This window comes from Myotis myotis, unplaced genomic scaffold (assembly GCF_014108235.1).
Source record: "Myotis myotis isolate mMyoMyo1 unplaced genomic scaffold, mMyoMyo1.p scaffold_m19_p_4, whole genome shotgun sequence".
NCBI lineage: Eukaryota > Metazoa > Chordata > Mammalia > Chiroptera > Vespertilionidae > Myotis > Myotis myotis.
The window spans coordinates 45274862-45419040 of record NW_023416346.1 but is presented as its reverse complement, the minus strand read 5'-3'; the positions used below and the strand labels follow the sequence as shown (position 1 = coordinate 45419040).

Here is a 144179-nt window from a genome sequence, read left to right as displayed (position 1 = left end):
ACACCCCCCACACCCCTTTTCCCCCTGAGAATTGTCAGTCCATTCCCTTTCCATGTCCCTGATTCTATTATATTCACCAGTTTACTCTGTTCATCAGATTTTTTATTCACTTGATTTTTAGATTCACTTGTTGATAGATATGTATTTGTTGTTCATAATTTTTATCTTTACCTTTTTCTTCTTCTTCCTCTTCTTAAAGGATCCTTTCAGTATTTCATATAATACTGGTTTGGTGGAGATGAACTCCTTTACTTTTTTCTTATCAGTGAAGCTCTTTATCTGCCCTTCACTGCTGAATGATAGCTTTGCTGGATAAAGTAATATTGGTTGTAGGTTATTGCTATTCATTACTTTAAATACTTCTTGCCACTCCCTTCTGGCCTGCATAGTTTCTGTTGAGAAATCAGCTGACAGTCATATGGGTACTCCCTTGTAGGTAACTGACTGTCTTTCTCTTGCTGCTTTTAAGATTCTCTCTTTGTCTTTTGCCATTGGCATTTTAATTATGATGTGTCTTGGTGTGGTCCTCTTTGGATTCCTTTTGTTTGGGCTTCTCTGCGCTTCCTGGACTTGTGAGTTTATCTCTTTCACCAGGTAGGGGAAGTTTTCTGTCATTATTTCTTCAAATAGGTTTTCAATATCTTGCTCTCTCTCTTCTTCTGGCACCCCTATAATTCGGATGTTGGTATGCTTGAAGTTGTCCCAGAGGCTCCTTACACTATCTTGATATTTTTGGACTCTTTTTTCTTTTTGCTTTTCTGATTGGGTATTTTTTGCTTCTTCATATTTCAAATCTTTGACTTAATTCTTGGGATCCTCTTGTCTGCTGTTGGATCTCTGTATATTATTCTTTATTTCAGTCAGTGTATGCTTAATTTCTAGTTGGTCCTTTTTCATATCCTCCAGGGTCTCACTAAATTTATTGGCGGTTTCTAGAAAATTCTTGGAAAATCTTATAACTGTGGTTTTGAACTCTACATACAGTAGCTTGCTTTCCTCCATTTCTGTCATTTGTGATCTGTTTCTTTGTCTCCGCATTTTTTATGCTTCCCTGTGTTGATAGAGTGGCTTTGTGTGCTAGGTGTCCTATAGGGCCCAGTGGCTCAGCCTCCCCAATTACCTAAGGTGGACACACTTACTGCACCCCTTTGTGGGCTGTATGCACAGTCTTGTTGTAGTTAAGCCTTGATTGTAGTTGGTATCACTGGGAGGAATACCAACTCCAAGCCAATTGTCTGTGAGAATCAGCTGTGTCTGCAGTGGGAGAACTTCAGTGCTGGAGACACCCTTATGGGGCAAGACTTGCTTCAGTGGGGCTTTTGGTGATCACTGAGTCTGCTCCCTGAGTGTGTCCCTTATGGATCTGAGGAGTTGTAATCTGGATTGTCCCACTCTGACCACTGGGTACACAGGCTCTTGGATCTAGGAGGCGCTAATTTAGCCTCTGCCTGAGGCTACCCAGCAGGAGTTATGGAGAGATCTGCAGTTTCCTCTTCCTTGTTTGGGGTTTGGAGGTGCCCAGATGAGGCCCAGCTGTGAAGCAATGCAAGCTGCTCTGGGGCCTTGGGCCTTCTTTTGCATATCCTGGGTCTCTCTGACCCAGCTGCAGTTTGTTAGGTAATTTTAGATCTCAAAGGGCCCAGCCCATTCATATGCAAAAGCCTCTGCTCACAGCTTGGGTGTGGCAGGGTCTCAGGGAATCAACAGGGCGGAGCAAGCAGCTATGGCCGCTCTTCGGTCCTACCCTATGAGGCCCCGCGTCTCAGTGTCCCGGTAATCGCTGCAAGCACCTCTGAGAGAAAGCCGCCCTTGAGTTCCAACTGATGCCAGACAGTCCAGTCTCTCCCCGTATGAGTCTGGGTCCCCAGAGACTTGCCTGGAACTGGAGTTCAGAGCAGCCGGGAGCTTGAGACTCCCTCCCGATTGAAAAAGACACCGGCATCCTCTGTTGCCAGCCCTTTCTGCACGTGCCTCGGTACCTCTGCACTTTACTTCCGCACCTCCTCTGAGTCTCAGTGTGCTTTTCTCTTTCCTTCTAGTTGTAGAATTTCCACTCAGCCAGCCTTCCTGTGGTTCTGGATGATGTCTGTTTTGTCTTTTATTTGTAGTTTTGAAGTGGTTGTGTGAGGCAGCAGTTTCAGGTGTTTACCTATGCTGCCATCTTGGTTTCTCCTCTCTATTTATAATTTCTTTAACTTCTTTCAGTAGTATTTTGCAGTTTTCGGTACACTTGTCTTGAACATCTGTTAAATTTTCACCTACCCATTTCATGATTTTTTTAATGTTATTTCACAGTATTGTTTAATTTAAATATGATTTTCTGTTATTAGTTGCTAGTATATAGAAAGAACATGGAAGATTCTATTTTTAAATTCCTTATATCTAGTTGCTTTTTGTAAATATAAGATAAGATATTCTATATAGATGACCATATCATTTGCGAATAAAGACAGTCTTTTCTACCCTGGCCGGTTTGGCTCAGTGGATGGAGCGTCAGCCTGTGGACTGAGGGGTCCCGGGTTCGATTCTGGTCAGGGACATGTACCTTGGTTGCAAGCACATCCCCAGTTGGGGTTGTGCAGGAGGCAGCTGATCGATGTTTCTCTCTCATCGATGTTTCTAACTCTCTATCCCTCTCCCTTCCTCTCTGTAGAAGAATCAATTAAAAAAATATTTTTAAAAAAAGACGGTCTTTTCTTTCATTCCAATCTAAATGCCTTTTATTTTTTGCCTTAATACACTTACTAGAACATCCAGTACGATGTTGAATAGAAGTGGAAGGAACAGATCTTTTCATCTTGTTCCTGATCAAGAGCAAAGCATTCCATTTTTTACCATTGTGTGATGTTATCTAAAGGTTGTTTGCCTGGCTGGCGTGGCTCAGTGGTTGAGCATCAACCTCTGAACCTGGAGGTCACTGTTTGATTCCAGGTCAGGGCACATGTCCAGGTTGCAGGCTCGATCCCCAGTGGGGATAGTGTGCAGGAGGCAGCTGATCCATGATTCTCTCTCATCATTTTTTTCTATCTCTCCCTCTCCTTCCTCTCTGAAATCAATAAAATATATTTTTTTAATTTTTATAGGTGTCTTTTATCAAATTGAGAATGTTCTTTTTATTAGTATTCTGAGAGTTTACAAGGAATGAACCCTTTTTGCTGCTGAGTTGTAAGAGTTTTTAAAATTTCTTTATAATTTCCTTGTTGGATTGTTCATTGCTAGTGTATAGAAAAAAATTAATTTTGACATGTTGATCTTGTATCTTATAAATTTGATTAATTAATTTACTAGTTATAATTTTTTGTGGATTCTTTTTGTACACATACACTCAAATAAGCATATACAGATAGTTTTATTTCTATCTTTCAAATTTGAATGCTTTTTATTTCTTTTGTTGGCCAATTACTCTGACTAGAACTTCCATTATGTTAAAATATACAATTTTTATGTTTGAGGATGTACATTAAGTTCAAACAAAATAATGAACTTTTCATGCAAAGGTCTGTCAGTATTTGTTACTGAAAAGAATATTCCACAATCAGCATATTAATATGTAACTTATGTGCTCATGCATAAATGCGTGAGCTTAACAAGTTCTCAGAGAACATGTGTTAAGAATGGCAGACCTGGTCCAGCCAGAGTGGTTCAGATTGCTGAGTGTCATTCTGTGCACCAAAGCGTTGCCAGTTCAATTCTTGGTCAGGTCACATACCTGGCTGTGGGTTTGATACCCAGTCCTGGCACGTATGTACAGAAGGCAATGGATGGATGTTTTTCACTCACATCTATGTTTCTCTCTCTCTCTCTCTCTCTCTCTCTCTCTCTCTCTCTCTGATATGTGAAACCAGAAACACCAATCAGAAAGGATATATGCACCCCTATCTTCATAGCAGCACAATTCACCATAGCTAAGATTTGGAAACAGCCTAAGTGCCCATCAGCAGATGAGTGGATTAAAAAAACAGTGGTACATCTACACAATGTAATACTACGCTGCTGTAAAAAAGAAGGAACTCTTACCTTTTGCAACAGCATGGATGAACATGGAGAGCATTGTGCTAAGCAAAATAAGCCAATCAGAGAAAGATAAATACCACATGATCTCACTCATTTGTGGAATATAATCTTATATAATAAAAGGCTAATATGCAACTTGTCTTCTGGACAGGTAGTTTGACCAGGGGATGGGGCCGGCCGACCAACTGCCCAAAGCCCCTCTCCACAGCCAGCCCAGCCTGCTCGGCCCCAATTGGGGTGGGTCATCTGGACCCCCCCCCCCCCATTGCATGAATTTGTGCACTGGGCCTCTAGTGAACAACATAAACTGATGAACAAAATTCTATACAGAGACATAGAATAATTGAACAGACTGTCTAACCTATGAGGGAAGGCAGGGGAAGGGGAGTTTTGCATAAGTACAATACACAAATGCACTGCTTGTGTTTTAACAAAGCATATAAATAAAAAACAGGAGTGTGCAAATCACATTTTTAAATTAAGACATTATAGAATATACAAAAATGTTTAAAAGCAATAACTTTTAAAATTGAATATGATGTTTAATGTTATTTCATCATCCAGGATATCTGTCATAATAGAGTTAAAGTCTTGATAAGCTGTCTCAGGGTTTCATAAAAAGATTTTCTTATGACACAATAAAGCAACTCCTGAAAATCCATAATATTTTTTAGAATTTTTGTTTCCATAATTTGATACCCCTCCCAAAATTGTGTGGAGGAAAGGGGCCACATGCTAACCTGACAAGCTCAGGGAAGGCCTGCATGGTGGTCTTGCAAACTCAGAGACCTAAAGTAACCACAAAGGATGGACTGAAATTAAACGTTACCTAAAAGCAGTTATGGTGGGTAGTTATGTCCTAGGCTCGTATCTTCACTGACATGGTCAACCTTTACCTTAACTGGCCTATCTGTCTTTTTGCATCTTCCATAGCATATCCTTGAAATGTCTGGGTAACTTGTAACTTCCCTCCCCCCGCCCCAACCCCTTGGGGCACAACATAATGTGCCTGGGCGCCAGGACAGATACCATAAATTCCTTCATTGTTATCATGTTACCTGTTTACTGTTTGGCTATCCTGCACCCTAAGTATGTGTCTATGATTTTACTTTTTATCCAATCCCAGAGGTTTCCTCCCACTTTGCTTTCTCCCACCTCTCTAATCTATCACCAATGGATTTCATGTAACCCACGTATGTACGTTCCCTCTTTTGATTACAATGTATAAAAATAGATGAAAAAACCACCATTCTCTGGAGAATTATCCCAATCCATTGAGATTCTGCTTCCCAGAAATTGTTTGGCTCAAATAAACTCACAAAAATTCTTCACAGATTTGAATGTTTTTACGTTAACAATTGGTATAAGTTTAGGGGAACAGCCTTTATTATTCACATTCATTTGTTCTATTTGTCATACTTATAATCTGTCTCCAGGGATGGCCTAAAGTACATGGAACTAATCTCCTTTTTAAAAAAAAATTGAATTTATTGGAGTGACATTGGTTCACAAAACTATACAGGTTTCAAGTGTACAGCTCAACAAAACATCATGTGCACCCTTGTTTTGTCCACTCATTGCCCAAGCAAAGTCTCTTTCTGTCCCCATTCTCCCCCCCTCCTCTTTGCCCACTTCCACCTACCCTAAACCCCTTTTACCTCTATCACCATACTGTGATAAGTTTAATTTCATACCATATGGTGTGTGTGTGTGTGTATGTGTGTTTTAGCTAATCCCTTCACCTTCTTTCATCCAGTTTCTCCCATCCTCCCTCAACTTTGAGATCTGTCAGTCTATTCCATGCATCCATGTCTCTGTTTCTATTTTGTTCTCCAGTTTATTTTGTTCATTAGATTCCACGTGTAAGTGGGATCATATGGTAGTGGTCTTTCTCTGACTGGCTTATTTCACTTAGCATAGTAATCTCCACGCCCATCCATGCTGTCACAAAAGGGAAAGTAACAAATGAATGAATAAATAAATGGGAACTACTCTCTTTGGAAATAAGGAGTAATTAATCCTGGAAGCAGACATCAAGGTATTCAAATGTGAAAATATTTTTTTTTCTGGTAAAATTGTTTAATAACTAAATGCAGAATCATCAACTCTTCAGACAATTTTGAACCCTCTGGTGGAAGTACAAATGGAATGTTCACAAAATGATCAGAAAAGGTGAAGCGCCTTGAGATATATTTGGGGATGTGGGTTCTTTAATTAAAGGAAAATCCCATGTGAAGTCTACATTTTGGCTCACTACATATTCATTTTGGGTGCTCTCCAAATTCTCATTTAAAATATTTCTACTGCCCAGCTGGTGTGATTCAGTGGGTGAGCATCAACCTATGAACCAGGAAGTCACAGTTTGATTCCCGGTCAGGGCACATGCCCGGGTTGTGGGCTCAATCCCCAGCGTGGGGCGTGCAGGAAGCAGCTGATCGATGATTCTCTCTCTCCCTCTACCTTCCTCTCTGAAATCAATAAAAACATATTTTAACAAATAAATAAATAAATAAATAAATAAATAAATAAATAATAAAATAAAATATTTCTACTCTTTGGCCTCAGTTCCTAGACTCCCCACACTCTCCATCCTCCCCCACCTCATTCTGGCTGAGCCTTCATAAGCAAGAACATTAGAGTTGAGGCACGTAGAGTTGAGACACTTGTCTGAATGATTCAACCCAGATCAACAAGTGAATAGCAATTGGGACAGGACAAAAAAAAAAAGAGACTTTTTGCTCACTTTTTTTGCAGAAGGGTGCTAGTCTTTAAAATAATTCATTTATGAAATGGTCTTCTTCACAGATCTTTGCATTCATTCAAAGAAATCTTGTATGCTGAAGAGACATGCAGAAATGGGGAAAGACGAAAACCCAGACACTAAAAGCAAACCTGCCTCTTAAAATTTTACCAGCCCACTGGAATATTATATAATCAATCAATGCTCTCTAAGGTTAGGGCTGCGAAATATTGCATGGGTCATATTTATACTAAAAGATTATTTGTTACTTATCTTGAATTCAAACTCGACTAGGCATCCTGTAATTTTATTTGCTAAATCTGGCAAGCTTATTAAGGTATTACTCCATCACATCTGGGGCACTCAAAATTCAGAGTCGGGTTTTATAATTTAACATTCTAAAAAGAACAGAGTTTTTACACTGCTCTGTGGAGAAAAAAAAATAACTTTTGTTCCTTGACTGTAAAAAAAAAATTGAAATCTAACTGTTGCATTACTTTTCTAAAGGTTTAAGGGCGGTAATAATTCCTTCAGCAGAATGTAGAGTCTAAGCTCCTAGGCAGTATCAATATCAGTGCAAGAGCATGTTCTGGGTTGATAAGCTTGGATTCTCTGCCTTCTCAATCATAGTCCTATAGCTATCACTACCAGACTTCGTGTTTCAGTGAGCTGGGGGGAAAGGGGTAAATTCAGAAACACGCCTTTGCTAGTAGTCCTGGCTCAGTGAGCACAATGTAGGCTCTGTGTCTGCCTCACGCTGGCTGAGCCATGGAGGGTTAAAATCTTTTTCAATGTTGCCACTCAAATTGCTGTTTACCATCTAAAGTACAGGGTACAGAGCAAGGAGAAAGGTCACAAGGGTCATTATGCTTTGGTGGCAAAAGGCCTGTCATTATTTTCATTCTACTCCATGCCAACAAACGGTTTGTTAAAAGGCAATGTTGGAAATTCTCCACTTTCTCTTTTTGAGGACTGTTTTATTTCCACAACCTGTGGAGGAGATAGCAAGCTCTGCACATGCAGCGCCGCGACTGTCAGGGTCTTTTGGTGCCCACAGGCTGTCCTCATCCAATGACACTACGCTCATTGTTGAGGCAATTGAATTTCATTTTTTTCCTTATATTGAGTTGAAACATTGAAAGAAATATTGTTGCTGAAGCTTGCTTCATAAGACTGATCTATCATTTGGTCAGTCCCTGAGGGAAACTAATCACATGAAGTTTATGGCCTGCGGAATCTCTCCCTTCTCTGAAGATATAGTCTTTCATTTGAACCACTCACATGACATGTATCCCTGTATGCTGTGTATTATATTTGCTTATGGCTTATCTCCCCCATTAGATGATAAAATTGTGAGATCTCAGCAGGGTCTCTGTTTACTCATTTTAATCCCCTCATCCAGAACTTTACATAGTTTGCATACTTCTTAATGGCTGCCAAATAAAAAACTATGTGAACTCTTTTCATTCTGTACTAGCTATAGCACCATCATACCCCGACATGTGGGGCTTCCAAATAGCTCAGAAAGAAATTTGTTCCTCGTGTTAACTCAAAATAAACGACTTTGCAATTCAGTTTTCCGGAACTACTTGGATGTGGAGAAAGGTACCGGCATTTCCCCATTGTCCACGTCCAAAAAGTAAATAACGCAGCAACTAGAATAACTTCTTGAACCCTTTATGGAAAAAGAGAGGTTTGGCTCAAGTGAGTATTGACTATTGACTAGAAGTGCAGTATATTTTAGAGTCTTAAACAGGTCTTTTTTCCTATTCTCAAAGCCAGGTGGTATGAGGGAAGAAGGGGTAACGGGTGGGGGGAGGGCAGGAATGGAAGATATCTATAATACTACCAACAATAAAAATTTATTTTAAAAAAAAGTCAGGTGGTGAACTACAGCCTGGCTTGTATATTATTAGTTGGATGCTGGATCAGGGTGCTGAAAGACCTGAATGTGACCAGAAGAGGATGACAAACACTGAAGAGCAAGAAAAGTTATTCCGAAATAAGGGGAGCGGGTTTCTTTAATATAAAACCTTGACACAAGAGCAGGATAAATAATGCAAAATAAAATTTTAGAAGGAGCCACAAACAAGTGGGAGGCTAGTTTAGAGAGATTCCACTGAGTAGACCAGGGAAATATACAGGGAACCTCGGTTCTCAAGCAGTTCTGGAAGGCTGTTCGAGAAGTTGAAAGATCAGACGGAGGCCTAAAACCAGGACTACAGGCTTTATTAGAGGAGAAGCACCTGCCAGGCTGCCTCACAAGGGGAAGACAGCAACACGTGCAGGGGTGGGCACGCCTTTTGAGGGGCGGAATGGGAAGGGGTGGGGGGCTTAGTGTACTCGGCGCACACTGATTGGTGGTTTACTGTATTGTCCATATAGGACAAGGGCTTAGGGTATTTGGCAGGTGTGGATTGGTGGTCCAATGTATAGTCCATATAAGGTACCTGGTTAGTCACTCAGGTATTTCTGGGCTGCAGGTTACATCATACCCCGCCCACCAGTTGGGGGAAGGGAGGATCTATCAGAAGTGATTGGTTCAAAATAATGTAAATTGAATTAACCCATTCCAGACCCCCAAATGATTCCCTGTTTTAACCTTTCTTATATACAGTACATGTCTAATGCACTGTTTAATCTATAAATACTTCTTTTCTTAAATGTATCAAACCACCCCCTACTAGCCTTAAACTAATCCCTTTTAGCACTGGGTCCAGGGGTGTCTTTCAGGTCAGCATGCAGTACCTTTGCTTGTTCATATATCACTGCCTCTGAAATGATTGTCACTGGCTAACTGCTTTTTGTTAATCCAAAGCAACAGCAGTTTTCCCATCTCTTCAGTTGCCTGTGGTCTTTGTTTCTTTCACAACCTCAGCAACGTTAACTCTCTTGATGGCCTCTTTATATTTTAAAATTGTGCTAATCATTGATTTTGCCAGCAGCAAAAGCATTCTCTCCTTTGTTTGTTGCTTGAGAGATGCTTTTTGGCATGCTGAGGTATCAGCTTGAAAGGGTTGTCAGGTAGAAAAACTGAAGTTTGGTTCCACAACCTAGACATTTTTTCGGTGAACAACTTCATTGAGAACCGAACTGTTTGAGATGGGTGATATTCAAGAAACGAGGTTTGACTGTATTCAATATTCAGGAGGCTAAGGACAAACTTTTTCATCTAGAGAGAACTGGACCTAGATTCCAGAACAAAGGAGCCTCTTTTCCTTAGAAATAAAGGTGGGAGGGATGGGGAGGAACATGAAAGAGAAAGAGAACCAAAGAGATAGATCAAGCAAAACAGGCTAAAATTAAGGGAGGAAGAAATATGGATCCCGTAGAATCAGAGCTAAAGTAATGAGCTCAGGCACTATTCTAGAAAATCAGTTAAGAACTATTAAAATTAGATTAATCAATTTAAAAAGGATACGAAGCACTTACTATGTACCAGTCATTGTACCAGAGGATTTCATTTAATCCTCAAATAACTACTAAGTAGAAACTTTTATCTTCATTTTCCAGATTTTAAAAATGGTGGGTCATACACATCACACAGAAGGTAAGACATTGAGAGGACATTCCAACTCAGGAATGATTCAGGTGGTTCTTGTTAGACTGAATCCGTGCCCTTTCCACTACACTTAAACACTAGAACTGGCATCAGGCTGGTTCAAATAACTATTCATATCTATATTCACTGCTATGAAGTCTACTTAGTATCCTCTACTACTTAATAACACTGGAATATATTAATTTTGCAATAAATAAAGGCAACTGAAATTCTATAGAAGGGAGAAGTCAAAGGGAAATTGGATGGTTCAGAGGACAAATTTCCATTTCCTAAGGTTGTGACAACAGAAAAATTATAGACTTGGACTCCTTACACCTCCCCTCAATGCCCATGGCTTTCAATCCTCTAATTCTATGAACCAGTTTACAGGTGTGAACCTCATACAGGTATGTCCTTACCTTAGACCAGACAAATGCTGAATCTAAATGGGGAGGGGGAGGTAAAAAAAAAACTTCATAAAGGAACTTGTTGGTTATTATTCACATATCTGAGTAAGACTGAGACCATTGAAAGAGCCTTCCAACTTTGGTCCTGCTGTAGGTCTGCCAATCACTTGTGTGCCTTCTACTATAGCCCTTTAATCTATGTCCTGCCTTCTCCCGCCCCTAACCCCGCACCCCCACTTCAAGTCCTTCCAAGACCTGGATTTCTCAACCCTGAACTCTAACATTGTCAACACTGAGTCACAGGTACCCGGTGCCACATCGTCCAGAGGCAGACCAGCACCAGCACTTCCTTTGATTCTATTATTAACAATCAAAGCCTATGAAATTTACAAAGCACTCTTACATTTGTTATTTCACCTGGTCCTTGGATCCTTTATACAGTCATGCATCACATAATGACATTTCAGTCAACAACAGACAACGTATACAATGGTGGTCCCTTAAGATTATAATGAAGTTGAATTTCTTGTAAAAAAAGAAAAAAAGAAATAATATGTAGTTTCAGGGTATTTTCTTTTCTCTGACAGGAGCAATATCTGTGGAACGTGGCAACAGATTCCCTCTCACTCGCAGCACCTCCGTTGTGAGGGGACAGATCACCTCCCCATCAATCAGCCACTGAGCTGTTTCAGCACAGAGCAGCCTGTGCCCCCAGCACTACATACGCAGAAGGCACTGCAGTCAGTCCGCCCAGGTGTAGCCCATGGTCTTCAGAGTTCATTGCTGCAAATTCTTTGTTGAAGACATAAGATTCTGTACAAGTGAAAGGAGTTTTTAGGGGTGAGATAGGCAGGTTTAGGAAATTTTAGGAATTAAGGGGCCCATGGAAAAAGCACAGGGCTACAGAGCTGCAGGAGGTACATTTCCATCGAATAAGGGAGCCAGGAGCTGCAGAAGGTGTATATTTACAGAATAAAGGGAGGGAAGCCCCTCATTCAGAGAAGAAAGAGGAAAGCCCAAAGGGAATAGGAGAACAATAAGGGGGAAGAAGAGGGGAGTCTCTGGTACCTCACATGAGGTTTGAGCTCTGAAGTTGCTATAGTGACCAAATCAGAGGGGATAGTGACCAATCAGAGAGGATACCAAGGCACAAAGAACTGCAGCCTATATAAACCATGGAAAAAAGGGACTCAGTGGGACTCTTTCCCCCTCCCCACGTGGAAGTCTGTGCTTGTTTCTCAATAAATTTCCACCTTTTGCTATACCACCTTTTGTCTATGGTTTCATTCTTCGACTCCACCAGACAAGAATCCGGGAATCTTCCTGCCCAGAAGAACACCAGGCATTCCAGTTCAATTTTCCCATTTCTCAAGGACACAGGCCCACAGGAGCTACTTTAACAGGTATTAAGTGCCGCTGACACTTCAGTAAAAGCTTCTGTGACAGTATGGAGCCAGCCTGTCCCTGTACTTTGGGAATATGTTCAGGTTGTCATAGGTGAAACATAGCAAAGTTTTATTTCTTCCATCAGTGCAATGCCAGAGGCCTGTGCCAGATAGTGTGAATGGAGCCAGTAACAAATTTCCAAAGTCAAACTATTGAGTCCCCAGTTCTATACCCTCTCCATGTTAAATGCCCTCTTTTTTATGAGTACCATAAAGTTCCTTACTCTGATCCCCTGCTCCAGCATGCAATAAGTAAAACCACATTGCCACGATAATCCCTGTGTTCTTTTATCTCTCCATCTTGGTTTCTTCTTCCTACTGATCTTCAGGCCACCTTTCACTCCCTCCTGCAGTCTCTGTTACGGTGATCCACACCTGACCCAGCCAGTTTCTCCTCAATATTTCCCAGCAGTCTAGCCCACATCCCTGTGCATTGAACAGCACTTAAAGCTTCTATACCCTATGTCTTTTTTATATATATATTTTTTTATTAATTTACAGAGAGGAAGGGAGAGAGATAGAGAGTTAGAAACATCAATAAGAAACATCGATCAGCTGCCTCCTGCACACCTCCCACTGGGGATGTGCCCACAACCCAGGTACACGCCCTTGACCGGAATCGAACCTGGGACCTTTCAGTCTGCAGGCCGACGCTCTATCCACTGAACCAAACCGGTTTCAGCATACCCTATGTCTTTCAGTCAGAAAGAAGTAGGGGAAAAGCTTGTGGGACAGTGTTTATAAAGTCTACAGTGATGTACAGTAATGTCCTAGGCTTTCACATTCACTCACCACTCACTCACTCACTCATCCAGAGCAAATTCCAGTCCTTCAAGCTGTACTCACGGTAAGTTCCCTATACAGGTGTACCATGTTTTACCTTTTATACCACATTTGTACTGTACCTTTTCCATATTTAGATATATTGAGATACACAGGTACCATTGTGTTATTATTACCAACAGTATTCATTATAGTAATATGTTGTGCAGGTTTGTAGCCAAAAAACAATAGGCTATATCATATAACCTAGTGGTGTAGTAAGTAGGCTACACCATCTAGGTTTGTGTAAGTGCGTTCTATGATACTCACGAAACAATGATTACCTAATGACACATTTCACAGAAAGTATCGCTCTCCTTAAGTGACACATGACTATACTTGGGTACATTTTTATTTAAATTTTGTTTCTCAATTACAGTTTACGTTGAATATTATTTTGTGTTAGTTTCAGGTATACAGCATAGTGGTTAAACAATCATATACTTCACGAATTCCCCCCAATATTTCCAGTACCTACATGGCACCATACACAGTTATCACAATACTAGAGGCCCAGTGCACAAAAATTAGTGCACTCAGGGGGAAGGGGGGGTCCCTCAGCACGGCCTGTGCCCTGTCGCAGTCTGGGACCCCTCAGGAGTTAACGACCTGCTGGCTTAGGCCTGCTCCCGGGTGGCAGAGGGCAGGCCCAATCCCTAGGTGCAGCCCCTGGTCAGGCTCAGAGCAGGGCTGATTGGGGAGTTGGGGCGCCGCCCTGTCATGCACAGAACAGGGCGGATCAGGAGGTTGCGAAGCCACCCTCAGTCACACTCAGGGTAGGGCCGATTGGGGGGTTGGGGCACCGCCCCCTGTCTAACTCAAGGCAGGGTTGATGGGCAGGTTGTGGTGCCACCCCCTGTCACTCACAGAGCAGGGCCAATCCGGGTTGGGGTGCTGCCCCTTGTCACTCACAGAGCAGGGCCCATCAGGGGGGTTGGGGCTCCGTACCCTGTCACGCACAGAGCAGGGTCGATCAGAGGGTTGGGGAGCTCCCCCCTGTCACTCACAGAGTAGGGCGGATAGGGGAGTTGGGGCACTGCCCCCTGTCACACACAGAGCAGGGCCCATCAGGGGGTTGGGGCGCCACACCCTGTCACACTCAGGGCAGGGCCGATGGGGAGGTTATGGCTCTTCCCTGTCACACACAGGGCCCATGGGGGGGGGGGGTTGGGGCACCGCACCCTGTCACACAAGAGCAGGGCCGATCAGGGGGTTGGGGCATCGCAGCCTGTCACACACAGAGCCGCAGGGCAATCAGGGTTGGGGAGCTCCCCCTTATCAGGAAAAGAGCAGGGCTGATCAGGGGGTTGGGGCGCCTTCCCCTGTCACGAACAGAGCAGGGCAGATAGGGAGGTTGTGGCCCTTCCCCCTGTCACACACAGAGCCCCAGGGCCATCAGGGGGTTTGGGCGCTGCCCCCTGTCACACTGATCCAGGTGCTGGGAGGCCTTGCGGCTCCGCTGATCCCGGTGCTGGGAGGCATATTACCCTTTTACTATATAGGATAGAGGCCTGGTGCATGGGTGGGGGCTGGCTGGTTTGCCCTGAAGGGTGTCTTGGATCAGGGTGGGGGTCCCCACTGGGGTACCTGGCCAGCCTGGGTGAGGGGATGTTGGCTGTTTGCAGCTGGTCACACACCCTTCAGGGTGGGGGTCCCCAATGGGGTGCCTGGCCAGTCTGGGTGAGGGGCTGAGGGCTGTTTTCAGGCTGACTGAAGCTCCCAACCGCTCCTTTTTTTCTTTTTTCTTTTTTATTCTGGGCCAGCTTTAGCTCTGGCTCCAGCTCTTAGGCCTCCACTGCTGAAAGCAGGTATCTGGTTTGTTTGCGTTCTGTAATCGAAACTCTGTATCAACTCCAGCTCTGAGATTCCGGCTGGCTGAAAGCAGGTTTCTGGGGTTTTGTTTAGCTTCTATATTTGTTACAATGTTTCAAACTGCAAGCTCAGAGGCCGGCAAGGCAGGGGGGGAACGTTGGAGTCCTCGGTCACTGAAGCAAGCAAGCCTCATGTTCGCTTCCAGCTGCCTGGCTGCTGGCTGCCATCTTGGCTGGCAGTTAATTTGCATATTGCCCTGATTAGCCAATGGGAAGGGTAGCGGTCGTATGCTAATTGCCATGTTTCTCTTTTATTAGATAGGATATTTCACTATATTCCTTATGTTGTACTTTACATTCTTGTGACTACTGTGTAACTACCAATTTGTGCTTCTTAATCCCTTCACCATTTTCACCCAGCTCCCCGAGCCCCATCCCTCTGGCAACCATCAGTCTGTTCTCTGTATCCATGAGTTGATTTCTATTTTGTTTGTTTTGTTATTTAGATTTTACATATAAGTGACATCATATGATATTTTTCTTTCTGTCTGACTTTTCACTTAGCACAATAATCTGCAGGTCCATTCATGCAGTTGCAAATGATAACATTTCATTCTTTTTTGTGGGATATATATATATATCCCACAGCTTTTTTATCCACTCCCTTATTAATGGGCACTTGGGTGCTTCCATATCTTGGCTATTATAAATACTGCTGCAATGAACAATGGATGCATATGTCTTTTCCAGTTAGTGTTTTGGGTTTTTTCAAGTAAATACTGAGAATTGGAATAGCTGGGTTCATTTTCTTCTTTTTTTTAATCTTTATTGTTGAAAGTATTACATGTGTCCCCATTTTCCCCACATCGATTCCCTCCAGACCACCACCGATCCCCACCCTAGGCCCTCACCACCTCACTGTCTGTGTCTATAGGTTATGCATATATGCATAAAAGGTCTTTGGTTGATTACCTTCCACCCACCTACCCTCCTCCACCTTCCCTCTGAGGTTGCACACTCTGTTCCATGCTTCCATGTCTCTGGATCCACTCTGTTCATCAGTTTATTTTGTTAATTAGATTCCACATGAGTGAGATCATGTGATACTTGTCTTTCTCTGACTTATTTCACTTAGCATGATGCTTTCCAGGTCTCTCCATGCTGTCTCAAACGGTAAGAGATTCTTCTTTTTCACTGCTGCATGTACCATTTATTCCATGGTATAAATGTACCACAGCTTTTTGATCCACTCATCTGCTGATGGGCACTTGGGCTGTTTCCAGATCTTAGCTATTATAAATTGTGCTGCTATGAACATAGGGGTGCATATATTCTTTCAGATTGGTGTTTTGGAATTCATAGGATGTATTCCCAGAAGTGGGATGGCTGGATCAAATGGCAGATCCATATTAATTTTTTTTTAGAAAACTCCATACTGTTTTCCATAATGGCTGCACCAGTCTGCATTCTTTGTCTCTAGTTACATAGCCTTTATTTCAAAGTCTATTTTGTCTGGTATAAGTATTGCTACCCTAGCTTTTTGTTTCTTTATTTCTATTTTCATTAAATATCCTTTTTTATCCTTTACTTTCATTCACTACATGTCTTTTGATCTGAAGTAAATCTCTTGTAGACAGTATAAACAGGGGTGGGAAAACTTTTTGACTCGAGGGCCACAATGGGTTCTTAAACTGGACCCGGAGGGCCGGAACAAAAGCATGGATGGAGTGTTTGTGTGAACTAATATAAATTCAAAGTAAACATCATTACATAAAAGGATACGGTCTTTTTTTTTTTTTAGTTTTATTCATTTCAAACGGGCTGAATCCGGCCCGCAGGCAGTGGTTTGCCCACAGCTGGTATATATAAAGGTCTCCTTTTGTTATTCAATCAACCTCTAAATGTCTTTTGATTGGAGCAATTAATCCATTTGCATTAAAAGTAATTATTGATACATATGTGTATTCATTGCCATTTTGTTGTTCATATTTTTTGTTTTTCTTTTTCGTCTTCTTAAATAAATCCCTTTAAAATTTCCTATAATATTGGTTTGTGGCGATGAACTCCTTTGCTTTTCATTATCTGGGAAAATCTGTCCTCTGATTCTAAATGATACCTTTGCTGAATAGAGTAATGTTGGTTGTAGGTCATTGCATTTCATCTTTGAATATTTCATGCAAATCCCTTCTGGCCTACAAAGTTTCTGTTGAGAATGCAGCTGGAAGTCTTATGGGAGTTTCCTTGTATGTAACTAAATGCTTTTCTCTTGCTGCTTTTAAGATTATCTCTTTGTCTTTAAACTTAAGCATTTTAATTATGAGGTGTCTTGGTGTGGGCCTCTGGCTTCATCTTGTTGGAACTCTTTTTGTGTCCTTTTCCTTCCCTAAGTTAGGAAGTTTTCAGTCATTATTTCTTCAAGTAGGTAGGTTCTTTTTTTTATTATTATTTATTTATTTATTTATTTTTATTTTTTTTTTTTAAATTAAATCTTTATTGTTCAGATTATTACATTTGTTCCTCTTTTCCCCCCCATAACTCCCCTCCTCCCAGTTCCCGCCCCACCCTCCGCCCTCACTCCCCACCCACTGTCCTCATCCATAGGTGCACGATTTTTGTCCAGTCTCTTCCCCCATCTCCCACACCCCTTTCCCCCCCAAGAATAGTCAGTCCATTCCCTTTCTATGTCCCTGATTCTATTATAATCAACAGTTCATTCTGTTCATCAGATTATTTATTCACTTGATTCTTAGATTCACTTGTTGATAGATGCATGTTTGTTGTTCATAATTTGTATCTTTACCTTTTTCTTCCTCTTCCTCTTCTTAAAGGATACCTTTCAGCATTTCATATAATCCTGGTTTGGTGGTGATGAACTCCTTTAGCTTTTCCTTATCTGTGAAGCTCTTTATCTGACCTTCAATTATGAATGATAGCTTTGCTGGATAAAGTAATCTTGGTTGTAGGTTCTTGGTATTCATCACTTTGAATATTTCTTGCCACTCCCTTCTGGCCTGCAAAGTTTCTGTTGAGAAATCAGCTGACAGTCGTATGGGTATTCCCTTGTAGGTAACTGAGTTTCTTTCTCTTGCTGTTTTTAAGATTCTCTCTTTGTCTTTTGCTCTTGGCATTTTAATTATGATGTGTCTTGGTGTGGTCCTCTTTGGATTCCTTTTGTTTGGGGTTCTCCGCGCTTCTTGGACCTGTAAGTCCATTTCTTTCACCAGGTGGGGGAAGTTTTCTGTCATTATTTCTTCAAATAGGTTTTCAATATCTTGCTCTCTCTCATCTTCTGGCACCCCTATAATTCTGATGTTGGTACGCTTGAAGCTGTCCCAGAGGCTCCTTACACTATCCTCGCATTTTTGGATTCTTTTTTCATTCCGCCCCTCCGGTTGGGTGTTTTTTGCTTCCTCGCATTTCAAATCATTGACTTGATTCTTGCGCTCCTCTGGTCTGCTGTCGGGAGTCTGTATAATATTCGTTATTTCAGTCCGTGTATGCTTAATTTCTAGTTGGTTCCCCAACATAGCGTTGAGGGTCTCATTAGTTTTCTTGTAGATCTCATTAAGTTTATCAGCGGCTTCTAAACAGTTCTTGAGAGACCTTAAAAGTGTGGTTCTGATCTCTATATATTCCATTGACAATTTTGTCCTGTTTCTTTGTCTCCGCATTTTGTTATGCTTCCTTGGTGCACCCCCTAGTGGTCTTTGTTCGCAGTCTTATAGTTAAACCTTGATTGTTGTAGCTAATACCAGGGAGGGTTTGACCTCCAGGCCAGGTGGCTATGAGAATCAGCTGTGTCAGCAGTGAGAGAACTTCTGTCCTCTAGGGAGGTGCTAATCTAGCCTTTGCCTGAGGCTATCCGGCAAATGCCTCTGTGCAGGGCTTGGGCGGGGCGGGTCGCACAGGATCAACAGGGTGGGCCGGAGAGAGCAGTTATGGCGGCTCTCAGTCCTGTCCCCAGGGGCTCTGCCTCTCTGAGTCCCAGCGACCGCTGCAAAGCTCGGAGAGAAAGCTGCACTTGCTCTGACCGAAGCCAGACAGTCCCGCTTCTCCCGTTTGAGTCTGGGTCGCTAAAGACTCGCCTGGATCTGGAGCTCAGAGTCTGTGACTCCCTCCCGATTGAAAACGCCAACCGCGCCCTCGGCCACCAGCCCGCTCCGCACACTCCGCACCTCAGAATTTGACTTCAGCACTGCGCCTCCTCTGAGTGTCCGTATGCGTTTCTCTTTCCTCCTAGTTGTAGGACTTCCACTCAGCCAGCGTTCCTGTGGTTCTGGGTGATGTCCCTTCCGTCTTTTAGTTTCACTTTTGAAGTAGTTGTTCAAAGCAGCAAACTCCGGCGTTAACCTATGCCGCCATCTTGGTTCTCCCCCCTTCAAGTAGGTAGGTTCTCAATCTCTTGCTCTCTCTCTTCTCCTTCTGGAATCCCTATGATGTAGAAATTGTTATGCTTTATGTTGTTCCAGTGTTCCCCTAAACTACCCTCATTTTTGTAATTCTATTTTCTTTTTGCTGCTTTCACTGGGTGTTTTCTGGTACCTTGTCTTCCAAGTCACCAGTTAGATCCTCTGTTTTATCTTACTTGCTGCTGATTCCTTCTAGTTATTCTTTATTTTACATATTGTAATTTTCATTTCTGACTGATTCTTTTTTATGGTTTGTGAGTCCTTTTTTATTCTACTATCTCTTTGCTTAAGTTCTCATTGAGTTTATCCATTCTTCCCCTACATTCCTTGAGCATCCTTATAACCATTGTTTTGAACTCTGTATCTGGTACACTGCTTGCCTTTTTTCATTATTTTTTTCCTGGGGATTTCTCCTATTCTTTCATTTGGGGCATGTTTGTTTCCCCATTTTGCCTGCTTCTCTGTCTTTGTTTCTGTGTGTTAAGTGGATCTGTTATGCCTCTCAATCTTGGTAGAGTGGCCTTGTGTAGGAGGTGTCCTGTGGTGCTCATCTGAACTAGGTGCTCCAGGAAAGTCCTTTGTGTCAGATATGTGAGCCTTACTGATGTAGTTGAGTCTTGATTGCTGTTAAGTTCTCCATGGGTTGTGTTGACCCTCAGTATTACTAACTATGAGGATTGACCTCAACCACAGAGTATGAGCTACTAGGCAGGGACTAACCCCACGGTGCTTTATTTGCTCCAGTAGGTTCTGTTGCCTGCTAAGTCTCTCTTTTGGTGTGCTGATTGTGGAGCTAATCAGGTCATGCTCTGATGTGGCCTGAAACCTGCCACTGGGTCTATTTGTTCTGGAGCCCCTTGGGAGGGAGTCCGGTGCAAGTCAATGCTGTCTGTGCCTGGCTCTAGGCTACCTATTAGGAGCTACAGAGTGATTTATGGTTGGTGGCTACTTCTGCTGGGCCTGTGTGTACATGAGAATGGCCAAGTTATACTGAAACTGGTTTCTACCAGTATTGAGCCAGGGCCAGGTCAACAAAAGGACCAAGACATCTGAGGTCCACCTCTGCCTGCCAGCTTCTTGTTAGTCTCAGTCACTGCAAAAGTCTCTTTGGTATGTGAGTTGTGTAAGGTAGGTTCTCAGTGAATCACCAGGTAGGGGTAAGTAGTGTGCACCAGGTTGATACAAATACAAATTTGGTGCCAAGATTAGGTCTGAGGCCACTCCAGCAAAAATCTCAGGGTACACCAAAGCCAGCTGATATCTGCAAACTGTTATGGTGGGGCAGGGTCTCAGGGAGTCAATAGAGTGAGGACAGTAGAGTTCATCAGGCTAAAACAGATTAAGATTTGGCAATGTGGAGGGAGGGCTCTTCACAGGAATGTTGGCACTGGTTGGGGCTCATGGGAAAAATGGCCCTTGCCCTATAGCCACAAAATTCAGGCTTTTCATTTGCATCTCTGACATCATCTGAGTCTGCCCAGATTTTCAAAAGCCTTCCAAGAAAGACTGCACTAGGGACACAAACTTGGAAGGACTGTGCCACAGGTTGTCAGGAAAGTGGGGTTAGTTTATCTCTTCAGGCTGATGCCATGGTGGTGTGGCCCTTGTTGGGATGCACATTGGGAAAATCGTTCTCACCTCCAAACAACACAACTTAGTCTCTGTGTGTGTGTGTGTGTGTGCCTCCAATAGCCTCTGAATCTGCTCAGATCTCCTCAAAAACCTTCTAAGGAAGAGTGTACCATGGGCCCAGGGTGGCCACTATTTGATTTTTCCACAAGGCACAAGCTTGCCGGGGCTGTACCAGAGGTTATCAGGAAGGAGGGTCTAGGGCAGTGATGGCGAACCTTTTGAGCTCGGCGTGTCAGCATTTTGAAAAACCCTAACTTAACTCTGGTGCCGTGTCACATATAGAAATTTTTTGATGTTTGCAACCATAGTAAAACAAAGATTTATATTTTTGATATTTATTTTATATATTTAAATGCCATTTAACAAAGAAAAATCAACCAAAAAATGAGTTCGCGTGTCACCTCTGACACATGTGTCATAGGTTCGCCATCACTGGTCTAGTGCAACTCTTCAGGCTGATGCCATATAGATGGAGTGCTCCACCCAGGAAAAATGGCATCTCTTGTTGGTGTGGGAGAGAGACTCAGCACTGGGACTTTGATGACTGTCCCTCCTGTCCTCTTCGAAAAGCCACACAACCCAGTATTTCCCTGTATGACTCCAATCCACTCTGAGCCACCTTCTTGACACAGCATGAGTGGCCACAAATGAGATTTTGTGCATTGGCCCTTTAAGAGGCCACCTGGGTTTCTAGCAGTCTCCTGTCTCACCCTGGCAGACAGAATCCCCACTGATTTTCACAACCAGATGGTATGTGGGCTCCACTTTGGAGAGCACAGCATGGAGTTAGGAGTTAGTGCTCCTCAGGGGGTCCTTTGCAGCTGAGATATCCCTCTGAATTCTCTGCCACACATGGATATGCAGGGCAGCCCTTTTGTAATCTCCACCCTTCCCACCAGTCTCCATGTGGCTTCTTCTGTAAATCATTGGTTATAAGACTTTTGTTTCACTAGTCTTCCATTGGTTATTCTGGTGGATTGTTCTATAATTAGTTGTAATTATGATTTAGTCCTGGGAGGAGGTAAGTGTAACTTCCACCTACTCCACTGCCATCTTGGATCTGGAATACATGTACTTCTTGCCCTCATTTTGAGGATCAGAAACCTGAAGAGTTGGGACACACCTTAGGACACAGGATATTAAGTAGCAGAGTTCCTTTTTCTAATTAATAGGCCAGTGCTCTTCCACCTATACCCTGTTGCATTCTGACTGTTCCTTCTGCCTATTGGCTGATATACTAGTTTCAGATCTTTCGTTGTCTACAAGTTCTCACATGGTTGTTTCTATTCTTTGCCTTCATGGGTTCACTTCTTAAACTAATCTTCCTCCCTAGCCCAGAGATTCTCAAACTTTAGAGTGCACCAGAATCACCTGAGATGCTTGTTAAGTGTGGATTCTGAGAACTCAACTCTAAGCAATTTGATTTATTGTGTTTGGATGGGAGGATGCAGGAATCTTCATTTTAACAAGTAATCTAAGTCATTATGATGCAGGGAGTCCAAAGACCACCCTTTGAGAAATGCTATTTAAGCTACTCTGAAATAAAGCTACATTCAGATAACCCTCAAAGTGAAAATTGCTGGGGGGATTCTTCAGTGTGAGTGTTGTGTTGCCTTGAGTTACAGAGCTCTTACACAATGTAAATTGAGTAATGTGAAACATTCAATCAACACAGTGGTTCATTGCAATAAAATGTCAACATTTTAAGTCTTTTTTCAAAAGACTTCTTAAGAATCATTTCTCCACACAGTCGTGTTTAAAAGGAATTACAGCTGCTCCTATTTTTGTAATTCACACTTTCAAGTCTGTCTATAAATACTAAAAATGAAAAAATGCAGCTATAACTATATTTGCAGTTATGTAAAACAAAGCCATTGCCTTCAAAATTATAAACCTGACTAGTTAAAACTAACAAAAAACTCTAGTGAATAAGAATGTATTTTTAAGCATATAAGCAATGGACAAAATCACAAATAGAAAAATCAATAGATTTGGACTGTACAAAAAAATTTTTAAGAAGCTTAAAATCCATTATTAAATAAGAAAACTTTTAAAAAGCCACAAACTGGGAAGAAATATTTGCAACAAACATTAAAAAGGGATGATAGACTTAAAATATTAAAAAGCTCTAAAAATCAAAAAGCAAAATAAACAAAGAACAAGAATAGAAGTAAATAAACATGAGAACATTTCAAGAACATACTGAAAATATTTTTTAAATGTTCAATATTTTAAAATAGTAGTGAAATACACCACTTTTGTCAATCAAATTAAACACGTTTAAATGATTATTTGGGAAATAATTCAGTGAAATGGACAGGCTTACTCACACACCATTGGGGAGTGGATAAATTGGTTCAAACTTTCTTTAAAGTAATTTAAATATTGTTATCATAAATGTCTTTAAAAAAACACCACACAGACACAGTAAGTTCCTTTGTAGGATTCTAGTGCAATGAAACAATCAGAAATTCAAACAAAGTTTAAGTACAGATTTATATTTAAGATGTAAAATTTGGAATCAAACTGAATTTCCAACAATAAAACATGTTATTTTAAATAAATAATCCATGGTATAGTCGTATGACAACATGTTATATAACACTTTAAAATGGTGTTTTCAAATACTTAATGGTATTTGAAAATGTTTCAGATCTAAGGACACTTTGAAAAGTCAAGATATAGCATTTTATATATAGTATTATCCAAATTTAAAAATATTTTATATGCACATTAAAAACTATAAATAAATACATCAAAATGAAAGCAGCTATTATTTCTAGGTGTTGAGATTTTTATTCTGGTAATACTTTTCTGTACTATCAATTCTCTACAATGAGCATATGTTACTTTCATAATCAGAAAATGCAACAAATGGTATTTCAAAAGTCCCTCTGGAAGTATAACATAAAGAAGAAAAAGTTGTCAACTTAATTAATTTATAGTTTGCAAGTGACAGAGAACACTCACCACTTGTTTCTGTGGTAACCACTGGAATCCATTTATGGAATGCCAGTGACCTTATATTCTCAAGACAACTGCTTATCTGTCTCCCTAAATGAAAGAGGGGGATATGGAGTAAAGACAACAGTCTCTGAGAACAGATGTCTGAAGGAAGATTAAAACAAGTATCAGGATAAAGTAAAAGGAACATTTTACTAGCATTCCTTAGTCTAACTATATTTTAATTTAGGATTCTTAGACTATAACGTTTCTCCTTATACTAAAAATCCACTACACCAATTGATCAACATAACACCATTAATATTTTTTAATGTTTTCTTAACAGAAAAGGGTTTCCTTCAAGAATTTTACATTGTATGGAGTTTCCTTGAAAAATTAAATATGGATCTGCCATTTGAGGCAGTGATCCCACTTCTAGGAATATATCCTAAGAAACCCAAAGCACCAATCAGAAAGAATTTATGCATCCCTATGTTCATAGCAGCACAATTTACAATAGCTAAGATCTGGAAACAGCCCAAGTGCCCATCAGTAGATGAGTGGATAAAAAAACTGTGGTATATTTAGGTATACCATGGAATACTATGCAGCACTAAAAAAGAAGAATCTCTTACCTTTTGAGACAGCATGAGGGACGTGGAAAGCATCATGTAAATGAAGTCAGTCAGAGAAAGACAGGTATCATATGATCTCACTTATATGTGGAATCTAAGTAACAAAATAAACTGATGAACAGAGTGGATCCAGAGACTGGAAGCATGGAACAGAATGTTGAGTCTCAGAGGGAAGGCAGGGGAGGGTGGGAGGTAATGGCCTGGGGTGAGGGGAGGCAGGGGGAGGTTGGAGGGGTTCGTGGGGTGAAAGAGGGACATATGTAATACTTTCAACAATGAAGAATTATATTTTTAAAAAGAATTTTACATTGTAATCATAAGAGAAATGTCTTATTCCCCATGTTGGAAGGTTGGGAAGGGGTTAATTTGGTTACTTAAAAGACTCAAAAAGAAAGAGACACATGCTGGGATACTTAATCCACCCCCTCCAGACCAATTTGGCTTGAGAAAATACCAAAGAATCTTAGGCATCCATATTCATTCTGCGTTAATCAGGCTTGATAGGCTGATGAGATAGAGATAATTCTAGTACACTATCTGCTAGCTAAATATACACCTAGAACCCAAATTTCTTCATATTAAAATCAGCTTGGAAAATGGTTACTTCTTGGTTGCTGGGCAAAGTGGGAGTCAACGTGGGAGTCACTCCAGGTAATCTGGGAGGGAGGGAGAGGCAAGACTTTTTCCCCAGCTCCATAGGAGGTCATTACTTGAGCATTCCCAAACTCAAAGCAGGGAATAGGACTTGGTGAGCTGAATTCTTTTTATTTAAAAGGAAAGGATTTCACAGGTTGATGAGCTGTATCTAACTTGTCACACCCGCTAACACACTGAGTGGTCATTGTACACATTCTAATTCACAAGCTACTTAAGGATTATACATCTAAATCTCCCCTCCCACTCCTCTCCAACAGCTTGTCATGAGGCCTGATAGATCATTATTTGTCAGCATATTTACAATATTGAGAGGGAGAGCAAGGAGTTAGCTAATAGCCCATTAGCAGAAATGAGTCTATCTCATTCAAACCTGTACTTTGGCACCTGGCAAAAGAAAGAGAGACTGAGCACGAACGTGGCAAGGCAGACATTGTAAGGATTCTGTAAAGATGGGGAGGAGAGTTACTCAAATAAAGGAAAAGAATGAGTGAAAGCCCTAAAGCAGCGGTTCTCAACCTGTGGGTCGCGACCCCTTTGGGGGTCAAACGACCCTTTCACAGGAGTTGCCTAAGACCATCCGAAAACACATATATAATTACATATTGTTTTTATGAGTAATCACTATGCTTTAATTATGTTCAATTTGTAACAATGAAAATACATCCTGCATATCAGATATTTACATTATGATTCATAACAGTAGCAACATTACAGTTATGAAGTAGCAACGAAAATAATTTTATGGTTGGGGGTCACCGCAACATGAGGAACTGTATTAAAGGGTTGTGGCATCAACAAGTGAATCTAAAAACCAAGTGAATAAAAAATCTGATGAACAGAGTAAACTGGTGAATATAATAGAACCAGAGGCACAGAAAGGGAGTGGACTGAGAATTCTTGGGGGGAAAGGGGTGTGGGGGTGCAGGAAGAGACTGGACAAAAATCGTACACCTATGGATGAGGACAGTGGGAGGGGTAAGGGCAGAGGGTGGGGTGGGAACTGGGTGGAGGGGAGCTTTGGGGGGAAAAAAGAAGAACAACTGTAATAATCTGAACAATAAAGATTTAATTTAAAAAAAATAAATACATAAAGGGTTGCAGCATTAGGAAAGTTGAGAACCACTGCCCTAAAGACAGATTTTGCCTACATTAATTCTACAGACATTTATTGAGCCAGCCCTGTGTTGGCACTGCAAATACAAGGAAAGAGGACTTCCCTTAAAGATTTCACAGTCTAGTTGGGAAGATACATACACGAATTCAAAGATATAGTCAAATCCTATTTATTTATTTATTTATTTATTTTTTATTGCTTAAAGTATTACAAAGGGCATTACATATGTGTCCTTTTTTTTCCCCACCCTTGACAATCCCCTGGCCTCCCCTGCCCCCCAGTGTCTTATGTCCATTGGTTATGCTTATATGCATGCATACAAGTCCTTCGGTTGATCTCTTAGCCCCCTCCCTCCTGCCCCCCAACCCTCCCCGGCCTTCCCGCTGCAGTTTGACAATCTGTTTGAGGCAGCTCTGCCTCTGTATCTATTATTGTTCAAAAGTTTGTAATGGTCTCTATTATCCATGAATGAGTAAGATCATGTGGTATTTTTCCTTCATTGACTGGCTTATTTCACTTAGCATAATGCTCTCCAGTTCCATCCATGCCAAATCCTATTTTAATAAAAACTCTGGCAGACACAGTCTCTTCTTCGTCTTTCATCAAACATGTATTTACTCTATTATACCTATTTCTAACTAAGTATGTGGAACCTAGTTAGAAAATAGAGACACAAAATCCAGTAAGGCGGAATCACTGCCCTTAAGGAGCTTCCTATATCTAGTTGGGGAAATAGACAAATCAATAATGTGTTGTTCAGTGTGATGATTGCGAGGTAGAAGAGGGCATAGAGGGGATAAAAGGTGATGGAAAAAATAAAAAACAAATGAAAAAATACCGTGTGTCATCTAGCTGGGGAAATAGACAAATCAATAATATGCTCCTTAAGGGCAGTGATTGTACCTTACACAATGCTTTGAACGCTAGGTATGAGATATTATCAGAGTGCAAAGATAGAACCATTATCTCTGCCTGGAGGGGCTGGAGAAGTCACCTCCAAAGACCTGTCATTGGATGTGGGACTTAAAGGATGGTTAGGAATTTGTTAGGTTAAAAAACGAACATGGGCCCTAGCCAGTTTGGCTCAGTGGATAGAGCGTGGGCCTGCAGACTGAAAGGTCCCAGGTTTGATTCTGGTCAAGGGCACATGCTGGGGTTGTGAGCTTGATCCCAGTGGGGGGCGTGCAGGAGGCAGCCAGTCCATAATTCTCTCTCATCATTGATGTTTCCCTCTCTCCCTTTCCCGGCCTCTCTGAAATCAATTAAAAAAAAAAAAAACGAACATGGAAGAAGACCACAGAGAGAAACAGAAGACAGATAATGAGGTATTATTTATCAATACTATCATATGTGTTGTATTTGATCCTTCATTCAGTGACAAATAATTGAGCACATGCTTTATGCCTAGCACTATGCTAAAGTGCCAATTCTCTGAATTTACTAATAAGGGTACCAACACACACAGACTTCCCCAGAGCCACACAGATAGTAAGAGACAAATTCAAACCAAGTTCTGACTGTCTACTAAACGTGCATTTTCCATTCCACCCCCCCCCTCCCAAAACTGGATTATATAGGTATACAGTCATATTTGAGAAATGATGAAATATCTGGTTTGGCTACAATAAAAGGGAATGTAGGAGGGGGTGGGAAGTGGTAGCAGAAAATCTGTGGCATGTTACACTAATTTGCATGCTAACATTTACATATCTGATCATTTGCATTCAATTTTAGGAAAGGAGAAATAATTTTTGTTCCTTTCCAAGAAGATGCTGGAACAGGTACAAGGATAACTTTCTAAGGTTTTTAGAAACTTATGACCCCACAATGTTGAGGGGCAAAAAAACCCCACAAGGAATTAAAATTGATTCTCAACACAACCAGTTTTTAGTTGCAATTTCTGTAAAACATCATGAATATTTATTACCTACCTTTCCAGACAATAGCCAGAACCCAAGCAATGCTAAGGGAACAGCTGTCTGAAGCAAATATGGAGAAGAGGACCAAACAAAACTGACAACCTTCATGTTACTAGTATCCCGTAACCATATTGTGTTTATGTTAATTTCATGTTTGTAGTCCAAAACCCCAAATTGCCCAAATCACCATATATCTTGAAAATTTACTTATCAAATTAAATCTCATTAAATGATCTGAAAATAAGTTAATAGTGTTACAAAATTGAAAAAAGTGTTTTGCAATCAAGACTGAGTTGTTGAGTAGTGCACACCAATAGTCATTTTATGAGATTTCTATTATGCCTTCAAGGCAGCAATTGAAATGACTTATCTTAATGATCATGGAAAAGAACTGTAACCTGTACTGAGATTTAAGCCATTGGCTTTAAGTTTGTAAATGTTAATGTTTAAGCCAATATTTAGTTTCCATGGAGCACAAAGCATTATAATTAATTTAATGGCTTTTAATAAGAACAACTAAAAACAGAAATGAACTCTAAGCATGGTACTTTCATTTTATGTAATTTAACATAATTGACAAAAACTACTAATACTTATGCACTTCTTGAATTCATATAATACTTTATCCTTTCATACACGTCATACACGTCGTAAATTATGTATCAATTTCCCTTTTAGAAACTGAGTTTGTACTTCTAATTATTTATAAAACACTGAGACATTTGGAAAAAATTATAATACTATCGGTAAGCATACAGTTAGCCCTTTGAAGGCTGAGCTGTTCCAAACCTTCAGAGGATTTCCTTTCCTCCACAAAAAAAGTGGGTTGATATAAATATTAATGAATGTATTGATTCATTTTTAATTTTTTAAAAATATTTTCATAAAACAGAAATGAAAGGATTCCCTAACTTCCTAAAGCAGGTTAATCTCAGTTCAAAAGTAAATAGTATGCCTAGTGTGGAAAGAGTATCTGCTAACTCCATTATTAGTAGTATATTATCTTTAAAATTTTCACTGAATTTATTGGGGTGACATTGGTTAATAAAATTACATAGGTTTCAAGTGTACAATGCTATAATACAAGTATTGATTCACTTTTGAAAAAGTTATATTGAATTTAAAATGGAAAATAGGGTGTAGAAAAGACCTTAATGTTCTGAATCATTTCTGGTTTAAAAAAAATCGAATATATTACTATTTTAAATGTTCCCAGACCAACTTTTTTTTAATCCTCATCTGAGGATATTTTTCCCATTGGGAGAGTGAAAGAGAGAGAGGAGGAGCAGGAGGAGGAGAGAAACATTAATGTGAGAGAGACACATTAACTGGTGGCCTCCTGCATGTGCCTCAATTGGGGGCAGAAAGCAAACCCGTAACTGAGGTACAGCCCTGCGACCCTTCGTTCTCGAGGCCAATGCTGAGAAAAACTGGCCAGGGCTCCCAGACCAATTTTAAAGAAGGAAGAATGCTGGACGACCGGTTCTAGTTTTGCACATACATTCTGCGCACCTGAGGAGCCCCAACACATAATCACATGTTTCTGGGAGGTAGGAGAGGCTGATATTCATATTTTGGTTTAAAGGAAGTACTGCCAATACTTTCCAATCTGTTATGTATGCCTCTCTACTTGGTGGGTTTTCTGCTCTACTAACATGATACCTTATACTGATCCAGAATTATTATGCCATTTTAATGAGCAGTACCTGCTTCAATTAAGGTAAAAAAAAATTGGAAAGGATAAATAAAACTAGAATCTATTTCTCAGACTTGAAGAAAAAGGATTTCATTAGCCTTTAGCAGAAGAGAAAGACTTTTTGTAGGCTCAACAATAAGGTAAGGAAGAAAGGAGAATTAAGGAAGCAAACCAGATAAATTCTTTCTATTGTTTGGCAGAATGACCTGACAAGTGACCTCTCTGCAGACACTGAATTGTTCCTAATGATGTGAATAATTTACTCCAGCTTCCAAAGGAATAATTTAGGGACTTTTATGCTTCTTAGGATCAGAGTAAATGATTAGAGAGCAGACTCAAAGAGAAGCCTGAATAAGGGATCTTTGTTTGGTGTGATCTGTTCCGGGGCATTTTCTCCAAACTAGCAAATCTCCACAGCTGAGTCTCAGGTTTCCCTTACCTTCCTTTGTCTCCCTGTCAAGCTCTCATCGTGGATCAAGTCCTGAAAGCTTGGATTTTGCATTGCATTTGGTTAGCAGAGTTCCTGAACTTGCTTGGTCAGTCCTGGCCCTACTTTTGCTATCTAGGTGTGATGCTTTGAAGACTCACTTACACCCTACCTGCCATTTGACCTCAGCCAGTACCCGTTTGTTGACTTCCCTTCTCCAGGAAACTGACAGCTGGAAGGGACGCCACCCTCCTACATGGCACCAGTTATGGTCATGTCACTGGAATGCATCATTTTCTGACATATTTGCAAATCCACACTTAAAATTGGATTACATAGAAAGAGAATTGTAGTCCCCAAATGCCACATGGTAAAGTAACTTTATAGAAGGACATTGAAAAAAACACACAAAAGATTAGGGCAAGTCATTTCACTCCTGTGGGTCTGTTTTACTTATCTGTAATGTAAGAGAGATGATATATAATGTTCCTTCTCACACAAAAATTCTAGCATTTGCATTATCAAATTACTTTAGTTTTAAATTTGATGCTTCAGGAGACCTTATTATTAAATTAAGTTAAAGAAAATGTCAGCCATATGCTAATTGCTATCAACACATTTATTTTAGAATATATTTAACTTGCTTAAAACTATTTCCCTCTAGTAGGGGAGGGCGGGGGTAAGGGGAAGAGATCAACCGAAGGACTTGTATACATGTATATAAGCCATACCAATGGACATGGACAACAGGGGGATGGGAGCATGAGTGTGTGTGGGGGGGAGGTTGGGGGTTAATGGGGGGGATGAGGACACATTTGTAATACCTTAACTAATAATAAAAAAAAAAAAAAGAAAAACCCTAAAAAAAAAAAAAAAACAAAAACTATGAACAAATTCCTATGCAAAAAAAAAAAAACTATTTCCCTCACCCAATGATTTCTGTGACCCATAATTCAGAGTTCATCAGGTAGAAGAACAATTTGTGCTGTATTTTCTGGAAAATTTTATAAATTGTCTCTGTCTATATCCTGCTTAGAGGATAAACTTGAAAATCTGTTGTTCTGTATTTGTAACAAACAACTGGTTTGACTAAACTTTTCACTGAAATTATTCTTTAATTTAATACCCTGTGGAATATAGCCTGGAAATAAAACACCCCTTTCTTCCAATCTTCATAGTAATAAAAAACTATATTATTAATCCTAGATATCACCTAAAATATTACTAAAGAAAAAGATGGAATTATATTCTTCTTGCTGCCATTGGCATAAATTGGCATGATTTAATCCTTAAACCCAAATCGTTACATGATTACTTAAACCTTTCTAAAAGTATCCAAGAAGAAATATATATATATATATTTACTTTCGGGTTCTATTTCTAACTTATCTGATTTGTTTAAAATGTTTTGCCATGTTTAAAACTCTTTTGTGGTCACTTGAAGCACTTTGTCCTTTCAATGAGAGAAGCAAACAAGGAATCATGCAGGCCCTGCTGACTTCTGAGTTTAGTTTGTTTCTTGCAGTACAGATCCTTCCTATGCTTGTTTTTTTTTTTTAAATATATTTTATTGATATTTTACAGAGAGGAAGGGAGAGAGATAGAGAGTCAGAAACATCGATGAGAGAGAAACACGGATCAGCCGCCTCCTGCACATCCCCCACCGGGGATGTGCCCGCAACCCAGGTACATGTCCTTGACCGGAATCGAACCTGGGACCTTTCAGTCTGCAGGCCGACGCTCTATCCACTGAGCCAAACCGGTTTTGGCCCTATGCTTGTTTTCTGCCATCACATGTCATATCCTCATAAGTATGGTTTTCCTGTGCTAAACTGCCTAATTGTGTCCATCTCTCTCTAATACCAGCTTTATTGGAATATAATTCACTATACCATTCAGTGGTCTTTCATGAATTTGCAGAGCAATGCAACCATTAACACAATCTATTTTAAAACATTTTTATGACCCCATAAGTAAGAGAACCCCATCAGCAGTAATTCACCTTTTTCCTCCAAATTTACCTCCTGCCCTGCCCCCAGTCCTAGTCAACAACTAATCTACTTTCTGTCTCTACAGATTTTCCCTTTTTGTACATTTCATGTAAATGGAATCATACAATATGTAGTCTTTTGTAACTGGCTTCTTTCACTTAGCACAATGTTTTTAAAGTTCATCCATATTGTAACACTGTCAAATTCTTTTTAAAGTCACATTTTGCATATTTAGTAGACACAAACTCAAATATGTATAACATTTTAAAATTTGACTATATTTTCTCTCTCTCTCTCTCTCTCTCTCTCTCTCTCTCTCTCTCTCTCTCTCACACACACACACACACACACACACACACACACACATGCAAATAGTACTCCTAAACTTACCAAAATCTGGCCTAAAGTCTTTGGGAATCAAGCAAACATAATAGGCTTGACATGGCTGCTTCTTTAGGAGCTTGATTAGTGGTGTGGAAATTATGGATAATCTTCATGAAGTTTGAAATATGCTCTACACTTTATTCCTAAAGATCTTCAGTATACCTTTAACAGACCCTCCTCATAGGAAACCTCCAATATTTGAAATTGCATTCTGATGAAGGTTTAGGTTGAATATTTCCTCCAAAAGAATGGCTTTAAAATCAGACACACAAAAAGGTGAAGTCAAGCTATGTGCACTCATCTACCTTGCCCCGTAATTTACAGGCATGTTCATTTTTCCTCTGAAAACAAAATGTGATGTGTGCCAGTTGGTTATATAAACCTCATGGGAGGGGGGTTAATATGGCTGTATCTAAAGTGACTAACGTGTTTGTAAGGTAATTTGAATGCTTTAGCAGACATTCAGACTGATATTAACCTCTGACGCTTGAAAAATATTTCAAAGTGCCTATTCAAGAAATTAACATTCATGAGCTATACATTTGTCCATTTCAAGTTGGAAACATGAAAACATCCCACACTCAGTAAACAATGGAAATAACTATTCAAATATTTATATTCTGGATCAAAAAAAATTGAGAATTTTCCAAGTCTACCAACATTTCCCAGGCCTAGTATTTTAAGTATAAATTTTTTTTTAAATCATACTTAATTTTTTAAAACTTTCATGTCAGTGGCTATTAAACTGAATTTTAACAAGATGTAGCATATTGACTAAAATAAGGAACTGAGGATCAGTCCCAGAACCTGAAATATCATGACATGGAACAGAATTATCATATAAAACAGAAATGGAAAGAAAAATAGATTGGTTCCTGGAAACAAACTGACAAATTAAGAAACAATTAAATAAATAGGTACAGAATTATACATTTAGACAATAAGAAAACAATTATGTAAATTGAAATATATTTTATTTATTTATTTAAATTTTTATTGCTTTCAGAGAGGAAGGGAGAAGGAGAAAAAGAGAGAGAAACATAAATGATGGAAAGAATCATCAATCAGCTGCCTCCAGCACACCCCCTACTGGGGATCCAGACCACAACCCAGGCATGTGGAATCAGTTTAGCTGAGCCTGCATACCGAGCAAGCTCATTGGGTAAGACATCCTGGCCTCAACCAATCACAAGCGCACACACACACACACACACCTCCATGGCTTAAATGTTCCAATCAAAAGACATAGAGCAGCTGAATGGATATGAAAACAAGACCTACATATATGATGTCTACAAGAGACCCACCTCAGAATGAAAGACACACAGAGACTAAAAGGAAAGGGATGGAAAAAGACATTTCATGTAAATGGAAATGAAAAAAAGCTGGGGTAGCAATATTTAGATCTGATAAAATAGGCTTTAAAACAAAAGCTATAATAAGACACAAAGAAGAGTACTACATATGACAAAGGGATCAGTCAAACAAGAGGATAGAAACCTTGTAAATATTTATGTACCCAATATAGGAGCACCTTGTTATATAAAGCAAGTCTTGATGTATATAATTGGAGATAGCAACAGTAATATATTCATATTAGGAGATTTTAGCACCCCATTGACATTAATAGATAGGTTTTCCAGACAGAAAATCAACAAGGAAACCGTAGCCTGAAATGAGATCACATAGACTTAATTGATATTTACAGAGCATTTCACCTCAAAACAACAGAATATACATTCTTTTAGATTATACGTGGAACATTTTCTAGGCTAGACCACATGTTAGGACACAAAACAAGTCTCAATAAACTTTGGAAGATTGAAATCATATCAAGCAACTTCTCTGACCACAATGGTATGAAACTAGAAATTAATTACAATTAAAAAACAACAGCACTGAAAAACACACAAAGACATGGAGGCTAAATAGCATGTTACTAAACAATGAATGGGTTAACAATAAGATCAAAGAAGAAATCAAAAGATACCTTGAGAAAAATGAAAACAGGAACACAAGTCAAAATCTATGAGACACAGCAAAAGCAGTCCTAAGAGGGAAATTCATAGCATTACAGACCTATCTCAAGAAACAAGAAAAATCTCAAATAAACAATCTAACTTTACACTTAAAGGAACTGGGAAAAAAACAATAGCAAACAAAGCCCCAAGTGAGCAGAAGGAAGAAAATAATAAAGATTAAATTGGAAATAAACAAAATAGAGTCTAAGAAAACAGTATAAAAGATCAATGAACCAATATCTGGTTCTTTGAAAAGATAAACAAGATTGACACACCTTTGACCAGACTAACCAAGAAAAAAGAGAGAGAACTCAAATAAATAAAATGAAAAAGGAAAAGTATCAAAAGACACCACAAAATTTGAAGGAATATAAGAAAATATTATAAACAACTATATGACAACAAACTGGACAATCTGGAAAAATATATAAAAATTCCTAAAACATATAATTTTCCAAGATTGAATCAAGAAGAAACAAAAAAATCTGAATAGACCAATTACAACCAATGGAATCAAAGCACTAATGAAAAAAAATTTTCCTGCAAACAAAAGTCCTGGACCAGATGGCTACACAGGTAGATTTTATCAAACATTCAAAGAATATTTGATATCTATCCCTTTTTAAATATTCCAAAAAAATCAAGTGGAGGGAAAACTCCTAAGCTCATATTAGGAGGCCAGATTTACCCTGATTCCAAGACCAAATAAAGACATTACAAAGAAAGAAAATTATAGGCCAATATCCCTGATGAACATAGATGCAAAAATCATCAACAAAGTATTAGCAGACAGAATTCATCAATACATTAAAAAATCCCACCAAGATCAAGTGGGATTTATTCATGGGATGCAAAGTTCGTACAATAGCTGCAAATCAATTAATGGGAAACATCACATATAAACAAAATGAAGTTAAAAATCATATGGTCATATCAATAGATGCAGAAAAAGCATTTGACAGAAATCCAGCATCAATTTATGTTTTAAAAAACACACCTCTCATCAAAGTGGGAATAGATGAAGCATATGTCAACATAATAAAGGCCATATATGACAAACCTACAGCTAACTAAAAGCATTTCCCTTAAGATCAGGAACAAGGCAGGGATGTTCACTCTCAACACCCTTTATTCAACATAATACCAGAAATCTAGCCACAGCCATCAGAAAAGAAGAAACAAATTGGAAAAGAAGTAGCAAAACTGTCATTGTTTGCATATGATAACATATTGTATATAAAGAACCCTAAAGATTACACCAAAAAACTATTAGATAAATAAATTCAGTAAAGTAGCAGGATAAAAAATAAATACAGCCAAACCTCAGTTCTCTAATGTCTCTCATCTCGGACAATTTGGTTCTCGATCAAATTGTTCACAGAAAATATGTCTAGATTGTCAACCAAAACTTCAGTTTTCTACCTGACAACCCTTTCATGCTGATACCTCAGCATGACAAAAAGCATCTCTCAGGCAACAAAGGAGAGAATGCTTTTATGGCTGGAAATCAATGATTAGCACCATTTTAAAACATAAATAGGCCATCGAGAGTGCTAATGTTAAGGGTGTGATAGTGTTCACAAAACAACAATGATAGGCAACTGAAGAGATAGAAAAACTGTTGTTGATTTGGATAAATGAAAATGAGTTAGCCTGTGATAACACTTGGGAGGCAGTGATATATGAAAAAGCAAAGATGCTGCATGTTGAAAGTGATTCATTTAAGGCTAGTAGGGGTGGTTCAATCAATTTAAGAAAAACAAGTGTTTATTTATAGATTAGACATGAATTTTATATAAGAAAGGTTAAAATGGGATCATGTGTGGGTCTGGAACAGATTAATTCAATTTACATGATTTCTAATGGGAAAAAATGTTTTGTTTTTTCAAATAAATCGCTCCTTGAACAGCATTCCAGAACGAATTAAATTCAAGAACCGAGGTTTCACTGTATCAAGAAATCAGTTGCATTTTTATACACCAATAATGAACTATCAGAAAAGAAAACAATCCCATTCACAATTACATAAGAAAATACCTAGGAATAGCCCAGCCCGCATAGCTTAGTGGTTGAGCATCAACCTATGAACTAGGAGGTAAGGGTTTGATTCTTGTTCAGGGCACATCCCCGGGATGTGGGCTCAACACCTAATGGGGAGCATGCAGGAGGCAGCTGATCAATGATTCTCTCCATCATTGATGTTTCTATCTTCCTCACCCTCTCCCTTCCTTTCTGAAATCAATAAAAATTGATATATTTTTTAAATACCTAGGAATAAATTTAACCAAAGAGGTAAAAGACTTGTTCTTGGAAAATTATGACACTGAAGAAAGAAATTGAAGAAGATACAAATAAATGGAAACATATAACATGCTCACAGATAGGAAGAATTAACATTGTTAAAATGTCCATATTACCCAAAGCAATCTATAGATTCAACACAATTCCTATCAAAATACCAATTGTGTAATTCACAGAACTGGAACAAATATTCCCAAAAGATCACAAATAGCCATAACTATCTTGAGAAAGAGAACAAAGTTAGAGGTATCACGCTTTCTGACATCAAACTATACTACAAGGCTATAATCATCAAAACAGCATGGTACTGGCATAAAAACAAACATATAGTTCAATGGAATAGAATAGGGAGCCCAGAAACAAACCCACACTTATATGATCAATTAATATATGACAAAGGAGACAAGAACATACAATAAGGTAGGGACAATCTATCCACTAAATGAGGTTGAAAAAATTGGACAAAAAAAATGAAACTAGACCACCTGGATTAAAGACTTAAATGTAAGACTCAAAACTATAGGCAGTAACTTCTCAAACATTTCTCTTAGTAATATTTTTTTCTGATATATTCCCTTGAGCAATGGAAACAAAGAAAAAATAAACAAATAGGACTACGTCAAATTAAAAAGTTTTCGTACAGCAAAGAAAAGCTATCAACAAAACAAAAAGACAACCCACTGAATGGAAGAAGATATTTGCCAATGATACAGCCAATAAATTTTGATATCCAAAATTTATAAAGAACTCATACAACTCAACACCAAAAAAAAATAAAAAAATCCAATTAAAAATGGGCAGAGGACCTAAATAGGCATGTATCCAAAAAGGACATACAGATGGCCAATAGACATGAAAAGATGCTCAAATTAAAAAGTTTTGAGTCTTACATTTAAGTCTTTAATCCAGGTGGTCTAGTTTCATTTTTTTGTCCAATTTTTTCAACCTCATTTAGTGGATAGATTGTCTCTACCTTATTGTATGTTCTTGTCTCCTTTGTCATATATTAATTGATCATATAAGTGTGGGTTTGTTTCTGGGCTCCCTATTCTAAGGGTCCATCCGACCGGTAGCTTTGACATGCAATAACCACCAGGGGGCAGACACTCAACGCAGGAGCTGCCATGACGCACTGGCCATTTAAAATAAACGGCACTGAAGACCTGGTGCTGACAAAACAACACCTGGCTTCCCCCAAATGGGACACAGGCCCCCACCACCACCCCGGAATGACACCCCACCAAATCACAGCCAATGCTGCCAAGACCACATGGTGCAAAATGCAGCCCACAGCCCAGCCCAGCCCGGAAATGGTCACTGTGGGTGATGGGTAATGATGTCAAGTAGCAACGCCCAGCTTCCTCTCCCTAGCAACTAGCCCCCTTGCAGTTTCTTCAGCCCAGGAACATGAGTTGCTTTATAGCCAGGTGCAAATATTTTACACTTTAACCAAATGTCTGTGAAGCATTTTCACATGCCTCATCTTATTTGATCCTCCCAGAAGTCCTGGAGTAGGTAGATAGGAGACTAGGTAGAATCCTATTTTCTTTTCTTTAGCTGGAACATGGAGATTTAGAAAGTTTAGAAACTTGATCCGACTGAAAAGAAGTAAGAAATGGTGGACCTTGAAAATGACTTCAGGTTTTTTCACTGCACAGAATATAGTCAAGCACTGCTGCAGTTAAATATTTTACCCTTTGTTCTCCCTGCGTGATCTACAATAATAATCTGCTGCATGGTGATATTTACTATACTGCTGTGTTGCTGACAATTACCTAAAAGACAAGTTGGGGTGCTTCACTGGGCTGGAAAAAGTTTAGTTAGCTAAATCAGAAAGCAGGACTAATTAAGCAAGTTTATTCTATATATACACTGAGTGGCCAGGTTATTATGACCACCCCATCAGTACTTCATTGACACTTCCAAAAATACTGAATATTGAAAACTTCCTAAGCAAATACTCTCAAGGTTTTATTATTATTATTATTTGCATAACTAATTCACTTCATTGTACTGATGGGGTGGTCATAATAATCTGGCCACTCAGTGTATAAAAGGCTAAGTTGACTTGCACATGTGTGATACATATAAAGCTCTCAGTGGTGCAAATCTCACTCATGTGTTTCAATCTGTCATTGTCAATCATGAATTTGGTTGACACTTCTATTATAGAGAAAGGGTGATAGCAATATTAAAATGTTTCTTCTAATTAATTTCTTTTCAATGTGCACGAATTCGTGCACCAGGACACTAATCATCAACAAAACAACAAACAACAAGTGTTGGTGAGAATGTGGAGAAAAGGGAACCCTCATGCACTGTTGGTGGGAATGCAGATTGGTGCAGCCACTATGGAAAACTGTACGGAAGTTCCTCAAAAAAAAATTAAAAATGGAAATGTCTTATGACCCAGCTATTCCAATTCTGTGTGTATATCTGAAGAAACCTAAAACACTGATTCAAAAAAATATATGCACTCCTATGTTCATTGCAGGGTTATTTATGATAGCCAAGTTATGGAAATAACTCAAGTTCCCATCAATAGACAAGTAAATTAAAAAGTGTAGTATAGCTTAGCTGGTTTTGCTCCGTGGATAGAGCATCGGCCTGTGGACTGAAGGGTCCCAGATTCAATTCTGGTCAAGGGCACATGCTGGGGTTGTGGGCTTCATCCCCAGTAGGGGGTGTACAAGAGGCAGCTAATCAATAATTCTCTCTCATCATTGATGTTTCTTTCTCTCTCTCTCTCTCTCCCTTCCTCTCTGAAATCAATAAAAAAATATATTTTAAAAAAAGTGTGGGGGGAAACTAAGATGGCGGCATAGATAAACACCGGGAAATTGCTGCTTCCCACAACAATCGATAAATGCATCAAAAACACAAGGTGGACATCATCCAGAGCTACAGGAGGGCTGGCTGAGTGTAAATTCTACAACTAGAAGGAGAGAAAAGCACACTGCGAGCGGGAGGAGCTGTGGAGGTGGCGTGCAGAGGTACGGGGGCTCGCGCGCGCGGAAAGGGTCTGGCACCTGAGGACGCGGCTGTCTTTTTGAATCCGGAGGGAGACACAAGCTCCCGACGGCTCTGAAATCCGGTTCCGGGAAGTCTCTGGGGACCCAGGGCTCATACGGGGAAATACTGGACTGTCTGGCAGCGGGCGAGCTTGAGAGCGGCTTTCCCTCAGAGGTGCTTGCAGCCGTTGCCGGGACACTGGGACTCGCGACTCCTTAGGGCAGGGCTGAGGCTCCGCCATAGCTGCTTTCTCAGCCCTTTGATTCCTTGAGACCCCGCCCCACCCAGGCTGCGGCAGAGGCTTTTGCATATGAATGCCCCAGCCATTTGCAACCTGTAATTACCTAACCGCAGCTGGGCCAGATAGACTCAGAGCTTCCAAGAGAAGGCCCAGGCCCCACAGCGGCTTGCATTGCTACACAGCTGAGCATCATCAGGGCAGCTGATTCTCGCTGCCAATTGCCCTGGAGGTCAATTCCTCCCAGTGATCCTACAACAACCAAGGCATAGCTACAACAAGACTGTGCACAAAGCCCACGAGGGGGTGCACCAAGAGTGTCCACCTCAGGTAACTGGGGAGGCTGAGCTACTGGGCCCTACAGGACACCTAGCACACAAAGCCACTCTATCAACACAGGGAAGCAACCAAAATGCGGAGACAAAGAAACAGGTCACAAATGGCAGAAATGGAGGAAAGCAAACGATTGGATATAGAGTTTAAGGCCACGGTTATAAGGTTTTTCAAGAATTTTATGGAAACCGCCGATAAATTTAATGAATCCCTCAATAAGTATAGGGAGACCATGGAGGACATGAAAAAGGACCAACTAGAAATTAAGCATACACTGACTGAAATAAAGAATAATTTACAGAGATCCAGCAGCAGAAAAGAGGATCCCAAGAATCAAGTCAAAGATTTGAAATACAAAGAAACAAAAAATACCCAACCGAAAAAGAAAAAAGAAAAGAGATTCCAAAAATATGAAGATAGTGTAAGGAACCTCTGGGACAACTTCAAGCGTACCAACATCAGAATTATAGGGGTACCAGAAGGAGAGAGAGGGCAAGATATTGAAAACCTTTTTGAAGAAATAATGACAGAAAACTTCCCCTACCTGGTGAAAGAAATGGACTTACAAGTCCAGGAAGCGCAGAGAACCCCAAACAAAAGGAATCCAAGGAGGACCACACCAAGACACATCATAATTAAAATGCCAAGAGCAAAAGATAAAGAGAGAATCTTAAAAGCAGCAAGAGAAAGACAGTCAGTTACCTACAAGGGAGTACCCATACGACTGTCAGCTGATTTCTCAACAGAAACCATGCAGGCCAGAAGAGAGTGGCAAGAAATATTCAAAGTGATGAATAGCAAGAACCTGCAACCAAGATTACTTTATCCAGCAAAGCTATCATTCAGAATAGAAGGTCAGATAAAGAGCTTCACGGATAAGAAAAAGCTAAAGGAGTTCATCAACACCAAACCAGCATTATATGAAATGCTGAAAGGTATTCTTTAAGAAGAGGAAGAAGAAAAAGGAACTCTTACCATTTGCCACAGCATGGATGGAACTTGAGAGCGGATAAATACCACAGGATCTCACTCATTTGTGGAATATAATGAACAACATAAGCTGATGAACAAGGACTGATCCAGAGACGGAGAGGCATTGATTGGACTGTCGGGCCTTGGAGGGAAGGTAGGGGAGGGTGGGGGTAAGGGGGAAAGATCAACCAAAGGACTTATATGCAAGCATATAGGCCTAACCAATGGACATGGACAACGGGGGGGTGAGGGCATGAGCGGGGGTGGGGGGCGTGGGGGGTAGAGGGTAACGTGGGGACAAGGACACGTATGTAATATCTTAATCAATAAAAATATATTAAAAAAAAAAAAAAAAAAAAAAAAAAAAAAAAAGTGTGGTACATGTATACAATGAAATATTACTTGGTCAAAAAAAAGAATGAAATCTTACCATTACGACAGCATGGATATACCTAGAGAGTATTATGCTGAATAAGTCAGTCACAGAAAGATAAATACCATATAATTTCACTTATACTGGTATGTGGAATCTAATGAACAATATAAATGAACAAACAAAAGAGAAACAGCCTCATAGAGAACAAACTGATGGTTGCTGGAGGGGTAGAGAGGTAGGGGACTGGGTTAAAAAGTTGAAGGAATTGAGAAGTACAGATTTGTAGTTACAAACTAGTCATGGGGATGTAAAGTACAGCATAGGGAATATAGTCAATCATATTGTAAAAGATATGTATGGTGCCAGATGGATACTAGAAATATCAGAAGGAGCACTTTGATTGTCTAACCACTGTGCTGTACACCTGAAATTAATACAAAATAATATTTAATATGAATTGTAATTTTAAAATAATAAATAATAAATGATATTCAAATGACACTCTATAAGTAATCATAGGAATATTTAAATAAGGTTGCATTTTAGAGCCAGGGCCAAAAAGAGAGACATAGTGCCACCACTTGGGCACACTGCAGCTTTAAAACTATGGACCAGTGCACTTCCATTAAAATGACATTTCTTGACAAAACAAATTCTTGCTGGCCCTTGCCAGTTTGCCTCAGTGGATAGAGCATTGGCCCGCAGACTGAAGGGTCCTGGGTTCGATTGCGTTCAAGTGCATGTACCTTGGTTGCAGGCTCATCCCCAGTGGAGGTTGTGCAGGAGGCAACTGATCAATGTTTCTCTCTCATCGATGTTTCTAACTCTCTATTGCTGGAAGCCAGTCCATCCTTGCTGCTTGACACAGTCGCTGCAGGGAAGAAACATCTGCACAGCATATGTTTCAAGGGACCTGGCGTATATGGCATACTGTTCTTAATATGTTTGCATACTTTCTTGGCGCTAAGTGTCTTAACCAAGGTCACCTCTCTGAGAAAGGTTGTTTCCCCAGGTAGGGATTTTTCCCTGAAGTTAGGGAGGGAATAAAACCCCTTAACTACATGCCAGGCAGGTAGTTAATCACTTTAACTACCAACAATCACCCTTAAGCTACATAATCTTTACTCCCTGGAATGGAGATAAGAAACGCCCTAACCTTTGGAATAGAAATTGACAGGATTAAAATCAACTTGTATAAATACAGATGTAACAAGACAATAAAAGACAGAACCTGGCTAGGCTGCTGATCACCTGAACGCTGTCTCCGTGTCATTCCTTCTTCGCCGACTCCGTCCACACCTTTGGGAACCCCTGGACCTGCTGAGGTTGAACCCCAACACTCTATCCCTATCCCTTCCTCTCTATAAAAAAAAAATCAATAAAATATATTTTAAAATATATATTTTTAAAAATCTTGCTGAATTATGGCATCCTAATTGTTAGTGATGAATGAAGACTTTTATTAAAGTTTTTATGTAAGCTTTTTTGAATAATAAACAAGAAAGCATAAATAGCATATGTATAGGATTCTTAATTTTTGACTTATTCTAAATTCTACAACTTGAAAAATAAACTAAAATAGAATATGATACATATATCCAATCTGGAAAACTTAGCTTGCAGAGTCCCTTCATGCTAAGTCTGTAAATTTAAATTTAAAAGCAGTGCTGGCCAGGTAGCTCAGTTGGTTAAAGCCTTGTCCTAATACCCCAAGGTTCTGGGTTTGATAACAGAACCCTGTCAGGGCACATACTCCAATCAACCAATCGATGAATAAATGAGTGAAGCAACAAATTGATGTTTCTCTCTCTCAAATCAATCAGTAAAAACCTTTTTTAAGAAGTAGGTGGGCCAAAACCGGTTTGGCTCAGTGGATAGAGCATCGGCCTGCAGACTGAAAGGTCCCAGGTTCGATTCCGGTCAAGGGCATGTACCTGGGTTGCGGGCACATCCCCAGTGGGAGATGTGCTGGAGGCAGCTGATCGATGTTTCTCTCTCATCGATGTTTCTAACTCTGTCCCTCTCCCTTCCTCTCTGTAAGAAATAAATAAAATATATTAAAAAAAAAAAAAGAAGTAGGTGGAAGCTCATCATCGGTGACTTACAGGCAACATAAAGGATAGAAAACTGAAATACCATATTTAATGTATCTAGAAATTTTGTGTAAAGAATTAAAGAAACTATACCGTGGGCCAATTATTGAAAACTTGTCATCTCATTTTGGAGTCTATTGTAAATGTCCATGGCATTGTAGTTAACCTAACACCATCATGTTGAAATCTGTATTGTTGAAACTAGTATTTTTGTGCTGACCCAAACCTGACCCAGTACAAAATCTGTCACAACAGAAGTGTAATGTTTCTGAAAGCATGATTGCCCTCTCACTTCTTTTTCACCTTCCTGTGCCTTTCATGAGGTTTTCCAGTTGGTTAATCATTAATTAATATTTAACAAGACTTTTTCCCAGTGCCAAGCCCTTCTCTGCTTGTCTAGCCTTTAGGCCTTATATGAACTGCTCCACTCTTTCCTGTTGAAGAAGTCCTAACCCTGACTACAGGTTAATGTCTCTGAAGAAATTAATAACAGCAAATGAAGTGTGTGTGGGGGGTCCTTTATAAGAGCATTCACTTTTTCAGGCATTTTTCCTGAAATGCATGTAAAGTGGGATGTCATTGAATCAATTTTAAATTGATTTTGGAAATTTCCAAGCACACATTTCCTGAACAAAATGGTTCCTACTGGAACAGGGAAGATTTTATTTAGACTAGTCTTCTCCAGCTGTCTCACAAGTCAATCCCTAGCTCTGCCTGGAGAAACCCTCAAACTCGGGCCCTCTGGACCTGCAGTGAGTCAAAGGATCGAAATGTAGATAAGGAGGGGACACCACTACCTGTGTTAATGAAAGAGGTCAGCTATGGCTTGGAGGCAATCTCGTGGGCTAGAAGAAGAAAAGGTATTCTGGCAACAGGAGCCTGTGTCCAAGTTTTCTCTGGTGAAAGGAGACAGATGAGAATTGATGTCCATTTCTAGTCAAAGAAGTGGAAGCACTTTAGTTCCACCATCCCTTCCCACCGCCACCTCTTCCTGCATGGACATACATACCAGACAGGTGATTTTGGTGAACAGTTTACTGAGCACGAAGCTAAACACTTGAGAGCCCCGTCCTATCCATAATCTGCTCCCCAGACCGCCCAAGGAAAGGGAGAATTGCTGATGTTTTCCCTCTGGGCTGACTGGAGCCAATAAAACTACTAGAAATGTCCCTTCCCATACCGAGATTCTCTTCAAGATTTCGGGGAGAAACTGTACCCTCCATAGACTTAAGTAGGGGTTTGGTGGCATTCAAACTCTCGTTCCCGACATTCCCATCTTTTCATTTATTCCACAAGATTTTTTTGAACACTGTGGACTTTTCTGATCTCATAGCCAGGGAGAAAGAAGCAGGCGCGGGGCACCAATCTCAGATCCCAGACCCAGCCGCACGGTTCCTGTCCCCATCGCCGCTGCCCGGCGGGGTGATTATTCTCCCAGCTCCACCCAGCTGATGTGACAGGCTCGCGGCCCAATCGGCTTCCTGGTTCCCAGGCCGCCTGCAAGCACCACCCGAACCAATGGCGACGGCCCAGGGGCGGAGGGGCTGGCTGGAGGGGAGGGAGTGCTGGCTTTAGAACCGCAGCCGCAAAGATTCCGAGAGGCAGAAGTTGTCTGAGCGCGTCGGTCGGCGGCGGTCGGGCCGGATCCAGTGCTCTGCGACTTTAGGTAAGGGCTTCTTCGGCACCGGAGGGCACCAGGGTAGGGGGTGTGCCGGGGCGTTGGCAGGAGTGGGTCCGGGTAGAGCATCTCCTGGAACCTCAGAAGGAACGTGCCTTGCCCGGGGGGCGGGGAACAGAGGGGGGTGCGGGGCTGCAAAAATCTCTTTTCTAGCCTTTTGGTGCCAAGGCGCTCGTTCCCGTCAGGGATGGGTGGGAGTGACAGTGTTCCCCTCGACCAGCAGCCGCCGCAAGCACGTTTTCTGCTCTTCACTCTACAGAGAAGGTTCTTTCCCAGTAGTTGCTTGACTTGTTGCCAACCTTGAGCTGGAGTCCCTGACGCCAACACTTGCCCTTCTTCCCTAACGTGGCCATGGCCCCGAAGTGGAAATCGAGCTCCTAACTTCCCTCTGTCGTCCTTCTCCAGCTACTGCCACCACCCCGCACCCCCCCACCCCCCCGCCCCGCTCCGGATTCAGGAAATCCCGGAGCCCACAGCCCGCAACGCCTCCGGCCCCCGCTCGCCCGCCTCGGGTGACCTCGCGGGCTCGCGCCGCCCCTGGCGCTTGGGGGTACCGTGTCCCCGGGAGGGGACGAGGCTCCGGTGGCCCGCCGTCCGCCTGCTTGCCGTGCCCTTAGCGAAAGCGTTGTGATCGCACCGCGTCTCCCTATGAGTAAGCACTTTTTCTCTTTCAGTAGCCGAACATCTCCCAAGCCTGGGGCAGTACCTTTCTGCTCTCCTCTCCCCCGACTCCCGCCGCCCGTCGGCTCCCTTCAGCAGCTCCTCTGGCTCTGTAGCCCGAGCGCGCGTCGGGACAGAGGCAGCCGGGGACCTCTCGGGGTGCTCTGGAAGGCACAGCCCCAGAGGCTGTGGGAGGAGGGGGGTACTACCTCTCTCCCCCCATCAGCTGCACTTGCCGGTATTTACTTTTCTTCACCCGCTATCCTGAAACGCTCTAATGAGAGGCTGGGGGACCCCGACCACCCCCGCCCCGGCTTCTCCCCAGTCCCCAATTTGCCGCCGCCGCCGCCGCCGCCGCCGCCGCTGCTACTGCTCTCCTTAGAGGGCGGCTCCGTTGGCCTCACTCCAGGGCAGGAGATGATCCCAGCCCGGGAAGTGGAGTGGGGTTAAAGCCGTACACGGTGCTTCTTTCTCTTCACCTGCTGTGCATTACATCCCTACTGCTGCACAAGGTTGAACTTAGTTAGATCTAACTGAGTTAGAGAGCCTCGCCTTTTCGGATCAGATAGATAGGATGCTCTGGGTGCCTGGCCTGCTATGACGGATGGGGGATGGGGAAGAGAGCTTGGCTGGTCACACAGTAGGTAGAAAATGTAGGTGAAGTTAAAAACTACTGAGAGGTAAGCACTACTCCACTTAAATGGATGTCACAATGTGATTGGAAGCCTAAGTTTGATCCTGGAGATGCAATTTACAGCGAATTCCAACGAAGTGGTGGGAGTCCCACCCATGCCAGTGGCCATCACGTGCCCAAAGTCTGATACCCCTAGGGTAATGGTCACATGACTTCTTTTGACTTTAAGATTGGAATGTAATGGCTGAAACCCGAGTTCCAAAAATTACAGCCTTAGAGAAGGGGAGGGGAGTATGAACTAGCCTCTAGTCAAGGGAATTCTACTTGAATTTGAATGAGGGGCAAGGAAAGGGAATTTAGTGGTCAGATTTTATCCAAAATAAAAACAGGAATGGTTTTTAAAATAAGGGTTTGAGATAAGTTTGTGCTGGGACATATAGTGCCGCCCCTCCACCCATGAGCCTTCAATCTAGTGATGGCTTTTCTAAATTTAAAAAAATTTCTTACTAATTATTTTCTAGGAAAATTGTTATTTTATTCATACCCTATTTCACCTCTAACTGATAGATTTGAAGCTATATCTTATAATGTTAAAAAAAAATAAGGCTTTATTCATATTCCTGGGTCTGGCCTATATTCTAATTGTAGAGTTCTGTTTGAAGGTGGTGGATTATCTCTTGACTACAATTAACCATCAGTTGGTTTCCAGAAGGGAGGAATTTGGGGGGCTGGGAGGAAAAGGGGAAGGGATTGAGAAATACAGATTGGTAATTACAAAATAATCACGAGGATGTAAAGTACAGCAAAGGGAATGTAATCAATAATATTGTAATAACTATGTATGGTGTCAGGTGGGGACTGGAAATATTGGGGGAAACACTTTGTAAAGTATATGGTTGTCTAACCACTATGCTTTATACCTGAAACTAATACAGAATAATATTGAATGTAAACTGTAATTGAAAAATAAAAACTAATAAAAGGAAAAAAAAATAAATTAACCAGTTATTTCTGGTTCGGAATTAATTGGATCAGAAATCAGGAACAGCCCTGGCTGGTTTTGCTCAGTGGGTAGAGCGTCAAGCTGACGACTGAAGGGTCCTGGGTTCCATTCTGGTCAAGGGCACATGCCCGGTTGCGGGCTCATCCCCAATGTGGGGTGTGTGGAAGGCAGCTGATCAATGATTCTTTTTCATCATTCATGTTTTTCTCTCTCTCCTTTCCTCTCTGAAATCAATAAAAATATATATAAAAAAGAAAGGATTTCACTTTCAAAAAAATCAGGAAAAAAACAGTGGACACAAAATTTGACAAGTTAAGTTGGTTGTGTCTTTGCCTGTCAAAAGTTTGGTAGAATAATGAGAGGGCGCAGAAACAACTCCCATCTTGACCAATACCCACCCTTGTGGCCCAAATTATGGTTGCTGTAGGAAATACGTGGCAGTTTTGGTGTTCAAATTATATATTACAGAGTATAGAAATGGGCAGAGGAATCTCTGAGGTCATGAGGTTAAAAGCTTTACTTATTCACCAAAATGGATGCAGCCTTGAAAACAACTAGGGCAGCTAAAAAGGAAACTGGGAACATTAAGAAATTTTAGCTTTGTATGCATTAGCCAAAAACTCTTTGTCCACTGCAGCAACCTCTGATTGACTCCAGCACTTCATTTTCCTGCTGTGCTTGGGTTTCTGAGCCTAAAAACTAGAACTACTTTAAGCACATATTTCTGACCCCAAGGGCTAGCCTTGGGGCACACATTAGCTGGAAAACTGCACCTGCAGTTACTGGAGTTCACTACACAAATAGATAACAACCCTCCCCCACCAGTGGAAGTGAGGTGACAATATAATTTTAGATTGAATTTCTTTTTTTAATTTTTGTATTGATTGATTTTAGACAGAGACATCAGTTTGTTGTTGCACTTCTTTATGCATTCATTGGTTGTTTCCCTATCAAACCCGCAACTTTGGCAGATAGGGATGAGCTACCTGGCCAGGGCTCTAGACTGAGCTTCTAATAAATATTTAACCTTAAAAAGGACAGTACAGCCTGGCTGGTGTAGCTCAGTGGTTGAGCGCTGAACCAGGAACCAAAAGGGAAGATAATTTGGCCATGGTGCTTGAGCACTAAAGTGATTATTTTTGGTGAAACTGACAGGGAAAAGGAAGAAAGTCCACTTGCCATTCATTATTCCATATTCTGTCATAGGCATTATTTCGACTTGCCTTTCCAAGGAATTTACTGACATAATATTCTTAGCACATGTGATACATTCATGAATTTGCTATTGTGTTTGATATAGCATAATCTAGGTGGAATTGTGTTAAACTGTTTGTTTTTGCTATTTAGTACAGATTCCAAAAGTAGCTGGTATAAAATTACAAATGAACATCTATCTATACATGACAACTTGGGTATCTGTTTTTAGAATCATTTTGTATTTGCTCATATGGTAATTTCTCTTTTGGTGAAAAGTAATCCAGGGGGTGGAAAATTTGATCTGTGAAAATAATAAAACTCGGTTTAGAAGAAAACAGCTAGATCATGTTCTGAGTCTGTATAAATTATTCTAAGGAGTGATGTAACATGTAACGTATGTTCAATGTGTTGGAAGTTTCAAAAGCTTTTTGGATACATTACAACGTTGGAAGCTCTTTTAGACACCAGTGGTCACGACTAGCTGTTTTTAGTTATGAGAGAACTTTGGTTAAAGTTATGGCTTGGCTAATCATGAAATGTCAGCCTCAGGAAAAGATCGGATAATACTTGAGCCATCTTGTAGGTAGTGATGGAGGTGAGGCAGTTTCAAAACATTTAATATGTTTAATATTGAATTTGCCTTATTTTTAGCACTTGAAGGACAAATATTACTGAGTATAAACTGCTTTAGGGATGAAAAGCATTGCTGGTTAAATGAAAATGAAAATACTGGAGGGGGGAAGTATGTGGGAATTGGCTTCAGAAGAACTGGATTCTAGACACGGCTCTGCCACTGACTCATAGCTTGACCTTGAGAAAGCCACTTAAAATTATTATATTGATAACTAACATTGAGTACACACATGTGCCAGACACCATGAATTTTCTCATTTCTGAAATGAGGGCATAGCTCAAGATTTTTGGTTTCCTGGAATTTTTTTTTTCAAATAGTTATAGTCTGGCTTATTTTAGTTATATTTATCACTTGAATTTTCAACTTTCAATGCAACTTTATTGAACCAAGTTAAATAACTTCTGGCAAGTTGATGATCACCACTGGCTTATTCCAGGATTAATGTTAGTTCTTTAAAATATAGAGGTACCTTTTATATCATTCCTTAACAAGGATTTTTTGGCACATTAAGCCAACTGATTTTACATTATGAGAAAACTTAATTTTTTCTACCAGTGTAGAAATTTGTTTGATAGTAAGGAGGCAGTGTTGTTAATTGAAAAAGGCATTGAGTATGGAATCCAGGGCCTTTTAGTCCTCTACAGTTTGGACAGATAGCCCATCTTAAGTAAATCTTGGAAGTTCTCTGTTTATATCTGGATTTTACTTTATTTGTTAGCCATCTGTTTCCAATCTATGTATTTCACAAGCATGCTGAAAGGATAAGTGAGCTATGTAAGCCTTGGCTCTTCAGCAGACAGGTGCTATATAAATTCAAAGTACTGTAGTAGTATATCATAGAAACACTAGAGCTTTAATAAGAGTTTATAGAAATGGTAGAGTTCTCATCACTTAAGTCTTGCCACATTTGTACTTGTCTGTAAAAGTTCTCCAGCCATCCAATTTCATGAGCAAAGGAGAAATAAAGCCAGACATATTATAATGAAAAATAAGAGAAATGGTTGATAACAAGAGAATAAAAACCTATACATAATACTTTCTTATATTTTTAGCATCTCTACTGTGCCAAGTAGCCTGTGAAAGCCATTAACGTGATGGTGGCTTTTGCAGGCTACCACAGGTGGTAGACCTTTCTCAAGGACTACTGAACAGTGTTTTCATGTTCATTATTAATCACTACAGAATCTATTGGCTAATCATGCTTCATTCTTAGTTTTGTGATTGCCTGTAACAGGAGGTTTTGTGTAAAATTGCTCATGAAAAATCAAGTGTTTCTCCTTATAATTGGGAGGACAACATGCAAGTATGCAAAAATGCATAATGAAGATAATCTGTGTATTTAAGGGTCTGTGCCATCATTAACACAGAAAAGGTGAAAAGTTAATATAAATCTTCATTTGAAAAACAAATGTGTTGGGCTAAATGGGTCATTGTCATTCTTTTTATAGATGGGCCATTTTCACCCATTATCCTCCAATCTGTTAATTTGAAATTCATTTTTAAAGTTTATTATAATTTTGCCAATTATATGATGGTTCTTTAACTGTTGCTCTTTTGAGTTATGCATTTTTCCTTTGATTAAAATTATGTTTGATGACATTTGTTAATATATCACTTTTAAAGTGATAGTAGTTAATTAAAATTAAATTAAGTTAGTGGAAAAAATTAAAATTTAAAAAAATGAAATAAGCAGAAAGCCCTGGGTTAAAGGACTTTAAAAATAACCTGGTATCATAGGACTAGTTCTGAAAAATAGCTTCTTTTTTTGCTAACAAATCTTTTTAAAAAAAAAAAAAAAAGTCTAAGCTCTAATTTCTACCATCTCTGGTTTAAAATAATGACAGCAAAATTTTTGTTATCTTGTAAACCATTCACTGAAAATATAACTGATTCTCTTAAACTGACACACACACACACACACACACACACACACATATAGAGAGAGAGAGCTTTTACTTTCTTTTAAAGTTTTTTTTTTAAATATGTTTTTATTCCTTTCAGAGAGAGGAAGGGAGAGGGACAGAGATATAAACATCAGTGATGAGATAGAATCATTGATAAGCTGCCTCCAGTACACCCTGTACTTCTAATCAGCAACCTGGGCATGTGCCCTAACCGGAAATCGAACCCTGACCTCCTGGTTCATGGGCCAACTCTCAACCATTGATCCACACTGGCTAAGCTAAAGTTTTTACTCTTTATAAAATAAAATTGGTGGGGGTAGTATCATAACTTTGAATATTGATATTATTGCATTCTATATTATATGCTCTGATTACATTGTGTGCACTCAGACATTTAAAGCATATATTTTATTGATTTCAGAGAGGGAGGAAGAGAGAAATAGAAACATTATTGATGAGAATCATTGACTCTGCCTCCTGCAAGTCCCCTGCTGGGGACTGAGCCCACACCCAGGCATGTGTCCCAACCAGGAATCTAGGCATCAAACTGTGACCTCTCCTGGTTCTTAGGTTGAAGCTTAACCACTGAACCACACCAGCTCGGCCAGATTGACATTTTCTTATTCACACTGAATGATACATTGTCTTTCGGAGATGAGTATAATTTGTAAGCTTTTTTCCCGTATTTCTTAATTTGCTTGCACATTTTTCTTTGCCATTTCTTAAGGTCCTTTTTGGTATTTTGGGGGCTTATATTTCAGGTCAGGGAGAATTACCATTATAGACTGAACAGTGTTTTCTCAGAGGTGAAAATGACAGGAAATGGTTCCTGGGGTATATTCTGTTGCTATAAAAGTCAGTGTGTATGATTTAGTCATCTAAAGGTTACTAAAGTAAACTAAGACACTGAAAAAGTGTCCTAAGTGGTGCATACTTAAGATGTTTTTAATCACTTTACTTTGGATTAAAGAAATACAAGGCCATTATAAAAATCTTAAAAACGTAACAGGGTTTATAAAGAAGAAAATTTAAATTACTCAAAATTGTATCACCTACCACTTCTTTATATGTTTTATCTATTTCCTGTGTCAAGAGAAAGTTAAGTATTTTTACAGTTGGTATCATATGGCACATACAGTTTTATCCCGTTCTCTCACTTACTGCATTCTGAACATGTTTTCACGTAATCAAATATTTTTTAAAGTTTAAAATCACTGGGTGGTAGTCTATATAATGGACATTTCATAATCTATTTTACTGATTCCAGGTTGTTGGAAGTTTATGTTATTTTCATATCTTCTAGAAAGGGCTTCAGAGAACTTCGTGGGCAAGAACCATTTTGCGACTGATTATTTCTTAGAGATAAATACATAGAAGAGAAATTGCAAGAAGTTTTGTTTTTAAACATGAATTCCTTTGACAATCTCTGGAAGTTAAACATTGGCTTAAGCAAAAAAAGCCTTGATTGCAAACAGTGGCACTAAAAGAAAAAAAGGCCATTCTTTATATAGCGTGTCATACTGACCAAACTGGACCTGGTTTAGGTAAAGTATATGCCTTGGAAATATTTTGGTTTCCTCTGATCTAGTTAACAGGTGCAAAGCAGGATGAAGTAGAATCCTGTGCGGTATACAATCATAGGAAGCTCTATTTTTTGAAACGGAACTCTTAGTGGAGGAAGGGAGACAGGTTTGTTTTACAGTCTCCTGTAGATTTCAGGTTGCTATAAAACTTGGTTCAAGTATATGAAGCTTAGCCCAGCCAGCATGGCTCAGTGGTTGAGCGTCGACCTATGAACCAGGAGGCCATGAGTTTGATTCCTCAGGGCATATGCCTGGGCTGTGGGCTCCATCCTCAGTGGGGGACGTGCTGGAGGCAGCCAATCAATGATTCTCATCATTGATGTTTCTATCTCTCTCTCCCTCTCCCTCTCTGAAATCAATAAAAATAAACATTTTTTTAAAAGCATACAGAGCTTATTTGTGGTCATACACCTTCAGTATTCTACAGAAACTTTTCATCCTGGAGTTGGTTAAATGACTGTTTGTTGATAGGCTTCTTTAATCTCTGGCTATTGGTCTCTTGCCATCACTCAATAAACTCAAACATTTTATTTCATTCAGGTTGCTTAAATAATATTATTAATCAAAAATTCAATTGTGGTAAAAATTCTGATGCTGCCACTTAGTTTGTACCTAGTTTCAGTATATGGTGACTCCCCAAATTACAAACACTTGTATTAAATATTTTGTTTATTCCAATGGCTCCTTCTTGTACACTGCATATGCCTCTCTAAACATGCTGCTTCACAGACCTGCCCTGACGTTTTTCTCCTCCCCACAGTTCAGCAGTCTCACTAAGGACCATGTTGGAAGGTTTGTTCGACCTGACAACTCTCTCTAAAGTCTAACCACCTCCTTTTGTCTTCTCAGGGGAGTCATATACATACTATATTTCATAGTCAGAATGGATTTTAGCATAAAATGGCTTTGTTATTTTATATCTCTGTGACATTGAGGAAGTTCTTTTAAGTCCTCCAAACCTCAATTTCTCCATTTATAAAATGAGGATAATACCTCTTGTCACATTGTTGGCCTTAGAATCAAATGAGAACATTTATAAGGAAACTAGCATATTAGTAGGTACTTAATAAATGTCCCCATTTACAAGTCAGTTGATGTTGCCTTAGATATGATCTCTGTTAGGTGTGTACATCTATCTACCTCTTCATTATTCTCTTAATTCAAACCCCTTTTCCTTAAGTGTCACCACATAAGGTAAATAAGATCGTTTATTTTTTTTTTCTGTTTTATAATGGCATTGTGAAAATACTGCTTTCAATTGCTTTTCATTGTGAATGTGAAGGATTTTAAACAAAGTTCCAGGTTGGCTTACCTCAGAAAGCTGTTCACCATTTAATTTATTCTTTTGTGAGGACATGCCATCCAAGTCTAAACAACTGGCTCTCAAAGGAAAATTGGATATGACTTTTAATACATTGCAGATACCATTATAAGTTCACTGCCATTAACAAATATAGCTTAGATCAGGATGAAAAGTAATACTTTTGTGGGGAGGAAAAAATACTTTAAGTTCTTCAGTGTTTCTACAATAGTAGAAATTGTAAAAATGTGAATGTTAAAAAGTTTACCTTTAAAAAAATGGGAGAAAAGATAAAATAAATTAGTGAAAACTTAAAAATGCTGGAGATGGCAGAAGGTTATAAATTAAATTAATAGCTTTCTAAGATGACATGTAGCCTTTAGAAATGTATGAGTCCAAAACATATTAATCATAAATTTATGATGCCCATTATTTCTTCCAGTGGAAGTTTTCAAAGGAAAAAAACCAGGAAATGATAAAGGACATTGGCACATTCAAGAAACATTTTGAGGAGGGGCGGTCAATTGGGGAAAAGGGAGACATATGTAAAACTTCAGACAATAAATAAAATAAGATATTTTGAGCAGTTTGTGGGTCTCCGGTTTACAGCTACAGTGAAATCATTTTTTCTTTTTTTTTTCTTTTTTTACAGTGAAATCATTTTTGCAAGTGTCTATGAATAATTTAAATTTTGTTTTTTTGTATCATGGTAATTTAAAAACAAATATAAGCAAGTTATCATTAAGTGTAGATAGCAAAAAAGTAGTATTGATAGGTTTACATGTTTAAATATATAAACTATCCCATGCATTTGGTGTCTTATCCTAAATCCAAATATTCTAGTATTAGTTTGATCCCTGGGGGAGAGGGACAACTAAAGCCCTGGCTGCTGTTTTCTCAGTGGTTAGAGTGTCGTCCTGTGCACCAAATGGTCGTGGATTCGATTCCCAGTCAGGGCACATACCTGGGCTGTGGGTTCGATCCCCGGTTGGGGTGTGTGCATGAGGCAACCGACCAACATTTCTCTCTCACCCCCATGTTTCTCTCTCCCTCTCTCTTCCTCTCTCTCTAGAATCAATGAAAAACATATAGGGGAATTACAAAACAAACCAGAATATATTCATAAGGGCTAGCAGAAGGGGGAAAACTTTCTTAACCACAGAAAATTTCTGTAAAACCAAGCAGAAGACTGATATGTCAAGTCAAGTACCTTGAAATATGTATTATGTAAAAGAAGGCTTGTAAGCCATTTATAAATAGATGTAAAACTCTGGAAAACTTAAAACTATTACCACAGTTCTCAAGTATATATTGAGATAGTGCAAACTGAAAATGGAGTAATAGTTAGCCAAGGATAGTAACACAGTACCTTAGTCTGTGGAATGATTTCATCCATTCAACTAAATAAAAGTTTAATGAAGTCGGTTAGGTGCTAGAGCTACAAAGATCGATGATACTTATGCGGTCTAGTAAAAGAGAAAAACACGAAAGTAATGTTCGATTTCATGAAACCTAAAAATATCCTCATATGCAGAAAATGAAGTTAAATATGGCCTCTACTTTTTTCCTGCACACCCTCTCACCCACGCTCACACACGCACACTCCCTCGCGCGCTCTCACCGCCTCTTTTCTGAACATAAAATAATTTTTAAATTTAAACCTTGTGCCAACAAAGACATTCATTTATAACCCAATATAATCAAATCTAAACTAAGAACAAATCAAATTTAAACATTGTTATTTCTTTGCAATAATTATCGCAGCCTAAAAAAGTGCCCACAATGAGTTAATTTTACTTAAATAGAACATTGCTCAGCCTATAAATGAAGGTCAGCAGACACCAGTGTCTTGGAATAAAATAGCCCTTTGGCAAGAAAATGAGCCACACCCCACTTCGTTTTTACAAAAATAAAATTCTTTCCAGCTTTACTAAATTGTAAATGTGTGCTCAGCATGTACTTCTGCAGTAGTTGGCTCTGCAGCTGTGGAAATATCCATGTATGCAGAAGCTCTTAAAAACATTGATTCACCATTGACTTGTACATGTAGCTCTCCTATTTTCTGTAGTACAGTATTCTGTTGTTTCATCTGACTCACGGATAATATTAAGTAACTACAGGTCTAGCTATACCTTAATGTCCAGCCTTGAACTTCTTGAATGTTACAGAATTTAAAATGAGCAGGAAAACCCAGGATTCCAAATCTGATCATTGTTTCATTTTGGTGGGAGAGAATTGAATGAATGTACTGTGCTCGGATGTACTATGTCTGCTGTGCTATATGGTTTTCTTCAAAGACAATAGTATTATATTCCTGCCATGTACCATAGAGACAACCGTACTTCTGGGGGAAAAGGAAAATAAACCCTGCAGGGAGGCCCCATTTTCCTATTTTGCTCACAGTGCACCTGACACACACATGGTCTCCCCACATACATTTGAAAGAGTGAAAAATAAATGGTCATGAATAGTTTTTTGCTGAATAATAAGTTTAATTCTCTTCTATGGATGAATAATATTCCACTGTATAAAGATTAAATTGTGAAATACTAATCAGCAACTCAGTAACCTATGAGTCCCTTGAACCCAATACATAATGATGCAAATCTATCAGAAGACTAAGCAAAGCAAGTGGCTTCCTTGGTTTTCTTTCTCTTTTAGTTACTTTAAAAGGATGGTCATGCGTAAATGGTATGGATTGCACTTTAATTGTAAGAACTGCTTGACTTTAGAGTTAAAGAGGAAATTGGGACATACTAGTCTTTTTTCACTTGACATTTTTTAACTTTTTATTTTTTTAACTTTTATTCTCGGTTACAGTTGACATTCAATATTGTATTAGTTTCAGCTGTACAACATAGTAGTTAGGCATTTATATAACTTACAAAATGATTCCATTTATATAACTTACAAAATGATAACTTACACCTGACACCATGTATAATTGGTACAATATTATTGACTAAAATCCTTAAACTATATTTTACATCCCCATAACTAATTTGTACTTATAATCCCTTCACCTTTTTCATTCAGCCACCTAAGCCTCCTCCTATCTGGCAACCATCAGTTCTCTGCATCTATGAGGTTGCTTCTGTCTTGCTTGTTGATTTATTTTGTTTTTTAGATTATAGATATTAAGTGAAATCATATGGTATTGGTCTTTCTCTGACTGAGTAATTCTACTTAGGATAGTATCTGCTAGGTCCATCCATGCTGTCACAAATGGTAAGATTACATTCTTTTTTTATGGCCAAGTAATATTTCATTGCATATATATAACACTTTATTCATTCCTCTTAATCTGTTTAATCTATATACATTTAAAGTAATTATTGATAGGTAATGTACTTATTGCCATTTTATTGTTTTCTGATTGTGTAGTTCTTCTCTGTTCCTTTCTTATTCTCTTGCATGTTGTTGACTTTCTATAATGTTGTACTTCAATTTCTTTTTCTTTATTTCTCATATAGCTCTTGTATATTTTTAGTTTGTGGTTACCATGTGCTTTGTATATACCAAGCTATGTTTATAGCAATCTATTTTAAGTTGATGGTTGCTTAAGTTCTAACACATAATCACCACTGTTTTTACTCACACCCTCCTTATATTTTTGTCATTACTTTTTACTTCTTTTGTTTGTGCATGTGTGTTTGTGTGTATCCCGTAATTTCCTATTGTAATTACACATGATGTTCCTACTTTTGCCTTTTAACCTTTGTACTAGCTTTAGTGTTGGTTGATCCACTGCTTTTATTATGTATTTGCCTTTGTCAGTGAGAATATTTTTTTCTGTGATATTTTTTATTCATTTTTTTTTTCTTAAAGAAGTCCCTTTAGCATTTCTTGTAATACTGGTTTAGAAGTAATGAACTACTTCAGCTTTTTCTTATCAAGGAAGCTCTTTATCTCTCCTTTGATTCTAAACCATAGCCTTGCTGCTGGTAGGGTTGTCTTGGTTGTAAGTCCTTGTTTTTTATCACTTTGAGTATTTCATGCCAATTCCTTCTGGCATGGAAAGTTTCTGTTGAGAAATCCCCTGACAGTCTAATGGGAGCTCCCTTGTAGATAACTAATTGCTTTTCTCTTGCTGCTTTTAAGAATGTCCCTTTGTCTTTAACCTTTGGCATGTTAATTGTGTGTTTTGGTGTGGGCTTCTTTAAGTTCATCTTTTTTGGGACTCTGCACTTCCTGGACTTATATGTCTTTTTTCTTCCCCAGGTTAGGGAAGTTTTTCAGTCATTATTTCTTCAAATAGGTTTTTAATTCCTTGTGCCTTCTTTGGACACCCCATAATGCAAATGGTATTATGTTTGATGTTGTCCCAGAGGTTCCTTAAACTATCCTCATTTTTTAAAATTATTTTTTGTTTGTTTTTGCTGTTTCAATTGGGTGTTTTTGATATCTTGTTGTCCAAATCACTGATTTGAGTCTCTACTTCTTCTAATCTGCTGCTGATTCCATCTAGTGTATTCCTCATTTCAGTTATTGTATTGTTTCTAACTGGTTCTTTTTTATGGATTTTATCTCCTTTTAATGTTACCTATTTCTTTATTGAAGTTCTTACTGAGATAATCTCTTCTTCCCCTAAATTCATTGAGCATCTTTATAACCAGTGTTTTGAACTCTGCATTTGGTAGATTGCTTCTTTTTGTTTGTTTGTTTATCCTCACCCAACAATATTTTTTCCATTGACTTTTTAGAGAGAGAGGAAGGGAGGGAGAGAGACACAGAGAGAAACATTGACGTGAGAGAGACACATCAATTGGTTGCCTCCCACACGCACCCCAACTGGAGACCAGGGATTAAGCCTGCAACCGAGGCACATGCCCTTGACCAAAATCAAACCCACGACCTATTCAGTCTGTGAGCTGATGCTCTAGCCACTGAGCCAAACTGGCTAGGGAAATTGCTTTCTTTTTAATATTTCCTATTTCTTTGTTGAAGTTCTCACTGAGATCATCTATTCTTCCCCTAAGTTCATTGAGCATCCTCATTAACCAGTGTTTTGAACTCTGCATCTGGTAGATTGCTTGCCTCCATTTTGTTTCATTCTTTTTCTGGAGTTTTGTCCCATTCTTTAATTTAGGATATATTTCTTTGTTTTCTCATTTTGGTTGCCTCCCTATGTTTGTATGTATTTAGGTAGAGCTGCTATGTCTCCCAGCCTTGGCAGAGTAGCCTTATGTAGTAGGTGTCCTGTGGGGCCCCAAAGTGCAGTTTCCCTGGCCAACTGAGCTGGGTGCTCCAGGGGTATCCATTGTGTGGGTTGTGTGTGCTCTCCTGTTGTAGTTGAGCTTTGATTGCTGTTGGCATGTCAGTGGGTGGTATTGACCCTAAGGCTGACTGACCATGAGGACTGGCTATAAATTTGGCAGAAAAGCTGTTTTGTGGGGGTTGACCCCCACAGAGGGGGATTTGCTTTAGTGGGGCTCAGGTGCTTGCTCAGTTGACCCTTTGGGTATGTCATTTATGGTGCTAATCAAATGCTGCTCTATCGTGGCCTGAAGCCAGCCACCTGGTGTGTTGGTTCTGTGGCCTCTTGGGAGGAGCTCCTGTGCAGGCCAAGGTCAGCCCCTGCTGTGTCCAGCCTGGGGCCACCTGGTAGGAGCTTGAAAGTGACTTTGGTTGGTAGCTGCTTGTGCAGGGCTTGGAGACACTTGAGAGTGGTTATGCTGTGAACCAAGGCCAGCTGCCACTCGTGCCAGTCTTGGGGTCTCTTAGCAAGAGGCACAGGGTATGCTGCAGCCAGCTGCTGCTTGTTTGGGGTTTGTGGACCTTTGAGAGATTTTAGGAATGTCCACAGCATGGGCCCAGGCTGGCCCCCTTTTGTGGGTTAGCCATCCAAAGAGGTTTTGATCTCATGTGTGTAATTGGGTGGGTCTCGGTCTCAGAGATCACTAGGATGGGGTGAGAGCTGAGTTAACTGGGTTAATGGAGACTAAGATTTAGTACCTGCCTGGGCCTGAGGGTGTGGTAGCAGATTGGTGGGGTGGGGGAACTCAACAAAGGGACAAATGGCATCCTGAGCACAGGAGAGAGCTGCCCCTCCAGCCTTCACCCTGAAGCTGGACGATTCAGTTCTTCCCTCTCTGTTCCTGAAGCCTTTCAAACTACTGTCCCTTCACTGGAGCTCAGGGTGAGTGTTTGTGAGCAAGTGAGTGTGCATGGACCCTTTAAGAAGATGCCTGGGTCTGCAGCAGCTCTCCAACTCACCCAGATTGAGTCCCTGCATATTTTCACAGCCAACTATTGTGGGGACTCCCTTTTCCCCACTGGTGGTCTGGGCTAGGGAGCCCATTGTGGGGATGGGACCCCTCACTCTTCAGTAGGGAACCTCAGCAGCTGAGATATCCCTCCCAATTTTTACCTGCCAAACATGGGTGTGAGACCAGCCTACTTCACTTCCCCGCTCCTCCTACCAGTCTTGACATGGCTTTTTCTTTATATCCTTAGTTATAGGAGTTCTATTCTTCAGGTGGTTCTCCAGGGTGGTTGTTCTATAATTTAGTTGTAATTTTGCTGTAGTCGTGGGAGGATGTGAACACAAGCACAGTGTTTACCTACTTTGCCATCTTGACCAGGAGCCCTTTTTCTAGCAATTTTATTAAGTTGTAATCTATAGACCTAACTGGTTTGGCTCAGTGGATAGAGCATAGGCCTGCAGACTGAAGGGTCCCAGGTTCAATTCAGGTCAAGGGCATGTACATTGGTTGCAGGCACATCCCCAGTAGGGAGTGTGCAGGAGGCAGTTGATTGATGTTTCTCTCTCATCGATGTTTTTGACTCTCTAGCCCTCTCCCTTCCTCTTTGTAAACAATCAATAAAATATATATTTTTTAAAAATACATAATCTATATTCCATACCACTCATGTAAAATATACACTACAGTGGATTTTAGTATATTCACAAATATGGTCAACCATCCCACAGTCAATTTTCAAACATTTTCATCACTTCAAAAAGAAACCCCATACTCTTGAGCTATCACTCTCTCGAGCCCTCTACCTCCTCAGTTCTAAATAACTACTAATCTACTTTCTATTCCTATAGGTTTCATGATTCTGGACTTTCATATGAATGTACCATATAGTATGTGGTCTTTTGTGTCTGGCTTCTTTCATTTAGCACATAATGTTTTCAAGGTGCATTCACATTATGGCATGTATCAATACTTTATTCCTTTTTGTAGCTGAATAATATTTCATTGTATGGATATAACATGTATGTTTATCCATGTAACCATTTATAGACATTTGGGTTGTTTCCACTTTTTGGCTATCTAATCTAATAAAAGAGAAACATGCAAATTGACCTTACCTTTGCTATCCCCAAGCCACGTCCACCAGCCAATCAGAGTGACTATATGCAAATTAACCCAACCAAGATGGCGGCCGGCAGCCACGGAGCTGGAACAAGCAGGAGGCTTGGTTGCCCCAGTGATGGAGGAAGCCAAGCTTCCCGCCTGCCCTGGCGGGCTGTGACCTCTGCTAAAGGCAACAAAGTTTCAATTATAGAAGATAAATAAATCCCAGATACCTGCTTCCAGCCAGCCTCCACTGGGAGCTTGGGTGGCTGGGGGCCATGGCCAGCCTGCAAACAGCCCTCAGCCCCTCACCCAGAGTGGCCAGGCACCCCAGCAGGACCCCCCCTGAAGGGGGTGTGGCCAGCCTGAAAATGGCCCTCAGCCCCTCACCTAGGCAGGCCAGGCACCTCAGTGGGACCCCCACCCTGATCTGGGACACCCTTCAGGGCAAACCAGCCAGCCCCCACCCATGCACCAGGCATATAATAAAAGGGTAATATGCAAATTGACCCTAACAGCAGAACAACTGGGAATGACTGGTCACTATGACATACACTGACCACCAGGGGGCAGACGCTCAATGCAGGAGCTGCCCCCTGGTGGTCAGTGCGCTCCCACAGGGGGAGCTCTGCTCAGCCACAAGCCAGGCTGCCAGCTGCCAGCACAGCAGTGAAGGTGGGAGCCTCTTCCGCCTCCTCAGCAGCACTAAGGATGTCCAACTGCAGCTTAGGCTTGCTCCTCGCTGGCAAGTGGACATCCCCCGAGGGCTCCTGGGCTGCCAGAGGGATGTCTGATTGCCAGCTTAGGCCCGATCCCCCGAGGAGTGGGCCTAAGTCAGCAAGTGGGCATCCCCCAAGGGGTCCCAGACTGCGAGAGGGCATAGGCCAGGCTAGGGGACCCCCCTGAGTGCACAAATTCTTGTGCACCGGGCCTCTAATTATAAATAATGGGAGATGTTAATATTAAATGTCTAACCACAGGTCAGCTAATGAGTTAGAGGTGGTACTGACAAGATAACGGTTTATTTATCACTACTCTGCTATTGATGTAAATCCTTGTTTTGCTTGATTCTGAGCAATATTGATTTCTACACTTAATATAGCTATTTTTTATGGTTTCCTCATGCTTACTACCTTATTATCTTTAACTTGTTCCTATTACCTTTGTCCCTAGTAGTCTTTTTACATCAATGATGGCGAACCTTTTGAGCTCGGCTTGTCAGCATTTTGAAAAACCCTAACTTAACTCTGGTGCCATGTCACATATAGAAATTGTTTGATATTTGCAACCATAGTAAAACAAAGACATATTTTTGATATTTATTTTATATATTTAAATGCCATTTAACAAAGAAAAATCAACCAAAAAAATGAGTTCACGTGTCACCTCTGACACGCATGTCATAGGTTCGCCATCACTGTTTTACATGAATAGTGGAAAGCCTATAAACGTTTTATAATCACCTTTTGTAAAACTTATTTTATAGTAGATGTTTGCAAACTTCTTGTTTAAACACATTTCTTGAACACCTACTCTAAGAAGCAAAGGTAAGCAGGATTAAGTGCAGAAGTAAATGATAAATGCTTTTAAACGCAATGGTTTTAGTAAAACCATTAGTGGGCAAACTACGGCCCGCGGGCCGGATCCCGCCTGTTTGAAATGAATAAAATTAAAAAAAAAAAAAGACCGTACCCTTTTATGTAATGATGTTTACTTAGAATTTATATTAGTTCACACAAACACTCCATCCATGCTTTTGTTCCGGCCCTCCGGTCCACTTTAAGAACCCATTGTGGCCCTCAAGTCAAAAAGTTTGCCCACCCCTTTAGTCCATCTAAAGCAGCGGTTCTCATCCAGTGGGTCGCGAACCCTTTGGCAGTCAAACGACCCTTACACAGGGGTCGCCTAAGACCATCAGAAAACACATATATAATTACATATTGTTTTTGTGATTAATCACTATGCTTTAATTATGTTCAATTTGTAACAATGAAAATACATCCTGCATATCAGATATTTACATTATGATTCATAACAGTAGCAAAATTACAGTGATGAAGTAGCAACGAAAACAATTTTATGGTTGGGGGTCACCACAACATGAGGAACTGTATTAAAGGGTTGTGGCATTAGGAAGGTTGAGAACCACTGATCTAAAGCATTATTGAAAACATCCAGTATATTTATTTTTAAATTTTACTTTAGAAATATGAAATATATGCACAAAACAAAATTAAAATGGTATAAAGACATAAAGAAAATAAGCCTGGCTGGTGTGACTCAGTGGTTGAGCATCAACCTGTGAACCAAGAGGTCACGGTTTGATTTCCAGTCAGGGCATATGCCCAGGTTGTGGGCTCAATCTCCAGTAGGGGGCAGGAGGCAGCTGGTCAATGATTCTCTCTCATTGATGTTTCTATCTCCCTCTCCCTTTCTCTCTGAAATCAATAAAAATATTTAAAAATAAAAATAAGCCCTAACTGGTTTAGCTCAGTAGATAGGGCTTCGGCCTGTGAACTGAAGGGTCCCAGGTTCTATTCCGGTCACGGGCATGTACCTTGGTTGCAGGCACATCCCCTGTAAGGAGTGTGCCAGAGGCAGCTGACAGATGTTTCTCTCTCATCAATGTTTCTAATTCTCTATCCCTCTCCCCTCCTCTCTGTAAAAAAATCAATAAAATATATTTTAAAATAATATTAAAAAAATAAAAATAAGCCTCCTGACCCCAATCCTCCACTTCCTTTCCCAGGAGGTAACTATTAGTATTAGTTTCTTTCTTTTTTTTCTTTTTTTTAAAAATATATTTTATTGATTTTTTACAGAGAGGAAAGGAGAGAGATAGAGAGTTAGAAACATCGATGAGAGAGAAACATCGATCAGCTGCCTCCAGCACATCTCCTACTGGGGATATGCCCGCAACCCAGGTACATGCCCTTGACCGGAATTGAACCTGGGACCTTTCAGTCCGCAGGCCGATGCTCTATCCACTGAGCCAAACCGGTTTCGGCGAGTACTAGTTTCTTATGTATCCATTCAGAAATGATACTGAATACATTCAACACTTTACATTTTCAGAAGAGATTAGTGTTTTACATTTAGAAAGTGATGTGGCATTAAATTTGAAAGAGACTTTACCTTTTGAGTTTTTAGGGATTATCTTAGGATGGCAAAAAGAACCTTTAGCTCTGGCCCATGTGGCTCACTTGGTTGGAGTGTCATCCTGTGCACTAAAGTGTCTAAGGTTCAATTTCTGTTCTGGACACAAACCCAGGTTGCAGTTCGATCCCCTCTCCCTCTCCCTTCCTCTCTCTAAAATCAATAAAAACATATCATTAAGTGATAAAAAATAATATATATGTCAGTTTGTCAGTTTTAGATCATGGCTTTTCTTTCCAGTACCCTTGACCCCAGGTTCACCTACATAGCATAGATCAAAATAGCTAAAGACACCTAGAACCCAACTCTGCCACTATCTTCTGAATTCATGTACAGAGAAATTCCTGGCTGCAGCCTTCTTGCTCTTATGGGCAGTCTATACCTTGCAGGTCCATTAGGAAAGGATAGATAAGCTTCTCTGAGAGAGGAGGGCTGTAGTTCAGTCAAGAAAAGATACAATTTCTGGGCGACCCAATTAGAACTTCCTATATAATTACTTAATTCATTTAATAGGCCTATATTGGTTATCAACAGTGTGCCAGGCACTGGAATCACTAAGATAAATGAAACAATGTCAACATTTGAAGAGCTCAGAGTCTATTCTAGCCAATAATGTTTTACAGATCAGGCAACTGAGTTCTAACTGATTTTGATTTGCCTCAGCACACAGTGCCTAAGACAGTGATAGAGGACAGGATCTCCTGATACCTGATCCATCACTCTTCTCGGCATAAACTTAAAAACCACGTCCAGGTTTCAATTTTGTTTAATAGGAATGAATGCCTCTTAATCCCTGAATCAACTGATACTGACTGGTGTTTTCTTTCAGAGGTTAACAAAAATGGCAGATGCCACACTATTAAAGTTGACATGAACTCCCTGAAATTCATTTCATCTGTAACTTAAGCAGCTTCCAGTTCTTCCATAGCTAATGGAAATTCATTAGCAATAGCTTTGCAGTGGCAGATTCTTTTTCTAGGTCATATCTTTAATCCAAAGTACTCCTTATGCTGACAAAACTGCAGCCCTAATTATTCATCTTAAAGTTTCCTATATTGTAATGCATCCAAAAGATATAGAAAACTCGAATTCTAATACAGTATATTGGATATACGTTATAGGACCTATCACTTCTGAATTCTTCTAAACTGGATTTTATATCACTCTGATAGAGTCAGTATTTGTATTATCACCAAGAAAAAAAAATTTCATTTCATTCACGTACTCAAATACGTACTGAGTGTCTACTATAGGTCAGGTACTATTCCAGGCACTGGGGATTATACCTGTGACTGAAACAAACAAAAATGATCACCCTCATGAAATTTACATCCTATTAAGGGAAGATAAAAAATAAACAATGATATAATATGTTCTATGGTAATGTGTTAAGGAGAGTATTAAAACAGGATTGAATGAATAGGCAATGGGAAGAAGGGCATTGCCATTTCAAATCATGTGGTCACAGAAGATTTCACTGAGAGGGAAGTATATGAGGCAAGACATGAAGGAGGTCAAGGAGTGAGCCATGGGAGTAACTAGGGAGAAGTATCACTTAAACAAGTAAAAGATATTTCTAAAACCAGATATCTAAATTGTCATGCATTGATGGATTTTAGACCTGAAGTTCTCCTTTATATCAGCTTTTTATTTTGATACTAGTGGCCTGGTGCACGGATTCATTCACATTGAAAGGAAATTAATTAGAAGAAATATTTTAATATTGCTATTTGTCCTTTCTCTATAATAGAAGTGTCAACCAAATTCATGATCGACAATGACAGATTGAAACACGCATGTGATTGGCGCCAGCGAGAGCTTTATATGTATTGCATATGCGCAAGTCAACTTAGCCTTTTATAGATATAGAATAAACTTGCATAAATTAGACCTGCTTTCTGATTTAGCTAAACTTTTTCCAGCCCAGTGAAACACTCCAACTTCTCTTTCAGGTAATTGTCAGCAACATAGCAGTAAATATCAACATGCAGCAGATTATCATTGTAGATCACGCAGGGAGAACAAATGGTAAAATATTTAACTGCAGCAGTGTTTGACTATGTTTTGCGCAGTAAGAAGACCTGAAGTCATTTTCAAGTTCCATTATTTCTTACTTCTTTTCAGCCGGGTCAAGTTTCTAAGGTTTCTAAATCTCCGTTTTTCAGCTCATGAAAAGAACATAGGATTCTACCTAGTCTCCTATCTACCTACTCCAGGACTTCTGTGAGGATCAAATGAGATGAGGCACAGGAAAATGCTCCACAGACATTTGGTTAAAGTGTAAAATGTTTGTACCTGCATATAAAGCAAGTAGGGTTCCTGGGCTGAAGAAATTGCAAGGAGGCTAGTTGCTAGGGAGAGGAAGCCAGGTGTTCTATGTGACATCATTACCTGGTGCCCACCTGGGCTGGGCTGGGCTGTGGGCCGCATTTTGCACCATGGGGTCTTGGCAGTGTTGGCTGCGATTTGGTGGGGTGTCACTCCTGGGTGGTGGCAGGGCCTGTGTCCCACTTGGGGGAAGCCAAGTGTTGCTTTGTCGGCGCCAGGTCCACAGTGCCATTTCTATGTAAATATCGTGCCAGCTCCTGTGTTAAGTGTCTGCCCCCTGGTAGTCAGTGTGTGTCATAGCGACTGATCAGAGGGACACTTAGCATATTAGCCTTTTATATATATAGATTGAACAGAAAGAAATATGTTTTAGCCAGATCAAATACTCTAGCAGAGTCATGTCAGTAGTTATGTCCATAATGGAATAAAAATAAAGTTTAAAAAGTAATGTTTTGGAAAGATTAATTAGAATCATGTTTAAAATAGAATATGGAGTTAATGCAAGTAGATTTTCTTTCCTTTTACCTATGAATTCAATTGTAGTATATTCTGTAATTCCAAATTACATTTTTAAACTTTTTACTTTGCTATAATCATAGACACATTACTTGTCAGAAATGACAAAGATCATATGTACCTTTTACCCAGTTTCTCCCAATGGTAACCTTTTGCAAAATTCTAGAACAAAATCAAGATATTGACATTGATACAGTCAAAATGCAGAAGAGTTCCATCACCAATAGAATCCCTTTTGTTACCCTTTTATAACAGCAAACACCTGCTTCCTCTTCCTCCTGGAAACCACTTGTCTGTTCACTACTTGTATATTTTTGAATATGTAACTTTTTGAGATTGGCTTTTTTCACTCAGCATAATTTTCTGGAGATTAATCTAAATTGTGTATATCAATTATGTCAAACTCGTGGCCCACCACAACAAATAAGAATATTTTTGTGGCCCAGTCAATATAACAGTATGTAAGAAACATTTTAATAAAAATTTTATAACTTAATTTTTACACTGTCCTATTATACATAACTAGTGGCCCGGTGCACGAAATTCGTGCACATTAAAAGGGAATTAATTAGAGGAAATATTTTAATATTGCTATTTTCCCTTTCTCTATAATAGAAGTGTCAGAGATGAAAGAAAATTAGTAAAATGTATATGAAAATCTTCCTCCTGTCAGAGTCTGGGTGTGCCGTGGGACCCAGAGTCAAGTCCCCACCCACCTGTACCTTGAAATTGTGTGAGACCCAGACCTGGCTGGCCCCCACCCCCATCAAGCCCCACAGGGCAGGGGGGCACAGCCTCAGGTCCCCCAGCACACCCTCAGGTCCCCTGGCCTGGTGCCAGGGCAGGGGTTGCGGCCCGAGGTCCCCTGTCAAGCCCTGCCAGGTTGGGAGCGCAGCTTCAGGTCCCCCACCCTGGCCCGGCACCACACAGCCTCTGATCTCTCATTATGGCTCGTTATGGGAACCCCGCCTCTGCTGTGGGTGTAGCCATCTTGTGATGGCGTGACGGTGTGAGAGTTAATTTGCGTATTGCCTCTTTATTATATAGGATTATTAATAACAAACTACAACGTTCACTAATGACTGATTACTATAATCATGGTGCATTAATTTCCCTTACACGCCTTACATGCAGGCTCACCATTTCTCTCCACTAATACTAGCAGCAAATATTTTAGCAGCCGATTGCCACATCATTAGTCTTGGACTGACTTGTTTGCTGTGCACAACAGGAAATATATCACTTTGGAGAACAAGAAAAATAAGTTTGCATTATGCCTATTAATTTGTGCAGTTATTCAGTGTCTGGTAAGTTAATGTTGAAGAAAAAATATTACTTTTTATTAAAATGTTTTATTATTTTATGTTAACAATGACTCATTTATTTCAACCCTTTGTATTCAGCATGTCTCTATTGAAATAAACCTACATTTCTATGAAAATTGAAGTTTTTGTTTTTATGTGGTCCACATAAACTTAAACCTTGTTTATTTGGCCCGTATTAGCCTTTGAGTTTGAAATGCTTGGGTGTATATCAATACCTTTTTCCACTTTAATGTTGAGTAGTATTCCATATTGTAGATATACCACAGTTTATTTAATCATTCACCCATTGAAGGATATCTGGGCCATTTCTAGTTTAGGCTATTAACACATTGTTTGCGGGTAGTTTTTATCGCGCGCTAACAGGTGGCGCGGGCCATTTTTGCTAATTTTTTGCGCAAATGGCAACGTTCAGTAAAATTGCGATAACTTTAGTTTACGTATTTATACGTTACCCGCATTCTACCGCTAGTCTATAAAAAACGTATTAATATGTGTCCCACGCTCTACTACACTGGTAGAACGTATAAATATGTAAAACATATAAATACATTTCCCGCATACAATGTGTTAAAAATAAAGCTGCTATAAACATTTGTGTACAGGTTTTTGTGTGAATGTTAGTTTTTGTTTCTCTGGGATTAATGCCAGAAGAGTGCAATTGCTGGGTGTATGCAAGTTTCATGTTCAGTTTTATAAGAAATTGTCAAACTGTTTTTCTACACCGACTGTACCGTGTCATCTCCCACCAGCAATGTAGGAGTAGTACAGTCTTTTCCCCATCTTTGTCAGCATTTTATATTGCTATTGTTTTGTCTTTTTAACCATTCTGATAGGTTTGTAGTGATATGTCATTTTGGTTTCATTTTGCATTTCCAGTGCCTAATGATGTTGAACATCCTTTATTGTAGATAATCTTTTGTCAGATATGTGGTATACAGCTATTTTCTTCTACTCTGTAGCTTTTCTTTTGATCCTCTGAACAAGCTCTTTACAGAACAAAACATTTATTTTGATGAGGCCCAATTTATTAATATTTCCTTCTATGGGTTGTCTTTTTGGTGTTGTCTAACACTTCTTTACCAAACCTGGCTCCTGAAGAATTTCTCAAAAATTTCTTCTCAAGTTTTATGGTGTTAACGTTTCACAATGTGACCTATTTTTGAGCTTATTTTTGTGTAAAGGTATGAGGTTTAGCTCAACGTTATTTTTTTCCTTATAGTTGTCCAATTGTTTCAGCACCATTCCTCCACTACTGTGCTTTTGCATCCTTGTCAAAAAGCAGCTGAGCATAAATGTGTAGGTCTATTTCTGGCTTCTCTGATTTGTTCTATTGTTCTGTGTCTATTGTTCTGCCAATACCATACTGTCTTTTTTAATATAGAATATGTTTTTATTGATTTTTAGAGAGAGAGGAAGGGAGAGAAACATTGATGAGAGAGAAACATATCAATCAGCTGCCTGCTGCACGCCCCCTACTGGGAATGGAGTCCACGACCCAGCATGTGCCCTGACTGGGAATCAAATTGGTAACCTCTTGATTCATGGGTGGAAGCTCAACCACTGAGCCAAACCAGCTGGGCCCATGCTGTCTTGATTGCTGTAGCTATAAGTGAGTGATTCCACCCAATTTATTTTTCAATATATTTTACCTGTTCTAGGGATCTGTTTTTTTCCCCCTACATAAAATGATCTATGATTACTAAAAATTGTGCCAAGATATTGATAGGAATTGTATTAATAAGAATTTTGAGATTGCATATATAATATTTATTAAGTTAATATGGTAATTCCATTAAGGAAGATAATTTCATTTCTTCTATTGCCTCATGGTAGGTCATATTTTCTAAAGTCGTGCCTATTTTTATGATTTTTAAATTGAACAAATATTAACTGATTGTTTCTCTTCAGATACAACTTTGATATCTTTTTCAATTGCCAAACTTGAAGCTTTTCCCCCAAAAAGAATGGCACATTCTTAACTTAAGTATAGAACTTTCAAGTTCTAAATTATTCATCTGTCATTTGAAATTGATCACCCATTAGATTTCTATTTACAAGAATCCTAAACCTATTGTTCTGCCTTAAGGAAAGTATGGTTACCTCCTCTGTTGTCTCAAACACATGCATTTTCCAAAATAGCAAAATATAATATTCCACTAGCATTGGGATTTAGGGCACTGGCGTTTGGGATGCATTTGTTATTAATGAACAGTAGGTCAAAGTTTTTAAATTAAAACTTTTGTATATTCTCATGCTTTGATTATGCAAAATAACATTTTTAAAATAGCAAAAAGTATCTGGCACGGCCTTCATGGCTCAGTAGTTGAGCATTGACCTATGAACCAGGTGATGCTTCGATTCCTGATCAGGGCACGTTGCCCAGGTTGCAGGCTCAATCCCCAATGTGGGGGCATGCGCAGGAGGCGGCCAATCAATGATTCTCTCTCATCATTGATGTTTCTATCTCCCCCTCTCGCTTCCTCTCTGAAATCAATAAAAATATAGGGTGTCCCATAATTCATGCAAGATTTGCATTTGAATTGAATTGCAAATCTTGCGTGAATTTTGGGACATCCTATATATTTTTTAAAAAGAATCTGATGAAGCTCTTAATTTCAAAAGTACTCTTGGAAACGCTTAACTGTGGGGAAAAAAAGGCAAAAAGAACTGTTTAATGATTCAGGGTTAAGACACCAAAAAATACACTTTGGCTCTTTTTTCTATCTTGTTTATATTATAAACTAGAGGCCTGTTGCACGAACAGATTCATGCAATAGGCCTTCCCTTCCCCTCACTGCCGGCACCGGTTTTCCTCCGGCACCCGACACCCAGGCCTTCGCTCCGGCCGGAGCCACCTTCAGCGCCTTCGCTGCTCTGCTTCATGCCTACATATGCAAATTAACCGCCATCTTTGTTGGCGGTTAATTTGCATATCTTGCTGATTAGCCAATGGGAGGCGTAGAGAAGGTACAGTCAATTACCCTGTTTGTCTATTATTAGATTAGATTGGCTTTTATTTCTTTAATAAAGTTTACAGGTGTTTGTATGGAAAATAATATAATAAGTAATAATACAAGAATAAAGTCTTTCAAGTACTACTTTTGCCCCACCTCGTATATCACTGGTGGCCTATAACATTGGGAATATGGTATTAAGGGGTTAGACTTAGGAAACAGGAATCTGAAAATCACAGTGCAGTTGTACTACATGAAATACAATTAGCAGAATTACTTCTCAATAATGAAAACGTCCCTAAGTTATAGCATATGGTTCATAGTTTCAGTATAATCATTACAGTGAAATTCGCTACCACTAATATCAGCAATGTGTTTCATCTCCATCTACTCCTAACTTTGTTTAGGTAATAATCACAGCTGCAGCAAATGTACAGGTATGTATCCTGCGACTGAAAAAAAGTGTAATTAAGGAGGAAAGCAATACAGGGGTGGGCAAAAGTAGGTTTACAGTTGTTCATATGGAAAATAATACAATAACAAATAATGCAAGAATAAGTTCTGTCTTAGATGGAAAATAATACAAGAGTAAACTCTGACTCCTGTCCTCACAACTGTAAACCTACTTTTGCCCACCCGTGTATCATAAACATATCTCCATTTCTTGCTTCACATACAAGTTATCTGTATTTTTTATTTTTATTTGGTCTCTGAGAAACTTTTGAAAGCTCATTCTCTAAAGCAGTGAAGTCTTAGAGCCAGTGAGTCTAGGACAGCCTACCTCATCAAAAGAACCCTGCTAGTGGCTTTAGCCGATTTCTGAGATAACATAGTACCAGGGAGAGGGGTAAAATGGGAAAGGTAAGAAGTTACTCTTGCATGGATGACTTTTTGCAAATAGTATGATTTTTAGTAAGTGAAGGCCACAAAAGCCACTTGACTTGTGGCAGGATTAATTATAATGAGACTTTATTAGCTGCATTGTACCCCATATTAGCTGCACTGTACCCCCCTCCATCTGTGGTTTCACTTTCCATGGTTTCAGTTACCCCTGCTCAATTGCAATGTGAAAATATTCAGTGGAAATTTTCATAAATAAACAATTCATAAGTTTTAAATTGTGCACCATTCTGAGTAGCGTAATGAAATCTCACACTATCCCACTCCATCGCACTGGGGGACGTGAATCATCCCTTTGTCCAGCATATCCATGCATAGATGCTCCCCACCTGCCAGTCACTTAGTAGCCATCTCAGTTATCAGATCAACTGTCACAGGATCACAGTGCTTGTGTTCAAGTAACCTTTATAGTAAGTAGCCAAACACTGTGTCACAATGCCCATGTCATTCACCTCACTTCATCTGATCACATAGGCATCACATCTCACCACGTGGGCATTGTTGTTTGAATAGAAAGGGGATTTTACACTTTATGACCCTATGTTATTTTTGCTGCAAGTCTTAAGGATAAATCTACATTGTGTTCAGGATTCTGTGTTGGGCCAAACTTAACAATGACCATTATGTGTAGAAAATAGCAACCATTGTTGTTGAATTAAACTATCTCCGGAGATTAAAAACATTTAAATTAAACTAATAAAACCTTAATGGCAACATAACCAAAGACCAGAGAAGAATGGGTAGAAGTAGAAAACATTGCAATTGTTGAATTATACTGGCAAAGGAACACTAAACCATGTAAAAGGTGGTTGCTGTTTACTTGTCTAAAAAAAAAATTCAAAATGTATTCAAACACACAAATTTGAATTTTTCAGCTTAGAACTTCAAGTGGACTGTTCGTGACAAACTCCCAATGAAATGAAATGGAATTAAATTTGTGTTGTGTTTTGAAAGTGTATATATGTGTTTGCAAGAGTTACATGGAAGAATTAGACTAACAGAGTGCTTGGTGGTTCTTGAAGTGAATATTGGCAATCTTAAGGATGTTTTATTAGACAATGAGGCAACAATCTTTTTTCTGGGAACATGTCACCACAGTAATAGCGGAAGTAAAACAATATTTCACATGCAAACATATCTGATCCTCTTCATGAATGCATTTAACACTTTGAAGTGATGGCAACATCTGGTAACAAGTAGAAACCAGGGTCTTATAAACTATGGCTTCATGTTACTACTTCATCTGAATTAGTCATTTAAGTGGTTTTATATGTCTTCTTAGGAACTGACAAGGTTAATTTTGGACTAGGGCAGGCAGGCAGGAAATGCTAAAGCGGCTCTTTCTTTTGAAGTTTTGGTTATTCTTTATGAAGTCAAAAAGCAGTAGTTTTAAAGTTAAGAAAGGTAAAGCAGTGAAATCTCGACAACTAAGTGAGACTTTTCTTTCTTTTTGTGTGTGGCAAGTTTGAGGAAAACTCAATAAATTTCAAAGTTCTTTATATATTCCACCCCACTTCTTTTCTCTGTGCTTTTATTTTCTAAAAGTGAAGAAGTTTTAAAAATCATTTTCACTGCCAAATATTATGGATTTGGTGCCACTAACAGCCGTGGGCAAACTACAGCCCGCGGGCCGCATCCGGCCCGTTTGAAATGAATAAAACTAAAAAAAAAAAAAAAAAAAAAAAAAAAAAAAAAAAAAAAAAAAAAAGACCGTACCCTTTTATGTAATGATGTTTACTTTGAATTTATATTAGTTCACACAAACACTCCATCCATGCTTTAGTTCCGGCCCTCCGGTCCAGTTTAAGAACCCATTGTGGCCCTTGAGTCAAAAAGTTTGCCCACCCCTGCCCTAGAAAGATGTAACCTATCATTGGCCAGATTAGCTCTCAGAAATCATCCTATTTTGTAAAGTTATTCAGTGGGACTAGAGTAGATGCCTTTTCTATTTATTTTATTTGCATTAAAAATGCTAAAAGTTTGCTCTCAATTATGTAATAAACAACTATAGCAAATAACAGTGAGTTTCATTCCTTTAGGATGCAATGTCATTACCACGTATTCATTTAACAGATACTTACTATCTACTCTGTGCCAGGCACTGTTCTAGATGTTTCAGATAGATTGGTGAACAAAGCAGACAAATCACTACCTTTGTAGAGCTTAATAAATATAAATAATAAGACAGAGCAATTTAAAATCATTTAATGCTATCACTCAGCTTTTCATGAGTGATGGAGTTAAGTGAGTTTTAAGAACTGTTGCACATTTTCCTGAAGTTTGAATAGAGAAAATTTGACAATTTGTTTGGAATATATGGCAATAAGCTAGAAGCCAATAACTAAAGTAAACATTTGATTTTTAAAAAATTTTAGGTTTTGATTACAGTTTGATTTTGATTCTCACTTTAATTTTTTATCAGTGGTCAGTGTTATCATTAGAGTCCTTAAGTAACTGAGGAATGTTACAAGTTTAACTTGTGGGTTTAGTCGTTAGCCGGGCTTAATTTGGGGCGGGGATGATGGTGAAAGGGTGTACTAGCTCTGGAAATAATGTTAAAGTATGGCATTTGTGAATGTCTTCTGTCATTTGAAGAATTATAGAATACTTAATGTATTTAATGTTCACTGTGGAAAATGAATGTTCTGCTCAGTTATTTTTGCCTGTGTGACTCAAAGGAGATGACATGATGGTTCCTGTCCTGAAGTGAAATGAGACGATGGGCTGTGGTGGAAAAATGATGTGGTCATGCCCATATTTGCTCACATCTCTTATTCGTTTCCTTTTATAGAGGAAAAGCAGTCTCAATTCTTATTTTTTAAGTTTCCTTTTTGTATTTTCTTTTCATACCATTCCCCTTTCTTTTTTCTTAAGATTTCATTGCAATGATTTTCAATTCAGTTGGCTCAAGCTGTGCTTTGCAATAATATAAGTACCCTGTATGATGTTCATAGTGGAGGCATTATACCCATTTTAAGGAATCGATTATTTATATGGACACAGACACACGCAGCCCCTTGAAAACCTATTCTAGTAATTGTATTCTCAGTTTTGAAATTTGTTAAACCCTACAGCCTTATGTTTTTTTTTGTCTCTCTAAAAGCGAATGACTCCATCATATATATCACTGTACTAAGCACCAGTTCTCAAAAAGAGTGTGGCATATGGGCCATTGGCAGTCAAAATTACTTGCATAATAACACTCAAATGTTACTTGATTTTTCACTGTGTTGACATTTGCACTGGTGATTAAAACTGCTGGCGCCTTACCATGCAAGGGAGTGGCACCACACTGTATTAGTAGTCATTGTATTCAACACCTTACCCTCCCTTTTAGAAAAAGACCTTACAAAATGGGTTTCACTTACGAATGTTCTTGATGAAGCAGGATATACATCTTTTGAGGATTCTGTGTGATGAAATGGGAAGTACATTAAAAGCATTTCTGCTGCACATGGATGTACAATGGCTGTCTTGAGGAAAAGCACTTATGCAACTAGCTGCATTTTTAAAAATATAAAGCCTTTTTTACTTAAAAGATTAAATGACACATTAACTAATTATTCAGACCTGAATATATGACAGATATTTTATCGAAAATGAAGCAAGTGCCTGTCACTGCAAGAAAAATAACAGAGTATTTGTTGCCAGTAATAAAGTTAGAGCTTTCAAGGAAAATTTCAAATTTTTGCAACTTGCGTCAGCTACCAGGTGTCAATACTTATATTTTTCCAATGAGATCCATGGAGTTTTTAATGAAAGCAGTTTATTCGATGCTGTAAAAAGAAGTGTGATGACATTTGGAAGATCTGCATTAGTCAAACAGTATTGTTCCAAATGCCCAGTGCATGATGTTACAAAATCAAGCAGAAGGAAAAGGTCCCTTTAGAGTGCAAGGTAGACCAATGGATTTTTATGTAACAGAGAATGAAAATTTCATTACTTGGTATCCAGTTCCACATTGTAACTAACATTAAATAAACTTCCACTTCTCGGGTATTGGCATAGTATTAAAAAGAAACCCATAATTATCTGAAAAGGCTTTTAAAGTTCCTTTTTCAACAACATACTAGTGGGAGACCATATTTTCTTCATGTACTTGAACCAAGCAATATATTGTAGCAGATTGAATGCAGAAATAGATATTAAAACCCAGCTGTTATTGTATTAAGTTAAACAGTAAAGCAACAGCAAAAATAAACAATACTACATTATACTCTTGTCACTAAATTTTTATAAATATAGTTATATGTTTTATTTTAAAATGTTATTTATATTAACATGTAATGGGTTTATTTTTGTTTTAAAATAAATAGCTTTACAATTTCCTAGTTGTAATTTCTAATATGATGTTACATCGATAGATCTAACGCACATATCAAAAAAATTTGGAGTCTTCAGGTCCTGAGGCCAAAAAGTTTAGGAAGTACTAAGTTAGTAGGGTGTTTTATTTTTGCTTTTTTGTCCTTTCCTATTTTCTTTCCTTTCCTGTCCTTTTTAAAAAATGATATAGAGCATATAAGTTATTCCTTTGTATTATTTTATTAGCTATGAACAGAACACAGATGTCTTTTCCCCAGTTTCATTGAGATATAATTGACATGTAACCTTGTATTAGTTTAAGGTATACAACATTATTTGATATCTACACTAACAAAAGAGAAACATGCAAATTAATCATCACTCTGCCACTACGCTATACCCACCAGCCAATCAGGAGCGAGTATGCAAATTAACCCAACTAAGATGGTGGCAGCCACGGAGCTGGAGCCAGCAGGAGGCTTGGGTTGCCCCCGGCGATGGAGGAAGCCAAGCTTCCCACCTGCCCAGGCTGGCCCTGGGCTCCGCTCAAGGCTACAAAGTTTCAATGATAGAAGATAAATAAATCCCAGACACCTGCTTTCAGCACTCCCTGGCCTCTGCTCAAGGAGGCACTGAAAAAAAGGAGAGGCTGGGAGCTTGGGTTGCCAGGGAGCGTGGCCAGCCTGAAAACAGACCTCAGCCCCTCACCCAGGCTGGCCACACCACCATGGGGTGAGGGTTCCCACTGGGGGGCTTGACCAGCCTGCAAATAGCCATCAGCCAGCCCCTCACCCAGGCTGGCCAGATAACCCAGTGGGATCCCCACCCTGATCCGGGACACCCTTCAGGGCAAAGCAGCCGGCCCCCACCCATGCGCCAGGCCTCTATCTATACAAATAAAAGGGTAATTTGCTAATTAGACTGGGAGACCTTCCAGACATTCTTCTGGACAAAGCCATGGTGGCAGGGTCGAGGTAGAGGTGGTTAGAGGCCAAGAGGGGAGGGCAGTTGTGGGTGATCAGGCCAGGATGGGACAGCAGTTGTGGATGATCAGGCTGATGGGGGACGGGGCCATTGGGGGTAAGCAGGCCAGCAGGGGGGCAGTTAGGGCCGAGCATGCCGGCAGCAGGGGGCAGTGGGGGAGAGCAGGCTGGCAGGCAGAGTGGTTAGGGGCAAGCAGGCAGGCAAGCAGGCAGGTGAGTGGTTAGGAGAGCTGTGGGCAAACTACGGCCCGCGGGCCGGATCCAGCCCGTTTGAAATGAATAAAACGAAAAAAAAAAAAAAAAAGACCATACCCTTTTATGTAATGACTAGAGGCCCGATGCACAAAAATTTGTGCACTCGGGGGGAAGGGGGGGGGTCCCTAAGCCCGGCCTGTGCCCTCTCGCAGTCTGGGACCCCTTGGGAGATAACGACCTGCTGGCTTAGGCCTGCTCCCGGGTGGCAGAGGGCAGGCCCAATCCCTAGGTGCAGCCCCTGGTCGGGCTCAGAGCAGGGCTGATTGGGGAGTTGGGGCGCCGCCCCTGTCATGCACAGAACAGGGCGGATCGAGAGGTTGCGATGCCACCCTCAGTCACGCTCAGGGTAGGGCCGATGGGGGGGGGGTGTTGGGGGACCACCCCCTGTCACACTCAAGGCAGGGTTGGGGCACCACCCCCTGTCACACTCAAGGCAGGGTTGATGGGCAGGTTTCGGCGCCACCCCGTCACGCACAGAGCAGGGCCAATCAGGGGGGTTGGGGCTCTGTACCCTGTCACACACAGAGCAGGGTCTATCAGGGGGTTGGTGAGCTCCCCCCTGTCACTCACAGAGCAGGGCCCATCAGGGGGGTTGGGGCTCCATTCCCTGTCACGCACAGAGCAGGGTCAATCAGGGGGTTGGGGAGCTCCCCCCTGTCACTCACAGAGTAGGGCCGATAGGGCAGTTGGGGCACCGCCCCCTGTCACACTCAGGGCAGGGCCGATGGGGAGGTTATGGCTCTACCCCATCACACACAGAGCAGGGCCCGTTGGGGGGTGGGGGGGTGTTGGGGCACCGCACCCTGTCACACACAGAGCCACAGGGCGATCAGGGGGTTGGGGAGCTCCCCCCTATCAGGCACAGAGCAGGGCTGATCAGGGGGTTGGGGCGCCTTCCCCTGTCACGAACAGAACAGGGCGGATAGGGAGGTTGTGGCCCCGCCCCCTGTCACACACAGAGCCGCAGGGCCATCAGGGGGTTTGGGCGCTGCCCCCTGTCATGCTGATCCTGGTGCCGGGAGGCCTCGTGGCTCCGCTGATCCCGGTGCTGGGAGGCATATTACCCTTTTACTATATAGGGTAGAGGCCTGGTGCACGGGTGGGTGCCGGCTGGTTTGCCCTGAAGGGTGTCCTGGATCAGGGTGGGGGTCCCCACTGGGGTGCCTGGCCAGTCTGGGTGAGGGGCTGAGGGCTGTTTTCAGGCTGGGGGTGACTGAAGCTCCCAACCGCTCCTTTTTTTCTTTTCTTTTTTTTTATTCTGGGCCAGTGTTAGCTTTGAGGCTTGGCTCCAGCTCTTAGGCCTCCACTGCTGAAAGTAGGTTTCTGGCCTTTGCTTACAATGTTGCAATTCTGCTGGCTGAAGCCCGGGACTAAAGCTGGTTTCTGGGGTTTTGTTTAGCTTCTGTATTTGTAACATAGTTGCTTACAGTTGCAGCTCAGAGGCCGGCAGCGGCAGGCGCAGAGCGTTGGAGTCCTCTGTCACTGAAGCAAGCAAGCCTCATGTTCGCTTTAAGCTGCCTGGCTGCTGGCCTCCATCTTGGCTGGCAGTTAATTTGCATATCGCCCTGATTAGCCAATGGGAAGGGTAGCGGTCGTACGCTTATTACCATGTTTCTCTTTTATTAGATAGGATGTTTACTTTGAATTTATATTAGTTCACACAAACACTCCATCCATGCTTTTGTTCCGGCCCTCCAGTCCAGTTTAAGAACCCATTGTGGCCCTCAAGTCAAAAAGTTTGCCCACCCCTGGGTTAGGAGCTAGCAGTCCCAGATTGTGAGAGGGATGTCCGACAGCCGGTTTAGGCCCGATCCCTATAAACTGGCAGTAGGACATCCTTTGAGGGGTCCCAGATTGGAGAGGGTGCAGGCTGGGCTGAGGGACACCACTCCTACCCCTGCACAAATTTCATGCACCGGCCACTAGTTTTTATATATTGTTAAGTGATTGCCACAAATAAATGTAGTTAACATCCACCACCTCATGCAGTTACAATTTTTTTCCTTGTGATGAGACATTTTAAGATGTATTCTCTGAGCAACTTTCAAATACACAATTTAGTATTGTCAGCTATAGTCACTACAGATGGCTTTTAAGCTAAGTTTCTTGCCGCATATATAGTTCAGTTGATAATTTTTGAAGAACTCTTACTTCAGCTTACCATCTATTTCAGTCTTTTGTTTTAATGATTAGGACAAGGTATAATTTAATATATAATAAGGCATTCTATTCTAAAATTTTGACAGATTTGATTACTTATTACACAAATACAGAGCTAATAGAGACTTACTAGGGAGCCATCCCTTGGAATATTGAAATTAGTATAGCTTTTGGCTTGTCTCCCCCTCAAAAATGGAAAAAAATTACATAAACGAGATCTACTTGATTGTTAAAACTGCCGCATCCATGCAACAGAGTCTGTGTTTCCAATACCATTCCTGCTATAAATTTCCTAAACTTTCCAGGATAGTCCAAAATTCCAATAGTGATTTTCTGCATGTTAATTCAGTACCTGTTGTATGTTAGAACACTTTGCTTCAGTGCTTTACTCACTGTGGGTGTTAGCTATTTGTTTGCTTTATAAATCATGAAGATGGGTAAAATCCTGTTTCATTAAAGGACAATAGATCAGTGTTGTTGAGGTGTGTCATTAAGCACGTGGGCGAGGCCTCCACTATACATGTCACACATGGAAAGACTATACCCGGTACTGGGTGTGGTGGGGAGCATGACGTTTGAATGAAAGTTGGAAGAGTCATTAAGAATACTATATCTAGATCTTGTGTTCTAACTGTATATTACACTTATGTGTCTATGAAACTCATGCAGCACAGGGTGTGCCTCTCTCCTTCTGCCCCACCCTGAGGGGAGTGTGTGTTCACAGGTGCATGTGTGTGTGAGGGGAGAGAGAGAGAGAGAGAGAGAGAGAGAGAGAGAGAGAGAGAGAGAGAGAGAGAGAGAGAGAGAGAGGTGTACAGATAAAACATGGGTTTGCTTCCATTGGCATTCCTCAGCATTCATGATGATGAATTTGAAGTGCAGTGTAAAAGTTGTTTTCATTTTGTGGCCTGTTGTTTCAATTTTATTTCAATAAAAATTGAAATGTATCACACAACCCTCACCACCATCTTCTATTCCCAAACCAGTTTTCATTACCCATAGTAAAAATAGGAATTCTGTGCATACACAGAGTCACATACATGCACATACACAAATACTACCCCCCGACCCCTCACACCTCACGTACCTCAGATGATGAGTGAAACATTTAGAAGGTTACAAAATGGGACACAGATGGAAACTGGTTGAACTACTGATGTGATAGAACAGTCTTTTAGGAAATGTTGTAGTGGTTAATAATTAGAAGCTATGCATTTGTGAAGGGAGTAGCCATTCCTATAACTCTGACCACAATATTTTGTAGTTTAAATGAAATCTCTTGTTACGGTAAACAGATTTTAAAATCAGTGACTTGGTGTTGACAGATTTCACTGTGATCAAAGATTACAAAAAGCTAGAAAGCCTATACATTCCAGATGACCCGGAAAGGGAAAGTCAAGGAAGCCATTTCTAGGTAGCCTTATCATTGAAGAAGTTAATAGCACTTGGGACAGACCCATCTAAGTGGTTTGAAGTGACAAGTGTGGCTGAAGAAAAAGTAAGGCTGGGAAAAACCCCACATCTCTGGTCCAACGCTGATACCGTCTTCTTACCTGAGGCAGTTGCCTGTGCCCCAGTTTTCTCTGGAAAATATGTGATGGTGCATACATATACATCCTTCCAGGTAGCTCAAAGTGCTTGGGAGTCACTTACTGTCTCCTATATCCCCTGACAGGCCTCAGTCAGTGCTAGGCTTGTTTTACAAATGGTGAAACTGGGACTTGGGAAAGAGGGGGGCTTCACACAGTGAGTGAGTCAGCAACAACAACATGGAAAAAACACATCGTCTGGCTTCTGCCGCTGTATTCCTTCCGTTCTGCATTGTGTTGCCTTTTAATATTTTATGGGGTTTTTGTGATTGTTGAAATAAATTAAAGTGCTCCTATTAAGGAGATAAAATGTAGCCCCAGTGTCTGCTAATGGCGGTTAGTGATGAGGGCCGGAGAACACTGCCTCCTGACCTGGACTGTCTCGAGCCTTTTTACAAGCGAGTGCAGTGTGAGTTGCCTCCCTATTCTGGAAATTCAATATATTATCATAAAATGCTTCCCTGTGTTTATTTTATATTATTTATAAAGGACTGGAGTAGCTATTATCTCCCTTTCATTCCTATTAGGAAGACAGAGCAGATGATATTACGAGTGCTCTATCCAAGTAGATTATAATCATGGCTGCCACTTACTGAGCACCGTGCTGGAGCCAGATGCTCTTATATACTTGTATCGTCTCATCTAATCATCAGAGCAACCCTGTGAATTGCCTCCATGTTTATGGATATGAACATGGGACTCAGAGACGCTAAATAATTTGTTCGGGATCACACAGACTTCAAATTTGTCAGAGTCCAAGGACCCTGACTCTCCCATTGCGCTACATTTCCTTTCGAATGATGTTCAGCAGTAGACATGGTCTCCTGAGCCTCGTACATCACTCCTGTTGATTTTCTGTTCTCTCCAGTAAGGGCACTCCCCACAAACCAGTTGCTTAATTTCGCAATTAACTGATTAGATACGTTCAAAAAGCAAATTTCAATAAGAATAGCAGTGATCAGCCCTGACTGGTTTGGCTCAGTGGATAGAGCGTCAACTTGTGGACTCAAGGGTCTCAGGTTCGATTCCGGTCAAGGGCATGTACGTACCTTGGTTGCGGGCACATCCCCAGTAGGGGGTGTGCTGGAGGCAGCTGATTGATGTTTCTCTCTCATCGATGTTTCTAACTTTCTATCCCTCTCCCTTCCTCTCTGTAAAAAAAATCAATAAAATATATTTTTAAAAAGAATAGCAGTGATCATATATCAAATGCTTACCGTGTGGCAGGCTATGATCTAAATGTTAAATCACTTAAGCATCGCAACAATGTACAAAGTAGTTGCTGTTATGTGAAGTAGTTATTGTAATTCCTGGATGAGAAAACAGGCACAAGAGCTTAAGCAACTTGGCTCATTTTTTCATGCCCGGCTAGAAAATTGTGGAACCAGGACTTGAACCCAATCTGGCTCTAGAACTTAGTTCCTATAAGCGATGCTGGTAGAAAATAGAGTTCCTGCCCAGCCAGTGTGGCTCAGTGGCTGAGCGTGGACCTCTGAAGCAGGGGGTCACAGTTGATTCCCCATCAGGGCACATGCTCGACTTACAGACTCAATCCCCAGTGGGCGGTGTGCAGGAGGCAGCCGATCAATGATTCCCTCTTACCATCAATGTTTCTCTCTCTCTCTCCCTCTCCCTTCCTCTCTGAAATCAATAAAAATATATTTGAAAAAAGAAAGAAAATAGGGTTCCTAAACTTAACAGCTTACATTTCAACAAAAAACAGGTGTAGTAGATACTCACAATAAATGCTACCACACCTAGCTCATGGAAGGTAAATGTTGCATGAAGATAGGAATAAGTCTGGATCAAAATGAATAATAGAGAACATAAGTGGTCTGAGAGAGTTCGTTTGCCTTTCTAAGTAATGTACTTTACTAAGGTGTAGTGACTTGGGCACTGGGGAGAAGCTGGTTCCTTCCATGTCTTCTAAAATAAGCAGGTCACTTGGCTAACGTTCAGACTCTAAATAGGTATGTGGGTTGTAGCTATTTGACCTGAACCAACTTTAAATTCCCTGGTGTCCTCGCATGATTTCAGTGGTGCTGGATTGAAAAAATTAGCGTTTCTCTAAATGCTGTGAAGTTAGACTTCATTAATACTTGGCAAAAAATACTGTGAGGCCGACAGGAAGGGGATTCGTAAGTATTATATCATTCTTTTGTCAGGGTGTTCTCTTTTCCAAGCAGGAAGTGTTATGACTTGCAATTGTAAAAAGAATGTTGGGTTTCCAGATTGGCGTTCTGAGCGTGGGAGGTTCCTTCTATTAGTGCTGCGAGAAAGAAACAGGTTTGCTCTCGTCCTCCCAGAAGGGTAACTATTTTAATATTACTTCTTTGGGCTCTAACTTTTAGATTACTGAATATGTAAGCAGAAATTTACTTCACAAAGTTTGAAAAATTCTTCTTATGTGTTTTGGTAGTTAAACATTTGGAGACATTTTCTGAATCTTATTTATTCAAGTTGAATCAAATGTAAGAGAAATTTTTGAAGTTTAGAATCTAACCTGTTCTCTATATGTTGTCTTTGCTTTATTTGGGGGACCATTTTAGCAACTTAGTACTTTTTAAAACTTGGTTTTGATATTCTAATCATATAGCCATATCTATCAAGTTAAATGACCAAAAGGTTTAAGTGACAGAAACTATTACTCTGTATTGGGGGGGGGGGGGGGATTTTAAATGTCATTGGTCCCTGTTAAATGGTTTTTCTGTATTCTATGCAATAGAAGATGAGGTAGCTGTCATGACAACATGTCCTGATTAGACTGGTATTCTATCAACTCTTACAAAATGACTGCTGACAAACAGTTGTCCTAATGTTTGTTTATACTTTACCAAAAAATGAAAACCTTTGGTGGTGACATTTTTGTGGTGTTATTTTATAACATAGTAGTGATAAGTGATTTTGATGTTCACAGAATCACCAGGGTTTTCCATTACATGGTGATCCTGTAAGTTTTATTTCTCCTTATTTCAATATAGCTAGTTATATAAATCCTGAGTCTGAGTTAAGGGTAATGTCTCAGAGTGGTTGTATTAGTATACCTGTATGAAGTAAAAAGTGGAATATGACATAAAATAATCTAGTTTTCAATTAACAAGTGCTATATTTGAGAACCATATAAGCAGCGTACGTAGCACTGCAGAAGGTACTTTCAGTGACTAATAGATAAGCTCTCAACTTACGTCAAAGTCTAAGCTGAAATTCTATCTCTAGAGATTTCTGAGTTCTACATCATAATATTTGGTTTGAGCATGTTAACTAGTCTGATCCTGCCTTGTGGGGTGTGTGTGTGTGTGTGTGTGTGTGTGTGTGTGTGTGTGTGTGTGTGTGTGTGTTGCCCTTCGCTTCGTTGTTAATTTTCTAAGGAAAGGAGAATGGAAATACCCCTCAGGTGTGAAGATTAATTAATTTCATCAGCAGCAGATACGTTTGGATATTTTTGGAAAGTGTCAAGATTTATTTAGGAACTATGGAAAGGATTAGACCTTGTTAAAAGAAGAGTGCACTATTTCAAGCCAAGCAATTAATACACCTTAGATTTGTAAAGATGCGGGAAGGAGTAGTAGTATTTATTATCTTTGGGTTTGATATAGTATTCTTCATCACAAGCAAAGGGGCTTTTATGATGTCATTAAGATGTACATTAAATATCTACAAAATTCTTGTCTGGCAAGAATTTAAAGAATGTCTTCAATCTGACTAAATTGAGTTGAATGTTTCTTTTATTGGAAAAGTTACTAACTTATTTTTAGATAGCCATTGCTTTAAGATCATATCTTTTTATATATATATAAAGTACAAAATCTGAAAGGAAACTTTACTTAAAATGGGTATTGGATATTCCTCCAGGAAATGACACAGGCTTGGGTGCCTTTTGGGATTTAAGTGACTCATAGGTATCGGTGCTTGAAAAAAAAATCAGTTAGAATCTAGCTTATGATAGATTTTAGAATAAAATAGAAGCATTTCTAGAAAATGAAATACTGAGATGTCTGGGGTTTGCTTTAAAATTATTCAGGATAGGGAATAGGGAGGAAGGGAAGGGGGTAAAAGAAGACAAGGGACAGGAAGGGAGTATAGAAAAGCAGTTGTGGGAAATTCCTGATAAATGTAGACTTTGGATGATGGGTTTATGGGTGTTTGTTTAATTATTTTCTCTTACCTTGGTATATATTGAAAATTTTCATAATATAAAATTTAAGTATAGCTTTAGTTTGGGACAATTTACATGTATTTCTAAATGTTACTTTTGTCTATAAATTCCAGGCTTGTCAAAACATAATTTGTACATGATGTGTATTGTAACGGTGAAATGCGCTTCTGGATTACCAGAATTGTTGCAAGTAAAAACTGTTTCTGAAAAAATTCTTTCTGTTTGACTTGCAGCTAAATTTTAAGGACAGGTTGCAGACATCTTGAAGAGTTTTGCAGTCGCTTGAAGTATTAATCAAGAGTAGATAGTTAAAACATACTAACAGGCCAATTGCACGGGGAAAATGTGGGAACATTATTATGCCTTGACTATTTTGTTCACAGCTTTCTCTAATAGAGTATGCATTTTTAAAACCATATGGACAGCTATTTCGCCTGCGTAATGTTTAAGTTGCGCTCACTTTTCTTATTGCCTCTATCAGAGTTTATTCAACAAACATTTCGTAGGTGCTTATTGTGAGCCAAGATGCAAAGTCAAGGTACCAACACTGCTTTCAAGGAGCTTACACCTTTTTTTTAGGTTGCTTAGTTGTAGATATTCTCTATACACTCCCCCACGCATGACTTTGCAAATAACAGCCATCTCTGCTCCCCTGCCCTTCTTTTTTTTTTTTAATGTATTTTGATTTCAGAGAGAGGGAGAGGGAGAGAGAAATAGAAACATCAATGATGAGAGAGAATCATCAATCGGTTGCCTCCTGCACGCCCCACACTGGGGATTGAGCCCACAACCGGGGCAAGTGCCCTGACCAAGAATCGAACTGTGACCTCCTGGTTCATAGGAAGACGCTCAACCGCTGAGCCACGCGGCAGGGCTCCCTAGCCCTTCTTAATAACCCTTCATACTTCTCAAGCATCCTTAGGGGTTGTCGGAGCGGCATACATGCAGGAGATAACAATCTCTCCTTCATATTAAATAATAAGCTAATGTTTAATTCTCCTTCAAGTTCTTGGATCAACCCAGGGCAAAAATTGCAGTTATAGGTAGGCTGCTACTTGTGGTTGGATAAAGGGTAAAGTCAGCCTTTAGTCACTGATGGAGCCTTCCCAAGTTTGTTTCTCTATTGATTTGGAATTTGAAACATATTTTATCACAGAAATAGTAGCTAAAGTATTTTAGGTCACTTCACAAATGTCTCTCAAATGGTATTCTATATTAACCTAAAATGTTAGGTTTGTGTGTGTGTGTGTGTGTGTGTTATTTTCATCTAAATGAGTTGTAGAAACATAGTTGCTAAATATATCCAGACTTATGTTCCATCAGCCAGTTGCTTTAATCTTTAGTCACGAATAGCCTAACAGCATATATAACAATGCCTCATGGGAAAATACTGCTAGTTTTATGTAAGATTATGTAGCAGTGTCCCCTGTATATACTTTTACCAATTTTCAGCTGAAATGTCAAGTAGAACTACCAGATCTAGGCTTGAAAAGCAACCTTGCTGAGGAAAGTGAGCTGTACATGTTGAATATTGCTTTCATAGAAGTTTGCTTATCACGTTGATAACAATAAGCAATTTTTAATAATGCTGAGGTGCTAGAATAATGAACAGTAAAATCCTTTACCACTTCTTCCTTCTGCTTGAACCTTTCCTAAACTTTCAGAACTAGGAACCCATCACACACGTGTGAAGACATTTAGAGTCTGACTCATTTGTTTTGACTTGAAGAGTAACAAATCATTAAATTGAGAAAGAGACATATAACCTCTTAAGCTGTTGCAGTTACTCCTTTTCCAAAAGTCTATTAAAGTTTTCTAGACGGAAACAAACAAAACTTCAGACCACATGCTCCTTGGGAAAAATCAGTTGGTTACGAACTAATCACTAAAAAGGTTTGGGTACCATAGCGATGGCTTATACATGAAAAAGAAATCCTAAAATAAAAGGTAAATCACATAGATACTTGAGTGTTTGGTTATGTTTACAGTACACTAAGTTATTAGCACTGATACAGTGGGAGTGGCTATTCACAGCACTTAACATTTAAGAGGCTGAAATTAAGCAATATTAAGGATAGTGGAGCACGAGCACGTCATATGTAGGAATAAATGTGCCACAAGAGAAATTAAGCATCTGTGCCCTTATTTTTTATTTTTAGTATGGCCTGTTTTATTGTCAGTACCCATTTAACACCACTGTTTTTGAAGAAAGGACTTTTAGACTGTACACAGGGTGGGGCAAAAGTAGGTTTACAGTTCATATGAAAAATACTGCAACAATTAATAAATAAAAACACAAAAATAAATTGTTTTGTGTACTCCAACTGTTAACCTACTTTTGCCCCACCTTGTATATACTCTTTACTAAACCCATTGCCTATATCCTGTATGCTTTGCACAATTATAGTTTTGGTGATTTCAGTTCAAGTATTAAGTGAATCCCTTATCCTTTAATGAAAACAATTCAGTATTAGCTAGGGAGGGATCACTATCTACATTTCCTGGCAACCATTCGTACTTCTGAATATCATGGTCATGTTTGTTAGGAGTTTTTAAATTATCTTTAATAGGCTATAATAGGCATGGGCCTTCTTTCCACAAAGCAGTGGGTATGTGGCGTTTTTGTTTATGTTTTTATGGTAAGAGTAGTTAATTACCTTCTTCACACATACACTTTTGATTTTACATTTGCTGCACAGCTCCATCCTGGGCAAAATCCCTTAACTGCCCTAGGCTCTTGTTTCGTCCCTAATACAATTTTAATAATCATTGGATATTGGGCATGCTGGAAATTATTCAGCCCTCGAAGCTTGGCAGGCAGTTGGAATATTTTTTGAGCCATGCCTCTGTACCCAGCATCCAGCAATGGGTTATTGTGTGTGTACAAGAGAGGAAGATGAAGTTTAGACTCTGTTGTTGGGAAACAACCTTGAAATAAGACTTGCAGATCAAGTGGTTAGACAAATATTTGGGAGCTATTCATAATAGAATAACCTCTCTTTTCCTAGGGAAGATTATTTTCTTCGACCAAGGCTGAGGATCTGTGTGGAGGAGGCAGGTGAACAGAATCAGATAGGATGGTGGATGTCCCAGCCCCACTGTCCTCACATCCACTTATATAACTAGAGGCAGAAGTCTATAATTAAATTGCTAAATTTTGTGGCGAGATTTTAAATGCTGTGGGAGTTGAAGAAAAAGAGCAGAGCTGGAATCATTGGGAAACATGATTTGGAAGAGGATGAGGCTTCTGCTGAACCTTGAAGTTTGAGTAGAATTTGGATCGGGAGAGAAGAAAAAGAAAGGGGAGAGCATTATAAATGTGAGAGGCAGATATGCAGAGAGGGGGTTCTTACTAGGAGAGAGGGAAAGGAGGGGCAGGATGAAATAAAAGGTACTGAGTGTTGTTGAAAGGTAAAATGGGTTAGATGTGATCAGTAGGACCATTCTAGAGGACCTTGGAATATCATCAGGCAGAGATTAGATGATCTGTTTAGACAGAAGCAATTAAAGCTTCCTAAAATGGGTTACTGACATGATCAAAATGGTTGTAGGCACTAGTTGTGGGTTATTTTTAATTCAAATGATATTTATTGAGAATGCATTGAATCCATACATTACACCAAGTGCTCTGGTGAATACAGGGATGAGTACACTTGTATCTCTAATAAAGTTTATAGTCTTGTTGGTGAAATAATGTTCATTCAGTAAGTCTTTGTTGAGGAGGCTATATAGTATTAATGGTTGAGAATACTGACTTTGGTGTCAGGCAGACCTGGGTTTGAGACCTAGCTCTGCCTCTCTATGTGACTTTCTTTATGCAAGTTATTCAAATTCTCTAAGCCAGTTTGCTCTGCTGGAAAAGGGGAATAACAATATCACCTGGTTCATAGAGGTTTTCTGAGAAATAACTTGGATAATGTATATAAAGCATTTAGTACAGTCCATGCAAATAATAAGCCCTTCATAAATGTTAGCTGCTATAATATAAACTTACAATGATATGTTATTATAGTGTCTTAATTATTATTATTACCTACTCTGGAGACACTGTGATAGGGGCTGGGAATATGAGGATGAATGGGATATAGTATCATTTATCAAAGAACTTTGCATAATAGTATTAAATGCTATCATTGTGGTGACTATATTTTCCCATTCAAAAATTGGTACATATGGTCTGAGAGTAAAATGATATTTAAAATTAGAGCTCTCTGAAAGAATCCAGCACTGGCTATAATAGAAGAAAACACACAATTCTGTGAGAGTATTGGGAGAGAGAATTTTTGTCTCAAATGGGGCAGTCTGAAGAGACTTCCTTAAAGATGCTCTTGAAGAATAGATAGGAGATTGGTGAAGAGCATTCCACAGAGAAGGCCTGAAGGTGAGGAAATACATGGTCTGCTTGGGGAATGGGGTATCTTTATAGAGTGTGATTCAAGAGTGCAGTGCATATAATGGGAAATAACATTGGGAAGCTTGGCAGGTATCAATATAGAAAGTTTAGGGCCTTGAATGTTGTGCTTTAAAGTTGGGGCTTTTTGGTATGAAATATATCATAGATCTGCTCTTCAGAAAGTTAGCAGTGTCAAGATTACATTGGAGGGAGACAAGACTATATACATTAGCTAAAAAGGCTTTTGGCGTAGGCCAGACATGAGATGATAAAATTGTATGATGGAAGAATCCAGAATGCTTAGTGATTTATTTCACCCCTTCCTCTTGTTTCTTATAGCCAAATTTTAGTCCCAAATTTGTAGACCTGGAGACAGAGGAAAGTGGGTAAGTTGAAAAGGAGACCTGGTTTAGCAGGAGAGATTGTTGAAAGTGGGGAAATAATGTAGCAATAAGTTCAATTGTGGACATTCAGACTTTCCTGGCTGGAATCCTCCTCACTGAGCTTCCTTCTCCTTTGGCCAGAGGGTCAAGTCCAGTTTTTTACTGTAGCCCTTCTAAGTTGGACCTGACTTTCTGCTCCAGTTGTGTCTGTCACAAACCCTAGATACAGTGCTCCAACCACACTGCCTTTCTCCAGCTCCAGAATGGCATCTCCTCTTTGTCTCTGTGCCTAGAATGTCTTTACCAGTGATATCTGTCTCAGGTATTCCTACTTATGTCCTAAGATAAAATTCAAAAGTTACTTGCTCTGGAAAACCTTTCCTGACGCCCACCACTCTGTAAATATGACTGTAATAGCATGATAGCACTAATATTATGTCTTTGTTTTTCCATCTGTTTTCTCCACTAGACAGCTCCCCAAGAGAAGGGCTTTGGATCCTCGTTCTCTATATCTGCAGCACCCAACACTGCCAGGCACCTACCAAGCCTTCAATTACGGCTTGACTATCCTATATAATAAAAGCGTAATATGCAAATCGATCGAACAGCGGAGTGACTGGTCACTATGATGCACACTGACGACCAGGGGGCAGACGCTCAACACAGGAGCTGCCCCTTGGTGGTCAGTGCACTTCCACAGGGGGAGTGCCACTCAGCCAGAAGCCAGGCTCACAGCTGGCAAGCGCAGCAGGGGTGGCAGGAGCCTCTCCCCGCTCTGCTGTAGGCAGGCAGTAAGAGCTAGGGGTCCTGGACTGTGAGAGCCCCAGACTGCAAGAGGGATGTCTGCCTGCCGGCGTAGGCCCAATTCCCAGGGGAGTGGGGGGAGCAGGCCTAAGTCGGCAGGCAGACATCCACTAAGGGGTCCTGGACTGCGAGAGGGTGCAGGCCGGGCTGAGAGGACCCCCACCCCCCGCCCCCGTGCACAAATCTCAGGCACCGGGCCTCTAGTAAATAAATAAGTGGGTGAATATGGTAGACATTCAAGTTGAAATCTAAAGTCATTTGGAAACACGGAACTGGAGCTTGAGTAATCATAGTAAGAGTAGGTGAGCTGTAGCTCGGGATGTTATACGCCCATCTGACATGGAGACTAGTGCTGTTGACTTGCCTAACTAGGGAGGAGGCAGGGTGGCAGTTTCTGTTGGTATAGGTAGGTATGTGAAGTGTGGGTGTTCTAAAGCTCTGCCTTTTTTGGATGGAGAAAGGGGATACATACATACCTTTTTTGTAGAATGTTCACATAGCAGTGACTGTGGTGGTTTTTCTTTTCATTTATAGTAAAATACTGTATTCTTCCATGTTTTATTCACTCTGTTGCTCTCTTCATGATACTAGTGTAAGTACTAGTATGTGTTGCCAGATCTCTGATTTAAGGAATCAGCCTTGCTTTCCCAATTCTATTTACCTGGCATACCAGTGGTTGGGATAGTCTATGGTGAATCTATCCCCTGCTATTTTCTTTTAGGTGCCTTTCAGTTTCAAGGGAAAAAAAATAAAGTTCATGATCAACTCTTAATTATCCAGGGTTGAGTTTTTCAACATGTGTGCCCAGCCTCCTGGCCCACGTGGTAGTGAATGACACAGACTAGTAAATAGATTTCTCAGTCAGCTGCATTCCTAAAGTGAAACACCTTAGGGGAAAACAGGCACCCCCTCCTCATCCCCAGCAAATACCTTTCAGAATTTGAGTAATAGTTTCAGGTATTTATTTGCAGGTACACCTTTCTCAACAAAGATTTGTGTTCAGGGTTAAGTGTAGTTAAATGAGCCAGTGGAGTGGTTTCATAATTGCCGTATTGTTAGTCAAACTCCGTAATTAGGGATGACTTCATAGGCATAAGATTCCTCTATGGGTAACGCCCTAAAATCAAACCCTGTTGTACACCATATCCTTTTATGAAAAAAACAAAAACAGGTTTTGTTTGCTTTTGTTTTATTGCCTTATTTGAAAATCTCTTTTCCTGTGCCTCAGATGTTTAGGGAGAGAGAGGGTTTGCTTTTTCCCTTTATAGAGGAGGCAGGCTTAGGAGCTAGAGACCCATCAAAGTACTTTGCAGATGAGAGAATTGAGAAAAATTCGGAGAGCCTGGGAGATTTTACTGTTGATTAGTATTTCATTTGGTAAGTTTAAATGGAAGGAAAATATATTTATTTATTTATTTTAAAAAAACAGTAGCTCTGTCTCTATGTGTGTCTCTCTCTCCATGTAAATAAAGTTCACTTTTGTGGGGAAAGTCATTTTCTTTTTGCCTGTAAGTCACATACTGTGAATTTGAGGTTGAACTTTTTTATTTAGCAAGTAATATATACTTTTTACCTCTTCACTTTTTATTTTTCATTACTTATGAAAAATGTGCAAATTGTGAGGAATGGACAATATTGACAAGCTGTTAGCTATTTTTAAAAGTGGTCCTGAAATATTTAGAGTAAAATTTGTTTCCTTTTTACTATCTCCTGGCCTCTCTTGAAGTTATATTTAGAAACGCCTAATGAAGGAACCAAATGATTCCTGGGTAAAAAGTAGCTGACAGGTTTTCTTTAGACCCATCCTCCTTAAATTACTTTGACTAAAGGCTTATAATTTTTATATATGAAGAGGATCTATTATTCTCTGTAGTCAATAATTATAGGGCAAATGAGATAACTTTTCATAAATCCCATTTAAAAGGTTCTTAGTAGAACTTATGCCTTAAACAGAGTGGGGCAAAAATACATTTACCGTTGTTCGTATGGAAAATAACACAATAGTAATACAAGAATAAACTCGGTTTCACATACAATGGTAAACCTACTTTTTACCTGTACTGTGTTTATGTAACTGCTCACAATTACTTAGCCATTCATTTATTCCCCATTTTCTTTCATTTGTATTTTCTAGTTTTAGCTCACATACTTCAGAGTAGCATTTAGTTATTTACTTTCAAATAATTATAAATAAATACACTTGGATATATTTAAATGAAAGTCTCCTAACTTAAACTATTATGTTATTCTGGACCAAACTTGCCTGGAAATGTTCTGGGTATATACAGTTCCAGTTCTCCTTTTTATTCTTATTCCAGTATGCCTCTTAATGTCTCCTGTGGATGAAAAGTCTGAGAGACAGGTGTAAAGAAATCACTTTAAGCTTTCATTGAGGCAATTACACAGGACTGAGAAATTAGAAAACTTGCACGTATAGTTTGGGGTTTTTAATGCTGTGTTGTATTAATACATTTTTAAGCATATGGGTGCCTTCAAATCATTTCCATGAGATCTTAGTATTTCCTACCTGTGTAAAGGGGAACAAAAGTACTGTTTTCCTGGCCTATGTGAGAAGGAATTAACCTTTACAATTTCCAGAGCCTCTTTCCTTCTGTATCTTTTTGTGTTTTTTTTGACAGAATAGGTCTTTTTAAAAATTTATTTGATTTTGAGGGGGGGGCGGGGAAGGGGAGGGAGGAGGGAGAGACAGACAGACAGAGAGATAGACATCCACATCAATTTGTCGTTCCACCCATCCAGACACTCACTCATTGGTTGATTAGTGTATGTGCCATGACAGGCCACCGGTCAAACCGCAACCTTGCCTGTCAAACCAACGGAGCTACCCTGCCAGGGCACTTTCTGTATCTTTTATTGCCGCCACTAATTCATTTTGTGTTGAACTGTAGTTGTTTATATGTTTGACTTCCCTAGATTGTAAATACCTTGAGGGTAGGAACTAGGCAGCTAACAGATGCCTAAAATATTGGCAAAAATTGTGTGAGGATAGAGGTCTGTGTGTGCTGGAGGGGCATGAAGAGGGAAAGAGACTTCTGGCCTGTTCAGCCCTGCTGACTGCAAAGGGGAGAAGTGGAAGGATTTAGTCAGAAGCCACTGGTCAGCAGGAATGAAGGGTGGGGCAGGCGGGGTTATGTCCAGAACCGTCTTTGTCAATTTTCTTCTGCGTGGAAGTGATGTGGTAGTATGAAAATAAAATCAGAAGTCTTTTTTTTTAAAAAAAAAAACTCACATACTTTAGATTATTCCTGACTCTCAAACTACCCAAACTGGAAAGGACTTTTAGAGATAAAGGAGAGGCCACATGTTTTGGATTTTCAGAGGCAGGCTCACTTTCAGACTTTCTGTGCCCTTGTTCTGTATGCTATAATCCATGGAGATGGGTAATAATTCTGTATTGAAAGCATGCTTACTAAAATACGCATAAAGTTGGAATAAATCCTCCATAGTATTTTTGTAATCACAAGTGTTGAACCTCATATTAATAAAGTATAGAATACTTTTTAAAAGCATTATCATTGGGTTGCAGCTTAACTTAAGAAAAATTTGCTTTTTATGCTTAATCTATAAAATACCTGACTTCAGAGCTAAGTGAAGATCTTTCTTTACCTTATAGATCCTGAGACCACTCAGAAAAGTGTTTTTACCCAACTTATCTACTGGGAAGTTGTGACATCTTGACATCACAGGTAAGGAAAGTTTGTGAACAGGCAAGTTCTATTTTAGGTTCTTTAAAAGTCTGTTTTTAATTAATTCTTTTAATTGGTCATTATAACTGTGTATTGCATTATGGTGGAAACTGAGCTAATAGTATAATATGGTCATTTTAAAATTCCCCAAGAATTTAAGAAACCTGTCTTTGAATTCCAGTTCTGTGGTCCCTCCGAGCCTAAGTTATATAATAAGAAAAAAGGCAGTAAGTATATTCACCTCATAAGGTTGTTGTGAGGGTTCAGGGAATGAACATGACTATGAAGTTATCTAATGTAGCGCCTGGTACATAGTTGCTGAATGGATGAATTTATTACAGTGCTATTTTATTGGTGCCTTACCATGTGTCTGAGACTGTGATGAATTCCAGAAATGACAACTGTGGCTGTGAAAAAGACAGATGCGGCCCAGCTCTCTCTTGAGAGCCTCTCTCTACTGAGTATCAGGCTTTAATGTAAAAAAGATGGATTGTGAGTAGTTTTTAAACTTCCAATAAAAATGTCTAACATGGATAAATATAAGTTCTCAAATTTGTATTGTGTACTATAGAGTTTGTGAAATTTAAAACATTGAATAACTTTTTTGAAAAGGCAACACATTTAGGGCAGTGAAACTTTTGCTACTTTACTGGTGGATATATGTTATTAGGTATTGTTTGTCAAAACCCATAGACTGTACAACATCAAGAGTAAACCTAATGTAAACTATGGACTTTGGGTGATTATAATGTGTTAATGTAGGTTGTAACAAACGTACCAGTCTGGTGCAGGATGTCGATAATGGAAGAGACTTGTGTATGAGGGCAAAAAGCTACATAAGAACCGAACTCTACTTTGTTCAATTTTGCTATGAACCTAAAGCTGTTCTAAAAAGTAAAAGTCCTTAAAAAGATTAAAGAGGAAAAAAAGAGAGGCAAAAAAGCAACACACAATTGTTTTCATTGCCTTGTCTCTAAAAATTGTTAATAGGTTTGTATTTGGGGATTAACCTTGTGGTACACACCCCCTTTATGTATTGTAATTTTTCTGCAAAGGTTCAGATCATAAATATTGTGAGCCAAGAGGCAAAATCAAGAATATTATACTATTGATATCAAGGATATAACATTGTTTACACAAAATTTTACTGGTGAAATTTAAAATATAATAATCGAGTACATTTTTTAAAGTAATTCAGGTCTACTGATGAAAAGAATGGAATTTGTGGGAGATAACATTTCACTTAACTGGGGTTCAAAGTTAATGGGCCTTATCATCAAAATTGACTGCAAATGTTTGTTTATCTATACTCAGCCCAGATTTGGCCCAAAGGCCAGAGTTTGCCAACCCCTGCTCTATTGGTGAAATATGTAAAATTATTAGCCAAATCAGAAAGTGGGTAAACTCAAATGATATGTGCATAAAGATTTGTTTATTAGCACATGTGTATTTCTATATCAAGGCCAAATGTAATTTGTGCTATTTAAACATCAATGTTAAAGCAGCTTGATGGAAAAATGGTAACTATAAGGTGAAGGACATGCTAATTAACCCTACTGTGCTAATCATTGCACAATGTATGCATATATCAAATTACCAAGTTCTACACCTTAAATTTACACATTATATGCCAATTATATCTCAATAAAGCTGGAAAATGGAAAGAAACAGTAAAATAAATTAAAAAATAAATGGATCATTGGAAAAGTTCTATTTTCCATGAATCTTTGGTCATGTAATTTTGACTTTTAGTTTTGGAAATATTTTTTTAGTAACTTTTGGTAAATGATCAACTTCTCATTTATTTGTTTGCTTTAGCTTGGCTACAGCTACTAATATGGGAATCTATTCAGATGGTATTGGTTTTCTGTTTAAATTATTGCAAAGATGAGAATTTCACAAGAGTACTTATAATATATTTATCACAAAGTTTTTAAAGTCTGAAACCTTTTGTGTTTCTCTTTAGGACTTCTTTAAATAGATGAGATGGCTACCACTCAGATTTCCAAAGATGAGCTTGACGAACTCAAAGAGGCCTTTGCAAAAGTTGGTAAGTATTTTTTATAGTATAACTATAGTAAAGCAGTCTTTATTGGCCCTAATTAAAGTTATTTCTCTAAAAAATTATATGAGTGGTTAATTTTAAACCTTAGGGCAAGATAGCTAAAATCGATGGGATAAAGTTTTAAAAGCCACACTTAAACTTTATTATTTATAATTATATCTACTATCTATCTAACATGACCAAAGGTTTTTGGTTCAGGATCCCAGTCCTTAATTAGGGCTGTCGTGGCTCCTGAAATTTTAAACAAATTTTTTGGTGTTATCATATTTGGTGAATCATTTTTCTGAGGAGAAGATTTGGAGCTTTTACGATATTCTCAAAGGGATGTGTGACCCCTGAAAATGTTAAAGGATCATCAGATGCTGCTTTGCCTTTCCCTAATTAGCTTGGCTTTCTTGCTTTTTTCATGTATCTTCAGTGCCTTTGCATAATGTAGACTGTTCTACCTTCACATTAAATTATAGCATCAATATAGGATGGGAAGGTATAATATACCATCTGGTTTATCATACTTTAACATCATATAGCAAGTCTTAGAATTTTGCAGCTATGGAAGCAGTTTATATATAGTATTTACATGCAAATCTCAGTGCTCAGGTCAAGTCAGTAGAGATAATGAGAAAATGGTAAGAGCTGACTATTGATGAGTCAATGTGTGCTTAGAGAAGTAAACTATTACTACTTGGTATCTCCTTGATTAAAGTCTATAAAGTTAGATTATAGTGATTTGTTGTTTAAAACAGAATCTAGTCTTGACCTATGCAGGAAATCCCATTAGTGAAAAGTACATTTTTGATCAATATTTTCTATGAAGGCATTTATTATTAACTAGAGGCCCGGTGCATGAAATTCATGCATGGGTAGGGTCCCTAGGCCTGGCCGGCAATCAGGGTCTATCGGGGCCTTCCAGCTGCCGGCTGGGGCCTTCCTTTGTTACACGCTGCCCCATGGTGGTATGCGCACGTCATAGCAAGCGGTCAAACTCCCAGTCAGTCCAACTCCCAAGGAGACAATTTGCATATTAGCCTTTTATTATATAGGATGGCATGCCTTGGGAAGAATAATGAGCACCAGCCAGAGTGACTATTCATAATCCCATCAGAATTCTAACTAGAAAAGATTAAATTGTCCAGAATCTAACATGATTTGTGTGTGTGTGTGTGTGTGTGTGTGTATGAAAACAAAATCAGCCATAGATACCATTTACTGTAAGACTACTACCCAATCTGATATTAGACTGGTTATGAAAACCCAGCAGGTAAATTCTTGGCTGCAAGATTTTTAAAATCTCATTATTCTATAGAAATCACCTTATTGTTTTAGGATTATATTTCATTTGAACTTAGTTTTTTTCAAATTCATCTTTCAGTGTTGGGGACAGCCTAATTTGTTTCTTTATGAATAGAATTTTGGGGTAGGGACCATGACTTATTAGTGCTATTTTTTATTCTTCAAGGCCTTGCTGCCTCAAATAAATGTTTACTGTTGAATACAGGCCTTTTTCTCATGTACAGAAATATTTCTGTGAACAATATTTTTTAAAACTTAAAGATAAATTAAATATGTTTACCTGATGGAGCTGGAATACCTTTTATCAGTAAAAGATCTTAATTGTTCCTTAAAAGCTTAATGATATAAAGAGGGTTGACCAATTACCTCCATGGAGGAAACAGGGTTAATTGTACTAAGTGAGGGATCAATTAGAGCTTGGACTACAAGAAAGGCTCATTGTTGGAACTGCTGTCTTAATGTTATATTTTGGAGGATTTAGGGTTGGCAAACAGCTTCCCAAAGGCAAGAGATTGGACCATATGGCTTATTGGAGTCCCTACCAGGCATATACATATTCCTAATGTATGCAGACTCTTATTACTCTTACTAGAGACCCGGTGCACGAAATTCGTGCGGGGGGTGGGGGGGGAGGTCCCTCAGCCCGACCTGCACCCTCTCCATTCCAGGACCCCTCAGGGGTGTCCAACTGCCGGTTCAGGGATTGGGCCTAAACCGGGAGTTGGACATCCCTCTCACAATCTGGGACCGCTGGCTCCTAACCCCTCACCTGCCTGCCGGCCTGATCGCCCTAACTGCTCTCCCCTGCCAGCCTGATCGCCCCTAACTGCCTCTACCTCAGCCCTGCCACCATGGCTTTGTCCAGATGGACGTCCAGAGATGTCTGGTATAATTAGTATATTACCCTTTTATTAGTATAGATATGCTGTACTTAGGAATTCTGGAGTCCAAAATTTCTTCCTGTTTTGCATTTTATTATTTTGTATTCCCCCACTCAGTATCTAGTTCAGTGTTACACACATGTTAGGTTCTCAATAAATATTTAATTGATTGAATCCCAAGGAATTGTATATAGTCTTTTCATGTAGTAGGACTTTGTCATTATCAACTATAAACCCAAAGGGGCCCTTTATTATGAAGATTTTCATCATGGTGGAATTTATTACTAAAGGTTTTGGCCACTACATTATAGCACATAAAACTTATATATTTTTTCAGCATAATAAAGGCTTATGTGTAGTCTTTGAGAAAAGTGTTTAAAGACCCAGCTGAATCTTTTGATTTTCTTTTAAAATCTTTGTAGTTTTTAGTTGTTGTTAGTTACGGAGCCCTCAGCAATTGTCAAAGTTGTTATGGAAATCCTTTTATTTTTTTCTTCATTCAGGAAAACTTGATTTTTTAAAATATTTTTTATTCTTTTAAGCACTTTATTTTTTAAATTTATTTTATTGTTGAGAGTATTAGAGATGTCCCCCATTTTCTCCCCTTTAGAGGAAGGGAAAGGGAGAGAGGGATACATCAGTGTGAGAGAGAAACATCCTTTGGTCGCCACCCACAAGCACCTGGGCATGTGCCCCGACCTGGTTTGCTTGGAGCCCGGGACGATGCTCAACCAACTGAGCCACTCTGGCCAGGGAAACCTGATGTCAAAAACAAGCTCCATAACTTATTTTCCTGTCAAGGACAATTATTATTTTGGGAGTAGTGAGGATTACTTGATCTCAGTTCATTTGTGACAAAATATGGAAATCATTATACGATTTTTCCCATCTATTAACAAAAATAGCTTTGATTTTCCTCTTTAGAAATTCAGCAAAATCATAGTGTGTGGGGAAAATCTCTGTAATTATTACCACTAGTCATGTGTTTTGTTCAATCAACTAATAGTGCTTTGAAACTCTTTACTAGCAATAAATAGAGTATTAGGGTTTAAAGTTCTCCTTTCACTCACTTTCTGCACCTGCTTAGTGTTAAGCTCCCAGCAGTATATTTTCATTTCATTATTTAAATTTTCTCAACATTTGTTTCCAGTATTTCCCACTGGGATGGCAGAAGCCTTGGCTCTCACTTTGTTCCTACTTCATTATGTTTCTGTTTGAATTGAAATGCTGCAATGCTGCATAAGTTCTTCCTAAAGAAGAATAATTTAAAACTTTCAGAACACTTAGGAAGTTAATATTTACCAACTAGAATGTCTTTTACATTCTGATTTTGCTAGATCATTTGGATGATTACTTGGAATAAAGATCAATTTATGGAATGTAAGTCTTTTCTGATTGGCCTTTAATCCTGCAAACACTTACATCTGACTTTTTCTCTCCTAAGCAATCACTAGCTACTGTGCTTTTAAAAAAAATGAATTCAGCAGTTTTGAAATAAAAGAATAATGGGGTTTCTTAAGTGACTAGGAATAGTATGGGTATATTGCTTTGAGGTTGCCCACCAAACTAAGCCAAGAAATGTTGGTTATGGTGGTTGTAGCTATAGCAGATTTTCTCATCTCAGGAAGTTGAGTTGTTTCAAGTTACTTGATATTCTCTAGTATATAAAAACCACATCAGGGTGATGCCACAAAAAAACATGGTGGTTTAGTTTGATTTACTTTTAGTATTCAATAAAACTACATCAGTGCATATTTGTTTAATTATGACTTAAAAAATAAAACTATAGCCCAACCAAAGAAATAAACTGGCCAGTACTCTTTCACGGTGCCATCTGGTTAATTACAGATGGAATATTAGAAATGGAGGTCTTAGAATCGTTTGAAAAACCATGTTTTGACGGTATGGAAGATAGAATAAAAGTGTGTAAAAAAAAGTCATCAAAGACAATAAAAATTCTGCAAATGCTAAAAAGGTGTGTGAGTATGCGGGGGGGGGGGGAGAGCAGGAGCACATGTGTGTGAGAATGCGCTCATGAGAGCATGTGTGTAGCTGTGAACTAGTATGTGTTTTTAAGGTGGGAGAATGGCAGCAAGTGGAAAATGATGGTCCTGCTAGAAATTTTGAGTTGGAAAAGAATTGCTAGACAACACTTTTGATTGTCTGTCTCAGCTCTCTAACCTTGCTCAGCCTTCAGCTGTACTTGACCTCCACCTTAGGGGATCCACTATTAGTATGAACTCTTGGGTAGGAACCTTCATTCTACCTTTAGCTGGGACGCATTAAACTACCTCATATATTTGCTAAACTGAGCTACCTCAAAAGGTATAAGCTGGGAAAGGCAAAATTCATGTTCAGCTAAGCATCTGGAGATGTTTAGCAGCTGCCTTTTCTAAAGTTTTAATGCCAATGAAAGCTTGACTTTACTGCTTAGATTTTAGGGTGGAATATAATCTAAATTCTTCTGCACAAGTCTTTTGGCTGAGTATTTTAAATGAACATATTGTGTGCTTTCATGGACATGTAAGGTCACGTGTGTATGTGTGTAAATCCATTATTGTTACATTCCTTTTGTCTTTTTTAGTGCAAAAATTTTGTGGAATATATTGGTTAAACTAAATGGAACTTTTAGACCAAGCTTTTCGGAAAGGAAGTGCATCTGCACTTGATTGGTTTTCTTCTTTAAGTCCTAAAGAGCACTGTCCAGGGTGGGTTAGTAAAGAGGTTGCATCTGTGTGGCAGATGAGGACCCACATATGCATCCTCTTTACAAAGAAAGATGCTAGATTTAGACAGAGTCAAGGATGGTTAAAGAAACACACACACACACACACACACACACACACACAACTTGGGGGTCAAAGGAAATCCCAGTCTTTCTTACTGTCAGGTTTATAAGACGAAGTAGCACCCCAAAAGATGCGTCTGAAGTGATAGATTGCTCCACATACCACCTGAACATGGGCAGTGTAAAACAGCAGCTAAAATCAAAACCACTTGAATTCTGGCTCAGCTTTCTCCAGACAAGTACTTAAAATAGCTTAAATAACAGGATGCAAGGGGAGGGAAAACATTTCCTTTTAAGGATATGCATTCTTGGTGTGATTCAAACTTCTGCAGGAACATGGCTGCATAATAAGTTTATTTACTTTAAGGTTACTTGGGGGAGGGTGTTGGGAGAGTTAGCTGGCATTGAAAATAATACTTGGTAGAAGAGCATAATGAGGTTTCTTTTCAAACAGAATGCAGATGTGAACCTACATGTGTCACGAAAGAGAGAGGAGGCACACAGAGAGAATCTGTTGTTACAAACAGTTGGTTCCTTCCTGATAATTCAGTAGCCTGCGTGAAAGATGAGCCTTTCTGGTGCTGCATGGGGGCCTCTTAGGGATTATTTTTTAAGTTTAGTGATTTTTCTTTAAAAATCAGAACACTTGCCCTGGCTGGTTTGGCTCAGTGGATAGAGCGAAGGCCTGCGGACTGAAGGGTCCCAGATTCGATTCCGGTCAAGGGCATGTACCTTGTTTGCTGGCACATCCCCAGTAGGGGGTGTGCGGGAGGCAGCTGATTGATGTTTCTCTCTCATCAGTGTTTCTAGCTCTCTATCCTCCCTTCCTCTCTGTGGAAAATCAGTAAAATATATTTTTTAAAAAATCAGAACACTTGGTCAGTTTATTGAAATTTAGCTCTACTCTCTGTGAGAACTTAGGTCAGTGGGTAGGTGGAGTTTCTTCTTTCCTGCTTCCCATTAAAGTGTATCCATACTGTCCAAATTTTCTGGACCAACAAGTTGAGACATATGCTTACAGAAACATTGAGAATACTCTAGGCGATATAGGTCATATGATAATATCTACTTTATCGGGTGGTTGACTATATGTTGCTGGAACAGAAGTCTTCAAAATGCAGAACCTGTCTGACCCCATGCCAATGTATAGTTAGTGAAGAAGTGGGAAATGTGTCAGAAAAGGGTTCCAGAGTACTTACACCTTGAATGAGAACATCAAGGATGCCATTATGCCAGGCAGTTGTGATTTTAGTTTTTAGTTGTTAAAACTGTTTTCAGTCTAGGTCTGTGTATTTTGGGTCAGGTTATTATTAAATCTTACGTTTATGTCAAACCCAGAAAAGGAAAAGTTCACCATCAAACTTAGTTCTGAGCTCCTGCTTAATAATGTCACTGATGATGGGAGCTTTCTAAAATGCCACTGTTCTATCTCATTTCCTGCCCTTTCAAAGTACAGCATGTTACATCTCTGATATTGTTTAAGGGTGTGTGTGTGTGTGTGTGTGTGTGTGTGTGTGTGTGTTGGCTGGGGATTAGCATAAATTAGCATAAAACTCTTTAAAAATAATTGCACCCAATTTTGTCTTTCAAGTACTTTAGCAGCTGGGATATGTTGTAAAATTAATTGCAAGCTGCCTTTTTAGACTTCCTCTGCCTTCTTATTGAAATTGAAATTGTTTTCTTCAAAAGATGTGATTTAAGAATTCTAAGCACACAGTGCAATATATAGATCATGTATCATAGAAATGTACACTTGAAACCTATATTATTTTATTAACCAATGTCCACAAATAGCTTCCATTAAAAAAAAAGAATAAAATATGAACAGAAAAAAATGCCTTTGATCACAGGAGGTAGTAAAAGCTAGATATACTGATAAAATAGGTGAAGCTTTTAAAATATGTAAAACTAAATGACACATGTTCAGTGACTCTTCTCCCATCTCAGCAAAGATATAGGGTAGATATTCTAAGTGACTCAAAAGTTTTGCAAGGATTTTAAAGCCACAGTTCCAAGTACAAACCAGGATGTTCTGTCTGATTAATTTCTGTATCTGGTATGTAGCCCAGTGCCTGCCACAGAGTAGGTACTCAATTTGCTCTGGAGGTTCGCTCATGCTAAACAAGTGTCCATTGTCTTCCTTAATACAGTAAAGCAGGTTTCTACATTTAGAACAAGAGAGGTCCTGAACCTGACAACCATCACTGGTTGTCTACTTCAGTACTCCTCAGTGGGTGTGTTCACTTAGAAAACCAAATTACAGATCTGAAGGCTTCTGGGTGGGGACAGGATTAGAACAAAGTAAATGAGATTGAATGTTATTTAAGGGATATTTCTGTCGTTATTGCCATTCAGTCTGGTAGTGCTATTTCTTTTTTGTTTTTTTGTCATTGTTGTTTAATTTTGTTTTTAAAATGCTCATTAGATTAGAGCATTCTTTTCCTGGTTAATTACTTAGGAATCAATGATTCTACAGAAATCATTTTTTTCCATTGCTTATTATATGCAAGGTATTGTGCCACATATTGGGGTGGGAGATAAAAAAAAGATTAAGAAGGGGTTGCAACCTAATAGGATTGTCATGAAATGACAATTCTTGTTCCTCCAACCTCCCCCTTTAAAATGTTCCTGTCAGTTACTAAAGCATCTGTTATTACTACTCTTACTTTGAAATGGAGTTTCCACATGTGGTTATTTTATGTTAGTTATATTTTAGGGTGGCTACTTCCTGGCATCTTTTAATCACATCAGTGAGCTTCTAATTAATGCTCATGAGAGGTTATTTCAGAGGGGGCTCACCCAAGTGGTAGTTCTCCCCTTTGCCTACAACTCTATTGCGAATAAACTGCCAGATAGACTAGACTCTCAGGTAGCTTTGAATTCATTATAGTTCTCCAATATTTATTTTAAAGCATCTCTACCTTCTACTTTTATTATATCTCTGAGAATACAAGGACAGTTAAGTACCTGTTATATGCTAGGTATAAACTGGAGATTAAATTAAACTCCGATTATGTCATTTCAAACGTCAGAGGAAAATAGAATACATTTTACAATATTTTCTATCAGAAATTGCTAAAGTGGACAAAGTTTTGATAGTTGCACAGAATAAGCTACTTCCTTCAATAAAGGTGTCAGAAAAAATGAGGGAAATTTATTTATATAATGAGGTATAGTAATGGTCAGAATATTACTCCATATTTTTTTAATATGTATTATGATTTTATCTCATTAAAAAAGGTATGTGTGTGGGGGGGGGTGTGAGTGTGGTTTGCGAAGTCCTGCGTGTATTGAATTTAGAGTCAGGGTGTGTTAGAGCTAAAAAGAGACCTTAGAGAGAGAAGACCTGGAGAGAGAAATTGTGTAAGCTAGTAGCCAAGGTGAAATTTGATCCTGTATCACAGTACTCCCTCTGCTGTGTCCTTCCAGCTATGCTATGTATCTCTCACTGTGCCACACTTGCAGTGAGCTCAGTTCTAACTTTTTAAAGAAATGGGAGGAAACACATCAGTATATGCATGGGAGAAAGGTGTATTGAAACCCAAGCATTTCATTCATCAAAGTTGCTAAAATCCTGCCGCAGTGCCTTGTGGATTACTTTGTTCTTTTTAGTGACTACAGATGTTGCTGGATTGACTTCTACATATAAACACTTTACTAATAAAGTGTTTGATGTATGACCTTTATAAATTCAAATCAAAGAGAGTGAAGATGTGCCCTAGCATTACCTTGAAAGAAATAAGTGATTTTCAGAAGTGTTGAGTGGTTTGGGGATGATGGGTTTTTTTGTTTATTTGTTTGTTTTTAAAATATTTATTGTTGAAAGTATTACACATGTCCCTTTTTCCCCCATTGACCCCCTCCAGCCCACCCCCTACCCCCTGCCCGGGGATGATGTTTTAAAAGCATAGAGATTTTAACTGATAAATTTAAAATTTTATCATCTACTTTTATGAACATTTGTTTGACTCTGGAGTATACTTCATTAAAACTAAACATAGGCCCGGCTGGCGTGGCTCAGTGGTTGAGTGTCGACTGTGAACTAGGAGGTCACGGTTTGATTCCTGGTCAGGGCACATGTCTTGGGTTGTGGGCTCGATCCCCATTGTAGGCATGCAGGAGGCAGCTAGCTGATCAATGCTTCTCTCTCATCGTTGATGTTACTTTCTCTCTCTCCCTCTCTTTTCCTCTCTGAAATCAATAAAAATATTTTTTTAAAAAAAAAAACTAAACATCGAATTTTATCAGGGGAAATGGTTTCATAAAGGATATTTAATATTTTAATAATTGGCCAAAAATGGCCAATATGAAGTACACTGAGATAATACTTAGGATAAAGTCCAAACTATGTTTCATGGCCTTTAAGAAGTTTTATGATCAGCTACCTAACTTCATCTCTCACTTTCTCCTTTGCTTACTCTGCTCAAGTCATACTGGATCTTTTCTGTTCCCTAAATAAACTAGACACTCTTCCACATCAGACGTCACATTTGCTGTTTCCTCTTCCCACAGTCTTTTTCCCCAGATACCCACATGATTTGCTCCCTTACCTCACCTATGTCATCATTCAAATGCAACTTCCTCAAAGTGTTGACCAAAAATGTCTCTAGAAGTTTCTGAATGTCCTCTGGGAAGAGGGAGTAAATTAGCACCCAGTCTAACCCCTTCCTTTATTTTTTCTTCGAAGCACTTACATTACATTATATTTTATAGTCATACCTCATGTTATATTTGCTTATTAGTTGTCATTGGAATGTGAGCTCTTTGACAGCAAGAATTTCTTTCATTGGTTGCAGTATCTGCAATCCCAAGAACAGTACCCAGTACAGAGTTTTTAAGTAATGGACCACTAGATTAACTATTCACAAAACATTGTCTTGTCTTGAACAATGCCATCATCATCTTGGGGCATTTCTCTATTCAGATTGTTTCCTTTTATTATAATAATTCAATATACAATTCATGAAAATGACTGGGGAAATAAAAAATAAAAAGCATTGTTAAACAGTAGGTATTTGAAATTGCTGGTGAAAGTCCAACTTTCTTTTTTTTAAATTTTGTTGTATTGCTTAAAGCATTACAGAGAGTATTACATATGTCTCCTTCTCCCCCCCCCCGACATTCCCCCAGCTTCCCCTACCCCCCCCCCAGTGTCTTGTGTCCATTGGTTATGCTTATATGTATGCATACAAGTCCTTCAGTTGATCTCTTACCCACCTCCCCCAGCCCTCCCCGGCCTTGCCGCTGTAGTTTGACAGTCTATTCGATCCTGCTCTGCCTCTGTATCTATTTTTGCTCATCAGTTTATAATGGTCTTTATTATCCATAAATGAGTGAGATCATGTGGTATTTTTCTTTCATTGACTGGCTTATTTCACTTAGCATAATGCTCTCCAGTTCCATCCATGCTGTTGCAAATGGTAAGAGTTCCTTCTTTTTTACAGCAGCATAGTATTCCATTGTGTAGATGTACCACAGTTTTCTAATCCATTCATCTGCTGATGGGCACTTAGGCTGTTTCCAGATCTTAGCTATGGTGAATTGTGCTGCTATGAACACAGGTGTGCATATATCCTTTCTGATTGGTGTTTCTGGCTTCTTGGGATATATTCCTAGAAGTGGGATCACTGGATCAAATGGGAGTTCCATTTTTAACTTTTTGAGGAAACTCCATACTGTCTTCCATAGTGGCTGCCCAACTTTCTTTACTAAAAAAAAAAAATGCTCAAGTGATCACAAACCTCAGTACATTAGCACTCTCCTTTTAAATAAACTTTTAGTCATTGATCAGTTTTTGTGGGTTTTTCTTTTTCATTTAACAGTTTCAGATTAAGCATCATCAGTACTGAGATATATACTCTGCTAAAACTCTAGTAGCACACACAAAAAAAGTTATTTATAGAGTCATGGTAGACACTTGCATTACTCAGAGCTGCAATTATTTTTATGGACTTTATATTTGTGTTGGACTGATGTTTATTTACATTAATTTAAGAAATTGGCACTGAAAATGGTAACTTAATTTGAGGTGTGCTTTGTAATATAATCGGCATTAACTCATAAAACTATTCTATTAGACTAATGGAAGAAGAAGGAAAACACCCAAATAGCTACAATAAAAATTATTTTATACCATGTCAGTGTTTTATTGGTGTACAATGTATTCTTTTAATAAGTTCTATTAACTTCATTATTTAATTCTGATTTTATTAAGCAACTGTGCTTTCTTAATATTTGGGTTGCTATTTTAATAAGCAAAGCTACTTATACACTGTTTAATATACAGGATACATGATGTAAAACCCTAATCTTTCTATTAAAATTTGCTTTTCCCTTTCAAACAACCTTAGGTACTAAACAATATGAAAGAAAAAATTGTATTTAGGCAAGTTCATAAACTGAGCCTCAAATGCAGAAAAATAATAGGTTTACTTCTTTCTTCTAAAAGTTTTTTCCTATTTTGTTTGCTCTTCCTTTTTATAAAGATCTCAACAGCAATGGATTCATTTGTGACTATGAACTTCACGAGCTTTTCAAGGAAGCTAATATGCCATTACCGGGATATAAAGTGAGAGAAATTATTCAGAAACTCATGCTGGATGGTGACAGAAATAAAGATGGAAAGATAAGTTTTGACGAATTTGTTTATGTAAGTATGAAATGAAAATCCACCATTTTTACAACTGATTGTTCCTTTGTCTAGTGCAGTGGTCGGCAAACTCATTAGTCAACAGAGCCAAATATCAACAGTACAACGATTGAAATATTTTTTGAGAGCCAAATTTTTTTAAACTTAAACTATATAGGTAGGTACATTGTTATTAACTTAATTAGGGTACTAGTAAGCTGGCCCTTGCTAAAAACGTCCTCAATCTGATTGAGGCACGTTAGCTGAGGTCGACCCCTTCCAACTCTCCCATCCACACTCGTCTTGTATACTTGTTTCAGATAGATCAGTGTGGATGGGAGAGTTGGAAGGGGTCGACCTCAGCGAATGTACCTCAAAACAATGTACCTCCCCCGCGCCACGTCTCCCACCGCCAACCGACCCACACCCCCCACTTCTTCTAATGCCGCTTCTTCAAAATAGACTCCCCCAGGCCGAAAACCGACTTCTGCGCATGGGCCACGAAGTTTCAATCGCACTGTACGTGCGTACCCGCACGTGGTATTTTGTGGAAGAGCCACACTCAAGGGGCCAAAGAGCCGCATGTGGCTCTCGAGCCGCGGTTTGCCGACCACTGGTCTAGTGGAATTATGGAGTCATAAGTACCATCTTGCTAAGTTCCTAGATATATTGTATTAGTGCTGGTGTAACTAATGAAATTTCTCTCATCCTAGCCACTAAATTTAGTTAGCTCTTTTAGCCATTAAATATCTTAGCAAAAGAATTGAGAAAACGGGCACTGACAAAGATATAACATACTGCTCACTTGGTAAGGTGAACAGTCCCTTTTAGGGCTTCATTAGAGGGCATTTTCCAAGGTGCTAAATGACATCCTTGAAGTCCTCTTTCTCTCTCCCTCAGTGAACAGTGTGTTCCTAAATTTTAATAATACACCCTGACTCACAGTCTTGGAAGTTTCCTGAGTTGAACATTCTGATTAAAAAGATGTTTGCTACTCTTGCAGTAGTATTTAGCCGTACCATTTTCTCTAGGATGATAATTTTAACAATTAAAAGTTAGAAGCATGTCTTTTCAGTTCATTGGAAGAGGCATTTAAAATTCTTGTGTTCTTCTCTAGTATCATAAAATAATATTCAGTGTTAGGACCTGGTTTCTTAATTTTTTGACCCCCAAGCACCTGGTTTATTGTTCTGTACTCAGTGTTTGGAGAGTGTATGTGTAGCACTCACTGTTGATTTTAGCTGCTAGCGAGTGAGGTCTAGATTTTCTGGACCTAGGCCATTTTCAATCCGTATTCATTGACAAAGTATTTGAGATATATGTTAAAGAATAAATGTTACCTCTTCCCTCAATTAAGGACACCCTTAAGAATATAGTCAATAATATTGTAATAGTTATGTCTGGTGCCAGGTGGGTACATGAATTATCAGGGGATCACTTTGTAAATTATATAATTGTCTGATCACTATACTGTACATCTGAAACTATAATATAAAATAATATTGAATGTCTAAAAAAACACTCTTAAGATTTTGTTTTTATTTATTATTAATTTAAGACCAAGTTTGACTAGATCTAATTAGGCATTCTTTGCAGTATTTGCAAATAGCTAAGCAGTGCCAAATATTTATCACAAATTTCCTAGCACTCCTATCCTCTTTTTTTTTGCCCCAAGACACCTGAAATGACAACATATACCCGTCAGTAACCATAGCAACTAAAATTCTGATATGTTCTCTCCAATTAGAATTATCCCCTTTTAAAAGCACCAAAAGAGTTCAAGAAGCAAGTTGACTAAGGAATGATGTCTACTTAGCTGATGGCATTTTGGGGAGGAGGGTTGTTATTGTTTTAAAAATGCAAACATGTTTCATAATTAAAATGATATAGTTCTTACCACCTTTTTTTGAAATACTGATTTCCTCCCCACAGTTTTTGTCTCCAGTTATTGCCAAAGTCTTTTGTTTTGAGTTCTGTGTCCAATAGTAAGTGGCAGTTGACTTGCAATATGAGCACTTGCATGTCCTCTGCTGTATAACTTGCTCACCTTGTAACTGCATGTTTTATTGTGAATTTAAAGCAGCTTATAGCAGTAGTTAACTGTGATTGGGGTTTTTTTAATATAACTTGCTGTTCAGAATTTTTGAATCTAGAAAGAACAGACTTAAGTCATTAAGATTTGCAGTGTGCCGGTATTGTTAAAGATAAAATTATGAACATGTCTTTGAGAAAAATTGTCTTGGGGAAACAATTTTGTACATTTTGAAACGTTGCAGATTTTGCACAGCTATTTTTGGCCTTTATGTGAATATACCTTAGTATATTCTTTAAAAGTTACATGCCTAATAATTTTGGCATCACCAGGGAATTTTTAAAGTAAAATATTAATAAGGACATTTTCACTTAAAATGTACATTTTAGAATAGGAAGGAATCCATACGTTTATACTCCATTTTACAAATTAAAAAAAAACAAAAAACAAAAAAAAAACACCTGGGTTCCTGAAAAAGGAAGTGACTTACCCAACTTTACAAAGGGGATTAATGGCTTTTTTCAGTTATCTTCCTTCTATTCAAGAAATTTGAAATATGAAGGACAATAAAAATAACCTCCCTAAAGTTTCAGAATGACAACACCATGACTGTACTGAAAGTAATGGGCGTTTAACCAGATGTCTGTTCACTCCCATGTGCTTTGCCATCAATGAAATAGCTTACAAACTGCCCTATAGGTAGATCTCAGTTATCTGAGAAAGAGGAAGTTATACCTATCAGGTATTAACATAAGCAAATAGAAATAAACTTGTTGATGCATGTTAGCATTTTGTTTTTCATTTAAATTGCTGTTGTTACTAGGTTTAGGCCTACAACAAATCCCCCACCCCCTCCCACCCCCCAATGTAAACCTGCTACTTTGAAAACAAGCCTCTAACACTGGAAGCCAATCAATATACAGTATATATATTTGGTAATTCTTTCTGAAATATTTCCTTTTTAAATTCTATGCCTCTGGATTTTTGGGGGGGCAGGAGGGTGGCCACTAATTCTTTGCTGAGCTAGAAAGGAGGTGGGACTTTTGAAAGGAATAAGAAACATATATATTCCATAAAAGAGGCTGGAAAAGATGTATAGACCGAGAGTGAGCTGTGCACACCAGGAGTTTGTTCACACCCGATAAAGCAAGTCCTTCCTCTTGGAGGGAAAACAGTGAGCTCATTAGTATCACAATGGGCAGCTTTGAAAATATTCATTGAGAAGTCTCCAGCACAGTAGTTGGCCTTGTGTTATCTCTGATTTCAGAGATTCTTGTTAAACCAAGGCTTATACTCAAATAGCTTTGTCATCCACTGGAGCAATTTCTTTTCTAAAGTCACAAACAAAATGCAAATTCTCGAGTTGTGAATCAGTTTAATAGATGCATAAATCTTCAATTATCTTTTATCTTTTGATTTTTTTAAATCTAAAGAACAGAGAAAATAATATAAAACTGAAAATTTGAGCTTGGCTGTAATAATTTTTTAAAAATATTTAGAAAATGAAGGACATGTAACTTCTAAGACAATTAAAAATTAACTAATTTAATTGCAAGTTTGAATGTCATTCCTGAGCATCAGGAGTTTAGAACTATTCAGTAATTGCATCACAATATTGTACAGCATTTTTATTATTACTACTATTTGTTTCATTTCTCTTTTCCATGGTGTATATAAATTTAGATTTTTTTCCAGCTGAAATTGTGATCATGGCAACAACCTAATTTTTAGAAGAAAATAATCCTTGAAGCAAAAACATTTGTAATAAGAAAAATAATTTTTCATAAATCATTCTGCGGCAGTAACATTTTGGACATTTTTTGTCATTCCAGTGATTGATGATATGTCAGTCATGAGGAAACTTACACATTTTAGATTTTAATTTATTGGACAATGTTTTACTAAATGAAGTAGAGTTCAGAATGAGGTAGAATAGTGAATATTGTTTTTTCACTGAGCTGATATATAATTATTGAAGGAGGAGATACGGGGACAAAATGCATCACAGTTAAGATTGCTACATTCCCAGGTAACCATTTTATTGTATAATCTTGGCTTAGAAGTTAAAGGTAAATTGGATCAAATTAAAGTTAAATGGAAAAAATCAGTATAAGTAAAAATAATTTTAATAATTTGAAAATTGCCCAGAATGCATGAGTTAGGTTCACACTACAGGAATCAAGGAGTCAAGGAATCCAGAGAGAAAGGAGAGTGATTTCGCTGGCTGTGTGCAGTATTTAGAGTAGTTAGTGTGCATGTGGGTGTCTATGTCTACCCCCATATACACACACACACATGCATCTATTCTAAAATTCTACCTCTGAAATTACAGGTATAGCACAAAATCCCAGCTACAGAAATTGAGTAAGCTTGATATTGTAAAACTTACTGCTTACTATTTTCCTATATAAAATTGGGTTTATAAGTCCAAGGAAAGTAGGATTTAAGAAAGATAACAGGCCCTGGCTGGGCAGCTCAGTTGGTTGGGCATCATCCCACGCACTGAAAGGTTCCTGGTCAGGACACATGTCCAAGTTGCAGGCTCAATCCCCGGTAGGAGGCAGTTGATTGATGTTCTACTCTCACATAGATGTTTCCCTCTCCTTCTCCCTCTCTCTCTAAAAATCAATAAAAAAAATTGTAAAAAACAAAACAAAAACACCCAAAATTCTTTAAAAACAAAGAAAAAGAAAGGTAACAAGAAAAGATGACTTTGTGATAGGGCCGCTGACAACACCAACAGCAACTTTTCTACCAGTTATAAAAAGTCACTCTCTAGGTGGATTAATCACAAAACGGTGCCCCGCCCCGCCCCCCAGACCTTTTTTTTTTTAATATATTTTATTGATTTTTTACAGAGAGGAAGGGAGAGAGATAGAGAGTTAGAAACATCGATGAGAGACAAACATCGATCAGCTGCCTCCTGCACATCTCCCACTGGGGATATGCCCGCAACCCAGGTACATGCCCTTGACCGGAATCGAACCTGGGACCTTTCAGTCCGCAGGCCAACGCTCTATCCACTGAGCCAAACCGGTTTCGGCCCCCCAGACCTTTTCACATTTAGAAAAGGTACTCCTGCTTTCTGCTTTACACAGTCTAGTGCAGGACATAAAGTAGGCCTGGCTAGTGGAGCATGGGCTGGATTTCAGCTTCTTCTCATGCTCGCTCTCCCAGATACAACCTGGATTGACCCTGTTCTATGAATTTCAAACGTAGGCTGCACTTCCTGACATGAGTGTGTGTGTGAGAGAGAGAGTATGTACTTGTCCGTAATGCTAAAGGCCTTTGAGTTACTTTCTATTTGTTCAGTAACCTTTTCATTAGGACCTTATGTTTCTTTTGATAAGTGCACTTATGTGTTCTAAACACCTTTTAAAGAAATTTTTATGGAGATGCCACATCTTGTTCTTGTTTTACTGGCAGTGACTAATTTAGCCATGCACATTGGTAGATCGGGAACAAATTCAGAGTTAGGTCAATTCCAGTATTTAAGGAATATATAGACAGTCCTTTAAATTGTCCATTCATTCAGCCAAGTAGGCTGTGACATTTGCTTTGCTACAGCCTGCTCTTGGGCAATTAGAATTTGCAAGTTAATTTAGTTAGCCATGTCCCTTGTTGTGCAGAGACTCTGGACTTCCTAAATGTACAAACAAGACAATCACTGAAAAGCCTCTTGTCTGTGTTTATTCACAATAGTCATATATTGCTGCCAACTAATCACATTTTTCACCTTATTGTTCTATACATTTTGATTGAACAAACTCCTACTGAGCTACCCTATTACACCAAAAATCGGTTTTTTGGTTGAGTCATAAATTTTCATCTTTCTTTGCACTAAGAATTGTGGTTAAAGAAGCGGGGATCCTTTAACCTCTTCTCTCCAGGAAAAGAGCAAAGCCTCCCTTGTTCATAGAACATGAACGGGTTTCCCTACACCTTTGTCGCACACTAGTTTTCAGCTTGAAGTGGATTCACTGCATGTGGCACTTAATGTTTTTGACAAGTGTGTGCCGTTTCCTTTCTGGTGCTTCGTTTTCAGTAGCAGTGTTGTAGTACTCGGTTACCATTTAAAAACCCAAGTCTGGCCCTGGCCAGTGCGGCTAAGTTGGTTCGAGCATTATCCCAGGCATGTACACTGAAAGGTGGCGGAATTGTGCACATGCTTGGGTTTCTGGTTCATCCAGTTTCGGGGCGCATATGGGAGGCAACCAATCAATGTTTCTCTCTCCCCCCCCCCCCGCCTCCCTCTAAAACCCTTTTTTTATATTGAAGCTCAGTTCTCCTTTTTTAGCGCTCATCTATGGGGGAAAATTTAAGTGATCAGCGTATAGAAGAAGTTAACTATGCTTATTGTTCTGCCTGATATAAAATTAATTGTGAATTGACAACATATTTCAATTAATAGATTTTCCAAGAGGTGAAAAGCAGTGATATTGCTAAAACCTTTCGCAAAGCCATCAACCGGAAAGAAGGGATTTGCGCTCTGGGAGGAACGTCAGAGCTCTCCAGTGAAGGAACACAGCATTCCTATTCAGGTAACAGTTTCACGTGCAGGAAGTTAACACAATGAACTCAGTAGGGTGCATGCTACAAGGTCAAGGAGGGTCTCTAGAACAACATTGCCTCCTAATTAAGAATACAGGAGTCCTTTGCGACATATGTTTGGACTTGGCGACTAATACTTGCTGTAAAGGCAGTACAAGTATTGTATGGCTTTGTTCGCTTGCAAGAGATATGATACAATATGTGTAATGACAAGCTTCATTATGGTAGAGTTCTATAGTAATATAAAAATGTACAACATTTTTGTAACGAAATTCTCTAAGACTCAATTAACTCTGCTCTGGTTTTTGTTGCTGTTGGTTTTATAATTCCTAATAGCCACTGGGTTGCATTCAAATGTCTGGGTTTCCAAAGACGATGACCACATGTGTGTGACACATTCACGTTCAGCATTACTGAACAACTCTTTTAGGCCTTAAAGCCATATTTAACCCAGAGTATGAACTAACTTCTTGTTATTCAACATAATTTTAGAGGAAGAAAAATATGCTTTTGTTAACTGGATAAACAAAGCTTTGGAAAATGATCCTGATTGCCGACATGTTATACCAATGAACCCAAATACCGATGACCTGTTCAAAGCTGTTGGTGACGGAATTGTGCTTTGGTAAGATGTTGGCTTATTTTATACCCAAGTTTCCAAAGATAGTGTTCCAGCTTCATCTTGGGAAATAGTTAGAATTGAAAATTGTACTGGTTCTGCCCATGTCATTTCATCTCTAGGTCTGTCCATAAAAGTACCACCAAAACATGAATCTAAAACTCAGCCATTTAGCCGAAACCGGTTTGGCTCAGTGGATGGAGCGTCGGCCTGCGGACTGAGGGGTCCCGGGTTCGATTCTGGTCAGGGGCATGTGCCTGGGTTGCGGGCATATCCCCAGTGGGGGATGTGCAGGAGGCAGCTGATCGATGTTTCTCTCTCATCGATGTTTCTAACTCTCTGTCTCTCTCCCTTCCTCTCTGTAAAAAATCAATAAAAAATATATAAAATAAATAAATAAATAAATAAATAAATAAATAAATAAAACTCAGCCATTTAGACTGGGAGCCTCTTTATAGGGAAGCTCTCAGCTTCAGATTTCTTGTCATCATTGAGCAGGTAGAGCATTATAACTTTGTTGAACTTAAGTATGCCAGTAATTTTTTATTCTAAAGTACCTTTGTTTCCAAAAGAAACAAAAAAAAATACAATTCAGCCCTAGCCGGTTTGTCTCAGTGGATAGAGCATTGGCCTGCAGACTGAAGGATCCCATATTCGATTCCGGCCAAGTGCACATGTCTGAGTTGTGTGCTCGATCCCCAGTAGGAGGGTGTGCAGGAGGCAGCCCATCAATGATTCTCTCTCATCATTGATGTTTCTATCTCTCTTTCCCTCTCCCTTCCTCTCTGAAATCAAGAAAATTTAACAAATAAAAAGCTACACTTCAATTCTCACTCTCCAATTACTTATTTTTGAAAAATTCATTTCTCACTGCTGCTACCCCAGAGCCAACAGTATCTTGGCAGAAATGACATAAGATTATCAACACTTTGTCAGTTGATGCGCCTATTTATAAAGGCTGTGTAGCACGGGAGTTAAAAGCATACCCTATAATCAGCCTGCCTGGGTTCATATTCAGTCTCTGCCATTCAGTAGCTATGCAACTGTAATCAAGATTCCAGCCCATTTGCATTTCACTTTCCATCTGTTATGATTTCTATATTATACTTTCCTCACAGGGCTGTTGTGAGCATTAAGTAAATGACTACTTACATATAGAGTGCTTAGAACAGTGGATATATTTTCTATGATAGTATACAGTAATAAAATTCCTTTTTGTAATAAAGGTCTCGGGTTCAATTCCCAGTCAAGGGCATAGTACCTGGGTTGCAGGTGCAGTCCCCAGCCCCCAATCTGGCAGTGAGCCAGAGGCAACCAATTAATGTGTCTCTCTCACAATGTGTGTCTCACATGGAAGCTCTTCTCTTTCGTCTCTCTCTCTCTCTCTCTCTCTCCCCCTCTCTCTCCCACCCTCCTTTCCACTCTCTCTGAAAATCAATGGAAAAAATGTCCTTGGAGGAGGATTTTAAAAAGTAAATAAAATGTAAGATATCCCCTATTTTGTCACTTATGGATACTAAAGAAATAGCTCCCCATGTGTTTTAATAGAGAGAAATAATATGGTACTATTTAGTCAATATTTAAATTTTGCATGGAAAGTAGCATCAGTTTTCTTATGCAGAAAAACATGTTTTAGGGCAATATTATAAACATCTAAAGTTTTAGAGTCTAACTCCAAATTTTACCAAATGAGATTCTTCCTAATAAGTTACAGATTCTAGCCTAATTAACACAACCTTTCTTTCTCTCACCACTGTATTACATGCATCAAATACAGTGTGCTGAGCTCATCATTTAAGCACTCAATAATTATTTGGTGAATGAAAGAATTTCATGCTCACCTAATTTTACCTCTTTGTGAATAAATGGCATTTTTAATTGCGAATTATATAATTTAGAAGAGACTCAATTTCTATGTGGGATTTTATCAGTTTTTAACATTTATTCAATAAAGTTTTTTTCAATATCCAAGTTATTCATTTTTATAAAAGAATGTGGAAAATACAAAAATAAAATAAAATGAGAAAATAGGCCCCAATCCCCAACTCAGAAGTACCCAACTAATGTAAACATTTTGGTCTTTTTTTAATTTGCATTGTTTGTAGTTTTTTTTTATGATAAACATGATAAAAGTCATATATTGCATTTATTTTTTTCAGATTACATGAGAGCTATAATAAGCTTTAAATATTTCTTTTTAAAAAATATACTTTTTATTGTTGATAGTATTACAGATAAGCCTTAAAATATTTCTGGATATTTACAAACTCTTTAAAATAAATCAACTCTGTATCATAGAATTGTACACTTGAAACCTATATTATTTTATTAACCAGTGTCACCCCAATACATTCAATAAAAGAAAGAAAAAATAAGTCAATTCATTTTTGAATTTTGTTTCAGTAAAATGATCAACCTTTCAGTTCCTGATACAATTGATGAAAGAGCAATCAACAAGAAGAAACTTACACCCTTCATCATTCAGGTATGCATTATTCTCCCCTCTGTCTTCTATGAAACTACAATTTAAGGATTTGTTCTACAGACCATAGGCTCTGTACTTGTAGCTTCTCATTTAATTCTTACAACTCTGAGTTTAGGATTGTTATCCAGATTTTACAGAGAACAGAACTGGAACTCAGAAGTGTTTCTGAGCTTTTCCGAAATTAATGTTAGAACTGAGGTTCCAACCCAGCTCTAATTCCAAGGCGTATGTTTTTTCATTACATATTGTGGTTCAAATATGCAGAAATAAGCAAACATATAGGGTAGGGCAAAAGTATGTTTACAGTTGTTTGTATGGAAAATAGTTATATATATATATATATATATATATATATATATATATATATATATATATGCCTAAGTGACTGTTGCAACCGAAACAACCGAACGGACGACCGAACAGGTTGCGTGGGGCGACCAGGCCGGCAGGGGGGCTAGGCAGGGGGGTTAGTGAGGGACAACCAAACGACTGAGCAGCAGGCTGCATGGAGCAACCAGGCTGGCGGGGGCGGGGGGGGGGGGGAACGGGACAATGAGGGGCGACCAAACGACCAAGCAGCAGACTGCATGTGGTGACCAGAGTGGCAGCGGGGGCAGTTGGGGGCAACCAGGCTGGCAGGGGGGGGCAGTAAGAGGCAACCAAGCCAGCGGGGGCAGCAGTTAGGGGTGACCAGGCAGGCAGGTGAGCAGTTAGGAGCCAGTGGTCCTGGATTATGAGAGGGATGTCCGACTGCCGGTTTAGGCCCGATCCCCAGGATCGGACATCCCCCAAGCAGTCCCGGATTGGAGAGGGTGCAGGCTGGGCTGAGGGGACCCCCATCCCCTGCACAAATTTCGTTCACCAGGCCTCTAGTCTATATAGTAAAAGCCTAAGTGACCATTATGATGGAACAACCAGAACGACTGGTCACTATGATGCACACTGACCACCAGGGGGCAGCTCCTGCATTTAGCATCTGCCCCCTGGTGGTCAGTGTGTTCCCACTGGGAGCGCCACTCAGTCAGAAACCAGGCTAATGGCTGGCGAGCACAGGGGCAATGGCAGGAGCCTCTCCCGCCTCCGCCGCAGCGCTAAGGAGCAGCAGCTGAGTGGTAAGGAGCGAGGGGTACTGGACTGCGAGATGGTACAGGCCAGGCTGAGGGACGCTCCCCCCCCCCCCCAGTGCATGAATTTCATGCACCAGGCCTCTAGTTATTAAATAATAATACAAGAATAAACTCTATTTAGGTATTCACAACTGTAAACCTACTTTTGCCACACCCTGTATTTAAGCTCTTAATTGGCATATTTAAGGAATGGAGCATTTTTCTCTTCCATTAAGTAGGTAGTAGACAGATAGCAAAATTTCCTCAGGCAAGAACACCTCTTCAGATGTGGGTATTGAGAACTTCTAGAACTCTTTCAGCTATATGTAATAGACCTCTCATTAGACATTTTTAGAAATACAACACTTAACCTACATGGATATACTTACTTTAGTAACTTAGCCTTTTCCTTTAGTATTTCCAAAGGGATCAAATAAAAATACCAAGTTAACTTCCCATGGAATTCTGGAAAAGACAATAGCAATAAGGCTGAAATTTGTTTTAGCTATGCTTTTAATACTACTGTCTGGAATTTGTTTCCTGTGGATCATGTGTGGCTGAAACTAATACAGGGTTTTAATTTCCTGGTTGAGTATTGTTTTCAGTGAAGGGAGAAATAGACTCTTAAAAAATGTAAAGGTCAAGAATCAAGTGTGTAAATTGGCTTTCTTGCAGGAAAACTTGAACTTGGCACTGAACTCCGCTTCTGCCATTGGGTGTCACGTTGTGAACATTGGTGCAGAGGATTTGCGGGCTGGGAAACCTCATCTAGTTTTGGGACTGCTTTGGCAAATCATTAAGATCGGTTTGTTTGCTGACATTGAATTAAGCAGGAATGAAGGTAATGGAACACAATCATTATTTTGAAACTTGTTTATTGGTTATTTTTTTTCTAGCCATGCAGACTGTCATACTGTCTGTCTTGAGGTGATTAGATGATAGGATTAACAAGGTAATGCTATAAAGTTATTCGGGAAAATAGCCTACTTATAACTTCCTTCTTTAGTAGTAATTAACATTTGCCTGGCACTTTAGAATTCATTTTGCAATAAAGACACAAAGCACAGAATTTAAGGAACTTTCCCAAGATCCCCAAACTTGATATCTATTCTTTTCTGCTTTGTCCACACAAACCCCACCCCTTCATCACCCTCAGCTCTACCACTGTGCACCATCTCCTATTATTTTTTATTCTTTTTATATTGTATCATAGGCTTAGACCTCTTAAAAATATTCTGACCTGCCCTTGATGGTCTCCTATTTCCCAAACCAGCAGAAACATTGTCCTTCTTACAGCATAGGTTTCTAAATCACAGCACGCAGTTGTAGAATATATAAGTGTGTGCAATACGATTGTGATGGAGTCTAAGGAAGTACTACATTATTCTCTCCCTATAAAGTTTAAAATAGTAAGCACCACTGCAAATATTCATATTTTATTCCAGAAATCACCATTTCAACCCTCAGTTACTTTTGGGAAAGAATATATATTTGGGGTTCTCAGTATTTCAAGGTCTCATAATGTCTATCAAGAATCTTATTTTGCACATTTTTATCCATTATAAGACTTGCACTTTAAGAATTTATTGTACTTTCAGTCCACTCACATGTACCTATATTTAAACAAATACAGTTTCTGTCACTGCTGGCCATCTTCACAATGGTGTTTGTCTAGTTAAAGGAGTCAAGGTCCATTGAAAAAGGAAAAGGAGACAACAAAATAAAATTATATTGGCTCATGTAATAAATCAAGCGATTTATCTTTGACAAGGTCTTAGGTGCATAGATGTCAGGCTGTTTGATCCTTTCTAGCCTTTGACTTTGCAGAGATGGGGAGCAGCAGGAGGGGTTCTGTACAAATGATCATGCAGCCTCTTTCCTTGCTTAAATGTCTCAGTGCCAAAATGGCATGGCATGAAGCGAAGTCCATGAAAAATGAAATTTGCCTTATAGGTCTGGCTTAGACCATTTCGGAAATCAGGCACTTTCAGTCTTGTTCAATATAAATCTCTTTTATTTAATGGGAATTAATTATTGCATAAGGATTACACAACTTCTTCATAAAACAATGCTTGAATTTAGACAGTTCTCTATGCCAGCAGTTTTCTACCAGTGTGCTTCGAGAGGCACACAGGTGTGCCACAATAATTTTTTTTAAATATGTTTTATTGATTTTTTACAGAGAGGAAGGGAGAGGGATAGAGAGTCAGAAACATCGATGAGAGAGAAACATCGATCAGCTGCCTCCTGCACACTCCCTACTGGGGATGTGCCCGCAACCAAGGTACATGTCCTTGACCGGAATCGAACCTGGGACCCTTGAGTCCACAGGCTGACGTTCTATCCACTGAGCCAAACCGGTTAGGGCAAGAATTTTTAAAACTATTTAGTCAGGGGCACTGGCCTCTTTTCCCTTAGATTGTCAAATAAAATGACAACGGCCAACGTAACAATAGCCATCAGGTGTGAATGGATCAAAATTATACCTTATTTTTGGTCATATCAGCAAAAAATACAGTTTTTGGTGTGCTGCTGAATTTTAGTAATTAGTTTATATGTGCCAGGAGATGAAAAAGGTTGAAAATCACTGCTCTATGCAAACATCCAAGCTCTGCTTATTTTCTGTAGAAATATTTACACACACACATACAAACCCCTCTGCTTCTTCCACACTTGATGGAAGAAGCTCAAAACTCAGGCTGGCAGAAAATCAACAACTTTAGTGCTGACATCAATTTAACAACAAAAACTATTGAGCAGCCTTTACATGTTAGGTGCTATGGAAAATGGAAAGTTGAATTGTATTCCATTAAAAATAGGTTTAACTCTTCAAGAGTTAATTAATTATACTTAAATGTAAATACCATAATGTTTGTATGTTCCTTTAAATAAAAAGTTAGGTGAAAGGCTCCACTATTTTAAACATCATCCCCCAAATCTGTAATTTTAATATTATTAAACAAGGACAATTTATGTTAATATGTGATATAAAGTGAAAATGCTCATCTTAAAAGCTTTAATTTACTTGGTATTTTGAATACGAAGAATAATAAAAAAGGAAAAAACTAATACTGTATATTTGTGTGTATTCTCATAAGACAATGTCTTTATCTGTCTCATAATTATCTACTTATATATTTCTCTTTTATTAGACTCTGAGTACCTGGAAACCAGGAAGTAGGTCATGCTGGTTTTTGCATCTCTATTATTTAACAGTGTCAAAAGACTGAATGAACTTAGAATTACCATTATCGTTATAATATATGGGTCATGGCTTTGTATTGTTTTTCTTGTAGCCTTGGCTGCTTTACTTCGAGATGGTGAGACTTTAGAGGAGCTTATGAAATTGTCTCCAGAAGAGCTTCTACTTAGATGGGCAAACTTTCATTTGGAAAACTCAGGCTGGCAGAAAATCAACAACTTTAGTGCTGACATCAAGGTAACTGTAACTGTGCAAATAACCCTGACACTTTGGGGGGCTGTAGGGACTTGAGAGATTTCACCCCAGCTTCACAGAGGGAAAATCCTACCAGTTTCTCACCGAGCCTTGTTGCCTCTTGACCCCAATGGTAGATTTCAGTAGAGAGGTGGAGCTAAATAAGGAGCATGGGCACCAAGTCTAGCTTCCATTTTGTGGAAAAAAGGAAAAGTATTATAGTCCTAGCATTTTATATTCTGCTTACTGTTACACATGGAGTATAAAAGGATGGGCCATAACTGTTCTATTCCTAACTGCCTTTCCCAGGCCTCAGTGTACCTGTTAGCAAAGACATAGAAGAGAGAGAGGACCTCAAGATTCCCTTTCCCCTTTCTTATATGCCTCCTCTCCTGTCATGTGCTCCTACCTTTAGACATTGAGTTCTTGAGAGTACTGATGAGCTCTTATATATGTCTGGCTCCTACTTCAGCCCCTGCCCCAGTGCCCTCCTACTAAGTCCACCTCTGACACAACACCTGGCATATAAAAGGCCCGCAAAGATTCCTTGCGTTGAATCGAATTCTAGAGCTCACTGCTCCCCATGAACAGTAGGGAAAACTAGCAAGTGAAGGAAGACATCGGTAGCATTCATTTACAACATGGTGCCCTTGGCTACTCAAGGAGAGAGAACCAAAATTGTCATAGCAAATATCATGACGTTCTCATTAACTGACTGGACTGTCTCCCAAGTCCAGATGTTGGGACACAGGGAACAAACGCGAGGATCTTTACCAGATGTCACTGACCAACAGGGCTATGAAAACAGTAGGCTGTGATCATATCAATTTGTTCAGCGGTGAGAGGAAGTAGCGGGCTATTTGCACTACTGATTTCATCAGTGAAAATTGTGCCCCGCCCCCAAATTATCAGAGCGCTTGGCCCCGTCCCTTCTTTTCATTTACACAACATGTGTGGCCCAGGATATTTTACTTATGCATCAGATGTGTTCCTGAAAACCATTCAGAGGTACATTTTATGTTCTAAGACTTATTTTAAATGCACAAAAGGAAATATCATTTTTAAATGAAGCTTGTTTTGAAAATATTTTTTAAAAGCAAAGAGTTGTTCAGTCATGTGAAAAGGAATTTCCAATATATCTGTATTCAAGTTCAATTTTTTACCTGCAAAGCACTTTTCAGTGTAGTCAATACAGACTCCGCTGGGTCTGTTCTTAACCTGTTCCCCTCAAATGCATAGGATTAAGTTACGTATTCTCTCTGCACCTTTTGTGGGTAATTGTAAATGAAAGCACTAACACAACTGCCATGCACTATTAGAAGGAGGAAAATCCTGTGTCCGCTAATGATAGGACCTGGGTTTGCATTTCATGAATTGCTTTGAAATGACTTTCACTCATCTGATTTTCCCCATGCTTAGAATAATTTAGGGTACTGGGTATCAAACTCTCTTGGGCAGCTTGTTTACCATGCAGTTTTCTGGGCAGCTCCCAGAGAGTCATCATATTTGGTAGGAATGGGGTTGAATCCAGTAATCAGTATTTTGAACAACATCCCAGGGATCACGATGCACATAATCTGCAGAGCTTACTGTGAGAAACATTCCTTCAGAGCCTGTCTGGACTGTCAAGGCCCAGTAATAGCAAACTATCATACCTGGGAAGGTGGTCTTCAGATACAGCAGGATTAAGGCGGCTTCTTCTTCTTCTTCTTCTTCTTCTTCTTTCTCCTTCTCCTTCTCCTTCTCCTTCTCCTCCTTCTCCTTCTCCTTCTCCTTCTCCTTCTCCTTCTCCTTCTCCTTCTCCTTCTCCTTCTCCTTCTCCTTCTCCTTCTCCTTCTCCTTCTCCTTCTCCTCCTCCTCCTCCTCCTCCTCCTCCTCCTCCTCCTCCTCCTCCTCCTCCTCCTCCTCCTCCTCCTTCTCCTTCTTCTTCTTCTTCTTCTTCTTTAAATTGATTTCAGAGAGGAAGGGAGAGGGGGAGAGAGATAGAAACATCAATGATGAGAGAGAATCATTGATCGGCTGCCTCCTACACGCCCCACACCGGGGACCAAGCCCACAACCTGGGCATGTGCTCTTTCTTGGCTGGAATCGAACCCGGGACCCTTTAGTCCGCAGGCCAACACTCTATCTATCCACTGAGCCAAACCAGCTAGGGCGATTAAGGCTTCTTGACTCCAGTTCCTGTCCTCTGGTATTCCAGAGAGGCAGAATTTTTCTTGATATGTGTGGTGAAGACCCCTATTAAGTGTTTGTGCTAACCTAATGGTTTTCGAGCTGTGTTCTGTGGAATGTCCACACAGCCTGAATTCACTGGGCCCATCCCCCCCAATATGAGCAATGCCACTTTGTTTTAGGAACTGGGATTTCAAGGGAAAATGTTCAAGTTCCGAAAGAGTTCAGGAGCTCACTACAAAAAGAGAGGCTTTTTTGGGTTAAGTATATTCAGATCATAAAGGGTTAAATGTTATTTCGCCACTTGAAGTGTTGCTCATTTTGTTAAAATTTCATTTAAATTTACAATTAAATACATCTTTAACACAGCTAATCTCTTTTTCATAGGGTGCGGTATGTATTGTGCTTTGTAATGATATAACCTGTTTATTTTATCTTTCCCTATGCTTCCTGGATTTCTACTCTCCCACTGATTTTTCTTGCTTATTTTATCTCCCAAGCTTATTGACTTCAGTAATTCAGTGAAGGTACAGAACTAGTTTTGTGTTTACTAGCATTATTGTGTTGGTTACTTCAAGAAATTGTAAAATTGTGACAAAATCCAGTTCATCTATTTTCAAGGCAGACATAAGACCAGATAAATGAACTTTTCGGGGGAAAAGGTCTGTTAAATTAGAAGACAGATGTTTGTGCCATATATTCTTTAAAACTTCAGTGCAAATATTCTTCCAAACATGGGACAATAGGATGCATTCATTCTTTGTGAATGTGATCTCACTGACATTTTCAATTCATCCGTAGGATTCCAAAGCCTATTTCCATCTTCTCAATCAAATTGCACCAAAAGGACAAAAGGAAGGTGAACCACGGATAGATATTAACATGTCAGGTTTCAATGTAAGTATAGGTGCTTCTTTTCAACTTTACAATCTTACAAAATTATTGTCAATTTCTTATAAATACAAGAGTGTTTATAATGATATATGTAGTGGTATTGACAGTTTTAAGTATTACTTTAATTTTAATTGCTATACTTATCATTCAGAGGCAGAAAGACTTTATTTTGAGAGTTCAGTAGTGAGTTCCATAATTATGGCAGTAATGGTTTATAATGAATGGCATAAAATATTCAAAGCAAGCATGGGGAAATAAGTACTAGAGACTGACCTTTCCCAAATGTTTGGATTATAACCACAGTGACAGATGTAATGACTACATATTTTTATATGCATCTGTTATCCTGTTTTGAGAATAATATGAATATGTTTACAAACTCCTGATCCATGAAATACAATTGGGGAATTACTGACATGAACCATGTTCCCTGGTTACACCATTAATTTGTTCAATGATCAGGGACTATTTCCTTCCCAAAATTGGATCTCACTTTGTTCATACACAAAGTAAGGAGCTGGACCAGCCTGTTTAATGTCAAGTTTCTAGGGTCGTCATTCTTTATACCCATTAGATATAGAATGCATGTACTAATCTTAAAAATCCACATTTCTAGCCTATTATGCAATAGGATTGAGTGGATTGCACTGGCTAACCCATTTACACTGCCCTTATTAGAAATGAATTTATAACTGACTTGTTTGCTTATATTTCTGTCTGTATGTTAAATATGAAACTCCGGTTCATGTCACTCTTGATACAAATGAGGCACCATCCTGTGCACTGAGGAAGCCAGATGCCTGGGTAAATGGCACCAGTATACTAACTGATTCTGATTCTGATAAAGTCTTCAGCCAATCCTCCCTGAGTGATCTTCCTAAAACACTCCTTTCTTTGTCTCTTTCCTCCTCAGAATCCTTCTAGGATTCCCATTGACTCTAGAGTTCAGTCTGAAACGTCCTGCATAGCATTTTAAGGCCACCCCATCTCTCCTACCCCGTGTTATTTCCCACTAATCTGTACCCCCAAACGCTCATTTTATTTATCTCATAGCCTTTGCTTTTCCTTTTTTTGCAGGGTCCTTCATCTTTTAGCCTTACACCTTCTCTAGGACCTACTTTTCTGAAAAGTTTTAGCTTTTTCTTGATGGAGTTTAGCAGATGTTATTTCAGTTGAGTTTAATGTATTCCGTCCTTAGAGCTATGATCTGGTGCCATCTAGGGTATTTTCAAGGTACTGCAAATCCAGCAGGGCCAATTTTTTTTTTTTTTTTTTCATTCAAAACAATTTATAATAAGTACCATATGTTGGGTAAGAGAAAGTAGAATTTTATATACAGCCTATCATTATAAGGAAACATTTTTGTATTTTGAGTATAGCCTCTTAAAAATGTCTTCTTTTACTTCAACAGGAAACAGATGATTTGAAGAGAGCTGAGAGTATGCTTCAACAAGCGGACAAATTAGGTTGCAGACAGTTTGTTACCCCTGCTGATGTTGTCAGTGGAAACCCCAAACTGAACTTAGCCTTTGTGGCTAACCTGTTTAATAAGTATCCAGCACTAACTAAGCCAGAGAACCAGGATATTGACTGGACTCTATTAGAAGGTAAAATTCTAATGACTGGTACTACAGAGCGGAAATATGCAGACCACAATGATTTCATAATCTTGACTTAAGTTTCCTTATCCACTTTCATTTAGCAAACATCTGCTAGAAGTAGACTCAAAGACTGAGTAAAAAAATGGCAGCTGACAGAAAGGGATGATACAAGGGAACTTTTATTTTTTTATGTTTTTATTTATTTTTTTAGAGAGAGAAAGGGAGGAAGGGAGAAGGATAGAGAGATAGAAACATCAATGATAAGAGAGAATCATTGATCGGATGCCTCCTGCATGCCCCCCACTGGGGATCGATCCCGCAACCCAGGCATGTGGCCTGACTGGAATCAAATATCTTGGTTCATGGGTCGACATTCAACCACTGAGCCACACCGGCTGAGTGATATGAGAGAACTTTAAAAATTAAAGTAGTCTAGCTTAAGTCCCTTTAGTAAACCAATGTTTTATTTTAATATTTTAAAATTAGATCACATTTTTAATGTCTCACAAGACAAATGTGCATCTGCATAAAATTTGATCTATAAATTTACAATACTTATGTTTCATTCTTCCACAGTCAGACTAACTGGAACTATGCCCCTCATTTCTTTCACACGTATCTACTCAAAAAAATAGTAATAATGTGTAGTAATTATTTGTTTAACTTTGGGGAAAGCAGTTTACCTTTTCCAGGTCATTCATATATATATATAAAGTATAGTATTGAAAAAATAACAAATGTAAATAGCAGTTGTTGACTTTCCATTGGCATTACTATAAAATATCTAAATTTTATGCTTTTGACATTTCAAGTAATTTGTTGCTTTAATATAGGTGTGTAAAAAGAAGCAGTCGTGTAGTTTAGTGAACATACAATACAATATACCAGTGATGTATTATAGAATTGTGTACCTGAAACCTATATTTGTATTAACCAATATCACCCCAATAAATTCATTAAAGTTTTTTAAAAGTTAAAAAATAAAAATGGGTAGAGGAAAGGTGTAAATTAATATGAATATAGATTCATATGACCAGAGCAAATTTTTAAGATTCAAACTACACTTGATAACATCAGTTACTTTGAAGTACGGTGACTTGAGCAACATTGGAGAAGAATTAAAGGAGAGTGGGAGTTTATAAAAAGTTCCTAAATGTCTAAATTGCTTAACTGGTTATAATAAGGTCCTGTTCTTTCATTTTAAAGTAAATGAACAAATTTTAAAAATAAGCATGTGTCTAGACCAGGGGTGGGCAAACTTTTTGACTCGAGGGCCACAGTGGGTTCTTAAACTGGACCAGAGGGCCGGAACAAAAGCATGGATGGAGTGTTTGTGTGAACTAATATAAATTCAAAGTAAACATCATTACATAAAAGGGTACAGTCTTTTTTTTTTTTTTTCGTTTTATTCATTTCAAACGGGCCATAGTTTGCCCATGGCTGCTCTAGAGGATGTACTTAGAATGCTTAGAAATTCATAAGGAGAAAACCTTTATATCTGGAGAGGAACTAGTCTTATGTATTGATTGACATTATATGCACATATACAAGGAGTTTAATGAATATAAAATTTGTTAATATTCTTAATAGGAGAAACTCGTGAAGAAAGAACCTTCCGTAACTGGATGAACTCTCTTGGGGTTAATCCCCATGTAAACCATCTCTACGCGTAAGCCTTCCTACTGCCATTATAAATAGTAATGAACATCATGAATGGGTGCTACACAAATAATTACTGCTCTAAAAATTTTCTAAATATTAATTTATAGTGGTTATTTATATTGGAAAATGTTGAGCTGTGATATCATCAACTGTAAGTGATAGAATGCATTAATGTCTTTCTGGATAGAAGATACCCTAATTTGAGACAAAGATCATCAAGGAACACTTTAAGTAGACCATCCATGATGCCTGGGGGCCTTTGTGCTCACTGTTCTCTCAGCCTAGAATGTTCTTTTCTACATCTAATGCCTCACTCCCTTACTATATTCACACCACTGGTTCAGATCAACAGATTCAGGTGTTGACCACCACCGGCCACTCTCTAAACTCTAACCCTAGTTCTGTTTTTCTTCATAAGACTTGCATGCACCCCCAAATCATATCCATGTACTTGTTTATTCTCATATTCTCTCTCTCTCTCTCTCTCTCTCTCTCTCTCTCTCTCTCTCTCTCTCTCTCTCTCTCTCTCTGACTCTAATGTAAAGCCAGGGATTTTTCTCCTATATGCCCAGCTTCTAGAGCAGTGCCTTGCAAACAGTAAGCTCTCAACAAATACTTTTAAGTGAATCAGATGGTCTTAGCTCTATTTTCGGCATAGATTGATAGAATATATGTCTTGGGTATTACCTCTGGCTTTATATGTCTTGTTTGACAGTGTCATGTTATTGGTTTTAAGGAACAAAAGCCAAGTGTTTGAAAATACTAATTAAATCATTTTTAAATTATTAGTGACCTGCAAGATGCCCTGGTAATCTTACAGTTGTATGAGCGAATTAAAGTTCCTGTTGACTGGAGTAAGGTTAATAAACCTCCATACCCAAAACTTGGAGCCAACATGAAAAAGGTAGAAAATTAAATTGCCACATATCTTTGTTACCAACTATTTTTCTTCTAAATTTGTTTCTTTTGTTTGGAAATCTCTTAACTCAGAGCTTCTTGTGGACAGGAACTGTGTCTTATTTGCTGTTGTGTGTGGACAGGAACTGTGTCTTATTTACTGTTGTGTGCTAAGCGTCTGGCATCACACACGTGTACAGACTAAACAAATGAAAATCTTTAACCATTTACTTTTGTGTGTTTGCAGCTAGAAAACTGCAACTATGCTGTTGAATTAGGGAAGCACCCTGCCAAATTCTCCCTGGTTGGCATTGGAGGGCAAGACCTGAATGATGGGAACCAAACCTTGACTTTAGCTTTGGTCTGGCAGCTGATGAGAAGGTATGATACACAATTAGGGCTGTTTAAGCTTCACTCTGATACAGGTCTGTAAACTAGTTGTTATTTTTAAGCAAACACATCAATGACTACACCTTTGAAATGTTTGTATTTAGACTCTGAAATGAGCTTAAGTAATGAGCATGTTTGATATTCCGTGGGAGATGATGCCTCCTTGAGAGTTGGGCAACAGAACTGTGAACATTTTCTTAGAAACCTGACACATACACTTGAGCCTCGCCTAAAGTCAATGAATATAGAAATAACCAGAAGAAATTATGAACATCCCATGTATCCATTTAAAAAAGATCTCTTAACTATAATACTGAAAAACATTTGTTATGACTGGGTACCAGCCAAAGCAGGGCTTATTTTAAGATTTTACCACAGTCGGACTAATACCAAATGTGCCTGCTGTGGACGGTTGAGCTTGCTCATTAAAACACTGAAAATCTTAAGTCCCACTGTCACCTCCACTACTGCAAAGGGTAAATCACTAGCAACCCACTTCTACTTGAAACCTTTAGTTTCTCAAACCTAAGGAATAAAAGAAATGGAAGCTGAAGCATCTTCCTAAAGTTCACATTTTTACTCATAAAGTAGATTGGGACCTTTTCTTCGGCTTCTTCTTTTAGATATACCCTCAATGTCCTGGAAGATCTTGGAGATGGTCAGAAAGCTAATGACGACATCATTGTAAGCTGGGTCAACAAAACGTTGAGGGAAGCTGGCAAATCAACTTCCATTCAGAGTTTTAAGGTAAGGATTTCCATGTGTGACTATTAAACATTATGTTTGTTAGAAGGTCTCTGTAATTTTGGAAGGACAACCTTTGGCTCATTGTGAGTGAGAATTATCATTGGGCTAATGGCAAGATTCTCTTTGAATTCTCTGGCCTTTTGTTTTGGGAACTTTATGTAAGTAATCTCATGTTTTACATATTGAAATTTGTACATATTAAAATTCTCAGATTTGTTCTCCTTTTACACTAGGACAAGACGATCAGCTCCAGTTTGGCAGTTGTGGATTTAATTGACGCCATCCAGCCAGGCTGCATAAACTATGACCTTGTTAAGAGTGGCAATCTAACAGAAGATGACAAGCACAATAATGCCAAGTAAGGGATGCCACCTGATGTCCTGCAAGAGCCAGGCAGATCTTCATTCTCAGTCAAATTCTACCACTTAAGAATTGTGTCACCTAGGGGAAACCTCTTTGAGCCTGAGAGTCCTCATCAGTAGAATGGGAACAATAATAATTAACTTGGAGATTTTGAAATGAACAAAATACATAAGAGCCTAGCATTGTGCCTGACCTAGCAGGTGCTCAATCAGTTGTTGCTTCAGGGAATTAGAGAAATAATGTAGTGTATGCTTTAATGCAACTTGGCTACAAATTTACAAGGGAAAAATGAGCTAAGGATAATCTGCCTTAGATGAGAGTATTCTTCTGTCTCACTTTTTAAAAACACATTATCCTCTGATACCCTTTTTACTATGCATAGATCACTCTGGCTGTGTATGTTGAGCTCATTATCTTGGTCCCTAAATGGGCAGGATGCTTAACCCTCAGCTGAAAATATGCTTTGGAAGTTTCTTGCATTTCAACAGCATTGAGATCTTTTCCACCCGTCTCTTCCCTTCTTCACCAAAGACCTTGACTGCGACCTGGATTTATGGGCAACCCATGAGAGCTTTATTAGTACATTGAAAATCACCCCAGAGCAGAGCTTCATAGGCTAGCTAAGGAGCATTACTGCAAAAAAAAATTCCTGTTAATAAACACCTAGAAATGCCACATGTATTAATTGTGGTGTGCTCCTCTGCAGATTTCTCTAGCTGGGCATGTCAGTTCTTTCCTTCCTTCCTTTGTCTGCCCTTTCTGTTCCTTGCTCTAGTCACTCTGGCCATGTGCCATGTAGAAATTTGGAAGTATTCACTGCATCTACCAAAGCAACTTGGATTTTGCATCTGGTATAATTTTCCACCCCATATCTCTAAGGTCACGTGAGAGTGTAAAAAAAATTATTTAACCACATGCCCTTTAAAAAAAGCATTGATTGTGCAGCCAATCTGGTGATTTTGTGTGTGTGTGTATTTTTTGTTTTCATATCAAGTCCGTGCTCCAAAATTAACTATATAATTTTGTATTGGAGAAAATAAGTGAATAAATGTTATCAGTCCCAAATGGCAGAGCTTAAAAACCTGGTGTCCCTTAAGAGTAACCTCGAAAACAAAACAACAAAAAGTGAAATGGTTTCGATTTGAACTTTCAATGTGGAAGCCAAATGATTATAGAAAATAGATGTCTCATATTGTGTGCTTGACTGACAAGATTTTCATCTTAATTTTCGTTTCCTCAAAAAATAGGTATGCTGTGTCAATGGCTAGAAGAATTGGAGCCAGGGTGTACGCGCTTCCTGAAGACCTTGTGGAAGTAAAGCCCAAGATGGTCATGACCGTGTTTGCATGCTTGATGGGCAGGGGGATGAAGAGAGTGTAAAATAACCAATTTGAATAAAAACAGTCTCGCTCCCAGGTGCATGATTAGCAAGTCAGCTATTTCCAGGTGAAGTGCTCATGGCTTAAGGAACTGTTGGTCATTTAAAGGACTTTTCATTTTGATTAAGAAGACTAGCTCCTCATGAGAGCCCTCAGGGGAAAGAGTTTTCAGAAAAACAAGTCCTCTTTCCCCTAGTCCTAGTTGGATTGATCGGCACACCTGAAACGTGCTCATAGCCAAATCATTTACTCTCCTAGATTGCTGCCTTTGACATTTCCCCTCGTTATATGTTATTTCTCTCTATATATCTTTGTCCCTCTTAGAATGTCCACCTCTTGAGACTTCCTTAGACGGTTGGATACAACTATTATTAGACAATAATTTTGCTTTCCATCCGGTATGCTAGTTCTTAATCAAGAACTGTGGTCAGAGGGTATTTGGTTGTGAGTAGCCTTTGCTTATCTTGATAGTACTGAAAATTTGCGGAAGTAACTGGCTGTGCAGAATGTAATAGAAGCTTTTCATATTCTTTTATTCTTAAAATTAGTATCTTTTTACAGTATTCTTTCTACATGATCCTTTTTTTGTACATTTAAGAATATTTTGATTACATTAAATAAGACTGCTGATTTTGCTACTTTTTTAAAGGGGTCTTCAAGTAAGTAAAAAACATAAGTAGAGGAAAATGTACCTTAAATTTGCATCTTCCCCCTCATAACCAAGCTGTAAACAGTTGACATATATTTTGTCTTAAAACACTTGGTTCAATTTCGGCTTATTTGTTTTAAAACCTGTATCATCAAACTCTCTTTAGATTTAAAATGCTGTTGAATATGACACTTTCAAGGAGAGAGTATGCTCAGAACTTAGGTAGGATGCAGTAGGCCAGGTATGCTAAGTGTACAATAGATTTTCTAATTTTACACCTAAGACAAGGAGATGTGGTCACTAAAACATAAAAATTATATATGTAGGACTTATGTACTCTTGCTTTGTCAAGCTGTTTGCTATAGTTTCCAAGATTATAATGTTACTCTAACTCTGAAAAATTATGTAATCTGATAGCAATGTATTAGTTCAAATAAAGGCATTTACATAATAGTCTGTTCATGCTTCTGTCCCTTAGTAGTATGTTAATGATGTTCGCCAGTTTTTTTTCTCCCATATTTTGACTCTTTTTCTGTTGTACTGTATAAAATAATGTTTGTTAAGTTTAAGCTTTTGGCATAATCAATGGACACAGACACCAGGGGGGTGAGGGCATGAGCCGGGGTGGGGGGGGGCAATTGGGGGGTAAGGACACATATGTAATACCTTAATCAATAAAAAAAAATGTAAGCTTTTGTCGGTGAATTGCAGGGACTGAATTAAGGATAAAACCAATGAGAAAAGATGGTTTTCTCCAGCATATGAAAATTTCCTTATCCAGATCCTCCCTTTTTCTTTCTTTCCCATCTCACTCAATCTTTTCAATATTCTATGATATTCAGAAGACTAAAACAATGGGGAGCTGAACAACCAGGAAAGAGAGGTGGTTTATAGATTTTTTCAACTTCATCACTATTGACATTTTGAGCTGGATAACTTTTTGTTGGAGAGGGGGCTATTCTGTGCATTTTAGGATATCAGTAGCACACCCCCAGCGTGTAGGCAAATGTCCCATGTGGGGCAAAAGCATCCCTAGTTGACAACCAGTGGTTTATGGTACCATTAAGGCTTTGTGTGAATGAGTACTATGAAAGCAGTCCAATGAGGGACTGCATGGTGATGTTATAAAATATTTTGTATTTATAGTCTAAGAGTAAGACAGACCTAAGTATGATACTAACCCCAAAGACGTAAAATAAGAGAATGATAAATTTGACAATTCTGCTTTAGCAAAAATATCTAAAGAAATACAATAAAAAAGTCAAACTAGAGATAAACAAGACAAATAGTTAAGTCCCATTGTCTTAGTCTATTTGGGCTGCTGTAACAGAATATCATAGACTATACTTGTAAACAAGAAAAATTTATTTCTCACAGTTGTGCAGTCTGGGAAGTCTAAGATCAAGGTGCTGACAGGTTCAGTGTCTGGTGAGGGCCTACTTCCTGGTTCATAAATGGCTGTCTTTTAGCTATAACCCAAAATGGCAGAAAAGGCAAGGGAGCTATCTGGAGTCTCAAATAAGGTCACTAATCCCATTCATTAGGGCTCCATCCTTGTGACCTAATCACCTCTAAAGACCCCACCTCCAAATACCATCACGTGGGAAATTAGGTTTCAACATAGGAATGGGGGGAGACAGAAACATTTGGTCTATGGTACCCTATAACAGATTGATTTTCTTAATATAAAAACAGTTTATTAATAAATAAAAGACAAGTCTAATGCAAACATACACATACCAGGGTAACTAATGAGGTAAGGCCAATCACATCTTATGACCTGTCTTCTACCTTGTATTGTCTATGCTTACCCATCTCTCTATAACTAAGTAGGCCCCTAATGTCTTTTTTAAATTTTTAATTAAATTTGTTGGGTTGACATTGGTTAATGAAATTATATAGGTTTTTAAGTATGTAGTTCTATATTATATCATCTGTGTGTTGCATTGTGCATACCACCCAGAATCAAATCTTCCATCACCATATATTTGACCCCCTTTGCCTTTTACTACCTCTTCCCCACCCCCCTTTCCCTCTGGTAACCATACTGTTGTCTGTGTTTGTAAGTTTGTCTTGTTTGCTCATTTGTTGCTCTCAGCCTAATGCTTTGAAGCAAGGTAGAAAAGGTTTATTCCATCTTGCCCTTTCTTCAAAAAAGGAGCTGATTTCTTGGGTGGTTCACTGTATAAAGCCTTCAGTATATAGAACTGTACCTTAAATGTTTGTATAAAAGATAGTTAAGTGTTCGTATAAAGCAGTGCGCCTGAAAACACCATTTCTCCCTTCCTCCAATAATGGACTAAAATTGCTAATAGATTCATTAAGAGGTCTAGCAAATCTATAAAAGAAAGTTCCATTATAAAAATGGGCAAAGAAGATGAATATTCAGTGCAAAACACTGTAATTAACCAATAAACATAAAATTGGAATGCTGATTATCAAAAGTAATGAAGATTATGAATTTAAGCCAACCAAGAACTGTCCTTTTTTAGTAGACTTTATTTTTAGAGCAGTTTTAGGTTCACAAAAAAATTGAGGTATAGAGATTCCCACATACCTCCTGCCACCACCCATACATAGCCTCGCTCACTATCAACATCTGGCTCCAGAATAGCACATTTGTTACAATTGATGATCCTCTATTGATACATCATTATTACCCAAAGTCCATAATTATATTAGGGTTCACGTTTAGTATTGTATATTCTATGAGTTTTGACAAATGTATCCATTAGAATAGTTTCACTGCCCTGAAAATCCTCTGCTCAGCCTATTAATCCCTCCTTATCCCCTAACGCCTGGACACCACTGATCTTTCTACTGTCTCCATAGTTTTGCCTTTTCCAAATAAAACTCCATAGCATATTTAAAAGTTGCTAAGAGAGTGAATCTTAAAAGTTTTCATCACACAAAAACGATTGTAACTATGGTGACAGATGTAAACTAGACTTAATTGTGGTGATCATTTCACAATCTATGTAAATACTGAATCATATTGAACATCTGAAACTAATATTATATGTCAGTTATACTTCAATTTTAAAAAACAAGAGGTAGAAAAGGCCGAAACCGGTTGGCTCAGTGGATAGAGCGTCGGCCTGCGGACTGAAAGGTCCCAGGTTCGATTCCGGTCAAGGGCATGTACCTGGGTTGCGGGCATATCCCCAGTAGGAGATGTGCAGGAGGCAGCTGATCGATGTTTCTCTCTCATCGATGTTTCTAACTCTATCTCTCTCCCTTCCTCTCTGTAAAAAATCAATAAAATATATTTTTTTTAAAAAAGAGGTAGAAGGTCTACATAGTGAGAAACGTGACTTTAAAAAACCAGGAAATTACAAACACGTGCTGGCAAGGGCGTGGTGAAAAGGGAACCCTTGGGTATTAGTGGGAATGCAGACTGGTGCAGCCACGGTGGGAAACAGTATGGAAAAGCCTCCAAAAATTAAAATGAAACTGTCTTATGACCCAGTGATTCCGCTTCTGGGTATATATCCAAAGACATCCAAAACACTAATTTGAAAGAACATATGCACCGTATTTATAATAGCCAAGCTATGGAGTCAACCCAAGTGCTCATCAATAGACAAGTGGATAAAGAAGTGGTGGTACATAATCAACGGAATATTATTTGGCCATAAAAAGGAATGAAATCTTACCACTTGCAACAACATGGATGGACCTGGTATGATAAGTGAAATAAGTCAGTCAGAGAGAGACAAATACCACATGATTTCACTTATAGGTGAAATCTAAAGAACACTATAAATGGCCCTAACCAGTTTGGCTCAGTGGATAGAGCGTCGGCCTGTGGACTGAAGGGTCCCAGGTTCGATTCCGGTCAAGGGCATGTACCTTGGTTGCCAGCACATCCCCAGTTGGGGGTGTTCAGGAGGCAGCTGATCAATGTTTCTCTCTCATCGATGTTTCTAACTCTCTATCCCTCTCCCTTCCTCTCTGTAAAAAATCAATAAAATATATTTTAAAAAATAAATAAATAAAGAACACTATAAATGAACATACACAACAGAAACAGACTCATAGATACAGAGAACAGACGGATGGTTGCCAGAGGAGAGGGGAGTTGAGGGACTCTGTGAAAAAGATGAAGGGATTGAGAAGTACACATTGATAGTTATAAAATAGTCATGGGGATGTAAAGTACAACATAGGGAATATAGTCAATAATCCTATATCGCTACAATGTGCACTGACCACCAGGGGGCAGATGCTTCGACTGGTAGGTTAGCTTGCTGCTGGGGCCTGGCCGATCCGGACTGGGCAAGATGGCCCTGGAGCCCTCCCGGGGTCTCTCCCCAGCCCCAATCGTGCACCGGTGGGATCCCTCACCCTAGCCTGCACCCTCTGGCAATCTGGGACCCTTAGAGGGATATCAGACAGATGGTTTCAGCCTGATCCCCGCAGGCCAGGCCAAGGGACCCCACCAGTGCACAAATCTGTGCACCGGGCCTCTAATATTGTAATAACTATGTATGGTACCAGGTGGGTACTAGAAATATTGTGGGGAACACATAAAGTATGTGATTGTCTAACCACTATATTGTAACACAAAATAATATTGAATGTAAACTGTAATTGAAAAATAAAATTTTGCCTGGCTGGTTGCTCAGTGGTTAGAGTGTTGGCCCATGCACCAAAGGGTCCTGGTTTTGATTCCCAGTTAAAGGGAAGTGCCTGGGTTGTGGGGTTGCTCTCAGTCAGGGTGCATGCCAGAGGCAACCAGTAGATGTGTCTCTCTCACATTGATGTTTCCCTCTCCCTCCCTTTCACTCTTTGAAGAGCAATGGAAAAAATATTCTCAGGTGAGGATTAACAAAAAAACAAAGAAAATTTAAAAATGAACTGTTTGAAAAAAATTTTATTTTGCAAAAAAGAAAACCGAGGAAATTGACATTGGTACAAGCCACAGTGCTTAGTCATTTTTCACCAGTTTTTTTATGTACTTGTATATATACCTTCCTTGGAACACTGCATAGGAAAGTATGCTTGAAGGACCAACAAAATGGACATGACAACCACTTACCGGGAAATATTTTTATGTAAAACCACTGAACAGCAGGCATAGGGACTTACAGCAAGTCATGATGAGGAATTTATCAAATTTGTTTATTATGAAATGTCCCTCAGTGAAGAACTTAAGGCTTTAGTCTTCCTCTTTTGTCACTTTTTATTCAGCATACTCCCAATGAATGGAGAAATTTTCATAGTATGTTTTCTGTTGAGTCTTCTGTTAAAGTAGTTTTCATTAATAATTAATTAATCAATTAAACCATATTAAATAACTGCTTTGTCCCAGGCTTTTGTCGAAGGTCTGAATAAGATGAATGAGAAATCCTTCTCCTTGAGTTCTTTGGTTGTATATCTGGGACACAAACACTTACTCATAAAATCATGTGTAACAATGGAGTTTGTATCAGGTAGTGGCACCAAGTCAGAAAGGGTAGATTGAGCAATGGTAGACAGGATGTGTTTGGTTCGGGGGAGGGGGACGGTGGTCAATAAATCCCCCAACGTGAAGCGATGCTTTAACTGGTGATTAGTTTCAAGTTTGACTGGAGATAAAAGGGCCCAGGTAGATTTTTTTTTTAATCCTGCAAATAATCTTTCTTGAGGTGCAGATTGGATCTAGACTTGCTCTCTGATTTCAAAATCCTATTTCAAAACTGTGCTATGCTCATTAGATTTCATGGGAGGGCCTCTTTGTAACGCTTAACAGCTTAGACTTAAAATATATGTAAGACATTTAAACAGCATCCCCAATTTCCCCTCTCACTGTCCCATATTACTGGTAAGAAAGAAGAAAATAGTTCCTGACATGGGGGCTGGCCTTGCCCTCACAGCTAGTCCTATCGCAGTTCTCCTGTGATCAGAAACAAATTCACAGAACAACATCCAACAAGGCTCCTCTGATAGTGATAAAAGGAGACAAAAAGACCACTGTGTTATCTTGTATGAAACACAAAATATGAATGTTGTCCAAGTCTCAGAAATGAACAAATATCCCCCTCTCCTAGCTAATATGAGGTATAGCTGCTGCTCCACCTCCAATACAGCTCTAGATTGGTTATAATCTAGTACGGTTTTGCAATATTAACTATAAATATATCTTGTCTTAGATACGTATGACTTATACTTGTCTCCTCTAATAACAATTCTCAATATTGTCTATCCCAAATCCAGAATAATAAAACTATTAAAATGTCTTTCATGCCTAAACTATCTTTAGGTTTCCTGAAATGGCCATTAGGGAATACAAACATTTGCTCTTCAATCCTACAAAAGAAAAGACAATAAGAATAAATTTTTCTGCCCTACCTGGTTTAGCTCACGGTGGATAGAGCATCAGCCTGCAGACTGAAGGGTCCCAGGTTTGATTCCATTCAAGGGCACATGCCCCGGTTGCGGGCGCAATCCACAGTGGGGGCATGCAGGAGGCAGCCAATCAATGATTCTCATCATTGATGTTTCTATCTCTCTCTCCTTCCTTCTTCCTCTCTGAAATCAATAAAAATATATTTTTAAAAAAAAATAAATTTTTCTAACTTTTAATTTATGTCATATTATCAGAAAAAAACTAAAGAAAATTAATAGAATTCTAGAATTATGATTATCAAAGCTCTCAAAAACCCTCGAACTTCCTAGGTCCAAAGTACTGACATTAGCTCTGATGACAATAACATCAAACCTCTCAAGGACCCAAATGTTAATAAAAGGTTGCCTTGTGCATTTGGAAATTTCACTTCCAATCCCAGATTCTACTCAATTACAGGCTAATGTGACTGAATATTTCAGGAGACTCATAAAATATCTCCAGTTACGTGACAATCAGAAACAAAGTACATTTTCAACGATCCTGTCCAGGACCCGCCACCTTGAGCTTTGGTCTTCTGAAACAGGCAACAGAAGTAAACCTTCCCTTGAGACCTGATAAATATCTTGTCACTTGGTACCTTTAACAAGTGACATATCAGTAAAACTCCAAGGTATTGATACTTAGATTTTTTTTAACGTGTATAAAACTTTTTACTTAAAAGATGCCATCACTTCCTCCCACAACTACTGAACATCCATTTCATCAGAATACCTTAAACCAAGCATGTCAAACTCAAAGGCTAACATGGGCCAAATAAACAAGGTTTAAGTTATGTGGGCCACAAAAAAACAAAAGCTTCAATTTTCATAGAAACGTAGGTTTATTTCAATGGAGATATGCTGAATACAAAGGGCTGAAATAAATGAGTCATCGTTAACATAAAATAATAGAACATGTTAATAAAAATTAATATTTTTCTTGAACATTAACTTACCAGACACTGAATAACTGCACAAATTAATAAGCGTAACGCAAATAAACCTATTTTTCTTGATCTCCAAAAGCAAAATATTTCCTGTTACGCACACCAAACAAGTCAGTCTAAGACTTTAAATGATGTGGCCATCGGCTCCTAAAATATTCACTGCTAGTATTAGTGGAGAGAAATGGTGCACCTGTGTGTAAGGCGCATAAGGGAAATGAATGCAACACAATTATAGTAATCAGTCATTATCAATTGTTGTAGTTCATTATTAATAACTAGGGGCCCGGTGCATGAAGACTCGTGCACATGAGGTGGGTCCCTCAGCCTGACCTGCATCCTCTCCAATCTGGGAGCCCTCAGGGGAGCCCTCTCCAATCCTGGAGTTTCTGTCTGTCTTTGCAATCATGTGAGCGAATTGTCTGAGACCCCAACCTGGTTTGATTTTGTGCTCACAGAATAGTAGAGGTCTTTTTTTTTCTTTGCTCCATTGGTGGAGATTTCCTAGAAGTTGCAGGATATCTTCCCTTTAACTTTTCCTAGACACTCTGACTTTCCTTAAGTCTCTCACCTTTGCTCTCCATCCATTCCCCACCCACAACAGTAACTTGCTCCAGACTCACTTTGCTCTAGTGCAGCCGTGGGCAAACTACATCCCGCGGGCCGGATCCGGCCCGTTTGAAATGAATAAAACTAAAAAAAAAAAGACCATACCCTTTTATGTAATGATGTTTACTTTGAATTTATATTAGTTCACACAAACACTCCATCCATGCTTTTGTTCCGGCCCTCCGGTCCAGTTTAAGAACCCATTGTGGCCCTCGAGTCAGAAAGTTTGCCCACCCCTCCTCTAGTGTCTAGGACAGTGGTTCTCAACCTTCTGGCCCTTTAAATACAGTTCCTCATGTTGTGACCCAACCATAAAATTATTTTCGTTGCTACTTCATAACTGTAATGTTGCTACTGTTATGAATCATAATGTAAATATCTGATATGCAGGATGGTCTTAGGCGACCCCTGTGAAAGGGTCGTTCAACCACCAAAGGGGTCGCGACCAACAGGTTGAGAACCACTGGTCTAGGAGATTCCACAATGCATCTGCCACCAGAACTACGATTCCCAGCATTCCTGGTGCTCCCCGTGCTCTGGGCTTCTGCATCCAGTCCAGGGGCTGCCACCAGAACTGCAATTCCCAGAATTCCTGGTGCTCCCTGAGCTCTTGGTTTTTTTCGCTGTCCCGCGCTGCCCCCTGGTCACTCAGCGCATATGCGGTGCCCACAGGCCCACCACAGTGACACGGAGGGCATTTCTGCCTCAGCCCCGGCTGCTCAGTGCCTGCGCATGTAGGCCTGAAGTGGCCAGGGGTCGTTCCGGGACCCCAGCTGCTTCGGGCCTACACGTGGGCCTACAGGTTCAGAGCGGCCTGGGTCCCAAGGACACCTGTCCCTGGGACCCAGGCTGCTTGGTGCCAGCGTGCGAGCAAGCGGCCGCCCTGCCCTCAGCTGCTCAGCTCCTGCATATGCAAATTAACCCACCATCACTGTTGGGTTAATTTGCATACTCACTCCCGATTGGCTGGCGGGCATCGCAAAGGTACAGCCAATTTGCATCTTTCTCTTTTATTAGTGTAGACCAGGGGTCCTCAAACTTTTTAAACAGGAAGCCAGTTCACTGTCCCTCAGACCGTTGGAGGGCCGGACTATAGTTAAAAAAAAAACTAGTCGGCTGCTAAGCAACAGGCAGTGGTGGCAAAAATACCCAGCGGGCCGGATAAATGTTTTCGGCAGGCCGCATGTGGCCCACGGGCCATAGTTTGAGGACCCCTGGTGTAGATTATGCATAACAGGATTTTGTAAAAATTAAGTTACAAAATTTATATTAAAATGTTTCTTACATACCATTACATTGGCTGGGCTGCAAAAGTATTCATTGTGGGCTGCATGAGGCCCACAGGCCGCGAGTTTTACATGCTTGCCTTAATCTGAAGATTCTTAGGAATCCTGCAGAAGTCACTGACTGCAAGTAGACAGCTTCTGCCCAAGACAACAAAACAAGCTGCTGACTTCAGAAGTGGATAGTTTCCAACCAAGATGACGGAATGAGATTTTTTTTCAACATCCTTTTCTGTCCCTTTGACCTATAATATCACCTAGTATTACACTTTTATACCTTAAATAACACTAATGTCATCTCCCTTATCTTCATCCTATTATTTTTTAACCTCTCTGGTCCTCTTCTGCCACATACGGGGGAAAATTATACTATATGTTTTTTTTTCCCAGGCCATAGCTACTGCTCTGAATTTAACTAATTGCTGGATCTAACAACCTCCACCAGACCCTGCTGACAGTAATTTAATATCAAAAATACCAAGAAACCTCCAAATTACTGCCCCTTAAACATCTCAGAAGGCAGAATCCCTTTTATAGGCCCCTTCTGGTATCTAAGCTTCCCTCATATATCATTAATCCTAACCTTAAACCCTTT

The 144179-nt window shown here is 39.2% G+C and overlaps 1 protein-coding gene across 7 annotated transcripts; it reads left to right on the top strand.

Moving 5' to 3' along the window:
- Positions 1-45473: 45473 nt before the first annotated feature.
- PLS3 (plastin 3) lies at positions 45474-134835 on the top strand. 7 transcript variants are annotated; one of them, XM_036303950.1, is made up of 18 exons: positions 45474-45599; positions 95672-95744; positions 96137-96236; positions 97711-97794; positions 109254-109417; positions 115840-115969; positions 116472-116604; positions 119002-119083; positions 120865-121030; positions 123486-123628; positions 126599-126694; positions 128103-128298; positions 129883-129961; positions 130744-130858; positions 131099-131232; positions 131865-131988; positions 132222-132346; positions 133599-134835. In XM_036303950.1, exons 4-18 carry the CDS (start codon positions 97731-97733, stop codon positions 133729-133731), a joined length of 1884 nt encoding a protein of 627 aa, XP_036159843.1. In that variant the 5' UTR covers positions 45474-45599; positions 95672-95744; positions 96137-96236; positions 97711-97730; the 3' UTR covers positions 133732-134835. The 7 variants fall into 7 exon arrangements, with proteins under 7 accessions (XP_036159843.1, XP_036159844.1, XP_036159840.1 ...); XM_036303951.1 differs by having other exon boundaries at positions 96086-96236; XM_036303953.1 differs by lacking the exon at positions 45474-45599 and adding an exon at positions 84537-84611.
- Positions 134836-144179: the final 9344 nt, after the last annotated feature.

Excerpts from the sequence above, each read along its gene's own strand:
- PLS3 (XM_036303947.1), top strand. The coding sequence starts at position 97,731 with ATGGCTACCACTCAGATTTCCAAAGATGAGCTTGACGAACTCAAAGAG. Across the intron at positions 119,084-120,864 it reads TTACACCCTTCATCATTCAG|GAAAACTTGAACTTGGCACT; the intron begins GTATGCATTATT and ends GCTTTCTTGCAG. Across the intron at positions 129,962-130,743 it reads CATGTAAACCATCTCTACGC|TGACCTGCAAGATGCCCTGG; the intron begins GTAAGCCTTCCT and ends TTAAATTATTAG.